Source organism: Chelmon rostratus, chromosome 5 (genome assembly GCF_017976325.1).
Source record: "Chelmon rostratus isolate fCheRos1 chromosome 5, fCheRos1.pri, whole genome shotgun sequence".
NCBI lineage: Eukaryota > Metazoa > Chordata > Actinopteri > Chaetodontiformes > Chaetodontidae > Chelmon > Chelmon rostratus.
Genome location: NC_055662.1, coordinates 12913606 through 13032329, shown reverse-complemented (window position 1 = coordinate 13032329; position 118724 = coordinate 12913606). Strand labels below are relative to the sequence as shown.

The following is a 118724-nucleotide window of genomic DNA, read 5'->3' as shown; positions in this document are numbered from 1 at the left end:
AAACTGCTCATGCTGACTTTGCTGCGCAGGAATCATGCAATGTGTTAGCATGCACAAAGGTTGGGGTTAAACCTGCAGCAGCTCAGGAAACTGTTATCCATGCAAAAACAACCCAGTCAAACTCTGAAAACACTGCAGCATCTATTGTGGGATATTACTGCTACCAGTCTATCATTGGTCTCATTTACTCTGTGAGCTAATGTCAGTGGCTAACACACACTTTAACACTACTCGTCAGTCTACAAAAACGGGGGCCAGTTCCTACCTTCTTCTGGCGGTTTCGGCAGAACAAGACGACGAGCACCAGCAGCAGGATGATCCCCATGCCCACGATGAGCAAGGGGAAGTTGGACACAAGGGTCACGATAAGGAGCAGCGTCCTCATCTGGGATGCTGAGTCATCGTCGATGGTCGCCGTCTGCGGTGGAGAGAGATGATTAATGATTTGCGTTTCACTCATGAGAACGGGCTCACCTCAAACAGCACTGAATGAAGGCCTCACCTCGTTGACAAACATGATGGGGAAAATGGTCTCGTTGATGAACTTGGTTTTGCTGCAGAGGAGAAACAGAAGGGGGAGGGGGTTTAGGAAGGACATCTGGCTCAACATGTGGCCGAAATGAGGACAGAGTGCGACAACGGCAAAGTGGGTCACAGCAAAGTTCAACTTACGGGAAGCCTTGGACTCTCTTCAGGATGACATTAAGCTGAGCTCTCTTGCAGGCACGAATGGGAACACCTGTGGTCTAAAAAAAAAAAAAAAAAAAGAAGAAGAAGAAGAAAGAAAAGGTTTCAGTGAATTCTATATTTTTAGTTAACTTTGCTTTTATTGTTCTGTACTTTGATACATATGAGTGTGTATGCATAATCACATACAGCTATATTTTCATATTTGTCATGCAGTTGTGCAAATTTTTAAATGAAATGATTGGTGGTCAGACCCCCCCCCTTTATATGCATCTCTATCTTTTGTTTTTGCTTGTTTCTGTTTTTTCTCCATTGGTTTTATGTGCGGTCAACTGAATTGTTGAGTCTTAATTTGTTGTGATTCTTGTTTTTTTCTATTCTTGTAACCTAGTTATGTTTTTATCAGTTGTTTTCCCTTTGTGCCAATTTGAATTTTGCTTCCGTTACGCAATTTTTTAGTACTACCTATGCTAAAATTAACATTTTGTCCAGCATCTTCTCTTTAATGATGCAAGCAGACCAAAGTAATGCAGAGGAGCTGCATTATACGCTAACAAAAACAAGAGAAGCCATTACTGGAAATCAAAACAACTAATTCTCATTAGATAAAGACCGTCATAAACCAACAGACCAAAGTTCAACACAGATTCCTGCACATGCTTTAAGATGCTGGGATAATAATTAGCAGCCATACTGGTTGCAGGTCCAGGTACGTCTCGTGCTCTTCCTTATTGGGGTTGAGTCCCTCAACGGCGTTGATGTACATCGGGTCCGCTTGGTAAAAGTGGGGGAAAGACACCACGATGGGAGCGCCTTGAAGGAAACAATGAGGCAAACATAGGAGTCAGTTATTGTTTATATCCGGAGATGACTCAGACTACGGACGCAGGAGGAAGATGAAAGAAGAAACGTGAGATAAGATAAAAGAGCTATATGGTATTTTGAAGAGAGTAGATGTACAGGTGTATCTGGAGCTGATAGTGTAGCAGATAGCACACAGAATGAGTGTTTCAGATTGCAATGATTAGCGGAAACAGTAAAGACAAGAGTGCTCCTGCAGCACTCAACACCCTGCCTTTACCTTTCTTTTGAATATCTCTTTGAAACCTAACATAAATCAACTTTTAGGTTTCGTTCAGACTGCAGGCAAACCAGATTTGTTTCTATAAAGATCTTTAAGACGGACTGTCCATACCGTTATTTACAAGTGATCAGATCTGCGTGTCCAGACATCATCAACCTATCTGCATGGGTTGCTGTGGTAATGACACAGGCGTCTACACATGCTGGTGACGTCGCTTACCAACACAGCAGCATGACAAATTCCAGCTTTGCCTGTGCAGAATCCTCCTCCCAAAGTTCTAGCAGACCATTTATTTCAGCGCCTGTCAGCGGATTCTGGATTCTGCTCAACCGCTCTGATGCACTCTCTGTCACTCTGGATTTGTTGTCGTTGAGTGTCATGTTGGGAGTGACTCAAACGACACTTTGAAATCGATTTTGAGTGCCTAGAGCATTCGGACATTTAAATATGATTGGCTTGAATTAGATTTGCAAAATTTACTGTTTCATGTGCTGCTTTTTTTTTTTTTTTGCTGTCCAGACTTACTAAAATCAACCTGAATACAATCTGGATATGCTCAGAAACTGACCTGGCAGTCTGAACAAGGCCTTCATGGAGTTAAGTTAAAAAGTAAAAGAGATTCAGACAATTGCACAGAAACACAGAAAAGCAGCAAATCCTCATTTAAGAGAATCTGCAGAAAGAAAATTGCAGGAGTTTCTGCTTAAAAATTACTTAAATGATTAAATAACTGTCAGAAGATTTGCAGATTAATTTTGTGATGCCTGATTTAATGTTAATATTCTTTTATGTGAAGCACTTGGACATTGTCTTCTTACATATTTTTGACAATCTCCTATGTAAAACTGACTTTGACTTGTGGAAATGCTGAAACCTTCATTCTGCACATACCGAATCTAAAAATACTGGAAGCAGCTGAGGGGAAACTGGGGTTTTAAGCACCATTAGGTTTTTTGTCTTTTGCTACAGCTACAGTAGCTGTTTTCAGGCAAAAAATCAATTAATCTTTTTCTTTAGCCACACAGGCAGTTTCAGAATGACACCACCTTGCACATGACAGCAGGGCTTGGCCTTGATTGGCTCTCCATTTAACATCACATAAATCTGTCCAATCGGGCGAGCTTGCCTCATATGAGCCTGTGTAGACAGCCAATCAGGTTTTAGCATAGTAAAGAGTTGTCTTCTGTTAGGCTGAACATGTTGAAAAAAATGCATTTTAAATAAATACATAAATGCAAGATTCAACTATACACTGTGTAAATTATACAAACGAGGTCCTGGGGTTACAGTAGCATATCTGTCAGTGATACATGTGTCAAACCCAGCGAAGATAGCCTTATCAGAGCAATCAACCTCCACTCAAAGACCTCCATAAAATACTTCAATAGCCTCCACACACAGTCAGCACAGTTAATCATTGAACCGTGCATTGAGTAAAATCTGGCATGCTCAAACAGAGGGAATGTCAGATACCAGTCAGGGGACGTGGTTGCTGACTGAAAGGACAGTATTGGGGGGTAGAGATGGGGGGGGACTGTGTCACAGGGCTCATTTGGAGTCATCAGAAAAGAAGTGGGTCAGGCTCTATGGCAACTGAGGGGGAAATGGGACTGTCCCTTACCTTCTCGACAAACGCTGACTTTAAGCACCCCGGTGCCGAGACAGTCTCCAGCTGGCACACAGAAGCCCTCGTTAGTGGGGTTGTCTTTGGGGCTCATGAGGACGTCACTGGGGGGTGCGAAGCGGTATGCCTGGATGCCTTTCACCTCCACATCTTCCACATAGGCGAGATGGATAGACCTAAGAAAAGTATACAAGCTCAGCGCCTACTTTGGGTAATCGTAAGGTAAGAACTATATACCAAGCATTGTCAAGACAGAGCTTAGGAGCCACCAAGAAGAACGACAGAGGAGGCGGAAGGCCATCACTTCCTGTGTAATCATTCCTCAAAGCCTCCCAAGTATGTCCATGTCACGCTCTTTGATTTTCCCACGTGTGTTTTGACTTTATCGCCAACCTTATCAGAAGTAATAATCACAAACTCGGGCACTTATCAGTGGATTTGTAAGCACATGTGTGTGACTCAGCCCAACTTAAACGTCACTGGAGGATCCCGTCCTCGCCCCTGCTGGGACGCTGTGACTGTAAACATATTTAAAGCTGTATGGGAAACATGTGCATACCTGCAGAGATCAGCAGCAAAGATGTAGAGCAACTCGTTCCTGTTTATCAGGGGGTGGAAGACTGCGCCGTCCGTACCGTTGATCATGTTGCTCTGATTGGAAGACCACCATGACATCTTCCTATTGATCAGGAAAAAAAGGGGTTTTAGACTTCTTCTAATATTGTACCTTTTACTCCACTATATTTCTTTTACATCTATAGTTACTAATACCTTGTCTATGTTAAAAGAAACACAGTCTGTTTATAAAATACACATTGTAATATTTTTTTTGCCATTGACTAATTAAGTAACCAATGAATCATTGCAGTTCCAGTTAGCAGTTCCAGTTTCACCGAAAAAATAAAACATTCGGACCAAAATCCAATACATGAGTACAATCTGTATTCAGACCTGTTTTCCTTCTTTTGTACCACATTAATCATCTCACGACCCCTCAGATTTGTTTGTTAACCCTTTGGAGGGGCCCTGAGCCCCTGGTTTCCTGATTGGGAACCACTAGACTACATTACCTGCTGTACCTGTATATGAAGTACTTAAAGTATCTCCACCTTGAACCAGCCACAACAGCAAAATCCACCCTCTGATGATTCTACTTGATTCATTTTACTGCTAGCGACACTGTATGTAAGACTTTTAAGTACTTGGGAGTATTTTTTACACTGCTGTATTGGTAAGTTTCATTAAAGTAGAGAGTAGAGAGTCCTTTCTCTGCTAGTGAAATCTACCTACACATATACTGATTACACTCAAGGTACAAAGTCACTTGAATATCCAAACATTCATTTTGCAATCAGGTTCTGCCCGAAACCAGGTAGCAACGGCTTTGCCCTCTGGACTTTCCAATACAGGTTGTGTAAGAAGGTAAATATAATAATATATAATATTCATCCCACGAATATCATGAGTGGGAGCAAGTGGAGGCCATGCTGAGGAAAGCAGGAGGAGGATCTGTTTTTTCTGAAGAGACACTGGACGCTATCTGATACGAGTCTTTACCTCAGGCCGTTCCACGTGTCGATCTTGCCATAATCCAAGTAGTTCTCCTCGCCGGTGTGGAACACAAACTCTCCTTCGTGGGTGCCATTTTTCTGTGGGGAACAAGACGAGATCCGAGGTTCAGGCAAAGCTGCTGTAAAGGACAGCTGTTCTCATGCCTTCAAACTGCAGTCCGCATACCACCGATTTTCAGTCTGTCACATTCGATAAAGAAAAGTATCTACTCTCACATTTGAGAGGTTGGAGGCAGTGCATTTTTCACACAAGTGCGTGAAATAGTTATCCCAGAGTTAATTTTCTATTCATCACCTGATCAATTAATTGATTTATAGCTCTACTTAAGGCACCCAAAATGCTGCACTCAGGATCACAAGGTTGGTGCCGTCACCGCCTGCTCCAAGCTGCAGACGTTGCTCTATAAACAGGAAGTACAAGCACCCTCCATCAGCATGTGGCCAATCTCACTTCTCTTACACGAAGCAGACGCTTCCACTCGGCTGTTGTTTTAGTAACCCCTAACAACCAACATGCAAGAGCTTCCTGAAGGTTTTCGCACTAAAATAATGTCAATCTTGCCTCTAAAAAGAGATTCAGGAATACCACCAAGCTTACCTTCCACATCAGCCCAAAATACTCGTCCACCTCAGGCTTCATGTTGTGGATCTTTGAGAGGAGAGGGTCTTTGAAGCCCCACAGAACCTCGTGGACGGTGCGGGTGAGGAACAGCTCGACACCCAGACTATTTATGAACATAGAAACAAAAGTTCGCAGGAAAAAGGAGTAGGAGTTCATCTCGTTCATCACCGCCTGAGGACGAAAGGCAATAAGAGTCAAACAATAAAAATGAAAAAAACAAAAACAAAAAACAGACAACGGAGAGACTGACTACCATCACACACAATTCAATTTCTACTTGCAATACATGATGTTTAAAGACTTGTTTGTCTTGGCCGCATATGGCTGAAGTTTGTATATTTAAGTTATCAAAATGTCACAACAAAACTAAGAGGACAATGGCCTGGAATCTGTTAGGGGAATAATAGCATCTGAGAAAAAAAGAACACACATGCCAATTGAATGACTTAAACTCCATAAACTGGCTGCTGCAGGTCATAATAACACACACTTATCCTGCACAGACACCACATCTTACCACAAATGGGATGTTGACTGTCCTGACAATGTCAACCTCGGGGTCACCGGCTGACTTCTCAGGCACAAACACAAAGGTTTTGGGGTTCAGGGCGTAAATCTTGGTGCCGTTCTCCAGGAATGTCACATTTTCCCGCGGCCTGTATTCCCTGGTGTGGAAAAGACATCGGCCTGTTAGTCCAGATGTCGTCTGTTTTCATTTCACACTACACGAACAAAATGAGCCCAGATGTAACAGATGCAAGATGGCCTTCCTTAAACAGGACTTTAAGGAAGGTGGCTAAAATGATAACCAGTTTCCTCTTACCATAAATCATTACACACGTTTACAGCCGCAGCTCTTCAGATCCGCATACCAAACCTACCTGTAAGTATAAGGTCCGATCTGTTTAACAGCTGCCTTCCCGCCTGCCAAGAACACCTCCGGATTGGTCACATTGAAGAAGTAATACTCCATATAAACAGGTGGAGGTGGATTCTTCCATGACTCAAACACTTGGCTCTTCTCCGTCAAAGTAATTTCCTATTGACATTAGAGGAAAATAGAAATTCAGATTGAAAAAGCACTTGGTTTGTCAAATTTCACACTTTGGAAGTGGCCAAATGTGAGTTGTTCTGAATGAGCGCCATCTGAGAGCACACATGGCACTTTTCTGCAAGGAGCTGGTGTCAGGCCAAGACCCCGAAACCCAGAGGGAAGCAGAGAAGAGTCTGTCAAAGCCGCAAAAAAACGTCAGGACGGGCAGAAAATATTCTGCACACAGTGTCTGACCTCAGCAAGCCTAGGCAAGCATCTGACTGGGGACGACTAGTCAGACCTCACAACCCTGCAATGTGTTGCAATAATAACACAATATAGCATCTGCAGCATTAGCGATCCAACTACATGCAGGGTGTGAGGTGAGTTTTTGTATCTGAACACTGCAGGCCAAAGCAAAAACAAAATGCAAAAACGGTTGTGGTTTGACAGATGTTTTGGCTGTGACCATGTGGTGAAAAAACAGACCAAAGTCAGTAGTTAATGTGTCACAAAAGCCTGGTCGCCACATGTCTGAACACGAGCGACAGTAACCATCTAACTAGATCATCAGCTGTAGAAGACAAACAGCCAGTAACGGACCCTTTCTTGGGGGTATTTTTAAAGTTAGGACCTGTTTCCTCTTGTGTCTTTTTCATGTTGAGTTCCTGAACCCCCCCGTCCCCTGAGCACAGTGAGGCACACTTGAGAGAGGCTTTACATTGTCTTTTGCAGTCGCAGGCACTTGCCGTTAAGGAAATATAGCTTAGGGTGTGGCTGGTACTTCCTGTTTGGGTTGCAACTTCCGTCCTGCAAACATGTTTTGCTCTATAGAATTGTTTTCCCAGGTTTTGTTGCATTATCTCCCCTTTGCTACTTCACAAAAACCCAGACTGTTAGATCCCAGAGGGGTCAACCACAATAACTACTTTGATAGCCCCCCTTGGAAAGCTCAGATGCTTCAGCTGCACAGCAAAAAACACACTGCAGCTGATGATAAAGGTTAATTTGACTGATTTGGGTACATGATTCTTTCTTCTCATACTATTCAGACATATTACAAAAACAATTTGAGTGGTTTAGTGTTTCAACTAATGATTATTATTCATTATCAGTTAGTCTAATTATTTTCTCAACTAGTCTTTTAATTGTTTAGTCTGTAAAATGTCCAACAATACTGAAAATGCTCATCACAATGTCCCAGAGCCCAAACTTTGGTCTTCAAATGACTTGTTTTGTCCAACTGACAGGCCAAAACCAAAAGGTATTCGGTTTACGATATAAAAACAGAAAATCAGCAAATCCTTACAGTGGAGAAGATTACCAGAATATTTTCTAATTCATTTCTCTTTGGTCATGCAATGAATTAACAAATTGTTGCAGCTCTTGGGGGGTTTGCGCTCGTGTTCAGCACCTTTATGAACATGTGGTGTCCTCTAGGTGTCTTTTTTTTTTTTTAACACTTCTAATAATCAAGAATTACTGACATGGCCCAATCTTAACCTTTAACCCAGTGAACACATCACGGTTGCTTTTAAGGAACGGATAGGCTGTTGACGTCACAGCTGTGCAACTACTCCCAAAAACTGTCCTCAGAACGAGAGAAGGCTCACTTTAAAGGAACTTGAGGTATTTAAGTACTGGAATTCTCCTGAGTCTTGATCATTCTGCCTCTTAATTAAGAGCTGAAGTGAAACCAGGTAATGCAATAGAAGCATATGACCATCACAAGCAGTCTGCACTGTATGTCAAACCGGCAAAAATTACCTAATTCGTTGCAAACTGTTACATTTGTCGACTGGCCTTTCCCCTGCAGCATTTGACAGATCAACGAGCGACTGTGACCTGAATCCTGTGTTTACCAACCTTGAACAAAGGCCTTACGAAAGTTATATGAACATCATTTATCTCCCAGAAAAACCTTGATCTATCACAAAAAAAAAAAGTGAGGGACAAAGTGGAGAGGCCTGTCGGTGTAATCAAAATACAGGGCGAATGACTTTGAGGGACTCAAACTAGATACTGACGGCAATATGAACCCAGCCTTAGCCAAACAACATCAGGCAGAGCTGAGGTGTGGCGTGACAAGATCCTGCTTTATACAGTATGTGGAACACAGCTAAAGGGAAAAATACATAATCAAAACCAGAAATTTTCTACCAGGTTTCTTCTGTGCTGAAGAATCTGCATCTGAGCTGTGCGTCAAAGGCACATTTTGAGCTCAAACATGCTGTGTTTTACCAGCATGACCTTGGTCTTCAATGCTATTAGCTCAATCAGTCATACTACCTTGAAAAGCCTGCTCTCCCATACAGGGCTGAGAGGAGTGGCACGAGTGGGTGTTTTTCTTTTTTGCTCCCTTGTCTGAGCGGAACGGCTCGGGATAGGCCGAGGCTGGAACGACAACAAGGCATTATGAGGTTGCTCCTAGGCAAAAATCGTGCCCTCGAGGCCAAGAAGTCTGTCGAATTCCTCGCATGGCTTCTATGCACGCCTCCCTCCACGCCCAGTTCACCAGACATACAGAGACTGTATCCTGGAGGTAGCTTTTCACTTGTCCCAAACAACTAGGCTACATCATTATTACAGAGAGCTGCATTTGAACATCAGATTAGGTAGATTTTTGGAGTCGGTTCAGCATGTCGGGGCCCGCCTAATTCAACGGGAAGACTGTGGCGAAAGAGGATTAGCTATGCTGTCATTTCATGTAATCGCCAGCCACATCAGAATTATGTCCCCCCGTCAATGAACTTTGACTAACTCTTTTAATTTGGGTCCCCTGGGATGCTGCCGTGATTCGGAATGAGAGACAAATGAGACCTCGACCTACATCTAGCTCCAGGAGGGGGAAACCGTGTCAGTGAGGAAGCTGTTTGCGAGCATGTTGAGCTTTTCTGCTGAGCTGTGCCCGGCTTTTTTTTCTTCTTAAGTAGGGGGGGAGGCGACTTTGTGAAGAAGCAGAGAGATTTTAAAGTGCAGATTCTGAGCCCTACAGAGCATCCAGCAAAGTGATTCATGTCAGTAAGAGGAATGTGAGGTATGTTAAAGGGGTCTGCAGGGTGGGATAGGGTGTCAGCTGCCAACACCCCCACCCCGTCGGGCTTCCACCCCATCCCTACTTGTCCTTAAATACAGTGACGTGCATAAATTTGGCATTTAAGCTTGAACCAACACTAATGATGCACCAGTCCAAAGAAATATAGACGCATCACTGCACAAAGAATGTGTTGAGACATAAATTACTGGTCAAACCACATTATAGAAGTCATTTCTGAAAAAAACTGAATCCAACTCAGGTCAGAAATGAATGTTTAGCCTGAATATTCTCCATAATGCCAGGTGATTGTTGAATCATTACAAAAAGTCAACTCGCACAATTAAGTAAAGCTTGTGCGTTTGTTCACCTGTTTGCGCAGAATCCATCTCAAGGGAAAGAGCTGATCAAGCCTCGATTGATGCAGACTGCACACCGATGCATTAGCAGGACCACCTTTTATTCTCACTCGTTTCAAATCACCATTTCTTTGCGTTTCGAGACACATCAGGATGTGTCAATCAAATGAGCTGCTTTACACAAGCTGGAGGCTTGAGCTCCATAAAGGTGGACGGCCGCCGCTCATCCTCCTCTTGCCACACCACGATAACTTTCTATGGCTCCACCACTGAAGTCAGGGGCTCCCTGACTCGCCTGTCCACTCACCCAGGCTCCCTTCCCCCATTCATCCAGACCTGACCACCTCCCCCCTACCCACCGCGTCCCTGCTGCCGGAGAATTTCCACGCTCACTACCGGCGACCCGCCTCAGAACAGACAACCACCAAGAAGTCTGCAGATCAAGGCAGCACCAGCAGAAATGTGTCAGCGGGTCATGCGCACAGTGCTGGTACAGATTAACAAAAAGCTACAGTATCAGCCGGGAGGAACAACATATCATGTCTTTACCCAATTTTCCCGGCATCCATGCCACTCAATAAAAAGATAACTGAATCATGTGGTGACTGGACGAATCGTATAAACGCTGCAAACCCGTAAAGGACTGCTTAAGGTCTGTCAAAGGAGATTTAAAAACGAAGCCATAAAATGGGGTAAGGTCATGATAAACTCACCTCTGACAGTCACACAGTCAGTATTCCCCTCGTGGGAGTTGCGGGGGATTTCTACCTACAGCGAAGCGTTCATTGGGACTGTGTTTCATTCTTAGATCCGCTCGCTGGTTAATCATCCGTCCTAATGCGAGCTTGTACCAAACCCCGGAGCCGCGTCACCATGTAATGGGACTTGCACGCTGCACAACCGCGGATTCATGACGGGGGGAGGCTCTGGGTTCGTCCCGCTGAGCCGGAGGCGCAGAATGTATCGAAACACGAATTGCGGATTGTATGTACTCGTAAAAAGGGAGATAATTCAGCCAAACGCGCTGGATGATCTTATGACCCCCCGCATGTACTGCCAGTGAGATGCTGAATGCGCACGATTGACCGCTGCAGATGAAACATTTAAAACCCTCAAGCGTGACAGATGAGAGGAGTGTGAGAGTGTGTGCACACCGCGTCTTTGAACGCTAAGATGGCAAAGCTCACCTTTTTTAGTCGGCTGTGTATCATTGTTTGGAAGACTTGAGCCACGACCAGGGCGATCCCCACTATCAGGAGGTGAGCGCACACGATCCCGGTGGCGTAAATGGCACAGGATCTCCGAGTCATGATGCCGGGCGGATGTGCTGTCCTCTCGGGGCCGATAAAACTTCACTGAAGTCGACGATAACTCCCCTCACACACACACAATTCACCAAATATAGCGAAGGTGACGTGCGGGATCGTGAAACCTCGGGTCCGCCGTCTCCTGTGCCGCAGCTGAGGTGTAAACTTCTCTCTTCGCCGCCCTGGAGTGGTCTCCCCTGCGAGGCTGGAGCAGGAGGGGGGGGGGGGGGGGGCACGATGAGTATCAAAAATGTTGGCACTTCTCATCAAAATCCGAGATCTCTGTTAAAGCTGGCACCCGAGGGGAGGGAAGGACTGCGCTACTCGGCGGCGGCGGCGAAGTGAAACAGCAGCTCTCAGCACATCGGGACGTAGAAGAAGAGCCGTGTCCACCTCCTCCCCTTCCTCTACGCATTAATGAACTCGCTCAGGCGAAAAGCGTCGTTTTGGGGCGGCTGCATGGGCGGTGGGTGTGTAAGAAAAAAAAAACAGTGATGGATCTCTGCTGGCATGGCTTATGTCACTGTTTCAAACAACAATATCACACATAGGAGAAAGAATAGTCTTTTACACGTACGTCCCTTTTTGTGCGAATTTACGCACAATTGTGTTTGTTTATTTTGTGGTTAAATAACTTAAAAGTGATTTATTTGGAGTTTTCACACATATGCTTTTCTGGGGTGATCATGTTTGAGTTTACTGGCATGTATGAGCTTGCCACTCAACATGCAATACTGCCGGGATTATGAATGAATTAGCCGGAGCGTGCTCGTGCACATGGACGCGCCGGTGGTAGTATTCCACCTGGAGACTTTTCTCCTGAGCTTAGCGGAAGTGTGTTGATGCTCACTGTCAAATATGTCAATAATATTCAGACTTTCACATCATGTGCTCCCTTCGCTGCGCACACAGAGACTGTGAAGGGTGGCGACATCCGTTACTTTTTATAAGAACTCCGCTCGCTCGCCCCATCGCGTCTCCTTAAATAAGCGCAGCGTGGACATGAATAATATGCCATTCAAGCGACCAACGATCGTTGACGCGAGCCCTTTGTCCGACCGACTCCGAACGCTCATTGGTTACTGCCCACCCGGACCACCGTCTCGAGACCACCCCCTCTGCGCGCTGATTGGTCAGACCCTGGTGAGTGCGATGTTGAATTTGATCGACTGATTTCGGGGCGGGGCTCCTATAAAGGAGGAACCGACGGCGTGATGCTTTCCACTGACAGAAAGTGGATGTCAAGCGGCGTCTGCGAAGCCCACTTGAACCACAGATGATGTTGCAGTGGAATAAGAGAGAAAAGGTGGATGATGCATGGCCTGTACTGTGGTCATCACTAGGAGATGAACACTGAATATTGACTAAAAAATAAATATGTCCAAACTACAGTCCTCCATAAAGGGAAAGGAAAAAATGTCACTGTAGAGCAGCAAGACAGTTTAACTGTCAGCAGTATTGTTGACAAAATTGAATTTAACCTTGAGACGATGATGGGCAAATAGATTTTACACTAAAATGCATGTTAGCAGCCATAAAACTACATTTCAGTGGACGCATGCTAAACTTATGCAATTCTATGAACAGGATGTTGCAGCAACACGGATGGATTGTATAAGGTGAATGTAAAAGAGTATTAAAACAGTATGAAAAGCCATTTTCTCAGCCAGATTCCTCTGAGCAGTAGCGCCCTAAGAACTGAACATTTAAGTTACGACAAATTTTGGTTCTTTTACAAGAGAGATTTTTTGCATTTTGTGTTTCGTCTGGGCTCTTCGTCTGAAGCAAGCAGGGCTCGGTTGGAAAAAAGTGACGTAATGTACATTTAAGCAACGTTTCAACAAGCGCTTTTACATGTCTGTGCCTGAAGGTCTTATGATCCGTCCATGTGCAGCATTATCAAATAAAAATGTAAATGCAGTCGATTTTGAACTGACAATGGAGATTAAACATACACTTTGACCATATGCATCATGCTGCTGTGGTGAAAGCAGTTACGTGCTGTAACTTATAATATTCCAATGGCAACAGCGATGGTGTAAATTTCCAATGCAGAGGGAAAAACAGCAATGACATTAACTTTGCAGCTACACTTGAGAAAATACTCTTGTTTCAGCACAGCATACATAGGTCTGTGCTATGCAGTATTTGGCTGCTGGTTGGACAGTTTTCTCAGAGCTTTGGTCCAGTGAACATTGATTTGTGATCGAAATGATCTGTGCTCATTTTTCACTATGATGAAGCCACTCTGAAAAAGCAGTGGGAAATTATTTGAGCATCAGCCGGTACAGCATAATGAAGTTGATGTTTCACACCTTTAATTGGCATCAGGTCTTCACAGCGTCAAGCTCATCAATGTCTTGCCAGACTTTGGCCGAGATAGGATCACATTTTAATGTCACAAAAGGTCAAAGGTGACATTTCTCTGGGATTCTTTGATACCTCTGTGGCATTTGAAGCATCTAACCGGTGTGAGGCTGACACAGGACACCAGGAATTATGAGCCACCACCGTCCTTATTTACAGACAATAGCAGCTGCTTATCTCAAGAGCATGCTTTTACCCAGAATTCTAGTGGACGAGATGCCAGTCCAGATACCAGGTGACCTAATGGGACGAGAAGGCTGAAGCTGCCTCCACTCCCCAGCTCGAAGAGTCATTCCCAGATTCACCCAACTCATTGACTGGGTTTTATTTGGCATTTGGTTGGTGGCCAACATTTTAGGATACATCCTGCTATAAAGATGCTTTATATGCAGTAATGGACGGACTGAAAGGTGAACAAGGTCATTCAGTTGCCTCTTTCATAATCCATTCATAAAAAAAGTGGGATAAAAGACTACAAATTTTCCTCAGGAAGTGATGTACATCATATTGTTCAATGTTGCTTACTGGAAGGAACTGGCTGGGCTGGACTCTTAACATTAATGTAATTGAGTGTTACCGCATTGTACTGAGCCTTATGGCAGTCCCAGAGGATGGGGACTGCAGGAGGGGGGCGGCATCTGTTCAAACAAGAGAAGTAAAAAATGCTAAAGAAAATCATCAGGGGGGAAGGATAACAGTCAAGTAATGCAGCAACATTGTTTCTGCCAAAAGAAAGGGTGGGAGGGTGAAGAGGGGTAAAACAGTTCAACCTTTGTAATGGTCTCTTTTTATGTTTGGTCAGCAGAGCGACACTGATTTTTTTTCTTTTTTTTTGTTGTTGGACTTGTTGGACGCTAAGACACCCGGCTTTGAAGGCCTGCACAAAGCTATTTGGTGGCTAAACATAATTTTTTTAACGTGAATATTTCTCTGTACAGCATGATTAAAGAGGTTCATGGTGAGAATAAGGCAAGCATTCATACATACCACAACAAGGAGACTTTCATCCAGAGGCTAAATAATTTTGGACAAGCTCTTCGAACTGATGTCTCTTGTCCACACAAATCATTCATTGTGTTCCGACGATTTTTGTCCCCCACCAAAAACTTTGAAGACACGGCTAAAGTGCTAACAGGGCTCAACAGCAAGCACATTTATTAGGACACAAATGTCCATTCATGAGTTTGGAAAAGAAAGTATTCTCTGAATGTTTCATACATTCTGCACAGTCAGCTTCTCCAAGTGGCCCGTGATAACCGTGCAAAATGGGTTATGTGCCAACTCGTGGGCTTTACTTCGCATTGTGTTAAGGAGCAATTAAGGTCACCATCTTCACACACCCAGTAATTACAATAAGGGTTCAGTTGAGAACATGTAGCTCGGTAGCTGTGCTTCAGTTTCACTTGGTGAACACAAAGTTGTTTGCCAGTTAACAGAGACATGGTCACATCTGAACAGTAAATCTTGCCTGAGGTTTGATGGGTGGATAGACTGTGTACTTTGAAGAGGCAACATGTGAATGCCTTTTACCTGTTAAGGAAGACATTAAATAACACACTCAGTGTGCAAGCAATGATTCATGTCTTTCAGACTCACATCTCCTTCAAATGACAATTTATTGTACTGTGCAAACAATGGTGCCAACGCCCTGGTTCACAAGGCTATCTGTGGTGTGTGTCAATGAGGCTACAAGGACAAACAGGTGTGTCTGAATTGAGTTAAATGTTAATAAGAAGACAAAGACGAGGATAAGAAGAGTCATAAGCCATGCTAGTGTCTCTATGAGGCTATACTTAGGCTTTGAGCGCTAACATTAGCATGCTAACATGCTGATATTCAGCAGGTATAGTGTTTACTATGTTCTTAGTAGCATTTGCTAGTTTGCTAAACACAAGTTCAGTCATTGGTTTTGGAGGACTTAGGTCAGAAACCTACATTTTGGAAAAATTGGAAATGAGACCTGATGATGGTGCTAGATGGAAAGTCAGAGGATCACTAAAGTTATTCCAATTCATCCTGAGGGTGACATGATTGTGTGTGCCAAAGTTCATGCCAATCCATTTAACAGTTGTCAAGATAGTTCACTCAAAACCTCATGGTCGGGCTAGAGGAAGAGTAAGGGGATCACCAGAGTCAACAGGATCATCCTCTGGGCACCATGGATGTCTGTACAAAATGTGTGGCAGTCTATCCCTTAGTTGAGATACTGCAGGCCAGACAAAACTGGTAGACTGACTAAGGGACCGACTTTGCCGTCCCTTCGGCTGCGCTGCCAGATCGGTGAAAAGGGCGAATTGTACAACAATAGTACGACAGGAAAACCTTCACTCCAGCGATTAGCTTATTGTGTGGTTTTACTGCACCTCAGAGTCTTCCTCAGCAAATGGAGTTTGGGAACCAGCAAGTAAGTGAACCTAGGATTGGATTTTTTTTTTGTTGTTGTTGTTGTTTTTGTAAAATCTATAATGATAATCTACTGCGTTTATCATCACTTCTGAAAGCACAGCTCTTGCTCCTAGCTCTTAAAATAAGACATTTTGAATAGAAAGTATTGCACAAAGAAAGTAATATGCGAATTGTTAAAATGCAGTTTGCACCTAGTGTCAGCTTTAGATGTTGCAGATGTAACTGTAGTTTTTTTATGGTTTGGAAAAATTGTACCAACTTTGTTATGGAAGAGCCTTCCAACCCTGTGTTTAAACCAAGCAATCTCAAAACAACATGGCAATCATGCACAAATCAAGGCAGCGTTTCTTAAACATCAAATTTTGAACATGTATTTTTGCTTGACAGCAACAATCTACTGTCTGTACCGTGTACAAAATGTGAAAACCAACCACATAGTCCACCAGTCACATTCCATCACTGTCCTCCCTATCTGCAGCTCTCTCCTTATATCAGCGTAACAGAAACAACATTAACTGTTTCTGTAAATACTGCGTGACATGGTAAGCGGTGTCCTCCACCCCACGGGGGCTGCACCACGGTGGAGCCTGGTACCAAACATTAAGTCACGATACTTTGGAGGCTGAGGCAGTCTTTGTGAGGCCAGAGACTGATATACAGACATAGTTGTGGGAGTGGAGACTTGTGAGGAGTGGCAGACCTTTTCACTGGAGGTGATTAATGCAAACCGAGCCATTAAGTGCTATGGGAAGAGTACACTACACTGAATTTATTTCTGGGTTAATCCATCCCTTGCTCTCCTTGGAGAAGATCACAGTGACCGAAAGAACTTGCTGTGTTGTGGCGGACAAAAGAAATGTTAGGTAATATGAGAAATCCGAAAGGTGCAGCCAGAAGAAAAGCTGGAGAGACTGGATCCAGTGTCCTATACTAACAGAATACAGTTACTCATGGACTGTACTTGGGTAGAATTTTGAGATACTATACTTATATTACCATTGTCTGCTACTTTATACTTGTACTCCACCAATTTCAGAGAGAAATATTAAACTTTCCACATCATTTATCTGGCAGTTACTAGTTACTTTTCAGTTCAAGATTTTAAATAAGAAAGCACATCATAATCTTATAAAATACAACATTTTGTTTCAGATTAAACCTTTTCTTATTGTGCCTCATTAATCACCTCAAAACGCCACAATTTTATCTTGTGACCCCAGTGAGGGGCCTGAGCATATATAGTTGCATAGTAGTGAAATCAGCTCCGCCTTTACCTGCTGCAACAGTAAAATCCCCCTTACAGTACGCATTAATGCATCTGTATTCACTAAAAATCTGATATACAGTATGATCATATAGATAGATATTGAATTGAGGACTTAGGGTTATGGAGTATTTTTACACCGTGGTATTGCTACTTTTACTTAAATACTCTACACTGGAGATCAGTCATTGTGTTTCATTGTCATTGTATGTGTTGTATATGCTTCCTCATGGTATGACTTTGTCGTTTATTTACTCAACAGCGGTTAAGTGATGGACTGACCATAGAATTCCTTTGTCCACCTAGGTGTGGTTCGTTTCCCACCATTCAGCTCATGTTTTTTGGAACAGGAGACAGCGACTCATTGTTCCCGCATGTAGCGTCAAGTCTTAATTTAAGAATTCAAGGAAGAACCGCTGTCACACCACATCACAAGGGCAGACAAAATAATATGGCCTATCTCCTTGAAAAAAATATATTTTGAGAACATGTCTAGTGTTCTGCATGATTTAAATTTCTCGCAGTGACCCTGCCTAGCCCTGCTGTCCCCAGGCTTGTGAGGAGAGGTATGCAACAATATATGCTTTGTGCATAGTCTGAAAGGCCAGCCCACAATTCAGCGACAGTCATTTAAATGTGATGTGAAAACTGAGGTTGCCAGATCACAGCTAACAATGACAGTAAGCACTTGAATAAAGGATAGTAAAAAGCTTTAAGCTGTATTATTTCTTAAATAAGAGATAGCAGCTGCTACAGGTGTCTTAAAATGAGTGATATTATCGGGCTGCAGTTTATTGATGTACAGTGCTGAAATGATTAGTCGATTGATCCATCATTTGATTGACAGAAAAAGTTGATGATAACAATTTTGATAATTGATTGTTTAAGTTATTTATCAAACAAAAATGCAGTTTTGCAGTTTGCATTTGCAGCGAAATATCTTTGGCTTTTAGATTGCATGTGGGACAAAATATGATTGTTAGTTGTGGCCCTATTTATATCTTTACTTGTTTTTTCGTGTTTACTTATATGTACTTATTTTACTTCCATTTTTGAGTCATATTAGAACACAGCCCTATCAAAAAGAAGGAGTCAACTAACATAGCCAGAGGTGAGAGGGACAAGAACAATGAACAAAATCACAAACATAACAAAATTAAACACATAAGCCATATATTATAAGCCTGGCAAAGTGGGGACCAAACCTTGACTGTTGATGCCCTGTACTGATAGCGTGTTAGGGAGTTTTGCACATCCTCTCCAGTGTTTTGTTTTCTACAGTTGCTCAACATCCTAAAAGATCCATTAAAAGTGACAGTAAACTCCTTTTCCCTGGAAAGCCAGCATGCTGCCAAACCCTCTGATTTGACCATGAACAAAAACATTTCCTATGTATCAAACCAGTTTCCCTCAATTGTACTTATTCTGTTGATGAGAAGTCGAGAGTCTCTGGAGGAAAATTAATGCTGTCCTGTTGCTTTGGTTTTTTTTTTTTTTTTTTTTTTTTTTTTTTTTTTATCTTATTGTGTTGTGCATGTGAAGAGTAAATAAATGAAAGAATGCATGTCATCAAACAAATAATCAAAAGTAGCTTCCGTTTTCTGTTAACCTTTCTGGATGAGGTAAATGCAAATGTAGTGCTGAATTAATCTAAATTATTACAGTAGGCATCATTTTGGATTTGTTTATCGATCAAAGTGGGATTCAAATTGTATCAGTTATCAGTATCAATGTATGCTGATCACATATCAGCAAACACAATGCCCTGAAGGTGTCTACATCTCAATATTTACTCTCAGATTTTTTTTTTTCTCTAAAGGGGCTGAGCTTTCCCAAGTCAGGCCATCTCATGCAACCATTTAGAGAGCGGTGTGTAGACAATGACCAATTACACAGGTGTCGTATTTCAGTCTCTGTAAATCAGGATGCATGAGGAGGAAATCCTTCTGAAGGGGAAAGAAGGCGCAGAGTACACACATAGGTTTCAGGCGTTTCCTTGCTCCAGCTAAATAGATGATGATGATAAGACCATGGCAAAAAATCAGACTGATTCAACTGATGTAGAGCTCTGTGCCCTGTAACTGCAAATGCATCTAAAAATGTTAACTTTTCAGGAGCTAAAAGGCAGTCACGTAGCTTGCCCACCGTGTGTTTGAGTTTATCCAGGCAAGAATAAATCATTTTTATTGGTCCAAGCATGGCAGAATTTTCCAATTCCACAGAAGGCCAGGTAGTGCTTTTAATGTGAGGTAAAAACATGGAAATGTATTAGAATTATATGTTAACACAGTTAGAGAAGTTTGCTGGTCTTCCCTTGTAAAAATCATATTTCAGGTACTTCAATGGCAACAGCAGGCCCAACCTCACAGTGAGGATACACACATACTGAAAGGTTTAAATGTCAACGAATAAAGTATATCTGGATAAGGGCGCTAGTTTTGATGCATGCTGAAGTTTTAAAACAGATATAGCTAATTCAGGTCATCAGCAGTCCAAGAAGGGGAAGGAAACCGCCTAACCTGACACTTGGCCTTTGCAGGTCACTAAATGTCACCCTGTCTGACTAAGGTATGTGGGAGAAAGCTGTTAAAGCACTTTGTTTGGGAGTGGTGGAGTGACATGAGGGAAGTTTCATCTTCCATCCAAAGTTGGAAATTGCTCAGAAAAATGTGCTATACTGAGGTAACACAGTCATGACTGCATTATTCAGTCATAGAGCCACGTTACTGCTGCTGCATCATGAGCCTCAGAGCGGTCCTGTGACAGCACGAGGAATCTATATTCAACTGGAAGGGGCTCAGGACAACTGGAGTGATCAACAAATCCATTCACAGTCTACGCAAGCTCCAACATACAGCAGCTCTTACTGAAGGCTGGCATCGAAACACAGCAAATTCTGCACATTTATTGGATTTTCATGGTTGCTTCGTGACCAACAACCACAGACAAGCAATGGAAGTCATATATATATATCTATATAAAATCATAAAAACATGGCTTTTATTAAAAGTTATTAGGAAATGTGCTTGTTTTCAACTGAATTTAATTTAGTAAAGGCTTAGTGTTTTATGGATGCATTAAGGCTGGTTGTGTCACTGGTGAACAAGCTGCAACAGCGCAGTTCACTGACTGCATTGAAACTGTTTTCTAAGTTAGTTTGTTGCTATAAATAGGGACCATCAGCGTTGAAAGAGGAGAAACAGTAGTCCCTCTGTCCCGGCAGTGTTTTCCCTAGTGCTTGAACAGCAGGGGAGTCCGGGGACCTGAACTCAGGCTAATTAGCTAATTCATCAGCCCCGAAGGGAATGACATGTGATTGAATCCAGTCAACAACAATCACTTTCTTCGCAAGAGGAGTTGTCATGAATTTCTCTAAAATCTTAGCGGTTTCACAAAATAACAGTGAGCATGACAGTTAGCTTGGGAAACTACAGGCAGGTAGCTCAGCCAAGGTAGTTAATAGTACATTTACATTACTGTACCTAAATGCAAATTTGAGGTATTTCTATTTTACTTGAGTATTTCCCTTTCATTGTTCTAGATGTATTGTCAGAAGTATTTCAACTTAAGTAAAATATGGTGGGCCTTTACCTGTGGAGTATATTACCATTATGGTATTGGTACTTTTATTTCGAGCAAAGGATTTAAATGCATCTTCCACCGCTAAAATTAAGCAGTATTCAAGTAGCCTCTCAACAATTTAAGATTGTTGTCATCAGTGATTATAGATGATGGATGCATGGGCTCTGGTTCAGAATGCCATAACCTGAACTGCACATTTTCTAATAAGGAGAGCCCCCTAGTGTTCAGATACTCACATAGGAGAGTCCACACAGAGGGATTTTGACTCATTTTTATGACTCTAAATTTTATAAATGTGCTCCTGGCTTGTGCAGCCACTCTGTATGTTTGTTTTTGTAAATACAATAGTAACTGTCGCTCAAACCACACCACAGCCGTAAGCACATAGTTAAACACTCTATAAATGCACTCAGAGGTAACCAGATATCACAAGTGGTGGAATGTAACCGAGTACATTTACTCAGCTACTGTACATAAGTGCAAACCTGAGATGCCTGTACTTTGCCTGAGTAGTTCCATGTTATATTCCACCACGTTTGAGAGGCAAATAATACACTTTTTAAATACATGGATGTGACAGCTTTAGTTAGTAGCTACCTTTCAGACTAATATGTAGGTATGAAACATGATAACAATGGATCATGTTCATCATATAAAAATATATTAAACTACCCAACAGTATATAAAATAGTTCAAATGCAGTAAAATATTAATTACACATGGATGCATTATAAAATCCAATAAGAGACTACTATGTACAATAGTAAACACTCGGGTAATTTTTCAGCATTATGAGTACTTCTACCTTTGATATTGTGAGTCCATTTTGCTAATACTTCTTGTATTTTAAGTAACGCTACCAATGCAGGGCTTCTACTTGTAGTGCCGTGCCTTGTAGTGCCGTATACTCTTATTCGGACCTGAATGTTTCCTCCAGCCCCGAATGAATATCACCGCTCGCATACTTCGTCGACTGTGCATCTTGGCTAACTATAGCTTTACTCCTTATAAAGTCCACACATACCTAGCATAGCGGAAGAATAACTGATTTAAATATAAACATCAATCTTAGGATAACGTACATTCCTCTAACAACTTGTGGTACTACCTAGCTAGCACTAGCTGTCTGAGCAGACGCTGTTTCCGCCTTTAATTTAACGTAAACGATTGTTTAGCGTCCTCTTGTTTCTTATGAGGGGCAACTGATTTCCCCCCGCCGCGAGCTCCTCCGTCGTTGCCGTGGTTACCAACTAACAAACTACTTGGGAAAGGTCACGAGCCAGATGAGACACGTGAGACGTTATAGAAGGAAAAGTTTGTTTCCTGAAGCGGATTAGCTAAATAAATAATGCCGATAAGGAGGGATGGAGACATCAAACACGCGGCCCGTTTTCCCTTGGTAAATAACCGTTAATGTCTTTTATTCGGGGGCTTGATGTAGCTACATAATATAACGTTAACAGTCTTCTGTGTATTGATCTTTGTTAAGGAAATTACTAGCAATCGTTTCTTTGATTTGTAGTGAATGTGGACCAGTAGTCGGGGAAATTGTCAGGCTATTTGGCTTCTTAAACAACTTACTAAAAGTAGAAATACTTAAACAAAAATGCTCAGTTTTATGCTACTTTATATTTCTACTCCACAACATTTCAGAGGGAAATACCCCCCACCACCACTGGTTATTATTAATTTAATTGTTTTAAAGTTAGCTAATTTCAACTACTTTGTGTACTTTTGCGTAGTTTCATCTATAAGGTTGCATCATATTGCATTAACTAGTTGTATAAGTTTTGATTAGTGTAGTGGAGTAAAACATGCACTACTTCCATCTGAATACATTGGAGAAGTATATAGCAACATAAACATAACATTTAACAAACATGAAACATTCAAAGAAACAAAAAGCTCCTGTTCTGGGTTATTATTTTCAGCCCTGTCTGTTTCCTCACCTGAGCTGAACCACTCTAAGCACAGACATATTGAAGGAAATCCGGGGAGGAGATAAATACTTAGAGTTTGGAGGAGAAGAAAAAGAGACAGAGGCAGGAATAGATAAGACGAACATGTTACAGGATATCACTGGCGGTATGCAGACAATGCTATTTGTAATGGTCACAGAGCGGCTTCATTTAAACCTACAGTATGTGATACAGCCTGATGCATCCCTCTGTTAAGAAGAGGGGACGTAACTGGAACCCCCCTGTTCGTTTAAGCTCTAAATACCTTTGAGATGAGCCCTGAATACTCTGATATAACCCTGTTTGTCAGCCTGCTGCTCAGCAGAGAGTCAGAGACCAGGATAACAAATACACAATGGTAAATAACAGCATCCCAGACATTCTATAAAATGTTTCTATTAATGATCAACAACAATAAAAAAATCTACTTTCTCCCCAACTTATTAAAACTTTGATATGATTTGTGGCCCATACAGCAGACCTGCATCTAATACTACCTTTGTGAAGCTTATGAAGTTCAACCACTCATTCATTGCAGATTGTAATTTAACTCGCAGAAGAGGTTCAAACTGCAAAATGCTGCAAAATAAGATGTCACCATAAACTACCGTACAAGTTTAGAAAGATGGATAAGAGTGTTCAAGTGGGAAAATGTTTTTTTATAGGATCATTAAGTTCAAACACAAAGGGAACATCATGTACAGTGCTATCCATGTGTCAGATCGCGACAGAGTAAACACAATTATGAAACAACGTGAAGAAACGACACATCAAAGTAGCCTGAATTATCATCAGGCCCTCGACAGAGAGTATAAATGGTCTAATCATCTCCTTTTCGTCAGAGATACGACACAGTGCCTGATCTTCCCTGAGTACAGGCTGAGTGTCCAACTGGCAAAACATAAAGGAGGATATAAAAAGACAACTCAGGGAGCAACGTGCATGTGGCTGAAACAGGCACGCTTCCTGCTCGAAAATGAAAAATGCTCAAGTGCAGAGAAAGTCTGCTTATGCTAAAATTCAAAGTGAAACAAAAACCAGTTGTCTTTACAGAAACATTTAAAAATGGTAGGTGTCTTTTGTTCTGTAATTAATGAATCTATGTTTGTCAGTTTACATACACACTATGAACACGCGCTGCTGAGATAAGAGTAGGAGTTCTTGTTGCTGCCAGTTTTACACTGCATTGTTATCTCATGTCAGATTGTAATAACTGTTGATGCAGCGTGTTGCTGATAGAAACACATTATTCCTACAGAGACTATAACTGTGGTGCTCAGTAGCAACAATGCACTGACCTTATTAAACTGTCTGCTATTCTGAGCTGGCATCCTTGAGGCGAGACTATGCACTGTATTTCTACTGGATGCATACTGTAGTTGATACTGCAGTTCACTTATAAAGCATCCTTATTTATCATTATCCTTAACTTGCATTTGTATCGTTTTTTTAATCCTCAGGTACAAAGACAGGTTGCAGACCAAGTATCTCAAAGCCTCGACAAACAAGGTTTCCTCAATTGGCAGTTGTTGGCATTCAGTAAACCTCGACGAATTCAGTGACTGCTCGTCAGTCTTATCCGGGGTCCAGACAGGTGTCTCACCGGTTATTTTCTATGGCACTCCAAACCACAACTCCTCTCAAAAGCCTAGAAAGTGCATCTCTAAAGAGCATGCTTGCTTCTCAAAGCAGATGATCCAAAAGCAGATTCGCAGAGAATATGTGGCTGCTGTGGAGGAAAAACTCAAACAGCATCCTCTAGCTATGTACCCGCACTATAAGGATCACATGACCCCAGAGGTAAGTGGAGATGACAGCAGTCTTGACTACCTAGCTGTTATGTGCCAGAACAACGTCAGTATTACTGCTAAAGAGAATGCAGGTAAATGAATATGGCCCGAATGATGCAGAAAATGTTTTAAATGTTCCTGTGTTACAACATATTTACACGGTGTCTTCATTTCACTCCAGTTATTTGATAAGGTGGTATCTGTTTTGGACCCAGAGATGTGCGTAAACAGCGCCTCTGCACTTCCTACGCCTACGGGAGACCATGCAGAAGAAAACACATGTACAGTGCCAAGTAAGGAAGACGTGGACAGAACAAAAGACAATAAAATGCAAGTATTTGGGCAATTTGATTGGTAGTATTAGTATTATCTACAATACTTTGATACGTTATTTAATTCGAAATGCTGATGGAAAATTACAATACAAGATTCTCTCTTTAATAAGGCTACACATTACTTTTCAATCATTTTACAGCAGCCCCAGTGCCCAAAGTCCAACTCCCAGAAACTCTTACATAAGAAAATGAATGAATACACATTTCTGCCTGTAATAAGGCTACACATTACTTTTCAGTCATTTTACAGCAGCCCCAGTGCCCAAAGTCCAAATCCCAGAAACCCTCACATGCTACAAATGAAGGGAAATTGTATCAAGAAAGATCGCATCCTCAAAGTTAGTCAACTTAGCACCCATAAGGACAGGAAAGCAGCCACCAAACTTTTCAGTTAAATGGTTTGTTTCACCGGTAAGAGCAAGTGAACAAGTGTGAGACATTTAAGAAACTAAAACGATAAAATAAATACATGAGATTCACGTTTGACTCTTACAGAATGAAGACACAAATGTCACTGAATCTGCAATATGAGGCGGTTTCGACGAAGGCCTTCAAGACTTTTCATTACCAGCTTTCTCGGATCAAGAATGAAACCCTGTCACGGCCACAAAAAGGCCGAGCAGAGTCGAAAAGAGTAAAGTTCACCAAATCAGAAGTTCACATATAATGGTAGAATGTCATTTTTGATGGCTGCTCATTAGAAAAATCAAAGAACAAGGAGATGTACTTGATATCCAAAACGTTCTAAGATCAGGACTACCATTTGCTACATAATCTCAAGACGATTCATGTCCCTTCCAAAACATTTGTCATTTGTCAACAGTTGACAGGATGAGGAGCTGAAACAGATGTATGTAACCTTAACTGTCTGGAGTTATGTAATCCACAATGGACTGAGACTGCCAGCAGGAGAAGGCAAGACTATACATTTAGAGGTGTTTCAAAAGACAAGTCATTGGGTTTGCCATTTGTTTACAGGAAAGGCTGTTCAAAACCACACTGCAAAAAGATGAGAAAAAGGAGAAGCGTGTCTAAAATATGTCTCCTTTTCTTACCGCAGTTTCTGACTAATCTAATTTCTGCAGAGGAAAAAGGAACTGAGGAGAAGGTTGGGTCTGTTTCAGCGTGCAGTACAAGGAAACATTGACAATTAAGCACCACGTCTAAGAAGAGGTTTTAAGTTTAATTGGTGCCTACAATTAACCTAAACAGCCAGTACAGACGCTCACTATCTCACTATTTGTACCATGCTTGTCATACTGTGTGTTCGGTGTCAAATGTGCAAATATGATACATCTTCAATATGCAAAACATAGATTCTTTTTTTTTAATATGCATGATTTCTGTTATTAAAAACAACAGTTCAAAAAAGATCCATTGAAAAAACTTTATTTAAAACATAAATTACAAAAATAAACTTGATTGGTGATTTTATAAAACCATCTTCATCTGGGGAGCCTTTTGACATAAAACAGGAGTTTTCTGAAAGACAAAATAATAATTAAATTAATTTTGAGTCATGGGATTACAGTTACTATAGTCAATCAGTGGCATTTATACTATTTTATTAAGAACTGTGAAGGGTGTGAGCTGCTGAAGGACAAGTATAACAGTGAACTTCTATTGCTGAAGTGGGTTTCAGTTGCCTCATTACGTCCTCCTGACGCCTCAGACTTGCATCCTACAGTTGATGAAATATTGTGTGAAAACGTCAGTCTGTCTTATCATTTGTTATTGATTAACTGTAGGTAGGTAATGTTTGTGTGAATGTTATTCGCTTTCCCTCTCATGTGATATACAGCTGATACAGTATCTTTCAGAAAAACGCACAAATACAGTAGCTCAGTCTGTGTACGCAGGTGGCTCTCGTTAACAAATTTAAATCTCTTGTCTTCACAGTACATTGAAAATGTTTTCTTGGATTGTTTTTCCTAACAAAAAAGTTGCAAACAAAAAACTGTGGAGCTTAATAAATCACAATCTGTTACACTGTGTGCACCAGATACATAAACTGTGTATTTATAATGTACAATATTAACAATTTACTGATAAGAGGAGCCAGCCTCAAGTCCTGGTGTTATGCTGGTCATTCTTGGCTTTTTGCGTCAGAGGTCAGGAGAGAATGGACGGGGGACCTGCGGCCCAGTGAGAGTAGCTGTAGGAGGGAAGTGTGCCTCGCTGCAGTTGCTGGACTTGTTATAACCGGGCCTAGAAAAGTCATAATGTATACAGTATGTTAGAACGAATAATCAATCATCAAAATGATTACAGATCATTTTTCTGCTGATTGGCTGATTGTTGGAGGTCTAATCTTAAGTTGTATGGCCGATGAACCCTGCATTTATGAAAGGAGTAACGACAAACAGAAATATATTTTGGGAACATTTTGTTTGACTGCGTGAAAACAACAACGTAGTTCTGAAAACTCACTCTTACTGGAACATTTGTTGTTGATTACTTTGCTGTCCAGCTCAGCTGTCTTCAGGAAATGGGCCTCACTGTACACGGTTTACGCACAAACAGATATACATTACATCACATTACACAGCCAGTAGCACTTTGCGGCGGCTTGCATGTTGCATGAGGGGTAATAGGTCACATGGGTGGATGATGTGAGGATCTTGTAGCCTCAAGATGAGTCATTCCCAAAGCATTCAAACAAAAACACTGGGTTGGTTAGGTCTGGGGTGTGGTCCCTACCTGCCGCAGGTTTTTCTTCTGAATCTGGAGCAAGACCTGACTTCTTCAAGCTTGTCAGTACTGCTGTAGGTTTCAGGGGAAGATTAAAATATACAGTGAGACATTAAACAAGAGCGTATCACATTCCACGAGTCCATAACAAAAAACTTAACACACTAAGATGTTTTGAAATTATACAAGGTCAACAGCTTGTCTACTTTTTAAGGTATATTACAGCACAAGCAGCAAAGCACAGTGCTGTTAATGAAACCACTCATATATGGCTCACCCCCTCCCCCTCCACTCCAGTGACTTCCTGCTCACTTAGCAGCATCACATGATTTTCAGATGTGACCTAAGCTAGCCTAAGAGCCAAGCTAATCCTTGCAGTGTGTGGGAACGGAGCCAGACGTACAATGTGGTTCTGTGCACTCTCTCCGGTGCGGACCTCCTCCTGTGGAAGCTGCCGCCAGTGGCGTTGTTATCTGTGTGTGGTCTTTGGTTCTCCGAAATCACCCCTCGCAGCTCCTTGACGAGAGACCTGAGCTCCCAGGCCGGGCTCTCCTGCTGCCTGTTTGGCTTCAGCAGCCAATGTCGGAGAGAGGAGAGAAAAACACTGTTAATGCACTGCTTAGGTGGTGTCAATATTATAAGTAGCTGGTTTGATTAGCTTGCATTTGAAACCAGGGAATGCAGGACAATCTCGTAAAAATCAATTTCTGTGAAAACATCTTTTATCATGCTTAAGTCAGTAAAACATGCAAAACTATAGTAGCACTATAGCACTGCGAGACAAAATGAATCAAACAGTATCTCACTGCTCTGTTGAAATGATTTACTGTCAGATTTCTCTCCTTACCACAGGAATGTAGTGACATGTATGTTTTTGATTGAAAAGCCTAGCAGGTGTGCTGAGCTTGTGTCTGTGCAGCCAAATAAACAATGATTCACATATGTACGTGATGGGCTGGAACTGTAGGAGATAGGAACTCCCTATATCTTGCCTAACTTTACCGTGATCTGGGTGTCGGAGGCGTGCTGGGAGGAGGGTGGAGCAGAGAGTGCAGATTGGTGCGGGGGCGCCTGGTCAGGTGGAAGTACATTCTGAGCTGTGTCCAAATTTTGACCTTGGAGCTCCTCCAGAGAAGATAAATTAGGTTATAATTCAAGATTTGTTGAAGGGTTAGTCTGGCTAGATTAAGACGTTGCTATCAAACATGCATGATGGAGAGAAAACAGGCGAAGGGGTTAGCGCAAAGCATCTAAACTAAACGTGGGCATATGTTCACGCACATATACAAACTGTGTATATGGTGGATCAGCCTTAATCCCTCTCTGTATTTAATCAGCTCTACCTTCAAGTCCAGGGCATGTTGGAGTTTTAGACGGAAAAACTCCTGCTCCTGCAGCTGGATGAAATCTTGACAGTCTGCAAAGCTGTCTGACATCTTTGGGAAGATACAGAGCATATGAAACAATAACACAGTGATGGAACCAGACCAATAAGATTTTTTTCTTTTTAACCCAAATAAAGAAACTCAAATTTTTGTGTGGTTCCAGAAGGCTTTTTTTGTCAAACCATTCCTCAATGGGCATTTTCTGCCTTCATTACACCGCAGACAGAGTAGAGATGACAGTAAATGAGGGCAAACAGTGATGGGGAATGAAATGCAGCAAAACGCACAGACTGGAGACAAACTGTGGACGTTGCAGTTTGTTGTCGCCATGTCAACCTCGATGCCACCAGGGCACAACGCCATCCTTGTTCTTCAACAAAAACTGGTGCACATGGCTAGAGTAAAGTGCAAATGAGCACTACCTTATGAAGGATTGCCTCCAGCTGGCTGATCCGGCCCCTCAACTGTTCATCTTTGGAACGAAGGGCCTCCAGCTCACTGCCAAGTTGTCTCTTCTCCTCTCTGACGAGGGTAAGTTCTTGGAGCTGACGCTGGTGCTCTAGGCTCTGGTAGTGCTTTTCCTGGATTTGATAGAGAGAGTCCACAGAAAAATGTAGAAAACGGTGTTGACGTGTGAATATGCAATAAATCTATTGATTTGTGGGGCTGCACAAAGTTGTCTCAGTAGACTAATTTGAAATATCATTAAAAAAAAACCTCTTAAAAACTTACTTAAAAGACTTGATTTATAAAAGCTAAAGTGAACAAACCTGAACTGGCTCAAATGAAGTCACTGCTGAGTGGTCACTGCTCACTGTCTCATTTTCACCTGAGTCAAAGCCAGATGTATATTTGGAAGATTTTCAAAACTCATTAAAGTCATAAATAAAAGTCTTACAAAGTAAGCAAGTTTTACTGAGTAGAGACATTAGGATCTCCATGAGGACAATTATCAACAGCTACTGTAAGGCTGCAGAAAAAACAACATAAGAAAATTTCTGGTCCAGAAAGTCCATTACGTCCACCTTCTTTTTTTTTTTTTTTCACTGACTGCAACCAGTGTTCCCCATTAAATTTTTTTTGGAATCGAGTTGCATTCCAAGAAGTTAGAAAAGATCTAAAAAAGTGAAAATGCTAGTGACTAGTTATAACTGTTCATGCCATCTATATCTGTATCTATATATCTATATCTAAATCTGAGTTGATCGATCTAGCCAAACTCTGGTGCACTCAGTTATTCACCTGGTGCAGCTTCTCCACGGTTTCCTCTAAATGTTGGATTTTGCTTTGCAGGGAGTCGATCTGCTCCCTCCTGGCAGTGATCTTCTCCTGCATGTCCATCGCCGCTCGGAGGCCTGAGGTAGAGACAAACCCACAAGGTGAAACAACATGGAGACAGAGAGACAAAAGGACGGCAGGGAGGTGATCAAGACTTTGCATACATCAAGGACATATGTTCATGGCTACACATGTCAGATCATAGCTCAGATTGGAGTGCATATGAGGAAGAAATACAAGATTTGCGATTTCATTGAACTCTACTAATTATCTTGTGGGAGAGTTGTCGGGATTCCTAGATTTCATTACAATCCAAGTAAATCACCTTTATCTTTCCACTTGATCACACACTGGATGTAAATCAGAAGATTTTTCCCAGATGTTTCTCTGAACATTAGGTCTTTTAATTAAGTCTCAGTTTAAATCATCTAACCGTGTCCTTCAGCTCCTTCCAGGGTCCTCAGGGTACTCCTGACCTGATCCAGCTCATCGTGGGCGTTCCTTAGCTGACTCTGAAGCCTCAGCACCACACCCTTGTGCTCCTCCTCCTTACAGCTGTGGAGCTGTTGCAGCTGCCTGCGCTCCGCTGAAACAATGCACAAACACATGGATTACATCTTCAGAGAGAAAGACACTTTAGCACATAAGCAAACACACGCAACAATAGAAGGGCTTGGCTAACAGTGAAAACATACCAAACATGGTTCTTTGTTTTTGTAACACAGCAGGACAAGAAGATCATTTGATTTGGCAAAGAAACCATGACAGCCGAACTCTTTCTAGAAACAGCACGGTGTAATTCCTGGTGAATGAATGTTTACACTAGTTGGCTGCTAGGAGATAACAAAAGCCCTAGAGGTCATAGCGGATACTTGACTTCATATAATATGGTAAAAAAGACACATGACATAGCGAATTATGTGGTCATTTTTTTAAACACAAGTATTACATCATCTAGTAGGTCAACCAAAGAACACCGTGATCTTAACAAGGTGGAAAACTTGTCAATTCTTGTTAAACCTCTGCTGTCCTTCATATCATTGTTTAAGTGACACAGTTTTTAAAAATTTCAAGCTCCAGATTCGGGATTGAATATAATTGATGACGGAACTTTAACTGAATACTTTTTGGAAAATGTTTTGTATTTTCTGAATATATTTCCAAAGCATGGGAGGAAAAAGGATTATGATAGACAGACCCCTCATACTTAATGTGGATTACAGACAATAAATTATTTATTCTTTAGTTGAATCAGACATACGGTGTTTTAATTGATATGACCAGTTGCGTAAATGTCTACTTAGGTTATATCTGTTTATATCTGTGTATTATGTATTATTTAGGCCTGTGCACATGCGTATATTTATTTAATTGCTGGATATCTCCTGGTACACTATAAGTAGACTTTTCATATTTGTATGAGGTTGTATTTGTTAGATGCTGGTTGGTTCACATATTGGTGTGTTGATTATTAATGTGCCTGAAAATCCCATGAGGTCCTTTAAACAACCAGACATGAAAATAAAACTATTCATTCATTCAGTCATTATTATAGTGAGAGAGGTAGTTTGTTTTCATAACTATTGTTTTGTTTATATGATGGATATTGGTCTACTGTGTGGTGATCCACATTTAGAGAAGCTCAGCTCACTTGTGAGGGTGAGTAACTGCACATGCTGGAGCTCCAGCTGGGTGGTGAGCTGCTGTTTCTCCAGACTTTGCTCCTGAACATGCTGACTTTGTTCAGTCACAGAGGCCTGCAGCCGCCGCCTCTCCTGCTTCGCAGCGGCCAGGTCCGACTCGCGCTGGTTTAACTCGGCCTAATCAGCATATGCCACAAGAGGAAGGGAGAGAGACAAAAAAGCAGGGGGTTAGTGATGATGCAGGTAGGGTCTGAAAGTTTACTCCTGTGATCTAGTCACATTTTAATATGAAGCTTCCTTCCTTCCTCCTGACCCTGAGCTGCTGAATCTCCAACTTGTGCTGGTTTAGCTGGTTGCTGAGGAGGTTGTTCTCCTGGTGAAGACTGTCAGCGGTGTGGCTGTGCTGCACCGTCATCTGGATGCTGTTCTCCATCTGCAACCTCAGAATATCTATCATCTTATCTCGGTCACCCAGCTTCAGCCTCAGTGTCTCTGTGTCTGCATGCAGGGTCTGGCACTGGTTTTGAGCCTCTTCCAACCTGGAAAGATGCTGGAAAAATCAGTTGAGCTTTATTTCAATGAGCCATAAAAATGGGTATAAAATGTTACAGAATCATGATTTGGAAATGCTCCAAATAATGTGTTTCAAAAACCTATGACTGTGTTGTATGATCTCTGCTAGAAGACTATCCCAACACACACTCTCTTTCACACACACATACATACACTCTACATGGTTTATTACCTGCTGGGCTTCATGCTGCCTGAGCTGAAGTTCCTTGTTTTTCTCCTCCAGGAGTTCCTGGGATTTCCTCCCCTCCTGGGCCCTCTGCTCCAGCAGGGCCTGCAGGCAGGTTTTCTCCTCCCCAGCTCTGCCAAGCTGCTCCCTGGCTGCCTCCAGCTGTCCTCTCAGGACCTTTACCTCCTCCTGGAGCTCACACTGCTGCTGCTTACCGCACCTCTAGAGGATAGAGCAGGAGGCACAGTAGGCTGAGGGTATTTAAAAGGACAAAATGATAGTGTGAAGAAATCTGATCTCAAATGCCTGAGGACCAAATGGACCAAATGTAATTTGTTAAGATACAGACAGTGTGTCCGTCACTCTTTAAAGTCACAAAATTGTTGCCCCATGCAGATGCTCCTATTGTGAATTAATGCATAGTGAACATTATTAAGACAGACAGTATAGCTTCAGTCAGTAAACCAGCCTAGCCCATGCCCTAACCAGAACCTCCTTCTGCGCCTGGCAATCCTCTTTGAGCCTTTCCACCAGTGTCTTAAGATGTTTCACCTGCAGATTAGACACCTCGAGTGCTTCAATGATCCACGTTCAAGTATTATTCAAATGACATCAAGTCAACCTGACACTTCAGTTTCTTCTTTAAACAGTGTTCTTTAATGTAAGCATGCACCTATGCGAGGACTTTGGGGATGATAAGAAGACAAAGAGACAAAATGCTGGTTTCACATCCATGGTGTGCTGCAGCACCTTGAGTTGGCTGAGCTGGGACTGAAGCTCCTCTGTTTGTTGTGAAGATCGCTCCTTCTGTCTCTGAGCATCCACCAGCTGGGACTGAGCCTGAATGAGCTGCTGATCCAGACAACAAACCTACAATGTCACAATACATGTTCAGTCTGACACAGAGAGTATCTGCATTTTTTTGACAAGACAGGAGTTCCATCAGTGTTGCCTCTCCACATACATTAAATTCATAACCATGGTTGAAATTTAAAACCAGCACAATCCTGGTAAATTAATGTGTTGGCTGTTTGTCTAACCTTTAAACCAGTTCTCAATCTGTCATTACTTACATTATTGTGGAAAACATTATCGTACATTCTTCTTTACCTTATCTTTATGGCTGGAGAGGGCAGATGCAAGTTCAGTGACCTGACACTGGTGCACTGATGTTTGTCTCTCTGCAAGTTTCCTGGACATAGAAATCATACAGATTTTCTGACACACATACATTAATTCAGAAATTCAATATTTCAGATCATTTTAATGCAAGCATTCTCGGACAAAACAGGCATGAGATGATCTGGGAAAAACACCTACTTGAGCAGCTCTAATTTGACACTTAAGCTGATGCTGTTGTTTGTCGATGAGCTCAGTTTGTCGGTCAACAGCCCCACCTCCTGGCCAAGACTTGCAATCAAGTCTTCCATGCTAGGACATAACATTTGTTCTGTTTTTATGAGGTACAATGGAGTGTGGTAGATTGCATGCAACAGTTGGATAATGTGAAGTAATACAGAAAAGACCACAATTGAACTACGTTGACTGACAAGAACTTAATTTGCCCATGAGTGCACTCGATGTTCTGATCTGTTGCCTGTAAGACTGAGCTGACTTACTGGGTACGAAACTCTCTGTGACTAATGGTTAACAAGTTAATCATCAGTCTGGTTATAACAGCCTATTTACACATTCACATCCTGTTTTGTAAGCAATGAACTTAATGACTGCTTGAGCCAAACATGACATTAAATGTGCTGAAACATCTTGCATAAAACTGTATAATAAGAATAGAAACAAAATGCAAATATACTGACAGTAATACCTTTTATGATTCTAATATGCAAACATTCAAATAAACAATTAAAAAACATTAAAATGTTAAAATGAAAAAGGACTACAGTCAACTACTATTTTCAGCAGTGATTAATCTGATGATAATTTTCTCAATTAACTGACTAATAGTTATGCTGAAAATGTCAAAAAACATTGAAAACTGCACTTTATCATTTACAAAGTGATGTCTTCAAATTCCTTGCTTTATCCGACCAACAGTCCAAAACCCCCAAATGTTTGAATTTCTACCATATGTGACAAAGAAAAGCAGCAAATCCTCATATTTAAGAAGCGAAAACCTAAGACTATTTTGTATTTTTGCTTGAAAAGTGACTGAAGCAATTAATCTATTATCAAAACAGTTGCTGACTAATTTTCTGCTGATTGACTAAATGATTAATAACTTAATAACTGCTTTACATTAAATTACCTTTCTTTATACTCATTGACTCCACTGTTTTCTTCACTGCCCCGGTGTTCCATTGACTGCCATAAAACAGACAAAAAAATTAGTCATAATAGGAGAAAATTTTCAAGTCAAATATATGCTTAACCATCACTGACTTCTCATACTTACCATATAAAGTCTCCCCTGTAGCTTGTCTGTCTCATTGTTAAATTCCTCAGTTAACTTGGCGATGTTAGGACTGGTGATGGTGTTGTCTCCACACTGTTTCTCTTGAGATAACAGTGAGGCGTACATCTCCTTTACATTTTGTTCCAACATCTCTACTCTCCTGTTAAGCGCCAGCGCCTCATCCTCCGTCTCCTGCAGTTTCTGGTCCCCGGCCCTTTTGATGTTTTGGAGCTCCTCCAACATGCACAGCATCTTTTCCATCTGACCAACATGTTCTGTCGAATCCTTCAATCTACAAATAAAAGATCTGTGGGTCAGAACTGATTCTCATTTGTAGAAGTAAAATTGTGCTCAAGTGTTCACCTGAGGTCGGACAGGACATCCTTCTCCATCTGGACATTATGCAACTTCATCTGCAGGTTCATGATGGTTTTGTCACAACTGAGTTTCTCTTGTACAGGTTGATCATGTGTCTGTGTTTGAGAGGGTAAAATAATATATTAGATAGAGAAAGCCTTACCAATTCAGTCACTCAGACATCATCAAAATGATGAAGACTAATGACTGAAATAAAAGTATGAACCTTGTTGAGCTGCAAGTCAGACAGATGTTGCAGACGGCCATCTTTTACATTTTCAAACACCTCCTCTCCAGGAGAGCAGATATCCCTTTGGGCCACAGCTTGGTTTAAACTATCAAGATCACAGACCAGGGGCTGATTCACTGCCTGCTGCTGGACTGAAGGAACAGTGGAATTCCCAGATGAGTAATCTGGCAATAGAGCAAAGGAAGTATTTTACTTTCAAAGTGTTTTTCCACACAGATCTTTATCTTTAGATTCAACGTTGACAGCTTGTCAAGAAAATAAGCCTTTACTAACAAACAAATTACTAAACTAAACACAGAATTTTTCATCTGTCTGGCCATTGCTCCGAAAACAAAATGTTGGGTGACGCTGTTTTTACTCACAGACATTGGACCTGTGGTTGTGACAGCTTTGTCCAGGTGAGCTGATGCGGCCAAACCTCTCCAAGGTTAGTTTGGTTGCATTTTCCACCTCATCCTGAAGCCTCTGGGTTTCTCTAGTGCGCCTATCAAGCTCCTCACTGTTAAAAACATAAAGATTAGGAAGGGTAGCGTGTGTAGTTCATGAAACAGCCTTCCTTGAAATATCAAGTAAACAAAAGAGATGTTTAGTGGTCAAGTCTGGGCTTACAATATAAACGGAGTGGGTTGACAGGTCAATAATGAGCTCTCAGTTAAGCGTGTTATAACTTGGATTGTCTGTTTTGTAGATTCATTGATAAATCAAGTCAAAATAAACTCTTAGCTGCTGAGCAATTGAGTTGGTTGTTACAAAACAAGTGGTATTTGGTATTGCCTAAAATGAGAAGGGAGAGGAAGGAATTTGAGCTAACGTTACCTTAATTCATCCAGTGTCAGGCTGTCAAATCTCAGCCGAGGAGACGCGTCATGAACCCCTGCAAAGAAAGTTAGACTTGAAGAACGGAACAAATCAATTACAGTAAGTTCACAAGTGCGCTAGGGGCTTTTTTTGTCCGCTTAGCAAGTTGGCTAACAAGAGATTTTCCCTACCTTTGCTAACCGTACGTTAACCTACCTGTTTCGCCTTGTGGTCGTTTTGTATTGATCGGTGGGGATTCAAACTGTAAAACGTGAGCGCCATTATTACTGGGAAGCCCAATACTCTGAGAATCGGAGGTCTGAAACCCCGATGACATCTCTGTTCACATTAGTAATCAGGCTGTGGGTGTAACAAACCATTAAACGGCTAGCATATAACTCCTAGTACATCCTCGAAGCTAACATCAGCAGCTAGCTAGTATGTTGTCATGGTAAAGTGTCGTTAAACGTAAAGTTTGATCACCATGGAAACATCCTCCGTGGCTAAAGTAGAGTTATGCTATCAATAATTTGGTGTATTTTGGCGCTAATAGCTTTCCTAGTTATCACTGTCTGACTGGCTGAGTTGTTCAATCAGATATTTGGTTATGTAAAGATCGGATTAAAATGGTAGCAAAAGTAGCGTTAGCGCCGACACTTCAAAATAATTCGTCAACATCCGCTTTTTTTCCACGGTTTAGAATGACGTAAAGGAGTTTCCAGCGGTGCATGATGGTTATTGTGGTTTACGAGCTGGTCAGCGGTTGCTTGTTTATTCAGGGCGGACCCTGACCCTCTGTTTTCAGCAGGGACCAAGGATCCTGTTTTTAACATTTGCCGCCCAGCATCAATAATCAGAATGGAAACATGAAGCAGTATTAAGTGTAATTAAGTAGCAGCGCTAGTATTATACTGCACGTCCGCGGCTTCTGTGCAAGGTAAGACGACCATTTGTTGAGTTACGCCAACAAGCTAGCTAAATTAGCTCTACATTGGCGTCATTTGTGTTTGTGACGCCTTCAGTTTTTGGCATTAATGGATGTTATTGTTCACACTTCGTATTTCAAGACCCGAGCTGTATACATTTTATGCAACAATAGTATGCATCTATTAATTCACCCTCTTCTGAAATGTGCAATAGCGTCCTTGCTATGATTATGTGACCTAGTTTCTGTTGTTCGGTAGGCGTTTAACCCCATGTTAGCAAACTGCATTAACGCTATCCCAAACTAATATCAACATTAACTTTGATTACTGGGCTTTAGCATATTTTTAACGCATTATCCTCATGAAAGACTTTATTCTATTGTACTATCAATGTTTTTATGAGATAAGAGTAGGAGTTTGCAGGGTTTGCTTGAGGGAGGGGGTCTTCCACTGATACCTGACACCCAGTAGGTGTGGTCTAGGAGACAACATTTATATGTCCTCTTCGCCTTTCTCTGTCTGTGGGACAATTTCTCCCGTTTCCCTACTTATACAGTTTTTGATATTCTCTTGGATTGCAATGCAAAACCATTGAAGGATGTTGTTTTCCAGGATGAGGGATCTTCAAGCCATGGACAGCTTGCTCTTGAAAGAGTTGAAGTCATGTTGTGCGAAGGAGTACAACTTTCTTCCCAGAGAGGCTGGCCTGAAGCTGATGGAGACGGCCTCCAAAGAGGTAGCCCACTGACCCGATTTTCCATTTCTGGCTGCTTGTGCAGACATATGGGTTTGCTGAAATGGATGCTATTTCCAGTGATGTCTATCTAATGTGTAGTTAATTGTGCATTTTCAGAATCACAGCGGTGTGTCTGCGAAATGCAGAGACACCAGAGTGGAAGAACTGTGGGGCCTGACCAGTTTCTTTGGCTACAGCACCCGAACATTTGTTCAAGCTGTCAATTTGCTTGACAGATTCCTCGCCATCATGAAGGTAGGAATTTAATAAAGCATTCAGGTGTAATATGCTGTTTCAAGTTTTTTGCAGTGATGTATGATCTATCATACACCTAGTACCTTGCAATACTGCTCTTTTCCACTCTCACTGAGTACTGTACATATCAATGCATAATAGTTTCTACTGTGACATATACATGTTTATTTCTGTGCAGTATCATTAATGCTGTAGTCACTTTATCCATTCCATGTGCAATCTGTGTATAGTCTGTGAAATTTAACAGAATTCTTGGCAGTATATTTTTATGGTTATTTTTCTTACAGTGCTTTGCAGCAATACATATTTTTTACATACTTTTTTCTGACATAAACCCTTTGTATAATTGTGCATATATATAGTCCGCTTTTATTTTGTATCCTGTATTTGTCTGTTTCTATTGCTATTTTTTTTTTTTTTAACTGCCATTACTTGCTGCTATAAAAACCGAATTTCCCCAGCTGGAGATTAATAAAGTGTATCTTGTTTTATCTTATCCTAAGTTACAATGTAAATCTGCAAATTGTTTGGATTTTTAACCCCAGTCTTTGCACATTTAATGTCACCAGTGAGAAGTAAGCTTGACCACAGTGACCTTGTTTCAGGTTGAATCACGGGATGTTGACTCACGGGATGTTGACTCACGCTTACAACTGCTGTGTTATTGTGATAGGTGCAGCCCAAACACTTGCCCTGTATTGGAGTCTGCTGTCTTCACATTGCAGCCAAAATCGTCGAGGAAGAGAGCAATGTCTCACCCACTCACGAACTCATTCGAATCAGCCAAAGCAAGTTCACTGTGTCAGACCTCTGTCGCATGGAGAAGATCATCTCAGAGAAGCTCAGTGTGGATCCTGAAGCAGTCACAGCCTTAACCTTTCTACACCTCTACTACTCAGCCTTCACATCCCTGTCTGCTGGAAGGTAAACATTTTATACTCTTTTGCTGACTTCTGTTGCTGATGCACTCTCCCCGTTTGTATGGAGTTGATCAAATAGATTCTGCTTTATGAGATTTGTACTGGCAGATCACATTAGGATTCCCTCTATATTTTAAGGGAGGAGATCCCAAGCATTGGGAGACTGGAAGCCCAGCTTAAAGCCTGCTTATGTCGGCTTGTTTTCTCTAAAGCAAAAGTAAGGATTGTTTTCAGGCGACAATTTCAGAGCATAGCAGCATTCACTTTGAGGTCGAGACTTACTAACCTGCTATTTTTCTCTTTCACAGCCATCAGTGCTGGCGCTGTCCCTCATTGCTCTGGAGTTCGAAGCCCTCCAGTCCATGACCTTGTTGAAGATTATCCAGCAATTCCAAAGACATCTAAAGGTATAAAAAGAGTAGGCAGTAGCCAAGGCTGCAACAACTAATTCATTTCTCAATTAATAAAAATTGTTTGCTCTATAAAATATCTGTTTGTAGTTTAAAAAAAAAAAAAAAAGACCATCACAAATTATGGGAAACCATGGTAATATCTTCAAATGTCTTATTTTGTCTGGACAGTAGTCCAAAACTGAAAAGTAGACAGTTTACTTTCATAGAAAAAAAATCACTTTTAAAAAAATTTTGCTTAACCATTACTGAAACAATTAATTGATTATCAAAATCATGACCAATACATTTTCAGTCTATTGATTTACCATCGAATCGTTGCAGCTCTAACATAATGCTTCTGTTACAGTCGTCATAGTGTCTGATGTCACATTTATTTTCTCAATAAATATCAAAGACTTTTATTTCTGGTTCTCTGGGCGTTTTCGTCCACTGCTGTCAGTCACTATTTTTGTAATTGTGTCACTACTTTAGCAGCACACTATGTTCTAAGATGAGAATGGCGTGAAATCTCCAATGTGGCTAATATGAAAAAGTTTTGTCTCCTCTTACATTTCTTGTTTTTTATTATAAATACTTGTTGATGACAGCATAGTAGAAGACTATTATGTGTGCAGCCACTCAGATGTTCGTCCTGTTTGTCTTCTTGGCAGATAAGCGAAAGTGAGCTTCTCCACTGGAAGGAACTCGTGGCCAAGTGCATGACTGAATATCGCTCAAGTGAATGTAGCAAACCAGACAACAAAAAGCTTGTTTGGATCGTGTCCAGGAGGACAGCACAGAATCTTCAGGCCAATCACTTCAGTGTACCTGGGCTGCCAACTATTCCTGAGGGGAGCTGGGACGAGAGTGAGAGGTTGATATGCCAGTTTTTTAAATATCCTTCATGCTGCCTTTTGTCTGAATGAATATAATTTGCTGTGATGGTGACATATTGACAAATTCATGAATTACCATTAGCTAAAAGAGATGCAAATCCTGTCATACTTTTTGCCTGGTGAATAAGATATATGTCTTGTGGAGCTACTCCAAACACTGCAGCACAAGGTCCTATGAAAAACGTCTGAAAAGGTTTTAAATATTGATTGCCTGAAACTATTTACTTCTGGACATTTTTTAGATATTTGATGCAGTGACAACACGTGCAGAAAAATTACTGAAAGCAGACTCTCTAATTATGAAATCAAATAATTAAAGAAAACATTTATACATCAAAACAACACACAATAAAGAAATCATCTGGAATGCATGCACTGCTGGACATAATTAAAAGGCAACATAGCCTTCAGGGACTGGTAAAAGTGCAGTGAAAGGTTTCATTTTATCCGACCAAGAGTCAAAACAACAAGATATTCAATTCTCACGTCTGAGAAGCTGGAACTAGTGAGTGTTTGATATTTCCTCTTGATATATGACTTGTACAATGAATCAGTTATCAAAATTGTGGCAGATTAAAGGGGCAATCGTGTAATTTTGCACTACACTTCTATGAAGTTGCGGGACACACAAGAGCTAGATTTTAAAAAATCTATGAAACTTCTGCTTGTAACACAGGCTTTCTGTTTTTTATAGATTTATCGTCTCTCAGCCAAAGCAGATACAACACTGATGAGTTTGAAAACTGATGTGCCATGCGGCGCGAAACATTTCTCCATGGCACTACTGATCAAAAACTCAATGCAATACAATGCAGCCACGATACATGAGTTTTACAAAACGTAACTGTCATTACTCCAGTTTGTTGGTGTTTGTTTCACCGGATTAACACAGTGAACATGTACGGATGGGTTGGTTCCATTCTAAATTTGATCAAACGGCTCATTTTTCCACACTTATTCACAGTTTATTGACCAAAAGTAACAGAAAACATAAGGTATCAGCTTCCTCTTTTAAGATGACTTGCTCTCACTGGTTAAAATGACAGATCACCAGTGGCAGATTAGATCAGTTAGTGATGTTAATTCAGCGACAGCTGGCTGTGCTCTGGTTAATGCAGAGTCTGAAGCTGGTGTTTATGTTCAGCCAGATCGTTTGTGATTGAAAAGCCACATCACACACCACAGTGCGACCGCCGGCCTTTTAATGCTTTAACAGAGACCAACAGTGTGGTTGCTCTTCTCCAGAGAAATGAGCCGCTGACCACTTCACGTCAATATAAACAGTCACCTCGTTCCACTTTCATTCGTACCCTATCAACTTTCCTCAATCAGATCAACTTCAAATCTTCAGTACTTGTAGAAAGTAGCTGGTTAAGTACAGGAAGCTACAGCTGTTAATTGAAAGTGTCAGACACCCTTAATTAATTTTCTTATATTACGCTGTGCAGGTCGCACCTACAGGTTGTGAACATTAATTAGGCTGCCTCTGTGGGTGTTTCTGCCTTTGCAGCCAACAAAAGGTGATGAGACATCTTAGTCGTTGTAAAATTAGCCTGCAGTTACTCACAGATGTTGAAAGGCAAACCTGATGAGATCCACTAAGGGATCCAGATTAGATTTGTGGATTCAGTACTGGACTTGAATTTGCTTTGAAAATGCTATTGAACTCCATCCCTCTGAGTAACACAGGTTGATCCTACAACAGCACAATAGTGTGTAATAATAGGACAACAGTTCATGATTATATGAGTGTGGATTTTGCATATAAGCATTGTACTAACGGCCTCCTCTTCCCTCCTAGCGAGGACTCCTGTGAGGACATGAGCTGTGGAGAGGACAGCCCGTGTGGCTCGCCAGGAAGTGATGGCGAAGGAGCCTTCTTCCCCGCCGCCTTTCTCAAGTGCAAAAAGTGATGAGTCGTCCTTGTGCAGTAGCGACAGATGTGTGTTTGTCCCCTGAATTGTAACTGATTTAAGGTGGTCACAATGTTTTAGATTAAACCTGTATTTCACTTGTCATACCGTGTGCACTGTAGGTGTGCCAAGTGACAGGTTTCCGTCATTAAGTGCCTGTGTTAATTCTGTTTACTGTCTGTTTCTTTAACAAAAAAAACATATCTTAATAATGCAAAATTGCAATATTTTGGCAGCTTAATGGTTATTCATCTGAATGTCTTTTTCCAAGATGTTCTCTTTGTGTTGTTTGTGTCCGAACTCGGCACATTCCAAGAAAACTAGCGAAGCACAAGGGAGAATTTACAGATGTCATGAGGTACACTCACTGTTGAATACCAGCGGTCATACTAGCACATCCTCAGTCTTTTTTTTAGGTTTTTATACTCTCTGCCATCAATATATACAGTATTCTGCAAATGTACGTTATACACAATTCTAATGTGACATATATGACATTGTAGTGTGAATATACCTGACTGTATACGCATGGATACATTGAAATATGTGATTATGAATGGACGTTGTTCATGTTGACCAAGATAAGCTTACTGTAAAAAAAAGTTTGAAAAAAATGTACATAAACTGTAAAAAAAGAAGAAAAAATCATATGTTTTGTGAATGCTATATAATGTGTGTTGTATATGGATATGATGTGAAATATGTTGGAAGGGCCACAAACAACCCTTCCAAATAAAAAAAGTGCTTTTTATCTGCGACTTGTTTTTGTCTATGTCCACTAGTGGTGAACTGGGGCATACAATGCCTATAGAAAACTCTTCACACTGTCAGACCAGAGATAAACCAGGTCAAGTAGAGCAGGAGCTGAGAGCACTCATCCTGAACAGCACGTGTGCTCATGGAGACCCACCTGAAAGAGCAAAAAGAACATTTCTCTCTGAAATATTGTGAATAAAGGAGCATCAACTCAGCATGAGTGCATCAAATTTACTTGAATAATGATCACATTAAAGATCAGGGGCCACATGTTAGGGGATTTGACTGCCTGCTCCTCTGATCTCTCTCTTTCTGTCTCATTCAATCTATTGTGGGACAAGCTTTCTTTTTATGCTGAGAGCTGCAGAGAAGCTGTGTGTATGTGTGTGTGAGTGTGGGAGGGGGTGGAGGTGGTGGTGATGCTGCTGGTGCTGGTGGACGGGGCTTGTCTTTTAGCTGGCTGGATGTGTTGACACGCATTTCTGCTCCATCTCCTTGATTAAGCCGGCAGCCTGGAGGAGAGTCGCAGCGGCAGCAGTCAGGGGGGCAGAGCAGGCAGAGGAATGAGAGCGGGCCGAGCCGCAGCGTCTTCACCATGCAGCCGACCACCACCAGCCGTCCATTTTATACGATTATATGAGCCGATGAGCGCCAGATTGTCTGTACCTTGCAGACGGGCAGCAGCAGTGTGCAGTCCCGGCGGTGACAACATAGGCCAACGCTTCGCTGCAGCTACATCCAGGGTATGAAAACGCTCCCAAGATGGTCCGCATCGCCAAGGCTCTGGGTTTGGTCATTCTGTGCGTCGCCGTGCTCATACTGTCGCTCATCAGCTATGTGTCCCTGAGAAAAGACAGCCTCTTCACCTCCTCAAAATATTACATGGGAGGCCCGAGAATTATGTTCCATGCAGGATTTCGGTGAGTATTAATTTTCTGCAGAGGTTGTAGGCAGTGGATGCGAGGCAGACCAGGGTCGATGTAAATATAAACAGAGGGGCCAGGCCCAGTGTGCACGGCTCAACCTGGATGTGATGCAGAAGCTTAACACATCACTTTGCCTTCAATTTGGGCCATATGCCTCCCGTCAATCAAACAGCGAGCTCTCCAAGGTGCTGATGTTGTTGCCATGGGCGATGCATGACGTGGCACACGGCACGGTGCAGCATCGATGCTGCAAACATTTGCATCAGAGTCAGAATCAGCTTCACTGGCCGAGTATTTGTACACATATCTGAGTCCCGTTGTCCGCTGCTCTCAGTGTCATACACAGCTTCACCAGAGATAGAGTTAGAAGCAGACAGACAGCTAAAAACAAGGACAACAGAGCTGAACAAAGAGCGGTAAACATAAAAATGCAACTAGAAATTACATACAAGTAGGTGAAAAAACACATTTATAGTTTATAGATATACATAAAGAGCAGCAGTGAACAACAACATACGATGTACAAGAGTGTCAGAGTGTTTCCGGAAATTGTAAGCAAGAATATAAATAGTGCAAAGAGTGCTGGGATAAATATTGAATGATTAATGTATCAAGTTACTTCATATACATGACACAAGTAGATATGTACATTATATGCACATATACATGTCTATATATACTGTACAGTGTGCTGGATTTTGATATATGATGATGATGATGAGTGTATTTGAACTATAATTTTAACTGTATAATGTACTGTAAATAATGCAGCTATAAGTGTTGGAAATTTATTGTCTATCTGTCATAATGAAAAGCTGTTTAATCCATCTAGTCTGCCGTTGTAAATGTCAGTAAATTGTCGATAAATAGATTTTGGTGCAGATCCAGTTCAGCCCTTTTCCAGAAGGTATAAGTGGACAAACCAGTCAAAGGACTTTGAATCCCAAAGGTTGTCGTTATTAATGGTCTACAAGTTGTTCTATGATGCATTAATAAATGATTTATTAGCCATTAATAAAGCCACTAGTTATTAGCCTATGAAACATTAATTGAGGGTTTCTTATTAGAAAGTGGTTCCACATGATGAATGCGGATATTTGTAAATGAGTTCAGGTTTCCACGAAACACTTTTCTGTGTTTGAGATTTAAATGGCTGTTACATTTCAAAGGTTAAAAAGCGTTTAATTTAACCATTTTTCTAAACATGTGTCTGATAGCTTCCAAAGAGTATTTTGGTTTGACCATCATTAATGCTTTTCAATAGCTATATGATAAAAGTCTTCGTCTTCTCAGGATACCCGGAACAGATCTGGATGGAGTTCTTGCTTGTCTGAATACCTCAGAAAACCATCTAAACACCTTCACCCAATAATTCCGTAGAGACAAGATCAAATAAATAAATAAATAAACAAACAAACGTGAGAGTGAGCCTTCAGCTTGTTTACACATGCTGAAGTGTTTTTTGTTTTTTTGTGATTGTTATTTACAGGTCTCAGTTTGCCATGAATTTCCTGGACCCCTCCTTTATCCCCTTAACTAATGCGCTGAATGAGGAGCTCCAAGGAAAACCGTCCAAATGGAAGTTCAACAAGACTGCTTTTTATCAGCAGAGGTAAGAGACTTAAATTCACAACTATTTCTCCTTTTTGTGAAGGTTTTGTTTCTGTGTTCTTGCAGGATAAACTGTGGGCAGGGTTTGCTCTCTCAGAGCTGGATTCTGGGGAACAAAGGAACCCACATGGTTCCCTTTTGGATACTGTGACACTGCTGCTGTCAGAAAGATTTCTAATGGCAATGGTAAAAAGTTTCAGCATCGTTGGGGGAAGTATTCAGATACTTTACTTAAGTAAAAGTACTAATACCACACTGTAAAAATACTGTGTTTCAAGTAAAAGTCCTGCATTGACAATGTATCTAAGTATAATCACAAAAATGTACTAAAAGTAAAAGTACTCAATGTGGAAAAATGTCCCCTGTGACTCTTACATCATTAGCAAAAGCAGGATTTTACTGCTGTACTAAAATTGGCTGTGGTGGAGATAATTTTCAGATATCCTCATTAATCTGCTGATTATTTTCTCTATTAATTGATTCATCTTGAGCTTTCAATGTTATGATGTCTCTGGAGGGCAACTGGTTTTACAGCAAGGCATAGTAGAATATGTGAAAGAGCATAGACATACAGTACAATAAGGAGGAGGGGAGGAGCCCTGAATACAGTGGGCTAGAGGTCTAACAACAGCAGTCACTGGTGTCCACCTAAGACACAGAAACACAGTGAGGTAAGAGTCGGTGCACGCCTCCCACTTTGTTGATTGCTCTAGATCCCTGTATTCACTTTGCAGATTGTGGAAAAACACCTATACACACTAACAAACAAATACAGACTCAGCTGTGACACTTTCTTGCACTGTGTGTCTTACTTTGGGAGTAAATACTTATTTCAACTTACTTTAGCAATGTCTCAAAATTCCCAGAATGCCTTTGAAATATCCAGAAAACAGGTATTAATCTGTTTCATTCAACTGTTGCTTGAATGTATAGTTGGACAGCTCAGTAATCAGGGCTGCAACTAACAAAAATTTTATAAATTTTTTTTTGTATCTATCAGTTATTTTAGCGATTAATGAACTAATCATTTGATCTATAAAACATCAGAAAATACTAAAAAAATGCACATCATAATTTCCCAGATCGTGAGCTGACATCTTAAAAGACATTGCTTGTTTTGTCCAATCAACAGTCGCAAACCCCAAAATATTTCATTTGCAATAATACAAAACAGAGGAAACAGGAGTTGCTGATTACATTTCTGTGGGTAACCTACTTATCCTTTCGACAGTAACAACTGCACAGAAAGTGATAGTTCTGCACTTATGCACCATGTCTTGTGGCTGCATCACAGCCTTATTTATTGAGGTTGTGGCCAGATATTAAATGGCTGCTTTGCATTTTGTTAGTGTGTGATGGTTGGATGTTGTTGCAAAGATATGATGTGTTAGATGGTTAATTATCTTCAGAAAAAAGACAACACACCACCAAACATAAAAATGGGCCCAAAAATATAAATGTGGCTGCCTGTAACAGAGCTAAAGCATTATTCTTTTTCCAGGAAAGACATCTTCAGCTTCATCGACATTCCCAACAACTTCTCCCTCACAAAGAACAGCGTGCGTGTCGGCCAGCTGATGCACTTTGACTACTCCAGCCACAAGTACGTCTTCTCCATCAGCAACAACTTCAAATCCCTGCTCCCAGACACTTCTCCAATCCACAACAAGCATTACAGCATATGCTCTGTGGTGGGCAACAGCGGCATCCTGACGGGCAGCCACTGCGGACCAGAGATCGACCAGGCCGACTTCGTCTTCCGCTGCAACTTCGCCCCCACAGAGGTCTACTCTAAGGACGTGGGCAGGAAGACCAACCTGACCACCTTTAACCCCAGCATCCTGGAGAGGTACTACAATAACCTGCTGACCATTCAAGACAGGAATAATTTCTTCCTCAACCTGAAGAAGTTGGAGGGAGCCATCCTGTGGATCCCCGCCTTCTTCCTTCATACGTCAGCCACAGTAACCAGGACCCTGGTGGACTTCTTTGTGGAGCACAAGGGCCAACTGAAGGTTGAGTTGGCCTGGCCAGGAAACATCATGCACGATGTCAACAAGTAAGAGTGTTGATCAGCTAATAAAAATAGCACTTAAAATTGGAAACAAGCTGTAAACACAACACTGACATATCCAATCTTCACCCTCCCTTTATCTCATTGTTTGGTCTCCACCAATTGTGGGCCAGAAAACTATATCGGGGTTTGTCACTACAATGGACCCCCTTCACAAACAGTCAATTGATCGGTTGTTAATATTACAGTATTTATTATCGCAGCTTTAAAGTCCCCCTCCACTCAGCAAGGCATTTTTTTTCTCATTCACGCAGTCGAATGTTTGAGCATCACTGTGCAGAATGATGTGTGTGCAGAATTTGACGCTAAAAGTCGGTTTTCACATTCATCTACTGGAAGTTTCTCTGTGCTCGCTGAAAATCCAATTTCATGGTGCGAGCCAACAAGCATGATTTGTGACAGAAGCTTAGAAGCCAATCCTGGTCCAACGTTCAGCTTACACGAGTGTGATGTGGAAACCTGAAGCCTCCAGTGTACCTACACTGAGAATGGAGACTTCATGCATCCAATTGTTCGGCTTTGGAAATGAAAAATAATTACATATTCATAGATTCTGGAATTTCAAATGAGGCAGAGGGAGTAGATGTCATTTTAAAGATTTTAACAAGATAATGTTTTGTGGAAAAACCACAACAGAGACAAATGATTATTCCAAGTAGAGTATTTTATATACATCTTAAAACCTGGCTGGGGGGATCTTTAGGTGAATACATAAAATATGAAAAATCCAAACAACTAAGCAGGGAGCCTCTGGGGGGACTCATGACCTCAGTATTTCTAAAATCCTGTCTATGAGTGACTCTAAGTGTAATGAAAATGAAAAAACATAATCACATACATTAACTGACAGGGAAAATTAAATAGACCGGATATAGAGGATACAATCATAAGATAAGAGGGATTATGGTGGGCTAGGGTGATGAAGGACTAATCATGGCATCTGCCCTCGGAAAAATCAGAGGTGTTTGGATTTATTTTTGGATGACTGATGTGTCTTTTCCCTGACAGATACTGGAAGACTAAAAATCTCTCCCCCAAACGCCTCAGCACTGGAATCCTCATGTACACGCTGGCCTCCGCCATGTGCGACGAGATCCACCTTTACGGCTTCTGGCCCTTTGGCTGGGACCCCAATACGGGCAAGGACCTGCCTTACCACTACTACGACAAGAAAGGGACCAAGTTCACCACCAAGTGGCAGGAGACCCACCAGCTACCCAGCGAGTTCAAGCTGCTCTATAAGCTGCACAGGGAAGGCGTGATTAAACTCAGCCTGACGCACTGCACTTAGACATGCAGTGAGCGTCGGTTGGTTTAAGAGGTGACTCCAGAGACCGTGACCCAGATACATCGGCTCAGCTCAAACTTCTGTTGTAACCCACAATGCATGATGAGTGTTCAGGCAATTTTTGACCCCCCCCCCCATTCTCCACACACACACACTCACATGATGCTGTAATTTCACATAAAGATGTCAGGCTCACTCGGGATGTAAATCACAGACTTAGCACAGCGCTGTTGCTCATTTGGTATATTGTTGTCTTTGGTAGTACAGTTAAGACTTTTCTGCTGCTCAGTTGCTCCCATTACTCTCCTTTGCATGGCTGCTGGCCGTGATTAGACAGCTCGAACGGAACAAACGTCTATTTTAACTGGAGTCCACAGGGGATTCAGCTGTGGAGACACAAACAGTTAAATCTTCCAGTTCTGTTTAACATAGTATTGATTGATTAATCGCCTTTTACAACAGTACACTGATTCTGTACACTGAAATCACTGCCTAATCTCAGGGAAGGAGTTAGATCAGTGTTTTTTTGTAATCAGATTCAATGCCTCAAGAGAGGTGCCGTTCCTGTTTTCAGGCCTTTTTTCCCCCACGAGGTGTCAGACAATCTGCACTGCTCTGGAAGATGGTATTTGTTTACAAGACTGTGCTTATTCTGTATATATATACATATATATACATACTTGTGTGTCTTTTATTCTCTGTAGACAGTGACTGTCCACTTCAAATTTTGTTGAGATTCTTCAGATTTTTTGGAATAATAATCAACATTCCAACAATAAGCCATAAATTCATGGACAGACGATAGAGTGTTGTCATTACAATACTGAATTTTAGAATGTGGTATCGGCCTATATTAGGTTCTGAGACTATAAGACGTTTAAAATATCTTCCAACAAGATGAAGTCTATAACCACGCTAGAGGCTGCATTTGAGTCACAGGGCTGCAATTTTCCAAAAAATGTAATACCCGGTGATCTTAAAAAACCCAAAATGACGTTTATCACAACTTACCGCTCTGAAGGTATTTCATATTTATTATTTCATCAGTTGCACAACTTGAAAAAGATTTTTATCTTGTTAGTTACAATTCTGTTTTCCCATCCTTGACGTATCTCCTTGCTCTTTTGCAACACAAGAGTTAAATGCTGTTTTTAATATGAAGTAAAAGACTAATGTAAGTGATAGTAAAATTCTTTAAGTTTGGCTTACGTTGTACAAATTCAGCAAAAACATTTCCTGGGAGTCCTTGAGGAAATGGGAAATACCTTCAGAACAGCAGAAAGTTATGTTAAACCACCTCCTGCTTTGGCAAAGATCGCAAAGTGCTTATTTTTCAGAAAATCCAATACTTAGATCTGTGACTCGAATATAATATTAATAGATGAGAGTCACAAACTGGGGCTAAGTTTTCACCGGCTATTCGTAAATCTATAACTAAGTTTGTGTGTAAGTTCGAATTAATCGCTAGCTAATTTCAAACTAGCAAGTTACAAAATCAGGTTGCAACCTCACGGTGACGACGTGACCTCAGGAAGTCACTGCTGGTCCTGGCCAAGACATAGTAGTCCCCCAAAAACCACAAATTGTCATTTTTACACACGGTTTTTGTACGTATGAAACAAACATAAGTGAGCTTTACAGGTTCTGGTTGCTGAATTTTGTTATCTTTGGACAGAGCCAGGCTAGCTGTTTCCTCAATTTCCAGTCTTTGTGCTAACCTAAGCTAGCTGGCTCCAGCTTCATACTGAACGTACAAACTTGAGAGTGGTAACGATCTTCTCAACTAACTCTCGCAAGAAAGCAAATAACCGTATTTCCCATACTGTCAAAGTATTCCTTTGAAATCTAATATCTTAGCTAAGATTTTATTAATGTAAGATGTTTTTTCAGGAGTGACTTTGTTATATATGCATAAATGTACAAATATGTATCTGAGTCAAGACAGTGTTCACACAGTTTAGCATGATTGACAATATCCGATAACCTAACTGTTATTCGGTCATTAAAAGCAAAACATTTTGTAATTTCAGGTGTATTGTATTATTTTTGACAAGTGCAATTTCTCCCAAGTTTACATTATGACACAGGTCAGATGTTGACTGGATTATCACTTGTACACGGAAATCTGAACAGGTCATAGATGAGGAAGCTAACATTAGCTTCATCAGTTGGTCCAGTTAGCTGCGCAACAGCTACACCTGAAAGTTTAGCAGGTGAAAATATTTAGCAACTAGCATGTATGAACTAGTTTGTGTGGTGAAACTTGTTCAATTAACCATGATGTGTAAATCTCCACTTAGCAAACTAAAGCTAAGTTTGAACTTACAAACAGCTGCAACTGGCTCCAGAAAACAAAAGGAGAGTGAAAAATGGATAAACAAAATGTAAGTTTGATCAGAGGGGATCTATGACCATCTTGTGACCTAAATCATGGCCATAGCGTGGCTAAAACATCAGGAAATACAATATTTTGGACACAGTTTCTTCACCTATTTAATATGTACCAACAACTGATCTTGAAGTTTACCACTATTTCAATTACAAAATACTCAAAAAGAGAAAACACTGTTTATTATAGAAATTTTGTTGACTGGGGGAAAGTTATTTAATCATCATGTACCTATATCAATATTTGTGACATAAAACAGAGAAATGAATGTTATATGGCTTACTGCATCTTGTATAAAGAGCATGATCCATTTATAAGTGGCATTGCATGTGAGGCACTAACAAATCTTTTAGCCTAGTTTTATACAACCTTTTTTGAAGATTGTTTTGAGGGTAAAATTTTGTTCTTTGCTATTGTTTGTATTACTGATGGTATATTCCTTAAGAATATCAGCAGTGTCTTTGTATGAGAGATGTTTGAAGGTTAAAAAAGAACCCTACTGCTATATTCCACATGGGACCAAACCTCTACAGATCAACTTAAAAATGAACAAGCTTTATTTTTTGTATATGTAGATAATCTTGGGTTCTCAGAAATTGTCCGCCCTATCATGCCAGACTGGAACAGACTGGTGGATATGGAGTTCAGGACAACTGGGCCCAAACAGTGAAAGCTGGCCACATGACCATCTCATGACTCTGCAACATGTGCTCCTTCTTGCAAATTCTGGTTTACGCTGAGGTCTAATACACAGAGCGAGGCAGTCATTCACACTCACCATTTGTCGTGTGTCCCGTTGTGCTAATTCAGATTTAGCATGGGAGGCATTTGCTTGCCATCTGTCCCACACAAAGCGCTTTTTTTTTTGTCTGTCTCCTTAGGCAAGATGAACATTTCAGATAGTAAACGTTTGTGTCTTGTCTCCAAAGTCACTGTGCATTCACCACAGCAACCATGAAAACATATCTGATGAAAAAGTTTGAATAGCTGAATTTTAGGTCCTTTAATTGATGTCATAGATGTGTACGTTTAAGAATAACTTCTGTAGTCCCCTCATTAGGAATGTGTTGTAGGTACACCAAAGACCATGTATTCAGAGGAGAAATTTTACTTTAGCTTGATACAGACTGATATGGGATTTTGGAAGCTGTATGACAACTAACAACAAGTATTATTGTAGTATTATTGAAGTGGAATAACCCTTTTTTGATGTTGAATTTGATGTTGAATATCACTTTTTGTGGCACAAAAGTTCTTTAAATTTTTTTGCTTTTATGGCTTCAGCCAAAGTAATGTGGTGGAATTTATTTGTGACTCCATGAATGTCCTCCTATAGACCGATTTGTTTGAAAAATCCACCGGTGTAACATGAATGCTGGACATTTTTCTCCTCCAAAAGGTTTCTCCTAGTCAATGTATAGAATGTGTGTAAATGATACTGATGCTAACAAAGTCTGTGAAGATTGTAATTCCAGTCAGAATAACAGTATAGCTTTTTGTGCATTACATTTAAATGACAAGACAGTGACATACATAACCTAAACATAAAATGTCTTTATTCGAAATGCAGCGCTATACAGGATTCCAACAACCCTTTAACATTCTTGTACTTGTGTTCGATCTGCATGGCAACTTTATTCCATAATGCATAAAAAAGCTTGGCTGCTTATGTACATGTCTTATAAAAGTCATAAATCATGTAAGGGACTTTGCTATCTTGGTTGTTCTAACAAATTGTAACCATGTCTTAAATGTTTTTTGATTTCCATGATAAATATACGTTATGTGCCTGCATATTCCTTCCATCAATGCCTAAATGTGTCAAATAAAACCAGTATTTTTCTCTGATATGACCCGTTTTGATTGACTTTTTTTTTTTTAATCACAACTTGGCGTCTGTTGTAATACATCCCAGTTTTTACGACAACGCCTATGTTCAGTTCCTATATACAAGTTTTGTACTCAGTTAACAGTGCACAGGTGAATAAATAACATTACAATCAGTATAATGTCTATAATCAGTATGATGTTATATTACTTTAGGTATACCGGGCCAGAAGTTTGGGCCAGAAGTTTCAGTCCTCTCAAGTTTGGATCATATTTTAGTTGATTTTACGATGTCGATATGATTGTCTGCCTCACCTAGCAGACACCCTCAGCTCCAGAAAACAGCAACATTTTAAAAATGCAGGGTTAACTGGGCTGAATGCGAAAAGAGTGGCTGCTGGAGGCAACATCAGCAGGCACACCTCCTCCTCACAGGGGCCTCCTCTACCTCATGGCTGGCGATGGGGCTGCCGTTGGGTTCAGAGCTGCGGCCCCCATTAGTGCTCTGCTCCATCCTCTTCATCACCAGTTCCAGCAGGGTGGTCACCGCCTTGTCCACGTCAACACCTGTCACTGCACTCGTCTCAAAGTAGGGGATGCTGATGAAAATGAAGAGGAGTTTTCTATGAAACAGTAAGGATCAAACATGTAGTGGCAATATTGTGTGCATGTGTTTGTGGTGAGTAACTGGTAAGACTAGAGTCTACTTGCAACCTTTGTCACAGTTTGCATATGTCTATCAGCCCAGAGTAGTTCAAACAAAAAGTGACTTTCTTCTGCCATATTATTTCTTTTTGTTTTATTTTGAAGGCCTGAAGGGGCACAACTAATCAGTATGGCCCCCTACCATTTATCTTGCGACCCCGCTGAGGGGCCCTGACCCAAAGAAACCTGTGCTAATCAAATCTGAAAGACTTAAAGGTTGAAAACAGCTCAGTTGCACCATCATGTGGTGTACTTGTGAAAAGTAGCATCTAAGAAAACTAACGATGTATGATGTACATAACAAACAATAGTATATATTTAATGTGTCACCCGTATCTGTCTGCCAGATCTCTGGCCTGTCTGGCATGAACATCCCTCAGATCTCGGAGGTCTGCCTTGGTGCCCACCAACACAATGTCTGGACTATCACAGTAAGCGTTGGCCTGTAGCTGACCTGAACCAACACAGAGGAAGTCATTTAAGCAACTTGATGCAGAGACATGCATGAGCACACTTGAAACAGCGTTCAGAAATTTCCTTTGCCAAGGTTCAGAAGGCAGCTTAGCATCTCCCTCGTAACGGCAACAAGAGAGAAATCATTGATCTCAGAGAGTATTGATTGCAGGCTGCTGACGTGACACATACTCATCCAATTCCTGACGTTGAGGAAACTTTGCTGATTGGTCAAGTCAAACATCAGCAGGAAGCCCATGGCGTCTCTGAAGAAAGCTGTAGTGAGGCTGCGGAACCTGAGAACAGATGAACAGCTTTTGCTGGACAGTATAAAGATGCCGTGTGTAGATTTTTAGCCATGCAAGCGGTTGGTCGGACCACCATTCAGTCTAGACTGAAGCATCTCAGCTATGGTGGGATGGATTGCCATGATACATGTACAGACCTTTACGACCCCCAGAGGGTAAATCTTTCTGTCTTCTCTCGCCCCACCAGCAGGTTGAAATTTGTGGTTTTGAGTGAAATGTCTCAACAACTGTTTGATGGATTGCTTTGAAATTTAGTACACACATTTGTGTTCACCTCGGAATAAACACTGCAAAAAATGAAATCTAAGTAAGATGAAAAATCTTGTCTGATGACAAGTCTTCTTACCCGGCAGTTTCTCCGTTTAAGCATTTTACTTGGGCTCAGGCTTCTTTTCTCCTTTATTATATTGATAAGGTAGTAAAACTTCTCACTGAGATTTAACTATTGGTCTTGACTAATTTACTGCTTGAAACTAGAATTCTCAGAATTACAAAGCTGCTTGATCAACACTGACAAGCACAAAACTGCTTTATCAAAGTCAGAATTCGTATCCAGACAAATGTATTTGTTTTTAGTCTGGCTACACTACTTTTAAGATTACTGTGGGTTCTTTGAGACTAGATATTATCACTGGTTATAGCATTTTTCAAATTATACTGATGGTAGTTTTTGTTTGTGGGATGCTCAGTAAATGAGCTTGTTTGTTGTGCATTGCCAGGCATCAGAGTACATCAGCGAACTCCTTATTGTCTGAAAAGGCCAAAGAGATGTGCTGGGTTTGGCCTGTTAGCTGTTCCAGAGTCCAGGTTCAAGCTTGTACTCAAACTGTTGACACTGTTTCTGCATTTAAGTCCTGTCTGAAGACACATTTTTACAGACTTTCCCTTTCACCTGACAGTCTTTTTGATTTACTTTATTTATTCTCTGTGTCCCAAAGTTTGATTTGTTACTGGTAAGGAGTAACAGCGTACACTTCTGTTAAGAGATTCAGAGTTTTTACAGTTTTAGTTTTAAAAGCCAAAAATGCTCAACTCTTCCGCTTTAAATGAATATGTCTGAGTGTAAAATTCATTGTGAACAAAAGGTCAGGTTTACCTCTCTTGTCCTGCTGTGTCCCAAAGCTGGAGATGGACTGTAAAGTTCTTCTCAGTCGTCCCATCAGCACCTCTCCCTGTGTATAACTAAACCAAACCACAAAATGTGATAATCCACCCAACCTCTAAACTGAGTTACACTTAATTGAAGTGAAGCATCACACAGCTGAGACATCACTCACCACTCTCTTTTCCCTGAAGTCAATCCCCACTGTGGTTGTGAACTTGCGGTTAAACTTGTTGTCGGTGTACCTGTGGAGGAAGGTGGTCTTTCCCACCCCCGAGTCCCCCAGGGCCAGCAGCTTGATCAAATAGTCATAGTCCCAGTCAGCCATTGTACAGCTAAGTGCTCCACCTGCCACAAAGTTGAACTCACAGTACAACTCTATGCTGGTTTGATATATCATGTACAAAACCGTAAGAATTTACAGAAAGTTTACAGGCGGGTTAGGCTAAGTGAATACTTATAAGGTGAGTAAACAAGGAAAGAAAAATGAAATAGCTCCACCTAAGCTGCAGTTTTCAGTGTGAGGGTGCAGGACCATCACACAGGCTTAGCGGGACGTCATAGCTCCCCGCTCATTAGGCGCTGATCAGAGAGGGACTAGCACATGACTGGAGCTGGCTTCCACATGAGCAGTCAAATGCCTCGCCAGAATTTTCTCAGATTTTGCTGAGCAAAAAAACCAGTCTGTTTGGCAGACAGAAGTCCTTTTATTGACTTGAAGGGCTGTAGGCAGACAGCTCAACACTGCATGACGCCGCTCTGGTCACTGTGATGCTTTGGCTGCAGCTGAGGCCGGGCAGGCCATCAAAGTCAGCATGGAAAATCAGATTTAGTTACGTAAGAGACGGCTGAGAGCCTCCAAGGGCACAAACAATCCTGTAGAATACGATTAATTGTCTTGAGTATATTCTAAAAATCCTACTTGCTGGCAAAGGTTTGGGGTGCGTGAGCGCATTCAGAATATATTAATGGTCATGCACCACAACAGTGATAGGACATGGGATGCTACCATGAAATCTGGAGTCATTTCCCATGTGCATGATTAATGGTATTGGATTCACAATCAGCAAAAAGAGGAGAGGTAATCAACCCCACAACCTACAGAAGTCTTATCTGACTTAACACATTTCCATGAGGAAAAAACCATCAAGCAGCACTTCGGTAATCTCCTAAAATACCCACCGACAGTTTCAGATCTCCCTTAAAACAATAACAACGTAAAGCACCTTACCAGTCTATCTGCAGGAAGTGCCAACGTCCATTCAGAGTTTGCTTAACTTGTCCTGATTGCAAAGAAGAATCACTATCATGATGCGATGGCACATCCTGAGCCTTTTCCCCTTCTTACATGTGATCCAGGGAGGAGTTTCATGCCAGTGAGAGCCAAGTGGGGTTGCACTTACAGACCTTGTGTTTTCTGGTATTTCTCATGAGGGGAAAAAAAGGCTCTTTGAAAACTGGACTGTGGCCCTTGTTGACGAATAATGTGAGCCTCTGTGGATTCCAGTGGAAATCGTCCAACCAAGGCACGGGCCCAACTTCCCAAGGCTCAGCCAAGTAATCCTGCTTCCCTAAACAATGTAAAAAAAAATACGAAAGCAAAGAAACTGAAGACTTAATTCAGGTTCCTCTTAATATTTTGTAATTTATTTGAACTTTTCTTTGATCCATGTTTACAAAGGTTCGCATAATGAGGTCCCAGAAAGGGAGATTTCACACATAATGATCAAAGCACAACAAAAGCAAACAGTCTGTAGATGTTTTGAAATCAATACCAACTTTTTATAAAAAAAATTTATATTCTTATTTCCTAAAAGGCAACTAATGTGCATAGCAATGCTGATATATAGGGGTGGACAAAAAAACAGAAACACCTCACCAAAAAAACCTAAGATGAATATGGACTTGGATCAAAATCAAAATCAAGGTCCTGATAGTATTCAACCACTGCTGAGAGGTGGGTGAAAGCTTGCAAGTTTTTCCACTCAAACCTAATTGTTTTGAACACTGTAGTTTATTCCATAAACTAACTCAGTCGTTGATGTCAGAATTAATTGTCAGTTAGTGCTAGTGTGGATCTAATTGTAACTACTTTTTCTCTTTTTCCAATGCAGTTTGTTGTTTGTTGTTGTTATTTTGGGCATTGTTTTTTGAGACTTATATTATTCTGCTGTTTATGAGTGATGCATCACATATCAATGACTATCTGGCCAATTTGTACATCTGTAAATAATGTTACTTTGCTTCTATTAAACTTCCGTTGAAGCTGACATATATTTTCAACTGCTATTCAACATAATATTAAACATTTGTGTATGGAGGTCCAAAGGTGTCATGAAAACAGTTCTAAAACATTCCATTAACTGACATCTAACTGGGCTATTGTAGAATACTGTTCAGTGTGTTATCTGTTTTGTTTGCTTCCTGTGTACATCACATCACAACAGTAAGAAAAAAAAGATCTTCTTTGAGAGAAATCACTTGTCCCTCTCTAACTGGGTTTGAAATACTTCAACAAATTGTTTGCCTGACTGCCTTTTCCTGCAGCTTTTCTGTCTTTGGTCATCAAGCTCCTCCCTGGTTTCCTGGACGAGGTGGTCTTCAGGACCGGCTTCTGTTGCTTCCATTCAGACATCAACTCTCTCTGAACATCCAGCGGAAGCTCAGAAAACACCTTTGGGTCAACGTTTCCTGGGAACTCACAGTCAGAAGACCAGGGGAATGACAGTCTCCCTTCTCCCATGACATTTTCTCCTGGAAACGCACTTGTGCCCTCAGGACTCTGGTGATTCACGGTGACCAGCCTGTCCAATGAATCCAATTTATTCGAAGCCTCTTTTATGGCTTTGATATTTTGAGAGTCTGTAAATGACTGTGGAGTCTTGTTTTTTGTTATGTGGGGGGCATCAGTGACTGTGACTGAGCTCGAAGTGCTGGGGACAGAGTTTGTGTACGCAGGAGATAACAGCTCCTTCTGGATTTCCTCAGGGAGAAGCCTGAACACTTCAGGGTCAACATTTGGGGGCAATCGATTTGTCATTGTGTCATCTTTTTCATCAAAGTCTGACCTCACTGTGTTGCATGATACTGTCTGAAGCGGAGGGTCTTCTACAGCAACAGCAAGGCTTTGTTCTCTTTTAAACCCATGTAATGCTGCCTCAGAGCAACATGGGCTTTTTGTGGTTACTGTCTTTTGTGAGGTACGTCGAGTAATCACGCTGTGTGGGCTGAACTGATGATCCATGCAGTGAATATCCCCTTTCTGAGAGGAATCATCCTATTGGAAAATTAAAGAGGAGGAGCACAAATTATTTCAGGAGTACTGACGCACCATTTCTGAGAAGGGAAAATTCTTCACAGATCACAGCGTCAATTAATAAAATAAGATCTCTTCAGCATAATAAGCATGGAGCAGTGTCTCTGCAGGGTTAACCAAGGTAAATTTAATACTCTTTGAGACTTTTTAACCATCTGAACCCCACAACCTGACAGCAGGTTTTCAAGGCACATTTTCTTAAAAAAAAGAAGGTAAAAAAGCCAAAATAACACTGTTTATCATAGCCAGACACTGTAAAAACAGAAATTATCTGCAGATTTTCAAAGGTCGGACATTTCTTGAACGGATCATGTGCTACGAATGCTTGCGTCAGAATAAAAAAACAAATATAACCATAAAACAGTACCATTTGATCAAGACCACTTTGGTCTACATGTCGCATTTAAAATTTTGCCAAAAATAGCGTGTTTGCACTGACCAGATCCTGCAAAAAACACAAGATTCTGCTCTCCTTGGTGCACGGAGATGCTGAGAAAAGTCAACTGAACTGAGCAGGAGACAGCAGACAGGAAAATATAAAAGTAAACTGAATACCTTTGGATTTTGGACTGTTTGGAAAAAAAAAAAAGTTATTTTCAGATGCCACCAAACAATTGTCTAATGGAAAAAACCTCAACAGATTAATCAGTTATGAAAATAGCTATTAGTTGCAGCCCAACAACAACCCCACGTTTAATTTATAGTTGTACAACATTTCCCAACAGTCCAAAATCAGAAACAAAAAACCTTTCATAACAAGCATTATGAGAAAATATTTAAGAAAATAATTAAGAATTTTTGAGAAAACTGAATTCAGTGCTTCTTAAAAACTTTTCAAGGATTGGAGATGATGTCCTGATGATGACACCACTCTCTGAACAGTAACTAGTTGGATCACACTGTGTTACTTTACTGTACTACCTGGCTCTGTGTTGGGCAGATCTGTGTTTTTCTGGGAGACGTTCTTTGCTGTGTGAAGAAAGATGTTATGGAGCCCTTTCCGCTGGTGGCAGCTGCTCCCCTGGTCTGCAGGTTACTGAAGCAAACGTTAATGAGGGTGAGGTGAAAGGCGGCGCTGCTGTCTACCATCTTGTGGAAGAGCTTCATGGCCAACGGGACCAGCTGGGCCACAGCTTCATCACTGCTGCCTATAGAGACAATACAGAAAATAATGCTTTCATGGCAGTTTTGGACACCAGGATATGGAGATGATGAGAATGATCTCAATTGTTTAAGGAGAATTGGCACAGTTTAAGATGTAAAGGCAAACAATACTAGTCATTATAGAGGCTAAAGGCTTCACTTTATTTCTCACATATAAACACAATTTCAAGTATTTTAACGGTGAGTGGAAACCCTGATAAAGTGTCTACATACGCCATCCTGAGCTCACACAGCTGGGATATTACAGTACTCGTGAGCTCACCGGAGGTGATCTTCTGTCCTGTGTGGTTGGGGATCGGGGACTGCCGGCTCTCCCGACTGAACCACTTGTTGGTCGCTGAGCATCTGCGGATGGTAAGCCGGAAGGTGTGTGGCTGCCTGCCGTCTTTGTGCATCCTGATTTTCAAACAGATGCCAAGAATTAGATTGAGTGGAATCAATTACTTTAGTGATTTTAAACAGCTGACAAAGTACCTCTCCACCAGACTGCTCAGGAGCTCTTGGATCTTTTCCAAAACGTCTTTAGTTGATGATATTTTCTTGAAGGAGTCTTCATCACTCAGAGACTGAAACATGAAGAGGATGATAATTAAGGAAAATATATGGTAATGTATCAAATTCTTACGTCAAATATCAGCCATGTTCATGTTGTGTTGTGTTCTGTGGATTGAGTAACAATCACTGTTTCTGGAGAGAGATGTTGAATTTTCTGCATGTAATTTATTTTAATGCTTCACCACAAAATAACAGTCTGACAGTGTCTGAAAGTGGATGTCTCGGGCCAAGGAGAAGGTAATGTAGCAGTTTGGATGTCAGGTGGTCAAGCTGAGCTCCAGTGGGCTGCAGCCCAATTCAACCCCTGCTTACACCGATTCTCAACATACTTCTATATGTATACATGTAAAACACTTTACAAAGACACTGGTAATTTCCTAGCCTACCTGAGGTGCCCCAGTAGGGGTGACAGGTGAGTCATCAACACCAAGGGCCAGATTCTTGAAGCGCTGAGCACTAGGTCCTCCAAACTCTCTCACCAAGTCAGTCAGTGGGAAGAGCTGTAAGTCTTTCACACTGACCAATCCCAGGGCTTGAAGTCTCTTAGCAGTTTGATGACCGACCCCTAAAAATACATGACAGGACCACAAGTTTACCGTTGGGGATACCCGATAGAAGCCGAAGACACACGAAAGAGCTAGGGATTAGAAAAATAGTTGTACATAAGCTGAGCATCTATACCAGGCACTTGGCGGAGACAGTTCAGGGAGTCCATGATGTCAGCGATGTTCTCTGGCAGCAGGGAGGTTTGCTGATTGGGTTTGAAGGTGCCTGACACCAGTTTGGCCAGTAGCTTGTTCGTGGCAATGCCAGCACAGCCAGTCAGACCCAGTTTGCTGTGGATGGCTTCTCTCAGCTCTGCTGCAATATGTGAACCTAAAGCCAACCTTGGATGATCACTAGCTCCAACAACTGCACCTTAGCAGGAAAGGAAAAACAGAAATTCATGTTATGTGTGGGTGTGAAAACTGAGGGGTGGTGAGAAACTGAGAGTGCCATGCAAATATTTCACAAGGTTTAACATCTTGGCTTGTTTCACAACTCATTTCCTGGTTTCCATGAGCCAGATGTACAGAGGATGTACAGAGGCACCAAGTTCACACCAGAGGCACCAAGGTGACTTACTGAGATGGTTGTAGACATGTCCTTTAAATGAAAAGCTGTTAGATTCTGGTGTCTCTGCCAGTCTTGTTTCTACCATCTTTGTGATGTCCATGAAGTTTTCATCAAATCCAAGCCTCTCTACCAGCGGACTGTAGGACATCAGCAGCTCTAGATGGTGGCCAAGAAAAGGTAAAGAAAGATGAACACACAGAACAACAGAAATATACATGATGTTGGCGCAAACTTGTTGCATTAACCTGTAGTTATGATGTATATGTAAACGAGGGAAAGCAGAGGTAATAATAATAGTGGTAGCATGGCAACAGATGTCGAGAAAAGAATGACACTTGTACTCCTTACTCAAATGCAATATGTCTTCTTTTTGGACCCACAAATAAGAGATGAGATGCAATGCAACATTTGTCTTTTGAGTGTTTTATTTCCCTCTATAAATACTAAACGTTCAATTTTGTGTGAAGAATCCGGCATTATTTGTGGAGCATCCCTGTGTGATGTGCTGCTCCTGCCTACCTGTCACTTTATAGGACATTTCTCTGTAGTGTGTCAGGTCTTCTCCATTCACCAGCACCAGCTGAGGACATTTCTCCTTAGCATGAGTAAGAGACATCAGCTTGGTGACACCCAGCTCCCTTGCCACATAATTACAGGTGACAATGATGTTTTTCTGCTGAATACCTGATGATAGGAGAAGTATGTCCACAAAAAATATTCAGGAAACACATCTGAGTCAACTTTTTTTAATCCGCCATAGAGGAACTATTACAGTGAATCATTTACCTAAAGGGACTTCTCTCAGCGCCGGATTTCTGATCATTTCCACCTGAGCATAGAAGCAGTCCAGGTCAAAGTGCAGGATCACTCTGTGTGCAGGTTTTGGTCCTGACACTTTCTTCAGACTTGAACCTGAAACTACACGTACAATTATTACCATCTGACGCATACAGATAGCTGATAGTTAGAGTCGGGTATCTTACGTCAAAAGCAACTGAAATCCAAAAGAAACTGTATAGTTTCAGGCAGTTTCACAGATTCAAGCTTCCCTGTTTTCGTACTTTACCAGAAGCAGTAGCGGTGCAGAGAGGGACTGAATCCACGAAACTGTTCTTCCATTCGGTTTCATCCTCTTCCATCTCATCCTCGCTCCTATCCATTTCAATGTGAATCTTATGTGCTTTGTGTATGTTAATATGCCAGATTAGACAGCTGTCGTTGCGTTTCCTGTGTGGAAAGTGTACCAGGTAGTGAGAAAACACTCTGCCGCTGTAGGTCCCAGTTCAGGTTTGTGCAGCAACGCCATCTGCCGGCGAGGAGGGATTACTGCGACACAATCAACCACAGCCAACTGATTAAACTCTCGTTGCTCGAAATATTTTAGATTTTTGCGCAAATTAAATTAGTTTTATCTCCCCAAAATTATACATATTTAGGGAAACGTACGAACGAACGAACATAATTTTAACGATTTTAACGGTCGTCTCGCGACCTGAGCAGAGCCTATAAATTTGAGGCTGGCGTTACTTGAAGTTCAGTTGGACGCTCCACCTGCGGGACCGCAGACCGAAAATTCGGTAGCTAACAGCTAATTCAGACGGTTTGGCGCATCGAGAGAAGTGGCGTTTTTACCCATGTTTCCCTCGTCTGGTCTTTTTGCTGATATAAATTGTCCTTTCTCAGAACACTGTGAGAGGCCACACTGTTTGTACAAACATGTCACGGACTTGCGGGATATGTTTGATGCCTCCTACAACTCACGGATAGTAGGTTGTACAGGTCAGTGTTTCGAGGTAATTTAGCGTTATGCTAGCCAGCTGCAGTTATGTTAGCTTGTATTGTTAATGTGGCCTGTTGACTTTTAAATTGCATACACACTTTTAAGAAACAAAGTATGGCTTAAAAGTAAATTGGATTAGACGTGGGTTAAATAATTTGTCTGAAGATGAAGCAACTCACTTTTCAACACTTGACTTGCACGTCTTTTGCCTTCAAGTAAGGGTTAATCTACCTAAAGTTGAATGGTACCATATTTTCTCCTAAGGTAATTCGGCCATCCTGTTTCCTGATCTGTGATTATATAATAATTTATGCAGTATTACAATTAAGCACATTTGTAGGTCAATAATTCTCAAGGCAGGTAAGGAAAATGAATTTCTTTTTTAATTATTTCATTATTGGTTGTTGCCGTGCAACCAGTTCGATTCAAAATACTTAATTCATATCTTAAGGAGCAATTTGTGCCAAGTTAAGCTAGTTTTTAAACCTAAAAGCAGACTAAAACAATTCGATGATGGAAATGTAACATTAAAGATGTTTGCTCTTGCACGCAGCTGCAGGTCACCACACCAGCACTCCCCACTGCTTCTATATATTTAACCCAGTCTCGCCCTGTATTATTGACCATATCACTAATGCTAGTAAGTTCTATTTTATATTCCTTTGGAACAGGAGTTCAGAATGATTATCCGCATGCTGGCTGTGGAGCACCTGTGAATGATGAGGCTAATGAAGACTGCCTTCAGGAGCTGGAGCGTATCAACAAAGAGATTGAAACTGTAAGACACGAGGTGGAGCAGGAGCAAAGGCGATTGTCACGCTACCAGACTGTACAGGCAGACAGCAGAAATACTGTGCCTGATTTACCTGTTTCCAAATCTGAGGCTGCAGGTAAAAACGTAGACACAGGTTTGTGTGGACTGTCATCATACACAGACTTTACTAAAACATACTCCCGACCAAGGAAGTACGTAGTTGACAACTCAAAACCAAGGACTGATTTGGAATATGACCCTCTGTCCAACTTTTCTGCTGACTTGCGGTCTTACAACTCATCGGGTAAAGAGCAAAAAGTAAAAAATGGACAGTGTTTGAAAAGATCAAAAAACGCTGTACCTTGTGACCAAAAGAAGCCAGTCACATATCAGGCTCAGCTTTCCAGATTGCCATCCCCAGAGCCACTTGATGACCTGAATGAAGATGATGTCTTGATTATAGACATTCCTTCCTCGCCTGACAAAAAGAGAAGGCGAGTTCACAAACCTGATGATTCTGTTGTTGGCAGATCCCTCCAGGATAAAGTAGTTGAATTGAAGGAGGTGAAAACAGCAGCTGTTTTACTTAATTCTCCACCACTGCGCCGCGCAAATGTTAAGGTGTGCAAGGTTACATCAACGGTAGAAGAAAATAGAGTTTATAGTAATTGCTGTGCTGAAAACAATCAAGGTCTGTTTAATCTTGAGAACGAAGGATGTGAAAATATACCAGTTAATAGGAGTGTAGTTGACTTAACTGGATGTTTAGAAGACCTGGGAAGAAAAAGCCAGAAAATTACTGAATTTGCTGAAACCGTAACGGAGAAAAGTCCTGAACCTGTTAGTCTGTCTGCCACCAAAGACCAGCAAGATCAAAACTGGAACAACCTGGTGGTTGAAAAGGAAGAAGACACATTTCAGGTTCAATTGCCTAAGTGTCACCTGCCCCATAGTGTTGAGAAAATGAATCCACTGCAGCCATATAATTTTCCACCAAACAGTTCACTTTTTTATGAAGATCCAGCTGCTGACTCCGTCTCACCATGCAGGCAACACACCAAACAAGCCCAGACAACAGAGCTACCAGCTCAGAACAGAGTTGGTAATCAATGGTCTTATGCAACATGTGCACCATCAGTGCTGCCGCACAGCCAGAAAACATCAAGCAAAATTTCAATAGAGATGCAGGGAAAAGCTGCTGTTAACCACGTTTCACATGAGAGCTACCTGGAGCCGGCAGAACCCATCTCAGGCAGGAGCCAAAGTTGGGCTCCGCATAGTTCATCAGTACCAAGTTTGACAGACAAAACTGAATCATCATCCACTTCAACTGAGCAACCTTTGGAGAAGGTGGATAACACGGTTATAATCACTGATTCCAGCTCTGATGACGATCAGCTCAACTATTCAGAAATTGAGCTGTCTGACAGTGACCCCATGGAGGAATGCTACAGGATCTTTATGAAGGCAAATGAGGATAAGGGAAGTGATGAGCAGCCAGATGTGTCTGTAAGTATGCTGTTGACAGTCCAGAGCCAAGACAAAATTTCTTCCACATTCTGGAAGTGTCCTAGTTCTTTGTCCTTACCTTGTCATGTTTAGGTTGGAGCTGTGAATGTGGAGAAACCGGAGCTTAACGTCCAACCCCAAACACTGCCAGGAAAGAAGAGGGTAGCTCATGAAGCCAAACTTACAGAGGTACATGCAACATACACATATCCTGGCTAATCTTAAGTCTTCATATATGGAGGTGGCACTCCTATCTTTTCTCACACTGTGAAATTCTGTAAAAATCCTATAAAATTGCTTTAAGAACACTTTTTTCATTTTAAATTAAGAATTTATGAAAACATGATGTACCTGTTACTGTTTCAATGTAAAACAGACATTTTGTTTTCAAATTGATCAAAGAAGCCATCTTTATGCAATCATGTTGAAATATATGGCACAATATACTTAACCATAGATTGAAATATAAGATGAATATTTCACAATTGCCTCTTTTCTCTGGGCCTAAATTATAATTAAGCATGTTTTTGATTTGTCTGCACTGTTCAGCAGCCAGTGGCTAAGAGCAGACCTCAGCCACAAGTGTTGGTTCCCCTAGAGAGGCCTGTAGTGTCAGGATTTGCCTCCCACCCCTCCATCTCCAATATCCAGCAGGTACAGCAGAGAGCCTCCATGCTGGCTGCTTCAGGTAAAGGTGGACAGGCTTTTATTTCCTCAAGCTGTCAGAGGAGGCCAGAGACACAGGGTGCATCTTCTCCTGTAGCTCAAACCCCTGACAACCTGCAGCCTGCTCCTGTGCAAAATGGTAAGCAGGTTTACTATTTATTATACTTAGAAAACATCAAATAGTGTCCAAATACAAAAGTAAAATAAATTGTGGAAAAAACAATGCATGTCATTGTCTAATACAAAAGTTTAAGTCTTTTTGAAATTTAAGTTATAACTTTTATGCTGTCTGTTGTCTTTACATTTGACACTGACATTTTACCAGTAAAGCATCTTGAGACCAGCCTTGTCTTATAATATATGTAGATCAAGTAGCATTTCTGTCAAAACTTCTTCTTGTGGTGTCTTTTAGTAGCTTTGACTGAATGCATCACATCTGCATGTGTGTTTTTGTCTTATTCCACAGCTTACATTAACTGCATACCTTTGGGAAATGCTGTGATCAAAGTGGGCAACAACTTGCACTTGATTGTCCCAGAAGGCACCTTCTCTCTGCCTGTTACTTGCAGTTCCAGTTCAGTTACCTCAGTGCTAACCCCAATCAGTCAAGTGCAGATGAGGACTGTTGCTGTGAAACAAACATACCATTCAGCTACAGGTGCCCCTTTGCAAAGGTGCCGCACAGCAGCTCCTGTGCTCATTCCCGCGCTGGCACGTAAACCTTCGCTGACCTCTGCCTTTGCGTTGGCACATTCAAGTTCTGCGGCTTCCACGACTCCTCAGGCTGCTGTTCATGCAGCTGTTAAGGTGAGAAGTGAATTGCAGCCTTTGTTGGGGCCGTTTTCAAAGGCTTGAGCTAGATGTGCGCCTGGTGTGAGTTAGACATGTTTCATCAGTTGAATATTAATAATGAATTTCTTTTTAGCCAGTGCCTACTAAACGTAAGTTGAAGCAGCAGTGTGAGGCCGCCAAAGACAAAGTGCCGCATGACATCCGGCAGCGTTATGTCAACATGTTCACGGAGGAGTTCCTAAAAACAGCAGCCAGTGCCAATGATGCCTTTGATAAGGTTAGCTTGTGCCACTTAGTATCATCCTCACTGACAAACTACAGTCCAAGATAAGAATTTAATTCAAGCCCCTGTTATTGTTGATAGGCACTTGCTGAAGAGAGGGCTGTGTATAATCGCAGTGTGAACAAACTCAGATATCAGAGCGTTGCAGTGAATGCACTGAAGAGGCTGAAGAACCAAAGTGCTGTTGCTGCTAAAGGTCTAATCTCAGGAAATCTCAAACTTGATGAAATGTGTAAATTATGTGATACAAGATATTATTTAGTTATATGTAATCATCTATATTTTTCTGGTCCAGGTAGAAGTGAAGTCAGCAGCCAAAGATTCAAAGGCAACATTCCACTTAACCAGAAGAATTTTAAAGGAAATGGTGAGGTGAATTGGTTTCCTTTGAATGCATTTGTCATTTCATTCAAATATATTGACAGCTTCTGAGTAAATTTGTATTTCCAGCAGATGATATGGCATTTTATGAGAGTTTGAAGGACTATATTTTGACTGAGGAAAAGCTGATTGAGAGCAACTATCCTGTCCAGCACCCAGAGAAACCTGGTTGTGCTGTTCTTTTTGCTGACAATAAGAAAGGCAACCCAGAGGGTAAGTGAAATTGTCACATGCCCACTGTAAGACCACTTTATGCTATTCTCATATTGTATCACTAGAGGGCACACTTGACTTGTGCTTCAATGAGGGTTTCTTATCTCAGCGCATTTCAGTCTGGTGTTGTACTATTCCTGTTTTGTTGGTTAAAGCCTTGAAGAGGATCTGCTGTCGATGTGGGGCTACATACTTTGTGAGCCAAACAGGCAAACACATCCGTCAGGAGGAGTGTAATTACCACTATGGGAAAGGTGTTAAGAGTAAAGGTGAGTGTACTTTAGTTAAGCTTTAAAAACATCCTGTATGCTTCAAAATATTTACTGTACACCTTACTCAGTGCCAGGTGGAGTTGAGACCCGCTACAGCTGCTGTGAGGGAGTCATGGGAGCACCTGGATGTCAGGTGTTCAAGGTAGGAAAAGATGGATTTGGATTATTCCATGTTTTAATTATTTCCCAAGACCTCCTCAAATGTGCCAGCGGGTAAATTCACAATTTTCTTTTCTACAAAAGTTGCATGTCCATGACTCCCTCAGCCTGGATGGATTTGTCTCAACTGTCCCAAGATCAGTCTCCGATACCAGCTGTCCTGGGGTCTACTCTTTGGATTGTGAAATGGTGAACAGATCATGACTAAAACTGGTGATACACGAGTGCAAACGTATGATTTTTAAAGTGGGCAGTGAAGGTTGGATGATTGACAGATCAAATGAAAAATTCTTTAACACCAGATCCTTTAATTTTATTTATTCTGGAAGGACTGCTTTTAAAGCGATATAGATTTATATAATATAGCACAATATATATGTTTGATACTGAGCTCATATGCACTGAAAACACGTGTTAATTTGTGTCTTCATAGTGTTATACCATTCATGGTCTGGAGCTGTCCAGAGTGACGCTGGTCAACTCTAGTCTGCAAGTCATTTATGACACCTTCGTTAGACCTGATAATGAGGTCATCGACTATAACACCAGGTAATGCAATTAGATACTGTACTCTGTCTTCACCCTCTGGCAAAAACCCAAACCTCATATGAAAACTGGCAAGCACCTAAAAATGAAAGCCCTTGCACTGTGTCTTGAATGAGAATTTAAAGAGGAAATATAGAAATACACAGTTGAAGCAAATGGTCTTGCCACTAGCTGAAAGGCACTGGAGTCTTGCATGACAATGTAACTAGTATAATGTTTGCTGATCATTACATACAGGGTGATAAAATGAAGTGAAAATACTGTTTCTATCAGTGTATTTTTAATCCACCAACTGTTCTATTGATAGCCTGCAACACTTGTTAAGGTTTTCAGGCATCAGTGAGGAAGACGTGAAGGGTAACCACACCACGCTCAGAGAGGTTCAGGAGACCTTACTGAGCTTCATTAGTGCCGACACCATTGTGATTGGACACGGCCTGGAAACGGACCTCTGTGCCCTGAAGGTGACTAAGCTTTTTCCAACATTGTTCTTTCACAGCAACATCATGTCTGCTGCAATCCTGACTAACCTGTGAGTTTAAACAAGGCTAAGATTTTCAAAACCAAGTTGTTTGCATAAAAGAACAGGTTTGTAACAGAAAGCCAGTCACATTCAGGGTGGCCACCACAATTTCCCTGCAAAAAAACTTTCCAGGATTGTCCTTGTGCTTAGTTCATGTTCTAACCTACTGTTCGTTTGGATGCCATGTTTTCTATTTGTTTTTAGGGAATTTTTTAAACCCTTTTTGTGTTGGGATCATCCAGCAACAGTTACATGCAGCACACACATGACTGCTTTATGAGGAAGTGAGCTTTTTATTATATTTTTATTAACTTGATTGGAACAAGTATTAACATAGATCTAAATTCCTCATGGGAAAGAACAAACTTTGGGGTCATGGAGGGTTGAACACAAGCTTTACTCAGCTATTATAGAGATTTGAAAGTTGTTGAAAGTCAATACTTTGATCTGTCAAGGGAAGCAGTCTCGTAAATGAGGAAATGTCAGACACGTAACCGCACTGACCAAGAGGAAGTGTGGTCCCATGTTTTCTATAATGGACATAATGGGTTAACAATTGCGAGCTGGCATTAAGTGACCCACTTTTGTAGCAGTGTTTGCAATGGATTGGGATTCTTCCAGTTCTTGTAAGTCTAAGGTACCCTGGCATTGATATGATGTCTTAACCATTAGTTGCCATCCTAAAAGTGAATAAAAAGTTGTGCTTCACATAAGGTGAGGGAAGTCATTTTGGGCCCCATGCTTGCTGGAGTGCCACACCCAGAGATGGATGAACTTTTTTTTTGGCTTGTACATCTTCTATATGATTGCTGACTAAGTTTCATGTCAAAGACGCTAGCCCCAGTAGTAAGAGCTTCAGATATCTTCCTACTCACTGCAGTTGCTTCATGGGATGGTGGTGGACACATCAGTGGTTTTCCCTCACCGTCTTGGAGCTCCTCACAAGCTGACCCTCAATAGCCTCACTGCTGAGTACCTCAGGAGGATCATTCAAGAGAGTGGTGGGTCATTATGGATAACCACAGCCACCATACAAGTGTTTGTTTTATTTGATTTTGCATTCATTTTAAAGTTCACCACAAATCTGAAACAAAATTGAAATAAAGAAATGGATCATAAAATAGCTACAAATTTGAGTGTAAAAACCAATAAATGCATTTGCAACAGTGTAACTGATTCATAGCTAATGTTTTTTGTTTTTTAAATTGTATACACTTTAAAATATACTATATCAATGTTTTTCCTAGTTTGTGGCCATGACACTGCAGAAGATGCTGCCGCCTGCATGGAGCTTATGTTATGGAAGGTCAAAGAAGATGGAAAACTGAAAAAATGATGGAAATAAAATAAAAAGCAGTTATGGAATTGACTGTCACATCTTTTTGTGTGTAGCTATTTGGCTTTGTTCTGATTACATGGGTGGGCTGTATATATATTTTTTTTTAATTACGTCACTTCTGGATTTGTGTTAATGTAGTTTTTTTTTCTGTATATTCAATTTTAATTTGCAGCCCATGTGTCTGTATGAATATTGGTGTTTGTGCTGTTGTGTGCTAAAAAACCTGAAGGGGAGAGGTGTCATAAGTATTAAGTAAAAGCGCAGAATGAAATCCCTTTGTGTGTGTTCTTTGTTTCAGCCCACAAATTTAAACTGGCCAATAAACATTCAGCTTTTAATGTCAGATTGGCTTCAGGTGCATTTATGCAAATTAGCACACCTGTCAGCAATTAAAGTCACTACAGGTGATACATAAAGCAAGTAAGGAGTAAGAATGTCCTTATGTATTGGAGTGCAAGTTTATGGGGACAAAACAAGTGAAACACCTTGTCGTGTAGATGACAAGGAGTTTAGCTTGGCTCCTTTGTTTCTCATGGTGTACTCGATCCAGAACACGGCCTCATCCAGAGGGCTGACTGGTCTGTCATGGTGGATACTGGACAGCCACATGGCATTCTCCTTGTACCTGAGAATGTGGATATGCAGGGGTGAAACTGTGAGTTGCATTTTATATATTTTCAGTTTTTGTGCATTTTTTTCTTTGCTGTGGCTATGAAGGGGGAGATGGGTAGAATGTTTTAGTCAAGCCAATATATTAGGGGAAGTCCAGCCAGTTGTGTAATCTCATTGTGACCTTCATTGTGACTCTGTGGTGGTAATGGAACTCTGTCATACTGCATTAGACCATGGCTCCCTAATGGCATGTCGTCAGTCTGTATTATTATCAACTTTGAACTCTTCCAAAAGGCAGAAAAAGCAAAGGAAAATAGCTTTTAATACTCCAAAACAAACCAAGTGCAGGTTAGTGAGCTTACGATTTGTCATTGATGACAGCATTGATTGCATCTCTAAGGTCCTCAGTCTTCATGAAGTTAAAGTCCACAATAGTCGCAGCTCCCTTAGCCTTCATATGAATCATGTTTTCTGGCTGGTCAGCAAATATGGGGATTCCCACCATGGGAACGCCGTGGTAGATGGCCTCATAAATCCCATTGGTGCCACCATGGGTGATGAAAGCTCTGGTCTTGGGGTGACCTGATAGGGCACCAAAAAATTCATGAAACATACATTACTTTTTCCAATCAAGGCAGGCTGTTTTAGCACATGTGTTGACTTCTGTGTGACGTGACTACAACAATCATAGTGACCGACAGTTATACACACAAGCCCCCATGGTGGGGGTCCTCATCTGTATTTGTCCAAGGACCAGATTTTTTCTGAGCAGACACTGTTGCAGCCCGGACTTTCAAATAACATTAAAAAAAAAAAAAAAAAAAAAATTAAGGCCTAATTAGCATATTGTTGTTTAATATTTTGACTTAATGTTAGTTTTATGAACCTACACTGCCAGTCAAAAGTTTGGACAGACCTTCTCACTCAATGGTTTTTCTTTATTTTTATTACTTTCTACATTGTAGATTCATACTGGAATTATGTAGGAAACAAAAAAGGGTTAAACAAACCAGAATATGTTTTATATTTTAGATTCTTTAAAGTAGCCAACTTTTGATTTGATGACAGCTTTGCACACTCCTGATATTCTCTCAATCAGCTTCATGAGGCAGTTCCCTAAAATGGTTTACAATTAACAGGTGTGCCTTAGCAAGAGTTAATTTGTGGAATTTCTTGCCTTTTTAATGTTTGAGACCATCAGTTGTGTTGTGCAGAAGTATGGCTGGTACACAGTTAAGAGCCTTTGATTACTGTGATACTTTATATTATGGTAGAAGTAGAGAGTAAGTAGAAAAGGTGAGCAGATTGTATCAACATGTCTGGTTCCCACAGTGAAGCATGGAGGAGGAGGTGTTATGTTGTGGGTGGACTTAGCTGGTGACATTCTTGGTGATTCATTCAAAATTCAAAGCGCAGTTAACCAGCATGGCTATCACAGCATCCTGCAGCGACATGCCATCCCATCTGGTTTCATCTTAGTTGGACCATTCTTTTTGTTTTTAACAGGACAATGCCCCTATACACACCTCTGGGCTATGTAAGGGCTATTTGACCAAGAAGTAGAGTGATGGAGTGCTGCGTCAGATGACCTGGCCTCCACAATCACCTGACTTGCTTTCACAAATGGAAGTGTTAGTAGTTTATTTTTATCAATTAACAAAATCCAGTGAACAAACGAAAGAGAAATCTAAATCAAATCAATATTTGGTGTGACCACCCTTTGCCTTCAAAACAGCATCAGTTCTTCTAGGCATACTTGCTCACAGTTTTTGAGGGAACTCTGCTGGTAGGTTGTTCCAAACATCTTGGAGAACTAACCACAGATCTTCTGTGGATGTGGGCTTCCTCAAACCCTTCTGCCTCTTCATGTAATCCCAAACAGACTTGATGGTGTTGAGATCAGGGCTCTGTGGGGCCCACACAATAAATTCCAGGACTTTTTGTACTTCTTTACACTGAAGATAGTTCTTAATGACATTGGCTGTATGTTTGGGGTTGTTATCCCGCTGCATAATGTATTTGGGGCCAATCATATGCCTCCTTGATGGTATTACATGATCAATAAGTATCTGCCTGTATTTCTCACCAGTGAGGACACCATTAATCCTGGCCAAATTTCCAACTCCATTTGCAGAGATGCAGCCCCAAGCTTGCTAAGAACCTCCACCATGCTTCACTGTTGCCTGCAGACACTCATTATTGTACCGCTCTCCAGCCCTTCGGTGAACAACTGCCTTCTGCTACAGTCAAATATTTAAAGTTTTTACTCATCAGTCCAGAGCACCTGCCACCATTTTTCTGCACCCCAGTTGATGTGTTTTTGTGCATATGTTGAGTCGCTTGGCCTCGTTTCCATGTCAGAGGTATGGCTTTTTGGCTGCAACTCTTCCATGAAGACCACTTCTGGCCAGGCTTCTCTGGACAGTAGATGGATGTAACTTGGTCCCACTGGTTTCTGCCAGTTCTGAGCTGATGGCACTGCCAAACATCTTCTGATTTCAAAAGGAAATAAGCTTGATGTGCTTTTCATCTGCTGCACTAAGTTTCCTTGTTGCCTGTTTCTTTGTACTTCTTCAAAAGAGCTTGAACAGCACATCTTCAACCCCAGTCTGCTTTGAGATCTTTGTCTGGGAGAGACCTTGCTGAGGCAGTGTAACCACCTTGTATCTTGTTGCTGTGCTCAGTCTTACCCTGGTGTATGACCTGTGACATGAAACTGTCTTCCACAACCCACCTTGGTAGCAGAGTTTGGCTGTTCCTCACCCAGTTCTAAGCCTCCTAAACATCTGTTTCTGTTTCAGCTAATGACTGTGTTTCAACCTACATTTGAAATTGACGATCATTAGCACATGTTTGGTATAATTGGTTGACCATACACCTGACTATAATCCTACAACATCCCTGACTGTGTGCAAGTATACCTATAAGAATTGATACTGGTTTGAAGGCAAAGGGTAGTAACACCACATATTGACTTGATTTAGATTTTTCTTTTGTCCACTCACTATGCATTTTGTAAATTGAGCTTAAAAATAAGCTATTATTGCTATTTTTAAAAGCATTGTTAGTTTACAGCATTTTTTCCACACCTGCCTAAAACATTTGCACAGTACTGTATACTGTATGTTTTTAATGTTATTTCAGGAGTATCCCTGTGCATCGTTCATGTTTTAACTCATTAATTTGGATGCCATCTAGCAACTGTGCCATGTTCCAGATGGCAGAGTAGTGAAAAGGAAGGCTTTCAATAATATGCATTCTTACTGACTAACCAGAATGTGGAGGTCATAGTTGGCATACAAAATTTGAATGTGTAGTAATCAAACATATGTATCTGCAGCCATGTGACTGATTTCCTGATGTGAACTGATTTCCTCATGAGGTGGACTACCAGCACACCGAAAGATCCATTTATGGTGAAACAGTTCGAAAACCCTGGTGAAGATTAAAATTGCTTTATTATATGCAGCCTGTATGGTACTGCATTGCTTTTTTCCACTGGAAGGGCACACAAGAGAGCATTGCATAGCATTTTCTCCACTTCAAGGCAAGTGTTGACTGGAAGGGCACCCTTGATGTCACTTTCTCACATTTTCTCCACTGGAACCCTAGAGGGCAGTGCAATGTGTTTTCCCCTTTTTAAGCCCATTCCTTCGTGCACTGCATTACATTTTCTCCACTGGAGGGGCACCCTAAAGGGCATTTTATCATGTTTTATTTACCATAGTGGCACCCCTGAGTCCAGCAGTGTGAAGGAGCAAACAAGAAGAATGTCCACATATATATTGGGAAGCAAGCTGTTTGTCTATGCTGAAGTTAATGCCTCTTTATCATGCAGATGACTGCTCCAAGGAAGCATTTCACAATAGCACTAACACTGTGAACAGATTTTTTAAAAATTGGTTATTTCTTTAAGTTGTTTTAAAGTAGTGACAATAACTCATCCCAATCCACACATTCCAATGCAGAGCATTGTGGGTACATTACAAGCTTCAGAGCAACAGAACTGTTTTTTTCTTTGCCCATCAACTTCACCAACTACATTACAATTCAGTTACTCAGCCTTTGTCTTTGTTTTTCCCTTTTGGCCACAGCACCTGCGGAAGCAGAATTTGCAGGTCTTGATGAAGAGGAGTATGAGGAAGAGAACGATGGCGAGGAGAAGGCCTAGGACATCTAGGCTGTGATACTGGTACCAGGTGAGCTCATGGGCCTGGACCCTCAGGTGCTTGGCTCCTTTGTTTCTCATGGTGTACTCGATCCAGAACACGGCCTCATCCAGAGGGCTGACTGGTCTGTCATGGTGGATACTGGACAGCCACATGGCATTCTCCTTGTACCTGAGAGTGTGGATATGCAGGGGTGAAACTGTGAGTTAATGCATTTATATATTTTCAATTTTTAGGCATTTTTTCTTTGCTGTGGCTATGAAGGGGGAGATGGGTAGAATGTTTTAGTCAAGCCAATACATTAGGGGAAGTCCAGCCAGTTGTGTTATCTCATTGTGACCTTGAAACTCTGTGGTGGTAATGGAACTCGGTCATACTGCATTAGACCATGGCTCCCTAATGGCATGTCGTCAGTCTGTATCATTATCAACTTTGAACTCTCCCAAAAGGCAGAAAAAGGAAAGGAAAATAGCTTTTAATACTCCAAAACAAACCAAGTGCAGGTTAGTGAGCTTACGATTTGTCATTGATGACAGCATTGATTGCATCTCTAAGGTCCTCAGTCTTCATGAAGTTAAAGTCCACAATAGTCGCAGCTCCCTTAGCCTTCATGTGGATCATGTTTTCTGGCTGGTCAGCAAATATGGGGATTCCCACCATGGGAACGCCGTGGTAGATGGCCTCGTAAATCCCATTGGTGCCACCATGGGTGATGAAAGCTCTGGTCTTGGGGTGACCTGAAAAAATTCATGAAACATACATTGCTTTTTCCAATCAAGGCAGGTCTGACAAGTCAAGACTTCTGTGTGACGTGACTACAACAATCATAGTGACCGACAGTTATACACACAAGCCCCCATGGCGGGGGTCCTCAACTGTATTTGTCCAAGGACCAGATTTTTTCTGAGCAGAAACTGTTGCAGCCCAGACTTTTAAATTACATAAAAAAAATGTTTAGGCCTAATTATCGTGATGTTGTTTAATATTTTTACTTAAACTAATGTTATTTTTATGAACCTTTGTCAGTGAAAATCCATAATGATAACTAGATACTGAACTCCAAAGTTCCCTTCACTGGCCAGACTTCCTTCCAGTCGTCTGGCCAGTGTGCTACTGTCTGCTCCAGGGAATAGCCAATCTGTGAGGCGAGCGGTTTGATGGTGCATCCACAGAGCAGAGAGGATGGAGTTGGAGAATAATGTGATTACTTGATCCATCACTGCTTGTGTTTTCCTTTTGCATTTACAAATTAAATCATAAACTGCTTAGGGTTTTGCACTGACAAAATGATAATAAAAAAACAATGTGGTGGATACCCCGAGAAGTCCTGAGAATTACAGTCTTGAAAGGCTGTTCATGAGGCTTTATAAAGGTTTTACTTACCCAGTAGGTCATTCTGAGGGATCCAGTTGTATATTCTGGTGTTGGCACCCAGAGTCTGTGGTTTTTCTCCACTGTATCTCCACAGCACCTATAAGCAATCATAAAAACACTTTTCTACTGAAAGAGTGCTTATTTTATGCAATTATATACTGCTCAATAGTACATTTAAAAATAAATGCTTAATGATGAACTTAGTAGTTGCGTTTTGCAAAAATTGTGTATTGAGTATTGTTTTTTGGAAAATAGTCGATCTCTGCCTACCTTGTGGTTTTATGTAAACATACAGCACCTAGCCAGGGTGATTTGTTAGCTGCACAAATTTCTTTAAAATTTTCCCATCAAATGTTTTGAAATGGTGTATATATTTTATGCTTTTGATGGTTTCTTCTTGCCTAATTTCCTGTGCCAATATCCAAAAAAAATGCCATATCATTATAACATCATTATATGAACTGCAAAACTGTTGACCTCCTACCTTATCATCATCTAATTAATATCTAACCCTCCAGAGAGGTGTTGGTTTCATTGAATGCCAGCGTGGTATGGAAATCAGTTTGAGGCTTGAACCTTGCTTCTAATGGGAATCCATCCCAACTGGGATCTTTATTGTCTTTGTTCTTGTCAGTTAAATAACATCACCTGATACTGCAGTTTCAAGGAGTGACTTTTTTTTTTTTTTTTCATTTGTGGCATGTGAACAAGTTGACAGTCAGCAATAACATTGCATTCACAAACTATAATACTGGAACATACAACCTAAAAAGCCTCCTTGAATTTATTTACAATAAGATTTTTTAAAATAGTCCTCACAGCAGGTCCTTCCTGCCTGAGGCTTTCAGACTATAGTGGCGCCAGCAGTTGTATCAGGTGGCCACAGGTGCTGTAACACCACAGATTTCCCCACTGTGGGATTAATAAAGGATCATCTTACCTTGCAACTGTTTTACAATGTGACAAGAGTGTACCACTGTGCCATTAAAAATGTGATTCGGGGTCATTCAGGTACTTCTAAGTTGGCACATAGAGGTCCTCTGACCTTCTGCGGGATCTGAGCGAGGGCAGAGGCTATCATGTTTCCTTTCTCTGTGGTGATGTTCTTGATCATTGATCCCAGAGTGAAGACCACGATGCCTGCATCTCCAGAACTCTGCACAAACTCTTCCATGTCCTGCAAGAAGAGTAACTATGTCAATACAAACCAACCAGCAATTCATTTAGTTTAGCATGCATGCGACAGCGCGGACAGCCCTACCTTTGGTAAAGGTTTAGCAGGTCTGCAGTGGATCCCACCAACAAATTTGAAGTTCGGGAGGAAAGGACGAGGGAATTCAAAATCCCAGTAGGTACGAATCAACCAGATGTCTGCTTTACCCATCATCTCACAGGCACTGGTGGGTGTTCCTGTCACAAGTAGTGGTAGTGGATGACAGCTGCCCATTTCACAGTATCCCCAGTATTTCAGATGAGATAGCTCATTTTCAAAATTACGTAAAATATGAAATTGTTGTCAAAAGTGATTGGATATAAAATCAATGTAATGAATCCAAAGAAATTAAATTATCTGACTTTTTGTCATCAGTAAGAAAAGTTTTGTTGCACATGGTGCTTCTTGTTACTCACCTTTGACTTTGGAGTAATAGCCATCTACTTCTTTCCACAAAGTGTTGCTCACCACAATATCTTGTAGTGCGTAGAAGAGGAAGTTCCACACTCTTTCTGTGAAGTCCATCTTATCAGTGAGTTTGCTCATAGCGCCTGGGACAAAGGATGGTGGAGCAGGTAGCTTACCACAGTGTCTCTCCCAGTTATTTGCGAGGGAAAAGCGCAGGGTGAGGACCAGGGGGATGCCCAAAATATCTGCTGTTAAGTCACTGCCAGGGTAGATGGGGTCAGCCAAGAGAAGGTCATATTTTCCATCCTTGAGCCTCTTCATGATTTTTTCCGATTTCAGCACGCCGTCCAAATATTTCAACATAAACTGCACGTTGTCCATCACCAGATTGATGAATTTGATGAAAAACTGCAAGTAGCTCATATGATCCATCTCGTACATGGTGAACTGAAGGAAGTTTTCCATGAGCTCATTTATATTCTCCACTGAGACAGAGACATTGAAGGGTTCATAGTGAAAGCTGGAAGGCTCACTGGTGTTCATGAACAGTGTTGCGCTTGGGACCAGAACCGTCACCTGGTGCCCCCTGTCGATCAGCGTCTCCAGCACAGGTTTCAGGTTAATCCAGTGGCTGCCATCAGTGTACCACACCAAAATGTTGCCTCCATTTGCGCTCCATGTCAGAGAAAGTACCAGCAGGATGCAAGCAGAGAGACGCTCTCCAAGCTTCATGGTGTCTCTGTGTGAGGTGGAAAGCCTGCTGTGGCCTGATCCCTTTTTAATGTCACTCCTTGAAAAACATTAACTACACAAAGCTGACCTCTGACTTGTAACTCCTCTTTGTACAGCATAGCAGATAAGATAACACACCCGGCTAAAGCAAGTGGTAAGAGGTAAAAGGTAGTAGCTGTAAAGTTAACAGTCAGTATTACTTTAAATACTAAGAGGGATCTCTAACCTGTCTTAGAAATCCACAAAGTGAAAACAGACTTCAGATCTCTAGATGCTGCTTGTTAGCTGTAGCGAGATGGAGTAAAATGATCCAACAACATAATGATTTCAGCTGAATGGGCTTGTCACACTTGTTATCTGAGGTAGTTGTGTGTTCGTGTGGATGTAACCTAAGACCACCTCACATTTACTAGAGTGTAAATGTGTCATTGATTAATGTTTTTATATGTTTTTGTCTTTTCTTGACCAGTTTCCTGTTCATGATTCCCTCCTGAGCCTGAATTTGTTTGTGTCGATTGTCTCAGACATCCCTCAGATCTACGTGCTGTCCTGTTGCAAGTCCTTGGATTGTGAAAGTCTGCTTTGTTGAGGGGCTCTTTTTGTAAGATCTTAGTGTTGGGCTTAAAACCTCAGCTCATTTTGTGGCAGTTTCGTTAGAGTCCATAATTGATATCCACAGAAATTATGAGTAAGCATGGTCAATCAGCAGAATGAAAAATATGCATCCATTTTCTACCACTTGTCCAGATCTGTGTTGCGATGGCAGCAGGCCCAGCAAGGTAGACTGTACATCCTTTTCACCAGCAAAGCCGGATGAGATAAGGTAAGGTAAAACTTTATTTATCCCCAGCTGGAGAAATTCGGGTGTTACAGGCAGCAGGCAATAGCATTAGGAAAAATATAGAGAAATGCAAAATAAAAGCTGACTATATATATGTAAATTTTATACAAAGGATAAATAAACAATATGTACAAATATATTTATTGCCACAAAGAACTATCAGAGATATTGCTATAAAAATAGGCTGCTTAAAATTTGCAGATGCAGCAGTCTGTTATTGACGGAGGGCCCCCACTGTGTCATGCAGGAGGTGGGAGGGGTTGTCAGTGCTTTGCTAACATCCTCCTCTCACCTACATACATCCTCGGTGGTGTCCAGAGGGCAGTCCAGGACAGAACCAGCTCTCCTGACCAGTATGAGTCTCTTTCTGACCCTCTCAGAGCTTCAACAGCCCCAGCAGACCACTGTGTAAAAGACTGCAGATGCAACCACAGAGTCATACAAGGTTTTCAGCAGTGTCCTACATACGCCACAGGGCCACTGTCTTCTCAGCAGATGGAGACGACTTTGACCCTTCCTGTACAGGGCATCAGTGTTTGTGGACCAGTCCAGTTTATTGTTGAGTTGGAGACCCAAGTATTTGTGCTCCTCCACACTCTTAATGTCCAAACCCTGGATGCACACCGCTGTAGTCTGTGGTGCTTTCCTGCGGAAGTCTATCACCATCTCCTTGGTCTTGCTGGCATTTATGTGCAGGTGGTTTAGTCCACACCAGTTGACAAAGTTAGCGATAACTTCCCTGCATTCCAAATTGTTCCCCTGTGATACACATCCAATGATGGCTGTATTGTCAGAGAACTTCTGTAGGTGGCAGCTGGTTGTGTTGTGTCCGAAATCAGATATGTACAGTGTGAAGAGAAAAGGAGAGAGCACAGTACCCAAACTACCACATCCGACACACAGTCGTGAAGCCTTCATTCTTTTGTTCTCTGCCCAAAACTCATGAACACGATTAAGGTTTGGAAGGTATAGACTGATTGGTAAATCGTAAGCTTTGCCTTCGGGCTGCCCTCCCTCCTCACCACAATGGTCCAGTACAGCGGCCACATACCTGCTGACGCCACATGACATGCCTTTTGATCTCATACTCCATTTTACCTTCACCTGTGAACATGACCCTGCAAGGCTTGAACTCTTGGGCACCAAGTCACTGCCAACACGAAAGCGACAATCCACCGTTTTCCAGCAGAGAATCATAGCATGTGCCTGGGAAGTGTTGAATCTCATCCCAACTTTTTTTTTCCAGATGGCAGAGTAGAGAAAAGTAGGGCTTTTAATAATGTGGACTAATATGGAGCACCAGCACACAGAAAGATCCATTTATGTTGAAACAATTCCACAACCCTGGTGAACATTAAAATTGCTTTATTATGTGACTCAGACTTAAAGCATACCTACATTTTTTACACTATAAACTATGAAGGCATGTGAAGGCAAACTAAGCCTGTATGGTACTGCATTGCTTTTTTCCACTGGAATGGCACACAAGAGAGCATTGCATAGCATTTTCTCCACTTCAAGGCAAGTGTTGACTGGAAGGGCACCCTTGATGCCACTTTCTCACATATTCTCCACTGGAACCTTAGAGGGCAGTGCAATGTGTTTTCTCCCTTTTAAGGGCATTCCTTCGTGCACTGCATTACATTTTCTCCACTGGAGGGGCACCCTAGAGGGCATTTTATCATGTTTTATTTACCATAGTGGCATCCCTGAGTCCAGCAGTGTGAAGGAGCAAACAAGAAGAATGTCCACATATATTGGGAAGCAAATACAAGCTGTTTGTCTATGTAGAAGTTAACAATGTTACTTCTCCTTTTCAATCTAAGCTGACTGAACCTGAGTTTACAGTGACAAAACAAGTGAAACAAAGAGTACATCAAAATTGTTGCTCCTCTTTATCATGCAGATGACTGCTCCAAGGAAACATTTCACAATAGCACTGACCACTGAACATATTTGTTTTTTAATTGGTTATTTCTTTAAGTTGTTTCAAAGTAGCGACAATAACTCATCCCAATCCACACATTTCATTCCATTACATGTTTCAGAACTGTTTTTTTCTTGCCCATCAACTTCACCAACTACATTACAATTCAGTTACTCAGCCTTTGTCTTTGTTTTTCCCTTTTGGCCACAGCACCTCCGGAAGCAGAATTTGCAGGTCTTGATGAAGAGGAGTATGAGGAAGAGAACGATGGCGAGGAGAAGGCCCAGGACATCTAGGCTGTGATACTGGTACCAGGTGAGCTCATGGGCCTGGACCCTCAGGTGCTTGGCTCCTTTGTTTCTCATGGTGTACTCGATCCAGAACACGGCCTCATCCAGAGGGCTGACTGGTCTGTCATGGTGGATACTGGACAGCCACATGGCATTCTCCTTGTACCTGAGAGTGTGGATATGCAGGGGTGAAACTGTGAGTTAATGCATTTATATATTTTCAATTTGTATGCATTTTTCTTTGCTGTGGCTATGAAGGGGGAGATGGGTAGAATGTTTTAGTCAAGCCAATATATTAGGGGAAGTCCAGCCAGTTTTGTAATCTCATTGTGACCTTGAAACTCTGTGGTGGTAATGGAACTCGGTCATACTGCATTAGACCATGGCTCCCTAATGGCATGTCGTCAGTCTGTATCATTATCAACTTTGAACTCTCCCAAAGGGCAAAAAAAGCAAAGGAAAATAGCTTATAATACTCCAAAACAAACCAAGTGCAGGTTAGTGAGCTTACGATTTGTCATTGATGACAGCATTGATTGCATCTCTAAGGTCCTCAGTCTTCATGAAGTTAAAGTCCACAATAGTCGCAGCTCCCTTAGCCTTCATGTGGATCATGTTTTCTGGCTGGTCAGCAAACATGGGGATTCCCACCATGGGAACGCCGTGGTAGATGGCCTCGTAAATCCCATTGGTGCCACCATGGGTGATGAAAGCTCTGGTCTTGGGGTGACCTGATAGGGCATCAAAAAAAAAAAAAAATCTTAAAAATATGGTGCATTCAGTTGTCTTCTTGCAGCCTCATGCTAAAATTGTTTTAATTCATTTTTCCCCTGATCTGTGTATACCCAATAAACCATAATGATAAAGTGTTAACAGAATTTTAGAAATCTGGGCAAATTTAAGAAAAATAAAATCTGAAATATATTGAGATAAGTATTCAGACCCTTACCTCAATATGTAGTTAAAGTACCTTCAGCAGTGATTACAAGTGCTTTGTACTGCTGGATTTGAGAATTCTCTACCATTTTTCTTCGCTGATCCTTTAAAATTCTGTCTGTTTGGATGGGAACTGTCTGTAGACTGCCATTTTTTCATTTCAGAGATGTTTGATTGGGTTCTTGACCGGGCTCTGGCTGTCCTACTCGCGGTCATTCACAGAGTTGTCCCTAATACCTGTGTCAGACTACATGATTCTAGCCCGATTTTGAAACGATTCAGTCATGGTCAACCAATTAACAACACCCCAATGAAAAGTCTAGCATGTCAGATTAGACAGACTTGGCACGTCTAGTGTGACATCTCCCACAACATGAGAGGAAGAGTGCTGGCTGTTCCAGACTTCTTCCATTTAAGAAATATGGAGGCCACTGTGCTCATGGGAACCTCTGCAGGGCTCTGCAGGCAGTTGGCTTGAATTGAATCGCTTTGTTTTTGTTCTGATATGCACTGTCAGCTGTGACACCTTATATAGCCAGGTATGTGCCTTTCCAAATCATGTTCAACCATGTCCAGTCAATTCAATTTACCACAGGTGTACTCCAGTCAAGAGAAATGGGCTGCACCTGAGCTAAATGTAAAGTGTCATTGCAAAGGGTCTGAATACTTACATCAATATTTACATTAAAAAAATCTGTTAAACAGTGTAGAATATTGTTTAGGATTTTGTTCTGTCTAAACTAAAAGATTATCAGGATACCTTGAGAAGTCCTGAGAATTACAGTCTTGAGTGGCTGTTCGGTAGGCTTGATAAAAGTTTTACTTACCCAGTAGGTCATTCTGAGGGATCCAGTTGTATATTCTGGTGTTGGCACCCAGAGTCTGTGGTTTTTCTCCACTGTATCTCCACAGCACCTATAAGCAATCGTAATAACACTGTTCTACCGAAAGATTGCTAATTCTATGTCTTAATATACTGCTAAATAGTACATTTAAAAATAAATGCTAAGGTGATTAAGAAACATATTTGTATTTTGTAACAAAATTTCAGTACTTTTAGTAAAATGGTTGATCTTCAGTGTGGTTTGAGGTGAACGTACAAAATCTATCTGATGTGATTTGTTAGTGTCACTCATTTTTTAAAATCCCATCTCCACCTTTCCCATCAAATGTTCTTAAATTGTTCTTAAATTGCAATGTTTTTGCCTTACATCCTGTGCTAATATCCCTTTTCATTCAGAAAGAAACACCATATCATTAGAACTTTATTATAAGATATACTGCAAATCATGTGTCTGTTGACCTCCTACCTTATCATCATTTGATTAATATCTAACCCTGCAGAGAGGTGTTGGTTTTATTGATTGCGAGCGCGGTATGAATATCAGTTTGAGGTTTAAACCTTGCTTCCGATGGGAAACCATCCCAGTTAACTTTTAGCTTCCTTTGTTTTTGTTAGTTACATAACATCAGTGTTAGAAGTAAAATTGAAGGTTTACCTATTTTGAGCCATTTCAGGTCTCTACAAGTTGGTTTTCTTATGAAATAAATGGTTGCCTCATATGCTGGACTTGACTAAAACATGCTTTAACTTTAAAACTTTAACAGAGTATAACTGCATTTAGAGGTCAGTCGGGTTAATTCCAGTAGGCCTCCAACCTTGTCTTTTTTTCCTTTCAAGATTTTAGCTTTTTTTTTTAATGGATAGTGAGAGTGAAGAGGTAGACAGGAAATGGGGGGAAAACAGGGGCATGACATGCAATAAAGGTCGCCAGCTGGCATTGAATTGGCAACTCCAGCTGGACTTGGACTGGCAACGGTCACAACAATGCCGCCATTGGCATGTAAAAATTCATCCTCTGACCTTTTGCGGGATCTGAGCGAGGGCAGAGGCTATCATGTTTCCTTTCTCTGTGGTGATGTTCTTGATCATTGATCCCAGAGTGAAGACCACAATGCCTGCATCTCCAGAACTCTGCACAAACTCTTCCATGTCCTGCAAGAAGAGTAACTATGTCAATACAAAACAACCAGCAATTTATTTAGTTTAGCATGCATGTGATAGCACGGACAGCCCTACCTCTGGTAAAGGTTTAGCAGGTCTGCAGTGGATCCCACCAACAAATTTGAAGTTCGGGAGGAAAGGACGAGGGAATTCAAAATCCCAGTAGGTACGAATCAACCAGATGTCTGCTTTACCCATCATCTCACAGGCACTGGTGGGTGTTCCTGTCACAAGTAATGGATGACAGCTGCCCATTTCACAGTATCCCCAATACTTCAGATGTGAATGCTAAGCTTTTACTTGGATTTATATTTTGATTTTATTTAGAATATCAAATTGTTAACAAAAGTAATTTGACTTAAAACATTGTAATTAATCCAAAGCAGTTCAAACATTATTGGACTTTATGTGGTCCATGAAAAGTGTTTTGGTACACACACAGTGCTTCTTGTAGCTGAGTTACTCACCTTTGATTTCCGAGTAATATTCATCGACGGCTTTCCAATAAATGCCACTCATCACAATATCTTGTAGTGCGTAGAAGAGGAAGTTCCACACTCTTTCTGTGAAGTCCATCTTATCAGTGAGTTTGCTCATAGCGCCTGGGACAAAGGATGGTGGAGCAGGTAGCTTACCACAGTGTCTCTCCCAGTTATTTGCGAGGGAAAAGCGCAGGGTGAGGACCAGGGGGATGCCCAAAATATCTGCTGTTAAGTCACTGCCGGCGTAGATGGGGTCAGCCAAGAGAAGGTCATATTTTCCATCCTTGAGCCTCTTCATGATGGCGTCTGATTTCAGCACGCCGTCCAAATATTTCAAAGTATGCTGCAGGTCGAGCTTCATCAAATCTATGAATTTGATGTAAATCTGCAAGTAGCTCATATGATCCATCTCGTACATGGAGAAGTGAAGGAACTTTTCCATGAACTCCTTCAAAGCCTCCACTGAGAAAGAGACATTGAAGGGTTCATAGCGAATGCTGGAAGGCTCACTGGTGTTCATGAACAGTGTTGCGCTCGGGACCAGAACCGTCACCTGGTGCCCCCTGTCGATCAGCGTCTCCAGCACAGGTTTCAGGTTAATCCAGTGGCTGCCATCAGTGTACCACACCAAAATGTTGCCTCCATTTACGCTCCATGTCAGAGAAAGTACCAGCAGGATGCAAGCAGAGAGTCGCTCTCCAAGCTTCATGGTGTCTCTGTGTGAGGTGGAAAGCCTGCTGTGGCCTGATCCTTTTTAAAAGACACTAGAAAAATAATTATTAACTAAAAAAAAGCTCTGAACTCTGGCTTGTAACTCCTCTTTGCACTGTATGACTGATTAGATAACATCCCCATAAGCAAGTGGTTAGAGGTAAAGGGTAGTGGCTGCAAAGTTAACAGTCAGTATTACTTTAAATACTAAGAGGGATCTCTAACCTGTCTTGGAAATCCATTGTCAGAAAGCAAAACCAGACTTCAGATCCCCAGATTCTAGTTGTTAGCCGTGGAGAGATGGAATAAAGTAACAGAAGAGGACAATGATTTCATCTAAATGGGCTTGGACACACTCACATAATATGAGGAAGTTGTGTGTGCATGTGGCTGCCTGTTCACAAATCCCCCTGCATACCACTGAAGTGTCGTGACGCCTTGGCTTCATTGAGAGGACGATTATTGTTGATTTAGGATTTCAAGGTGAGTTAAAATTCAAAGTGCAACCAGATTTTGTTTGAAAATCACATTTCAAAAGTAGTTGTATTGTAACCATTTTATTCTCACTTGTGATAATTTTAACCACCACTTTGGTCCAGACTAAACTGGACAACTACTGGATGGATTGCTCTGAAATTTTGCCTCAACATACATGGTGCCAAGAGAATGTTGTCAGTATACATTAGCTGTCCTCTATCTTTTGCCACCGTGAGGTTGACATTTTTAGTTTTTACTATTTAATGAGTTTACATTAATGTTTGGTGAGATGTCCGTGGGGAACGGAGTTATTCCTAAAAGGTGGAGTGAACCATTCTGGCTGTCAGTTCAGTTTGTGCACTGAAAAATAGTAGCCCTGTCTCTGTTAATGTCAAACAAAGTGACCAAACCTCACAACGCTATTCCAGCCAATCAGCAACAGTTGGTGTTTGTGCTCGTGCAGAGAGAAAGTGGAAGGGGAGGGGAGATGGGGGACCACAGGGATGGTAAATCTGGCAGGGTAATGCTATAACGCTTCTCTAGTTTTTTTTTTTTTTTTCCCCATTTTTAAAATTCAAAATAAAGGAACCAGAATGTATTTACAGACACTTAAAATCCAATATCCCCCTTTAGGTTTTCCTTTTCTCAAAGATTATTTCCATTCAGTATGGATGAGAGCAGAAATAACGGGAGCAATATTACAGTTTTATTCCGGGTGACACAACACAGCAACTGGTATTCCCAGTTTGCATTGTGAAGATGGAAAGATGGCAATATCAACAACCTTTCTCCAGACTGACCCACCCCACCTTTAACTGTTCATGTGGTGCCACCAGCAGGTCATATTTTGTGAGTTTGTCTTCCGATTGGGTTGGCATGCTCAAAAATCCCATGTACAGAATTCCATGCTTCCCAAACAACGTATCCGAATGACTTCTCCTCTGGTACCACCGTGAGTTTGACCTCTGTGGTCTTGATCGAAATGTCTCGACAACTGTTGGATGGATCACTGTGAATTTTGGTGCACACATTCGCGTCCTTGTCAGGAACGAATTGTAATTTTACGACAAAATACCTGCGAACATAAACGCATTCCCGTCACCATCGGTTTTACTTTGTGTTTAGTGCTAGTTAGCAAACGTTAGCATGCTAACATGCTTAACCGAGATGATGAACATAAACACTGTATCCGCTCAACATCAGAATGTTAACATTGTGAGCATGTTAGCGTGCTGACATTAGCATTTAGCTCAGGTATCACTGGGCCTGAAGCAAAGCCTCACGGAGCTGCTGCGTGGCTGTTGACTCTCTTGTTTTATCCACCACTAGAATGAGGCAGCTGATTTCAGAAAACGTCTGGGGTCAGTTAGGTCAGCTCGGTGTGAATATTGGGGAGGCGGGGGTTGTCGACCATGCCTTTAGGAACCAGTGGCGTCAAGGCTGTGTTGCTCTTGGGAAATGTCACCTCCAACTGTTTGGGTGTCTAAATCTTAACTCTGGGTGCTTTGGCCCCCTCATTAACATTGTAGATTCCTTTTGACGATGGATTCAGGAGCGTCTGGAAAAACAATAAGCATTTGAATGTTGAATTCAATGCCCTGTTGAGGGAGTCAGTGGCCATTCAGGGTGTGTAAGTGTATAATGTGTTGTTCTCAGACCTCCCCTGGTGGTGCAGAGAGTGCGTGAGTGAAACTAATGATTGGTATATTCCGGTGTTGCATGCAAAAAAAGAGTCATTTAGTTGAATGTGCAGTTTGCCCTCATCTTTAGTTTTATTGGGAATTCAGGAATCCAACCTCGTCTCTCTACATTCCTGCTGTTTCCTGTCCTTCCGTCCGTCTTCCTCGCTCTGTCTTTCCACCACAGGGTAAGGGTTACAGCGTATTGCTTTTTGAAGTAGACATTTGCATAATCAGATTAGGATGTGTGATTGTCAGTGGGCTCCCCCATCAGAGGGTGCTCCAGAAGAGAGAGGGTGCTGTCCAGCTCAACAATGGATGACTCCCCTCCTCTTTCACCCTCCAATCAGCCTGCACCTGCATCCCACCCACCCATCCAGGCTGCAGGTCAGCCGCAACGGCGGTCCACGCTCGGACTTTCAGCCGTGGAGGGGTGAGAGAGAGCCAGAGGAAATGCGAAGAAGGAGGGGGGGGGGGCTCGAGTGCATGACGGGAGTGGGAGGGCAGGGGTTGAAGCTGAGATATTTAAACATGCAGAGTGTGAATTGGCTTTAAGGGGATAAAGAGCTCAGGGCCTATCGGTTGGCACCCAACTCCAGAAATTCTTTTTCATGGGCGCCTCAGCCGGGAGAGCGAGGGGCTGCCTGCACTGATCTGGCCCATTGTGATAACAGATTCAGACAGTGTGCTAGACGCTGATAAGGAAATGTGCTCTCAATAGACGATTACCCACATACTTGGGAGAGAATAGTCAATCAGGAAAATATACTTGGTGGAGGGAATGAGAAGCATACAGATTTGTTATTATTTTCAATGCAGGGTTTCATAATCCTGCTAGAAAGTTGAGGTCAGAGTGATGATCATGCTGTGATTGGGCGATTTCTGTAAATAAGGTGTATCAGCAAAATGCATTTTGCAGCCTGATAGCATGTGTGCACGAGCTGTCATATGCCTTCCTATTTAGTTTCAAATGGTGAATAATAATTGAATAAGTAAACATTAGGGACTCTGAATTACACCAAAACATTCAACATACAAAGAACTATTTTTAATATGCATCCTATATTACCAGGAGGTCCAGCTATTAATAAATAGTAGGTGGGTTTATTTGGTATTATTTCAGTTTACCATGAAATTGCTCAATTCACCGTAAAATTGCACATGAGGTAAGAACTACCCAAATGCATGCTGCGGAAGAGCCACCTCACTGCTGCTGTGCAGTTGTCACTCTCTCAGCGCAATATGATTTATTTAGGTTTTTTTTTTGCAGGATTACAAAGGGTCACCTGTCAGTTCCCACAGGCCTCCAGTCAGTGTGTCCAGCTGCCCTCTGTTCCGTTTACACACCATTAGCCGGAGTTTAACAGCCAGAGTGAAAGCGCCCAAAACCAACTCAGTGTTTACTCTTCAGCTTATTTAGTTGCAGCCTTTTCCCGGAAAACGAGGCACATTTTCTACAGCCACAATAGACGATTAGGCATGTAAATGTCTGACCTCGGTTTAAATGGAGCCGGGTGCCAATGAAACCGCTGATATTAGAGCTGGAGCTGAAACAAATAGGCCATTGATCAGTTATTTTGTTAATAGATTAAGTCATTTCTTATGCAAAAATAGCAAATATGTGCTTGTAGCAGCATCTTCATATTATTGTAAACAGTTTTGTGTTTTGGACTGTTGGTGTAAAAGTTGAAGACATTGCTTTGGACTCTGGAAGATTAAAATGTGCATTTCTCACTATTTACTATTTCCTGACATGTAAAAAAAAGTCTAAGCAATTAATCAATTAATGGATTCATTGAGAAAAAGATAATTACTTAATAATGAGTTGTGTCATTTTGGTTATTTTTCAAGTAATTCCTGCCTTTATATTGACTAGTTATGACTTCAGTGCTATTAAATACTGTGTGCAGCGGCAAAGTGGTGTTTTCCTTCGAGATACTCCACCTGCGCATTGGTCAACTGGACAGCGTTTGACTCCAGAATGAACTCTGACCCTGGGGTTACAAGTTAAGCTGTCACTTTCAGTGCTGCTTTCTCATGCTGCTGGTCAGTAGACAGAGAGCAGAGGTCAGCTTTGTGTCCACACGGGCATCACAGAGCTTGTGGACAAATGTTTCTGGCCTTATTGAGCCCGAACAAAGAGGCAGAAGCTCTGCTCTTAACTCAGTTTTGTCTTACACTGTGTGAACAGTGTGGCCCAATTCCACGCTACATACAAATAGTCTTAGTATACTGTTTTAGTAGTTAGTATGCAAAAAATCAACACGCCAAACAGTTTCATACTAACAGGAAAGATGCAGTATGTGTGCCGATGCATGCCACTCAAACTGAGAAATTTGCAAATGTTTGTCCAAGGATTTAATCATTCATTTTTGTTTGTTCCTGTTTTACCACAGTTTGTTTACATTTTTCCAACTGTGAGCAGTTCCTCCGTTTCCTTCGTGCATTGCATTGTGGGTGATCTGAGTATATTTACTTTTGTCATTTTTATCAGTGTGAACATACACTCAAGCCATGTGGTAAACAGAGATATTTCCTGCTATAAAAAGTACTTATGTGTGTGTGAAGTAATTTGAGCAAAAAGCTGCAGAAAGTGTTTTTATTAACAAATCATTTATTAAATAAATAGTTCAAATAAATAACATACTGTATATTCACAAGCAAACCAAAATAACTTACAAAAGAGGTATCAGCAGATAATTAGCACACTCTTCACAGGAGACAATCAATTCATAATCTTTGGCTATATGACATGCATATTTTACAAAAATGGAAAGACTTTGAAATAAAAATTTCAAATCGAAAGACTTTGAAATAAGAAGATATTTGCGTGGTGAAGCAGGGAATTACTGAAAGAGGATTGTCAGTTTTGCTGAAATTCCTCAGCCCCATCCATAGTACCACAAGTCTGTAAGGAACAAATACTGAACAACGTCGTGTAAAGGGGAAACCGGGAAAAATCTTTCTCACAACTGATTCTTCTGAAGTCACATAACCTTGAGAGATAAGAGAAAAGGTCAGATTTTGCCTTCTCAAGAATAAAACAGCATGTCGATGGAAAAAAAAAAGTGCCCTTGGCTATTTTGAGGCGACTGCAGTCTGCAGAATTGGCTGAGCCATTATCTATTCAAATGCGTTGCTGAATCTATCGCTTGAAATGAGAAATTCCTTAATCCCCTCCATTTTCCTCACCGGCAAAAACACCCTCTCATTGCAAAACCAAATTAGTTCCAGGCGGCCGGCAACAAGGAATATTAACATGAAGACATGAAGGGAATAATGTACATCCAGGTTTACATCCATGCAAAATACAAATTAATTTTCACCCGCAAATCATATTTCAACAGTGATCAGCGTGGAGGCTGCACCCACATGTTCAGCCACGTCCACAAATATCACACAATATTGCAGCTTCTGCAGTGAAACACAAGTCACACACAGGGTGGCAAATGCTGAGACAAATTGAGTCTGGAGGAAGGACAAGATCAGTTTTTAAACCCAGGGAAAGGGTCAAAAAGTCCACTCAAGAGTTTCTTTCTTCTTTCTTCTATTGTGTGGCTGTAGTTCTACCAGGCCTCAGAGCTGTCACAGCTGGATCCAGGTGAGGGGACTTCTGTGTCGCTGGTCATGGCCCAGGGGTGTGGAGGGGAGTGCAGCTGTTCCATGTTTCCTCTGAGAAAGGTGAGCAGAGCGGTGGGGGAGTGGCTGGCCGGCTGACCGTTTTGGCTCTCCAGCAGCTGCACCAGGAAGTTGATGTAGCGCATGGCCAGGCGCAGGATCTCGTTCTTGCTCAGCTTCTTCTCCGGAGGGTGGGTGGGGATGAGCTTGCGAAGCTCGGCGAAGGCGGTGTTGACGTTGTGCTGGCGCCAGCGCTCCCTCGTGTTGGTGAACACCTTCCTGGTCATGGTGGTGAGTAGAGCTGCAACGATCAGTTGACACAAAATTAATAATCCTGGTGCTGAAGTGAGTGACTGGAAGGGGAAATGTCAGCAGAAAAAACTGGAGATACAGATATTGATTGAAATCACTTGTAAAATCCCAAGAACATCTACCTGAATTTGCTGCTTTCTGCAAAATGCAACCCTGATATTTTTCCTGTCTGTTTTGAAGTAATATTCCTTAATATTCAAGAGGTTTTTGGCTCTGAGCCTTTCACTTTATCTATACATTTTGACAAGTAAATGATAATATCATGTTTTCATATGAGAGGTCTTAACATTTAAAAATGTGTTGCAACTACATTATAAGGCATCAAAAGCCATTTATTCAATTGTAATAAAGTGCTATTAAATGATCAATAGGGCAGTTAAAGTAAAGTGTTATCAAGTTTGTTTTAAAGACTTTCTGGTGAATTTAAAGGCCGTTCTACAACAATAACATTATTATCTTCTATTTGATTCAAAGTCTTGTATACATGCATGTAATTCATGTACCAGTACACTATAGCTGTGAGCAAACAGCACACAGTGTCCCCTTGCGATACACATTCTGGTTGATTAATTATTTACTTGACCAAAGTGGAAACACGTGGCCTCAAGGGAAGAAAAAAAGAAATCCTTCCATATGCGGCAAATTTCTCACCTGTATGCGTGCAGAAATGTGCAGGAAATCTCAGTTGCAGAGTTGTCCTCCGCGGGTCACCAGTGGTCCAGGAGTCCGGTGTGAATGTCCACTCAGTTCCGTCCTCTCATGCTTGCTGAGAGAGATCCGTATGAGCGAGAGGGAGGGAGAGAGTGAAAGAGAGAGATAGTAGGAGGGAGGGAGGGATGGGGAGCAGATAGAGAGAGAGAGAAGGGGTAAGACTGCTGCATGCTCGCATCCCACATTTTATAGCAGGGTGAACCCTATTGTGTGACGTGTGCTGCCGTGGAGCCTCTGTGGCATTGTGTGAGGTTGGTGTTAAAACACCACCCCCTCCCTCCTATCATTTAGAACCAATGCAGGTGGCTTTATGATTGTACTGTCCATAAATCATCACGTAAAATGATCTCCATCTGTGTTTCTGTGCAACATTTGAAGGGATTCGGGGTCTTTTTTCCCCACAGCTTTCAACAGCCTTTTAAGTGACTATTTGTGCTGCTTTTATGATTCATTGCTCATTTAATCCTTGAAGGTTCGCACTAAAGGTGACAAATAAATTCCCATTGAAGTGAAACTGAGACGTTCGTCTCTCTGATCCTTCTCTTACTGCTGTGGACACTTGTTCTTTTCTGTTTCTCAGACATTAGGCATGGACAACCCACCTTCCCCTCCACCGTGGAAAAGACCTTGATATCACCGGCCGCTCTGCTATTGAATTCAGCCTGATTGGGCCACAAAAGGTAAAAATACCATATCCAGATTGACAGTTGAACAATATGGGTTTTGTTATGACTATGGTAATCTTGTTGAGCCATTCCAAGGGGCCACACATAAATTATAGAGGAAACAGGGAGAGCACAGCGTCCTGACTCACCTCTCTCCAACCACTCCTCACTCCTCCTCTCTCCCCCATCTCTGCCTCCTACTTTCAACCTCCGTTCAGATAGAAAAAAAAAACAAGTCTAGTTTAACCAATTGTCACTGTTCTTTTTACACCCTTCAAGTGTTGTTTCAAAGACGCAGCCTTCCATAAAAGTCTCTGTGTGGAGTAGGAATTTACATAATCCGATTAGGGGCTGGGATTAGCCCCGGGCCTGGAGAACAGGCCCGATGGGGGCCGTCTTCTGAATCGGCCATTCATAGGCCCTGCTGCACGTCCAAGAGGCTGCACCTGCAGGCCAGGCGCCGCCGCTCTCTGGCTCCATCCAGCCTCCACTGCAGGCTGACGGTCTGCAGACACGCTCACTGTAGGACATTTTGGCCAGTTCGTCACACCGACATGGCCAGGTGAAGATTACACCTGATCTGTTGTAATTTATCTGTCATGCAGTTTGGAGCTGAAGGCAGATTCAGCATGACAAGCAATGGAGCCACTTGTGGAATGAATTACGTTGAATTGAATATAGTTTGATATGTCAGCACACTGTGAGAGTCTGTATGACAAAGCTGAGATGACTCAGTCTGACTAATATGCAGACAGTTCCTGGACAGAGAATTGGTGCTGCACTTTTAGATTAGAGCTATAACAATTAGGCCAATAATGAATTAGCCAATCAAAATAAAAAGGAATTGCCAATCGTTTTAGTCATTTTTCAAGGAAAAATGCCAGATATTCACTACATGTTATTTTTGATTATTTGATTGCATTTCCCATTAAAAGCATTGATCAAATTTTGGGTTTTGGAGTGCTAGTCAACTAGAACAAACCATCGGAATAAATATCAAGCTGTGGGAAATCAAAGATGATTGGCAGATTAATCGATATTCGAAATAATCATTAGTTGCAGCTTTGCCTTATAGATTTAGATTTCATGGTTGCAGATTTACACTGCTGTATATACGGGCATATCCAGCAGTTCATTAAAACATTCCAACACACCACATACCAACAACACTGACAGTATGAATACTCCAAGTAATAACATGCAATAGGAAACATTTGAAGTAAACCAGGGTCATTAGGCAGTAAACTTCCGATTCGTTGACTGAGCTCACCAGCTTACTCCTGTATTTACTGCTCAGGTTACCTTGTGTGAGATGTTATTAGGTCAAATAATTATCAACTGCCATGGTACATTCTGGATGACAAACAATGAAATGAGCTCTGACTGTTTGGTTTCTTCCCCACTTTGATACAGATCATCCCAATCAATGCACTGATGGCCAGCTGTACTGTCGTCACTGCTGGTTGTTGTGAAGCTCGTTTGCTTCCAAGTTGATACAGTGGATCAAAAGAGTGAAAACATGTCCGCATTTCACTTCACCAATCAGTGTTTTAAAAAACAGTTTTAACATCACATCAACTGTCACTCCAGAGTTATTCTCTCACCTGCTTGCAAATGAATTTACATCGATTTCATTAAATGGTAGACATACAGTTAGTGAACAAACCCTGACTTGATATTGTAATAAAGAAAATAGAAGAAATGAATATTTATATAAATCCAGTTTATCCATCACAGATAAAAATATTGGGAGGATAAATTTATTACGACTCGTTGGGCCATTTTGCCTTGCCGTGTTTGTAGGATTTGGTGGAGGGACTCAACGTGACTTGAATACTGTCTCAGATGACTGTGCATGGCGCCTTACCCTCCATCACCTTGTCTTATTAACACATTGCAATGTCGATTATTGTGATTTCCCTCAGGAGTGCATCATTTCTTAAATCAGTGCAGGTTTAAGCAAACAAAATGCACATCTCAGTCACAAGCCCCCCTCGCTGGGGCCCTGGGTTTTATTGACAGAGGAAACACACAGGTGACACAGTTAACTGCTGCCTGTGATTAAAGATAACAGCTGTGTGACCTTTCAAGCTGCAGCCAGAGCAGATTCATCTAAAGGATGGCTTCGGTTTAAACAGCCTGTTAATTCCCACAGTATATCTCCTGTCCCAGTCAGTCCAGGGCTAAAGTATAGTCAGGGGTAATTAGTGCACCATTACACTGCTATTTACCTAGCCTTCATATGGGGGACTGGGGGACTCCTTTGACCATGCTGCCACCACAGCTTTTGTCCCCGTGCCATTAAAAACAAACCATTAAGTCTGTCTCTTTGTTTGTCCACTGCTTGTTAGAAGGCAGAGGCCAGAGAGACAGACAGAGAAAGAGCGAGGTGTTTCAAAAAAAAGAAGAAAAATCTGGCGGGTTATTGATGGTGGCTAGCCAGTGCTGGATATGGCTGTCCAGAGGCAGGGAGGCTTGGAGTTGATGTCCCCGGGGGTCGTCTTTGTCTGGGGATCATTCCTGAGGGAGCTGGCTTCACTCTGCTGGCTCGTGAAGATAAGCACTCTCTCCACATGCTGAGAGACGATGATAAGGGGATTGCTCCACTAAATGAAAAAGAAAAAAAAATAGCCCCACCATTGGAGCTGCTAAAATGAGAAGCTTTATCAGTTTAGCTGGGAAAGACCCCCGATCCCACTCCTCCAACCATAAATCACAATTTGTTTTTCTCTGCTGAGCATGCTCAGTATGTAACAAAGCAAAATGTGCAAACAGTTGTAATCGTAATGTTTAATCTTATTCTGTAACAAGAAATTTGTAACAACCCCTCACTTATTACTGAGAAGCAGTATATAAACATATCATTACAATTATAATGTAACTGTAAGGCTTATCTACGTGTGTATATATATATATCTCTATATATGTTTTTTTTGGTGTTTATTAATGTGCAGTATTTGAAACAGTTACGTCTGTGTTAAATTGGTATTCATTATCTCTTTATACACCAGCATCCAGTTTCAACAGAATAACAAGTTTTAAAACAAGTAATAATAAACACTATCATAGTAACACACACAAACTATTTTCAAATACTAGTAATATGAATAAATATCAGTATTTCATATAAGAATATCTGACTGAATTCATTCAAATTATTTTGTCAGCAACAACTGGTTTATTTTGTTTATGTTCCTGCTTTTTTTCTCACCACCTTGCAGCTGTTTGAAAAGACAAATGGACAAAGGCTGTTGTTAAATATAGAATAAACATCTAAAATGTAGAATTAAAAACAACCAAAAAAAGTCAAACCAGACAAACTTAAACCTATTACATTATTTCATCTGAATAAAAACTGCGAAGCTAAACTTGAATTACGAAACTGATAAGATGAACGTCACAAAACCTTAAATATATATTTTTCTGTATTGCTTCCAAACAGGCCGCAGGAACAAAGCAAGTTTAAAATAATTTAAGCCTCGTCTGTCCGTCACTTCTGCCGGGCACCCTCTCATAGCTCAACCTGCCCTTCTTCAGTGGAGTCAACACTGCAGGACAAACACAAGGAAACATCTCAGTCTGCCACATGAAGCTTTAAAAAGAGTCAAAAACAGACATTGGCCAGGTTTCCATCCAAATGTACTGTAAATTTGATTTTCTAGAAAATTGGCAAATGAGTGCACTTTTCCACCCACTACTGTTATTTAAATATTAGGAGTTGGGTCAATGACACAAATTCTCCAGTCAGGTGGCAGAAACCCATTGCAAAAAAAAAAAAAAAAAAGCCAGTGGTAGAAAGCAATGTAGGAAACATGATGTAAATATGTTGTTTATTTCATGTATCACAGAACAGGTGGATGGAAACACACCTGCAGCCACTATTGTTCACCTGCTCCAATCAAGCCTGCAGCCTCGCAGCTCCTCTTCCTCTCTTGTCCCATCCAGAATTTGGAGCCATATTTAGCTGAAAGTGCTGTTGTCTCTCCGGTGCTGGTGAGGCAGTGGTTGCTGCTTTGCCCTCGACCCCACAGCATGACCTCTGTAGGAGGGCTCGGGCTGTAGGAGATGCAGTGGAGGTCACTGTGGACTGCAGGGGACATGTGACCGTTGGCCTGCTGCTGCAGGATGGGGCTGTAACTGAACGTGGGGTCCAGCTTGAAGAGACTGTCAAGCTTTGCTGGAGCTCTCTGTGTCCACTCGTTGTTTACTCTTTCAACAACTTCCCCCACTGCTCCAGCTCTGCCTATCCAGCCAGATAACTTCACCCGCTCTCTGCATCTGTCCTCCTCTTTCAGTGGATCAGTGTGGGTCCAGCTCCTCTGGAGGGGAACATCTGGGCCACCAAAGGAAGAACTCAGGTCGAGTCTGAAATCTATGTTGCCATCCTGCACCATAAGGTCTGGATCACAGAAGCTACGATCAGCTCTTAACAGGAGGCTGGTGTTGTGGTCACTACAGAACAGTTCTGGATTGGGGCCGATGTTGGATTCTGGTTGTGGATCAGAGTTAATGTGCTTGGGGTCAGCAGCGGTGGCCCAGGGACTGTCTGGTGGGCTGGTTTGTTGGTTTGCCTCAGTGATGGCTGTCTGAGACTCTGGCTGGTTTGGGTCTGTGGTCTGAGTGTACAGGGAGGTGGTATCACTGAACAGCTAAAACCAGGCAGAGAAGAGGGGCAATTAAGTGCAGAAAAGACTATATTTTCTTCAGCTCATGTATTTTGGTTTTGTTTTTATGTGAAGTGCTTTGAATTACATTTAATGTATGAGCTGTCGGATAGAAATACGCTTATCATCAAGCATAACGACTTTGACATGCTAATAATGCGTTCTTATTCTTTGTAGAGCTGCAACGATCGATTAATTGTTTGGTTTGTTTGGTTCCAACTTTCCAAATGTGATGGTTTGCTGCTTTTCTTTGCCACATATGATAGTAACTGAGATATCTTTGAGTTTTCCATTGCTGGTCTGACAAATCATGCAATCTGAAGACGTTACTCTGGGCTCTGGGAGGTTGGTTTGGGTGGTTTTCACTACTTGTGGAAACTTAACAGATTAAACCATTCATTGAGAAAATAATCAGAAGCTTAATTAACAAAATATTGCTAATTCTTAGTAAAGTCACCGTCATCGTGTTGAATAATTTAGCCATAACTCGTACAATACTACGGCTGCCATGCCTTTCATTGAACTGGACTGGATGTGTTTTGTGACTTTTTGCAACCAAACAACACACTGTGGGTAAATGTGGTTCTTAGAGTACTCTGAGGCCAACGACAAGTTTGAATTTCACAGCAGAAGTAACAGGAATGTGGACTGAACTGCCTTTATGTTTCACTTCATTCAGCCTGATGTTGTGTTTGTGTTTATAGATGGGAGGAAACAATCGTGAACAAATGACATACAGTAACACTGCTGCCGGCGTCATCGTCAGTTAGCGTGGTAGTGGTTGTTACAGTAGGGGTAGTTAAAGCAAACAATCAAGGAAATATGTAAAATAAGAGGTGTTGTATCTAAGTTGACTTGCAACAACCTGTGCAGCAGTGTTGATCTCATCCACACTTTGTCTTTGTGGTGCTGGTTTTTATAAACGCAGCTACAGTACCGAGTAGGAAGATGACCTCCACATTCTTTTCTCATTCTTTCTACCTGTGACAGACGTGTAACCCACAGTTGCACTTTTTTGTTTTAACCGTATTAATGTTTTGGATGAAGATTAGTGGCCATAAAAAATAATCTCATAATGAGACCATAACCTGGAGTTTCTGGAGTAAGATCCACTGACATGCAATGTATTACATTACAGAGCCACATGTGGTATATTTAAGCTGAGTGATATATCTCGGATCACCTTGAGGACTTTATGTGGCACCTCAGGGAGCAGCTCCTTCAGCTGAGACAGAGAGGCCCCCAGCAGCCACTGGAAGGACGGCGCTCTCCTCAGCATTAGCTGACTAACCAGAGGGTTAATACATGGGAACTGCAACAGACAGTTTTCCTCCTGGAGCGAAAGTAAACACAGACTCAACATATACAGCAAAACCATATTTTGATAAGTTGGAGGCATATTTGTCATGATATGAATAAAAAAAAATGCATGAGATGTTCTAAAGTAGTTAATGATATGAAATAGATAAATCACCTCTGACGGAATCAGGGTCAACCAGTCTCTGTCCAGGTAGTCCAGAGGGTCCCTGTCACTGGCCATCAGGCTGTGGAAGCAGATCTGACTGATCCATCTGGCTAGTTCCACCAGGTCAGACACAATCAGCACCTGAGAAACACAGCAGAAGTGGTATTTAGCCCACCATCAAAATGTACAATTACCTCTTTTGAGAGATGTAGTGGTTAGAGAGTCAATTAATGTACTAATACCACAATGTTACAATACTCCATTACATAAGAAAAGTAAAAGTCCTGCATTCAAAACCTTAAATAAAAGTATGATGGTATTATCAGTGAAGTCTCAAAAGTACTCATTGTGTAGTAAAATGCTCCCTGTCAGTGTTTTACTATTATATAATATTCATATCACTGCATTAATGTGTTCGTTACATTTTACTGCTGTAGATGTTGAAGGTAGAGCTAACTTAAACTACTCTATATATTGTTGGCTATTTTAATCTACAGCAATGCTTCATGTTCTGTCAGATCACTGTATGTTTGTAGCTTCGCTGTCCTGTGAGAACCAAGTATCTCTAAAAAGTCAACTTTTCATGAGCCCAGAAGAAGAGCTCTGTTCTTAGCTTTGTGACGATGCATTTTCCAGCTAATCCAACAGGGTTTTTAAATAGTTTATTAGCGTAATAAATAGGAGAATTTTCTCAATCCACAAAGGAACCCTTAATCCTTCAATTTATCAAAATTATTCAAAATTAAAATCACCAAATTTGGAGATACATGGTTTTTACTGGATAGGAAGGGTGTAAAAAACTGGAATCTGCAAAGTAACTAGTAACTAAAACTGTCACACAAATGTAGTGGAGTAAAAAGTACAACACTGACCTCTGAGATGTAGTGAAGTTCCATAAAATGAAAAACACTCAAGTACAAATACCTCAAATCTGTACTTAAGTACAGTAATGAGTAAATTTAGTTATTTCAGTCCATCACTGAAGCAAGGACATCTTGAAGGTTGTCTCAAAGTTTGTATTTCTGCTCTGATGAGAGCAGCCTTCATGGAAGTCTTTTACTGGCCGACACGCCCCCTTATTAGATATCAGTTATTGATTGGATGATGCAGCTGATCGGAATGATCCGATACGTTAGAAACTCACTAGAGTCTCATTCCAGACTGAAGATTAAAATTAAGTTCATCACTCAAATGTTTTTTTTTCCAATTCACCATCTTGTGACAAAATCTGTGTTAAATGTAGGTCTGAATAACAAAAGAACCACAAAACTTTCTTTCATTTATGAGAAAGGTTGTTCTTTTCATGATCTGTTATTCCCCCCATTAACTTCCTCTATGGATACAATTAAAGTCAGAAAGAGTAGGAGAGTGTGTCAGTCATCAAGAAACACTATCCCCTCCCCCCTCCATTAGCCAGCTGATGTGCCCTTGAGCAAGGCAGTTAACCCCCCTATATGCTCCCTGGGCGCCTGATGCGGCAGCCCACTGCTCCTGTGTGTTTCACTGCATCTTGCATGTGCATGTGTGTGTTTCAAAAACAGTGATAGGTGAAATGCAGAGAAGAATTTCCCAGTTTGGGATCAATAAAGTGAATAAAATTCAAATTAAAATTAAAAAATAATTTGCATAATTTATCGTCATTTGCATTCAGTCACATGTGAGGCTGATAATCCTTGAGTGTCGGGTTTGATATGGTGACATAATTTCAATTTTCTGTGACATATTAAGCCTAATGCCAGGGTTATTAACACAGTCAGAATACCATTGAATACAGATGCAGCTAATGAGTACATAATATGAATGTCTGTCAGTAGAAGCGGTTTCTGTGCCTCTGAGCAGGACACACAATCAGGAATGCAGGTTGTTATTTCGATGCAGGTGTTTGTTAAACAGCTAACAGGCTACAGAGAGAAAACATGCTACTCTGGCACTGATAACTGTGTGCTTTTACTATTATTAGCACAGTACACATGTTTGCAGACACAAATTCATCAAAAGTCTCTACAGCTGTTGAAGCCCACTGACAGCTGATCCAGCTGTGATCAGCTGCCACCGTCATCAGAAACAGACACGGCTTCATGAGAGGCTTCGGAGGAACGTCTCATTGCTCTAAAAACATATTTCCTCCTTTCCTATCCTGCATGGTTTCCTTGCATGCATCCTTGGTCAGAGGGACTAAGATGCAAGTGAGGGAAACATGGATGCAAAGCGAAAGACTGGAAACCATTACCAGTAGAAAGCTGAAAAACAGATGTTTCTGTTCTACCTTCATGTCTAGATCCTCGGACTTCATGCTGAACAGCACCAGAGACGAGTAAACCAGCACCAAGTTGCTGAAGGCTTCGCTGGAAAATCTGCCAACACACAGGAGCAGCGATGGTGAGCCTTTGTGCACGAGGTGTTTGTGTATGTGTTTGTACTGTTTTTATGTATGTGTGTGTGTTTGGACACCGACCCTCCTCCCTGGCTGTTTGGGCAGTGCAGGATGAGCCAACAACAGCTGTATTGCAGAGAGAGAGCGGTCAGCCTCATCACCACTGCTTCACTGGCTCTCCCCTGACACAGCTCGTCCTGCTCCTGTGCCGCACACACACACATACACACATGTGCAGAAATTGAAATGGTTTTCAGCATTTTCATGCAATACCAAAGAAGCTCAGTAGAGGGAGATAAAAACTTGGAAGACATTCAGCATCAAAGTGGATTTTTGTGAATCTGTCTTTGCAACAGGTATCTCTGTCTCTGGTACCTGAATGATGACGGCAGTGCTTTCATCCACTGTGATCACAGCGTAGTGATGGGTCCCTCCGAGCATCTGCAAGGACGGACAGTGGCTCCTCTCCAGCACAGTCATGTTAAACCTGTAACATATACAACAAACATACAGGCACCTTTCATTACATGGCATTTAAATGGCAGCTCATCACTGGCAAGTATGGTAAAAACACATTTTTGAGAAGCCTGACTGCAAAAACTGTAGTAATGAGGATTACTCTCCAGTTTTTAGACCAGTACAGTAACCCAATATTTCCATGTCAGTATATTTGGTAAACTGATTACTCCCAAAAAGGTTCTAATGGCACCTCATCTTGCCTCCATCCGCACTGTTATTTAATGGGTTGTTGTCTAGAGCATGACATTCCAATAGATTCTATAAAATGCAGATTGCTGTGAAGTCTTGATGTTAGTAAAACTGTTATAGGACCATTTTATTAACTGTAAAATGATCATAATATTGATTTTTTTTTTGTAATATCACCCAGAGTGGGTTTGTCTAAACATGGAAATACAATTCAATTGTAGGTATTTGTCCTTCTTACTGGCTGCATATGATTTAATTGGACTGAATGGATGAGAGACTGTACCCTGACTCAAGGGTCTGTAGCAGCAGTTGACAGTTGAGAAGCCCCTCTGTCACAAACAACACATATGGCACATTGTCCTCCAGGCACCATGAGGCCTTGTCCTTCTTGTCTGAGAAATAACACAAAGTCAGGGAAAATCAAATGACATCAATCATCACTATACAATAACGTGAATAATACTGTATGTATTTGGTGGCAGCTGACCAGTGTCAGAGATGACTGTGTTAAAGGTGAGGTGACTGATGCTCCTCTCCCTGCAGACCGTGGTCCATGCTGATTGGCCTGGATGGTCGTACTCCACAGCCAGAGAGAAACAGTTCCATGGGAAGTCGGGGCCGACATGCTGCTCACACACCAACACACACACGCTGTCGCGGATGCTGGTGGAACAGGATGGGAGTGTGAAAACAACACTTTGTTCAACTTAGCACATAGCAGCTTGAGATATTTCCTTTAGCACAGCAAAACAATTACCGTTTACTCCAGTATGCCAAAGCGCTCTTGTTCTTTACTCACCCAGTGTGCAGTGATACTTTGACCCAATGAAAGCCCAGGGGTAAAACCTCACACTAACAATTATTTGCTGTATATATTTTACTTGTGTCAAGATATGAAATAACCACCACAAAATCTGGATGTGTCTCATGAGGAATATGCTGAAACATGTTTGTAAATGATGCAATGAACCCAAAAACACTGACAAACAACTATGATTTCACCTGCTGACCACACTGGCACCGTTTAGCTTTTTCTTGTCCTTCTCGGGATAAACTGCAGTTACAGCAGCCCCTGAGAAAACAAAAACATATTCGTGATCACATGTTACCACAAGGAATCTTTTTTAACTTTGTGCCATTGATGAGTTGATTAGTGAAATGGCATGAAGAGATCTCGGGTTGCTCACCAGTCACTTGTCTCAAGCTGTTGATGATTATAGATCTGCTGTCGTCACAGTCAACTGATAATAGGACGAGAACCTACAGATGACACATCAACCAGGACAATAACAAATGAAGATTGAGGCATTAGATAATGTGATTGTGATTAGTATTAATGTGAATTTGTGGAACATTATAGTTGCATTTTAATTAATCTTACTCTATATTATTGACTAATTGCAGCTATAGCAGGTGTTAAACAATAGTTCAGTATTTCCAAATTTCAGTAACCAAAATGTAACATGTGACACAGTTTGTACACAATTCATTGTGCAAACCAAAAAACTTAAGTTTTCATCTCCCTGTGAACACTGACTTTCTCTGTGGTGTCCTGTCCTTTCCTGCTGTGCAGCCATGCTGCCAGCACTTGCTGCAGCTGCAGCACTTTGAGGTTGGACTCCCGGTTCTTGTGACTGAGGTAGAGGATGATCGTCAGCCTCTTCACCAGCTTCTCCAGACTCTCAGGCTCTGCACAGGCCTCAGCTGCCTGGGTCAGGTACTCTTCAGTGTGTAAGGAGAAGGATGTAAATCTTACAGTATGGTATATACTATGGCACAGTCAGGGGTTGGGAGATTATTTAAACGCACAGTGGATGGATCACAAACATACAAATTGTCGAAGCTAAAGATTAAAAAGCCCTAAACATTCAGCTCATCAGTTTCTTATTATAAGTGATGGGGTCTTACATGATCACAGCATTTTCTGCCAAAGTTAAAACATTTTCATTTATTTACAGGAGGTATTTTTTTGTTTTTATCCTGGATTTTCGAGTTTTAAGTGTTAACCTCTAAATTATAACTAATGATGTTTTTTCTGCATTTAGTAGTGAATATTCAGATCTCAACTATAGAAATGGTTAAGTTTGTTAAGATTTATAACCAGGGTTTAAGAGGCTTTACTGACCCAGTGCAGTACTGAGGTGGCAATTCAGCAGCAGCTCCTTGAACGTCACCAGCACATGAATCAGAGCTGCCTGGTTGAACAGCAGTTCCTGATCTGCATGCAACACAAGACCAGCAGTGGCATTTGACACCTTTCCTAACATATTTAATATTTCAGGACTACAATATACAGAAGTCACAAATAACATGGTACAAATGTGTTTCTGCATTATGAAATGACATTTTGTACCTCTGACTGACTCTGCGCTCTGTGCAAGTGTCCTGCAGAGAGCCTTCTGCTGCTTGAGGAGGAAGTGTGTTTGGTCTGGGGCCAGGCAGCTGAAGTCTCCCCACACCGGGAGGCTGAGCCCCAGCTGTCTGGCAGAGCTCAAGCAAGGCTGAGCGAAGGCCAGCAGCTCACAGTAGGCACGCTGCTGGCTGTCTGTAAGGCAGCACACAGGGGGTTAAAAAGCAAACTTCAAACACTGTCTGAACCATCTTATCCATGTTTGTCTCCAACTACAACACACATTTTGGTATATTTGAACTGAAGGTGATGTGAAAGTTTCATACCGGTAGCTTTGACTTGTACCACTCTGCCGTTCTGTCCGTCCTGAGAGCCGGACTGACTCAAAGGATGACTGATGTGTTGACCCGTCGACTTTAAAGCTCTGGTAACATTTCCTGACACAGCACCACTCATATTCGCTGGCCTCCTGTCTGATCTTTGCATCAGCTCTGGAGACGGCTGCAGCACAGGTGTCGGTTGGTTCACCTGTGGTGCTGATAAAAACAGGATGAGATTACAGTGTGTGACATGAACAAGTCATTAGAGTGTGGTAAGTATCAAAGTATCCTGAACTTCAACCCCAAAATTGTTTAAATAAGTAAACTAGTGATTATTTACATTATCAGTTAATCCACTAATTAATTCCTTGATTTATTGCTTTATCAGTTGGTCTATAAAATGTCAGCAAATTGTAATTTCCCAGAGCCCATTCTGAAGTCTTAAAAAAAAGTCTCGTTTGGTCTGACTATCAGTCCAAAAGTCAAACATATTCAGTTTTACTACTGACTAATAGGGCCCCAGAAAATATCAACATTTCAAATGAAAGAACTAGAGGGGTTCTTTTTGCCATTTTTGCTTAAAAAAATGACTAAAATTATAAATTGAATGCCAAAACAGCTGCCAATTAATTTTAACTTAATCGAGTAATTAATTAATTGTTGAAGCTATGTCTTATTAATCATTTTCATAAGATCATGCACAGTATTAAAAATGTAACACAAATATACATGGTTAATAAATGAAAGCTACTATGTTGAGAGTTACATTTGATTGACTTATAACTTGATCTGGTGGCCACATTTTCGATGTGACCACCAGATGGCACAACACCTTTAAAACCAAAAACAAATCCTACAAACAATAACATTTACCTTAAAAAAATAAACCATAACTGCTTACCAAAAAAAAAAAAAAAACCACATATTGATTGACTGAGGTCTCCCAAAAAAAAAACATTGAACAAAAAAGTTCTGTCATACTTCTTAGTATTATATATCCTCAAGCTGAATAACATCAATTTGACTAATATGTGATTTTAAGATTTGTTTTAACAAACTGTTGTTTAATAAGGTGATGGTATCTCAATGCAATATATTAAACCAAGGGTACCTACCTACCATTGGGCTATAATTTATTGTGGCATACATGCATACAAAGAAACATCAAAGTCATCAGTAGAAAAATGTATAAAAGTAACACTGAAAGAACGTAAAGGAGCGGATGAGACTCATCAGAGGAACAGCTAATTTCAACCAGATTGGCCTACCTGGCTGAGTGCTGGCTAAACTCTGAGGTGTTGCGGAAACTGCAGCCCTCTGCTGAGATCTCAGTATCATGAAGATGGACAGAGGGTCCAGGTCCTTCTCTGGTGGACGTCTCGTAACCAGCAGACTTCTGTGATTGCCAGCGCTCTGCTCTGTCTTACAGTCGTCTCCACCTGTGTTGATCTTACGAGCAAAAAACAAAGCTGCAACTTCTGAAAACCTCTTGTCTGAAACTTCATCTTTGGTGGTGGCAGAGGGTTTTGAAAATATTAAGGCTGCAGATTTTACTTTATTGTTTGTGTTGACAGTGTGCATCACTGCACACGTATCAGCAACTGTTTGTCTCTGAAGAAGGCCGTCATCTGCAGTAGTTTCAGCATGAAGAGCTGCCGCATCAGATTTCTTCAGGTGAGGCGACTGAGTTTTGCATGAGGGGTTCCTCAGGATGGATCCAACTGTGACTGAGACCAAATATGTCAGAAAACTGCTGCTACAATCTCTAAATCTCTACAACTTTAATGCACTAAAACACACATTATTTGGACTGCAAGTCTTGATTAATCAACTAATTGTTAAGTCTATAAAATGTGATGAAATAGAGCAAAATGGCCATTAAAATTAAATTTATTGTTTACATATTAAAGTTTGGTTTGTCTGACCATTAGTCCAAAATACACTGTTTACTATCCTATATCACTAAAAATATGGCAACTATTCACATTAGTGAGAATGTAACCGGTTTATTTTTCTCTTCTTTGCTGAAAAAATACCTGACAATTAATTATCAGACTTGTTTGTTTGCACACAGGTTTTTTTTTTTTCCTGAAACTGCTGCCAATTCACCCTCTAATAAACTACACACATTTAATGTAACTACCACATTCACTTCTGTCCTCTGATGAAACTGATTCAGTGAAAAAGGAACAGACTGCTCACACTCCACACGTCCAGGTGACAGTTTTTTGAAGTCTTCCATCTCTTCCTGCTTAGTGGAGGAAAACTCACACCTCATGTTCTCTGTGAACACCTGTGGGGCTCCCGTCCCCACCTGATACTGCGGTTTCTCACCAACGCACTCAAAGCTTTGTTTCTCACACTTTATGACTTTCAAGGCTTCAGAAAGAGGCTGGAAGGCAACAGCTGGTTCACATATTTGAGGCTCTGAAAGAAAATAAAGCAGATTAGATGTGACTTTTAGTCCTGCCAACATCCTATCCTATCCTATAATTCCCGTTCGAACACTTTGCTATAGGCCATGCAGATAGCCTCATTTGTTAGAGCATCCCTGCCTGGTAAATGCCTATGTCTAACTCCTGCTGCTAGTTTGTAAAGCAAGATCTCTGGTAATTATGTGAACTCTCTAAATCCAATCTGAGACCTTGGAAGAGTCACAGAAGACACTGTTCAATGGTGAGTAGTGGTTGGCAGGTGAAGCTTTTGGGGCTTTAAATACAGAACAGCGACATCTGGTGGTTTCCAAAACTTACAGCAGCCCTTCAAGACTGAGGCCAAATCACGACAACTCCTCTCTGACTAGAGTTTATCTTATGTGTGTAAGAAAAGTCCAGGAAGCCTGTGTGTTGTTTATTAAATCTACAATACTCTTTTTCAGAAGTGCTGCTTGTGCAGTAAATGCACACAGAAAGCCTCCATATAAAATATTTTTGTTGACATGAAATATCCATGTACTTTATTGGTGTAGTTTGTGGTCTCATGTGTTTTAACTTCATGGTTGATATGTATGTGACCTTACATATGAGTTGTAATGTAGTCATCTGATATTGATGTTCTTAAAATATTACATTTACAACCTTAACAACTTAGTATAAGGTGGAAATATTCCCTAGACTCTCTCTGTCTAGTCTACTGTATTAGCAGTGTGCTTTCATTGTCTATGGGACTGCCCAATTGTCCAATCTGTCCAATAGAGGCTTTGGATATTCTTTCTTATCTTACAACTATGCTACAGTAAGCACCACGGATAAGAAAATGATAAACATGACATACCACAGCCAAGTTTTCGAAATCAGTTAACAGACTGATTCGGTATGAGGGTGTTTTACAGTCTCTTGAAAAAGGTTTTATGAAGTTTGGCTGTGGCAGGGAGAAATCTGCAGAAGCCTTTTTGCCTTGTGTGTATGCTGATTCCTTAATTAATGTAGATTTTTTGTAGAGATTTGCTTATACTTTATAAGTTGTACCTTGTACCTTCTGCACAGAGTATAATTAGACGGAACGTTGATGTGACTGTTCTTAAATGCACCTCATTTGTTTGAATGCTTGTTAATTCAAGTATTTGTGGAGGAGAGCTTTGGTATCCTACAGCCATCACTGAAGGTGAATTGGTGGAGTATCTAATTACAAAACTGTAAAACTAAGACTTGCAATTACCTGCCAACAAAAAGCCAACCACAAAGGTTGGATGCTTCTCTGCCTTCCAGAGTGCTGCCTCCATCTCTGTCTGAGCTCCCACTGACACCAATGATCTACATGAGAATCATTAATGTTACAAGAGCTTGTCTACAGGGTAGAACAAATTGAAAAGGCAGAATGACCGACAGTGACTGTCTGAACACTACAAGGATCATGTGCATTTATGCAGCGAAACAAATAATAAAAATGTCTTTCAATTCCAGAGCAGATCTAATTTAAAGCTTTCTTGATTAACTTAATGTTTGTCCCTTCATTTCTATGTGTATTATTTGTGAAATTTGTCAAAATACACTAAGCCTAATCAGGATAACTGCTGTATGGGCAGTTTGGACACATGGTCCCCTGGTGTCATCACTCACCGTCTGTGGAGCGGTGACAGTTCTTCCTCCTGGAGTTGACATGTGGACGGACAGATTTGGGCTTGACTGGTGTCGGGAGTCGACGTCAAAGGCACGTCCAGCTCCATTTCAGTTGGAAGCATCACACATCCTTCGAGGAAGATTAAGTTTAAGCAAAGAGCAGCTACTAGCCAAAGAGCACAGTCACACGTTATATTAACACTGGCGGATATTCCCCTCCCACTCACTTCCATTCTATGTGAGTGAAGGGGCGAACAAAACATTTTGCTTCAGTTGGCCTCAGCAGGTGACGGTCACATTGTTGTTGATAGTTTGAACTCAGGACTTCTACTTGTAATGGAGTATATATATATATATATACCAGAATACATCAGAGAAATACCTACACTCTCTTGATGTTGCATTCAACAGTATTTGTAGATTCGTGTTAAGATGTCCCAACAGAACCCATCACTGTATCATGTATCAAACTCTTGATTGGCATCCACTTAACAGTAGGCGGCGATTTCAATGGTTACAGTTTATTTATAAATGTGTCCACTTTAATTATTAGTGTTGTGACGTTCACGAACGAACTGGTTCTTTTGAACGGCTCGTTAACATGAACGATGGGAACCGAGTCGCAGCTGGGAACCGTTCTTTTTTTTTTACGAGTTACATGGGGAGGAGCGCTGCCCAGCTGCTCGGTGCTTATTAGATATGCAAATAGCATCACGCCACCTTGTGCACGCTGCCTTCACGTGAGTGCGCCAGTTACAAAAAAAAAAAAAAAAAAGCAAAGCACGGTCAAAGCAGAGTGATGTGGCGCCACCCTGTGGAATATTTACAATGAATCCAGATCAGAAAATCTAATCCACACATGTCAAATAACGTTATAATCAATGTTTCAGAATAATTTAAACTCATATTGGTGGGATATCTAAATTCATTCCTCCCAAGTGGTTATTTCCAAGATAAAACGAGTTAAGGCCAGACCGCCTTCTTAAAACTTAATAAATATAAAAATGAGCCAAATGAGCCAGTTTTTTGAACGGCTCTTTGAAAGGAACGGCTCACCAAGATCCGGCTCCCCTCAAAGAGCCATAAATCCCATCTCTATTAATCATCCTCTGTACCTAAAACAATATTTAGTCCCCTATCAACCATCATACTCTGTCAGACATTCACATCAGCTGTTTTTTTCTGTCCCAAGAACCTCAAAAGAAATTGGTAGACGTGCTTTCATATATAAAGCCCCCTCTGACTGGAATAATTTACCGCCATCTATTAGATCTGTCACTTCCCTCCATCTGTTTAAGACTTCACTATTATCTTTGTTTCAGACCCCCTGCTGTTGCTACTAGTTTTTTTTTGTTTTGTTTTGGCTAATTAATTATTATTATTATTATTATTTCTTTTTATTTTATTTTATTTTTTTTTTAGCTTTTCCTTTTGCCCTTGTGATCGGATTAGGGGCTGATGGGGTAAGGTGGGGCGGGCGGAAGGGATTCGGGACCAGCTGTGCACACTGTAAGTGTATGTTCTGTGTTGAGTGTAAGTGATTGTATTGTATTGTCTGATTGTTTTCATGTATAGGACCCCCTGGAAGACGAGATGATGCATCTCAAGGGGTTATCCCTAAATAAATTTGTTGAAATTTGTTGGAGTATTAATAGAGTGGTATTTTTAGTATGACTTCAGTAAATTATTTAAATACTGGGTATTAAATGGAATATTTTGGTAAATCAGCCAGTGCAGAAACCGTTTTTGTCAAAACATGATCAGGTTATTCTTGGTGTTTGTCCTCTTTACATTTTACCTGCCCACTCTGACTCTATCAGGCCTCCATTCGCCTTGCTGGGCTCTTCGGGTATTTCATACTGGAAAATGTCCACCAACACTGGTACATCTGATAGGGAAGCTGAAAGGAAAGGGGCTACAGTTTACTTTTCTGTACTACTGCACATCTTTATTTGACCCACAAACATTCTCATCTTGTTTTCACCTTTATGAAGCACATCTAGGACCGGAGGCTGCTCATCCAGCTGTTCAGGAGCAACACTCATACAACCATAAATGCTTGAAAAAGTGGTGCAATTTTCTCGGCTCTGATTCATTGTGTCCACTACATCCGGCAAGAGCAGAGACTACAGAGAAAAAAATTCCAAAGTTAATGCAATTTCATACATCAGCAAATCATTTGGTATTTATCATTTTTAGTTACCTCCTCCTTCATCAGTGGCTCTTTCCCAAACTCCTCATTGATGTTTGCACGCGTCTGAATGTCACTGCCGTTCACATCAGGTTTTTCATAAGACGCACAGTGTCTGAAAGATCTGTAAACCAAAAGGTTTTAACACTGACAGACAGCAAAGTAACTTTCTTGTCTGTTAATAAGCAGATTTTAGGATGCAACAACCGCTGAGCATACACACCTGAATACAGTGTCCTCAGAGATGGTATCTCCTGTTGAGCTCAGCAGAGGGTCGGCCACAGGAAAGGTCCTCAGCCTGGAAAGTTTGGCTTTCAGTGTGGGCAAATGTCTCTTAAACTGTGGCATGTAATCAACAAGCATGAGCTCTTCTAGCAGGAGATCTTCAACAGAGGGAACCATTTTTTTAGTTAGACGAAACTCACTCACTCAAGTGTCACGGTCAAAAGAGGAAATGCTGAAATGAAATAACTGACACAGACAGTCGTAAAGGCAGGAATGTTGAGTTACCTCTGTTCTTGTTTCCAGGGTTCATCTCGTCAGTTGTCCACGTGAAAAATGATTCCTGACATGGATCATTGATCTGTGACTTGTTTAAAAGGCAAACCTTCTCATCCTGGTCTACATCCTTCAATGAGTCAGGATTAGAGCTGGGTATCACCTCCACATCCCCTTTCATCGCACTCAGTGTCACATTAAATCTTGGGCATAACAAAACATTTCGTCAAACTTTGAGCAACTTGAAATAATATTGATATTATGACTCAAATAAGAAAACATAATGAGAGTAAAATGATACACAGTGCGGCAGATTTTAAGTCTCATTGAAAAAGCCAGAACCTTTCTGGTAAATCAACCAGTTGCTTTTTTTCTCCAAGGTCATCAAGCACAGACCCACTGACAAAGAGTTTGCAGGTGGACATCACCTTTCCTATAACAAGCACAAAAAAAGTAAATACAGAAACATTTCATTTTGGGTACTGTGACACCCTCTTTTGTGGCCTCTATTTAAAAAAAGCCTCTATACACTCAAACAGTTACGTCCCACTCTGGGTTTTCTGCTCAATTAAACATGTTTAGGTGAAACTGGTGTTGCCAGGAGCAACAAGGAAATAGAGGAGTAGTCAAAGAATATTGCATGAAACCTTAATATAGACTATAAACATTAATATACATTACCTTGCAGAGCCATATGAGTCTAAGGGTGGTGGCTAATGTGAACTCTGAAAAAAAATCTTTAGCCAGGCTTCAGAGTAACTAAAACCTGATAGAAAGATATAAGAAAGTTTGGGACATTTTTATGGAGGCAGTGTTTCCTTGAACGTTATGCACTAAACTAAAGAAGTCCTATTAATCAAACACTGTATGTTATTGGTGATACATGTCACAATTAGGGCCATGGGTGTGACAGTATTAGAGATTACTTTGATGATTGATGTAAAAATCTGAGCAGGATTAATCATTAGTAGCATAGGACCTAATGATTTTTTTTACTCAGCTAGAGCAGTACAAAAAGATGAGGGATTCGTCTCCCCTAACTGCACTATTTACTTAAACATTCAGACAACACAAACATAAGGAAGAATTATGGTTTTAAAACCAAAATCCCATTCTGTATGTGTCTAAAAAAGGAATTCAAAGTTAATTTTTTTTTCTTGCAAATTATGTAGTTCGTACTGGACTGAGCTACAGTATCTTGGGCTATACAGTATATTGTGTTGCTGTCACAACACATAAAACATGTCAAACAAGGGCCCATGTCACTCAACACAGTGGTTATGTGACATTAGTTAGGCTACTTGTGCACCTCTGATCCACGGTGTCCTGTAGGTGACTTCAGGCAGCCTCCCACTGTCGGGGTACAGGTCACTGGCACCAGTGAAGAAAGGTGCTGGCAGTGCCAGCAAGTTCATCCTTACTTTCAGACTGGTGGTGGTCTGAAATACAGACAGACGGGGAAAGGGAAGAGGGAGGCAGGACAACATAGCATTTGATGAAAACATTCTGAGGTAAAATTAACAAGCCACAAACTCACCTCAAAAACATAGTCGAGAGCTTTGTATCTGTTAGCGGAGAAAATCTGAGCAGGAAAACGGCTGTCATTTTCACACCTGCGAAGAGCAACACGAACATAAATAAGCATATTTTCTGGAAAAACTAATTTGATTTGTTTTCTTGTTCTTATCCTAAAAACAAACTAAAACAGATTAATTTAATCTCTAATGTCACCCTAAACAGGAAACTTCGACTAAATTCCTAGAAGAAGTGTGTCTATCACCAGTGGAAGAAGTATTTAGCTCTTTCACTGAAGTAAAAGTAGGAATACCACAGTGTGTGCAAGCATTAGCACCAAAATACAACTCATCAGACAGAATGATCCATTTCAGATTTGTATACATTACTTTAGATTATAATTGTTGATGCATTCAGGTGTAAATCACTTTAATGCTGCAGCTGGTAAAGGTGGTGCTAATTTGAATTACGTTATGAACTGCTGCATAGCCTGTGAATTTCCCCCCAGGATCAATAAAGTCTTATCTTAACTGATGACAGCACGTTATTAACTAACGTAACGTAACGTAGTCAATGTAACTGTTGACTATATTTTGTATTATTAACCTAAACCTGCAAAGTGAAAACTATAAGTATTGAATTGATATAGTGGTAGAAAATACAAGGTTTCCCTAAGAGTTGTAAGTTAGGGGAGTAAAAGTGTAAAGTAACGTTAGCAGAAAATAGAAATATTCACATAAGGTACAAGTATCTAAAAAAAGTGCTTGAACCAGTACCTGAGTAAATGTAACGTTACTGACTAACTTGCCACCACTGCGTATCGTAAATAAATCTTACATGGCTATTTAACAGCTATGTTAGCTCGGTTAGCTAGCTTAGTTAGCTAGCTACTGCTTTCCAGTAAGCTAGCAAAGGTAAAACGTTATTTAGCTTTAACTTATTTACTTAAAATATTGTGCTGAAAGTGAAGCTCAACACCACAAATTGAAAGTGTCACACTTGAAAAATCAGACGTTGTTTGTTATTATCAAACTTACATGATGACTACGTTTTATTTCGGTGTTTTTGGAGGTGAGGTGTCCATCAGGAGCTGATCTGTTCATTAGCAGAATGAAGCCAAAGATCGTTTATTAGAGATGAATCAGTTCATCGTGCTCCGCACTGCAAAACTCTTTAACACTCACGCATGCGCTTTGGGATGTTTAACAAAGTATCTCTGCTTGTGTTGGGCTTAAAAACACTAAAAACACAATATCTGAATGTTAAACTATAACTTTAAAGTCATAATAAATTTAAAGTTCAGGACAAAAAAGTTGGGACACGTTTATTTTTGCTGGCAGCAAATAAACCGTGCAATGATTATGTTGTATTGATAAAAACGAGGCAGTTAAGAAAATCTCCTATTTTAAAATTACAAATAAAATAAAATTGACTGATGCATTGACTTGTTCATTTGTAAAATCTTCCATTAATTGTGTTTTACTGACTGAGATAAAGCCAAGACCTTCATGCAGGAGTTGCACTGTGGGAAAGCCTTTGAGCAGATGACATGGAGGCTCAGATCACCCAAAAATATATTTTCTCACAAACATCATTTGACATAGTCATGCAGATAGTTTGGATTTAAAAAACAGAACTACATCTACTTTGCAGATTCAGATTATTAATGCAAAATATAAATCAAGTTATATATTATGATGTGTCATTGTGGATGAAGCACCCACCAGTACATAAAGTAATTCAAATTAGCTCCACCCACCAGCTGCAACTTTTAAAGTGAAGTGCAAATTAAAACATAAATAATTATAACACAGTGATATCACATTCATTATTCTAAAACGTACCACTTTTAGGAAAACCCATTTTCTGCTCTACAGTGTTTTTTATCTGCAGGGGCACTTTATGCTTTTCACCACAGGGAGGCGCTATGCACTACACTATCAAAATACATTAGAGCGCTGATAAAGGTGATGACACCATATCCAGGTCGATCTGTGTCTGTCCAGGTTTCCAAATCCTAAATATGGGACAATATGATGAACTCAGACAGTAACACAAACCCTGCGTCACTTAATCGCTTCATGAGAAGTAAAACTACATCAGATTTGACTGAAAATGTCGTTATATTGCAGTTCAACGACGATCTTTAATAAGAGAAAGATGTCTCACTGTCCTATTTTTTAAAAAACGTGTGGGACTTTAGCAGTGTGTCACAGTTCTTCTTTTTTGTTTCACAAAACAGCCGTTGTCTACTGTGTGTGCTTGTAAATCTTTTGTATGACCTCACCGGACACTCTTAAGTTTATAGACTCTTAAAGGTGAGTGAGAAACATCTATATTTGGATTTTACAAGTTTCTCATCACAGTGACAAAAAGAACATCATTTACTACTGATGGTGGTGTGTTGCTGAGGCTCAGACATCATCAGTGACGTCTCACTCTGGGAATGTGTGGGTTTTTTTTACTTTTCACACAGGAGTGACAAGCTATATTGTATTTACACTGACATGAAAGTGCTAATGTAAGATGAGTTTTCTCTCGTTTTCCATGTAAGCAAGTCAACTGTGGGGTCTTGAGGAGTTAAATGATCATAAATACAGACCAGAGCCAAACCAAGTCACTTCAAGGCACAATATTTGTTCATAAAAACCTGAAAATAATACAATAAATAAACAACAACATGAAACTACAATCCATTATAAAACTAGCATTCAAACAACTGTATTAAAACAGCTGGGATCACAATTAGATTAAAATGACGTTCTCCTTACAACGTGCTTTCAAAGAAATCAGCGAAATGTGAAACTTAACTGTATAAACATTAGAGAAGCAAAGTGGACTGGAGAGATATATTCTCTGATTCTAGCGTTTGTCAGAAGCTTTGAAGTGTAGACAGACACTGAGGCAAGTAAATGACTGCAGTGAGACCTGCTCAGCTGTTTTTTGGAAGCACTGGTTTGACTTTGGCCACATTTCTGCCAGACTGAACGAGAGTCTTAACGCACTGTTTGAAGCTGAGATACGGATCAAGAGCAACTCCTCTTAATTTCTGGCTGAATGTTTTAAAGGACAGGTTTGCAAGTTTGTCTTAAAACAACAGTGAAGTGAACAATGAAACAGGTTTTTCTGGCTATAATCATCTCTCTTGTCCATACAGTCCATCCCTTCTTTCTGTGCAGAATAAATCTACAGTCCTCACGCTGTGTGTATTCTGCAGTTCATCTGAAGCTAATTTGAGATGTCAGCAGGCTGAGTCAGTCAAATCAAATGAATATCTTTCAAAGTGTGAATCTTAGATTAACTTCTCGCACAGAGCAAGAGATGTAGCTTTTGTCCTCCATCACTTCCACTGAAACAATGTTTTATGTCCAGTATGAACAGGAGGAACGATTGCAGCAAACAAAACCTGCTTTGATATTCATATTGGAATCTAACTATTGTTTGTAGACAAACCTGAAACTTTGGGAACTGATCCTTTAATATTTGCTACAACTGGCAGAAATCTGCAACAGCTGTGATTTTATTGAACAGAATCAGTTGTCGCCAGTTGAAAATAAGAAGCATGCTTTTACCTCTGTCAGAAATCAGGGACCCATTGTTTAAAAAATTACCACACTCGACTGGTGAATTTGCCACATAGCAACAGTTACTAAGGGTGCGTGGCTTAGTGAAGGGTCAATTTAACAAAATCATCTTGTCTTTTAGCCCAGGCTAAAGTAAACACAGGAAGTATCAGTGAACTGGAACTGAACTGGTGGATAGTATATTACTCAAGCACTGTACTTAAATACAACAATGAGGTAGGCTTACATGTTCTTTACTTGAGTATTCAGAGGGAAATATTCTGCCTCTTACTTGACTGTTTTGGAGTGGAGGTATTTTGCATGCTAAAATTGTACTTTGCAAAATATGATGCATTTTTAAATCCACAAAATCTACATATTGAATCACTTCAATCCTTTATGCATTATTTTGTTTTTATATAATAATATAATCC

The 118724-nt window shown here is 41.0% G+C and overlaps 12 protein-coding genes across 22 annotated transcripts in view; 4 read left to right on the top strand and 8 right to left on the bottom strand.

Moving 5' to 3' along the window:
- scarb2a (scavenger receptor class B, member 2a) overlaps nucleotides 1-11720 on the bottom strand; it is a 13205-nt gene extending 1485 nt beyond the window's left edge. For both annotated transcript variants that reach the window (XM_041937629.1, XM_041937630.1), the window contains exons 1-11: nucleotides 11202-11720; nucleotides 6470-6627; nucleotides 6106-6253; nucleotides 5565-5759; nucleotides 4953-5044; nucleotides 3955-4074; nucleotides 3393-3571; nucleotides 1382-1500; nucleotides 673-746; nucleotides 503-554; nucleotides 266-418 (exon numbers count right to left, since the gene is read on the bottom strand). In XM_041937629.1, coding sequence (XP_041793563.1) covers nucleotides 266-418; nucleotides 503-554; nucleotides 673-746; nucleotides 1382-1500; nucleotides 3393-3571; nucleotides 3955-4074; nucleotides 4953-5044; nucleotides 5565-5759; nucleotides 6106-6253; nucleotides 6470-6627; nucleotides 11202-11324 — 1413 coding nt within the window. In that variant the 5' untranslated portion in view covers nucleotides 11325-11720. The remainder of the gene's footprint in view (nucleotides 1-265; nucleotides 419-502; nucleotides 555-672; nucleotides 747-1381; nucleotides 1501-3392; nucleotides 3572-3954; nucleotides 4075-4952; nucleotides 5045-5564; nucleotides 5760-6105; nucleotides 6254-6469; nucleotides 6628-11201) is intronic.
- A 10519-nt stretch (nucleotides 11721-22239) lies between these two features.
- On the top strand, nucleotides 22240-27377 carry zgc:158260 (uncharacterized protein LOC571389 homolog). 2 transcript variants are annotated; one of them, XM_041937875.1, is made up of 4 exons: nucleotides 22240-22339; nucleotides 24359-24698; nucleotides 24870-24981; nucleotides 25519-27377. In XM_041937875.1, exons 1-4 carry the CDS (start codon nucleotides 22305-22307, stop codon nucleotides 25521-25523), a joined length of 492 nt encoding a protein of 163 aa, XP_041793809.1. In that variant the 5' UTR covers nucleotides 22240-22304; the 3' UTR covers nucleotides 25524-27377. The 2 variants fall into 2 exon arrangements, with proteins under 2 accessions (XP_041793809.1, XP_041793808.1); XM_041937874.1 differs by having other exon boundaries at nucleotides 24870-25018.
- Nucleotides 26397-37175, bottom strand: LOC121607173 (coiled-coil domain-containing protein 158-like). 6 transcript variants are annotated; one of them, XM_041937869.1, is made up of 23 exons: nucleotides 36794-37175; nucleotides 36596-36653; nucleotides 36142-36278; nucleotides 35756-35943; nucleotides 35536-35645; nucleotides 35173-35464; nucleotides 35026-35081; nucleotides 34080-34190; nucleotides 33870-33951; nucleotides 33510-33629; nucleotides 32766-32981; nucleotides 32334-32570; nucleotides 32029-32197; nucleotides 30811-30963; nucleotides 30342-30454; nucleotides 29522-29680; nucleotides 29058-29150; nucleotides 28717-28839; nucleotides 28118-28281; nucleotides 27724-27786; nucleotides 27454-27521; nucleotides 27070-27231; nucleotides 26397-26505 (listed from the first exon to the last, which is right to left on the bottom strand). In XM_041937869.1, the coding sequence occupies exons 1-22, from the start codon at nucleotides 36912-36914 to the stop codon at nucleotides 27110-27112; spliced, it is 2955 nt and encodes a 984-aa protein (XP_041793803.1). In that variant the 5' UTR covers nucleotides 36915-37175; the 3' UTR covers nucleotides 26397-26505; nucleotides 27070-27109. The 6 variants fall into 6 exon arrangements, 4 of the variants coding, with proteins under 4 accessions (XP_041793803.1, XP_041793805.1, XP_041793804.1 ...); XM_041937871.1 differs by having other exon boundaries at nucleotides 27460-27521; XM_041937870.1 differs by having other exon boundaries at nucleotides 27724-27783.
- A 159-nt stretch (nucleotides 37176-37334) lies between these two features.
- Nucleotides 37335-43358, top strand: LOC121606697 (cyclin-G2-like). The gene is made up of 8 exons (XM_041937197.1): nucleotides 37335-37514; nucleotides 38116-38239; nucleotides 38357-38494; nucleotides 39168-39418; nucleotides 39553-39631; nucleotides 39723-39821; nucleotides 40478-40680; nucleotides 42504-43358. The coding sequence occupies exons 2-8, from the start codon at nucleotides 38117-38119 to the stop codon at nucleotides 42613-42615; spliced, it is 1005 nt and encodes a 334-aa protein (XP_041793131.1). The 5' UTR covers nucleotides 37335-37514; nucleotide 38116; the 3' UTR covers nucleotides 42616-43358.
- Nucleotides 43359-44133: 775 nt separating this feature from the next.
- Nucleotides 44134-49273, top strand: LOC121607082 (sia-alpha-2,3-Gal-beta-1,4-GlcNAc-R:alpha 2,8-sialyltransferase-like). The gene is made up of 4 exons (XM_041937756.1): nucleotides 44134-44291; nucleotides 45787-45909; nucleotides 47410-47967; nucleotides 48991-49273. The coding sequence occupies exons 1-4, from the start codon at nucleotides 44134-44136 to the stop codon at nucleotides 49271-49273; spliced, it is 1122 nt and encodes a 373-aa protein (XP_041793690.1).
- Nucleotides 49274-53358: 4085 nt separating this feature from the next.
- On the bottom strand, nucleotides 53359-57393 carry LOC121607091 (ras-related protein Rab-27B-like). Its single transcript, XM_041937766.1, has 6 exons — nucleotides 57286-57393; nucleotides 56230-56402; nucleotides 56049-56134; nucleotides 54837-54940; nucleotides 54522-54645; nucleotides 53359-54085 (listed from the first exon to the last, which is right to left on the bottom strand). The coding sequence occupies exons 2-6, from the start codon at nucleotides 56380-56382 to the stop codon at nucleotides 53896-53898; spliced, it is 657 nt and encodes a 218-aa protein (XP_041793700.1). The 5' UTR covers nucleotides 56383-56402; nucleotides 57286-57393; the 3' UTR covers nucleotides 53359-53895.
- Nucleotides 57394-57683: 290 nt separating this feature from the next.
- poli (polymerase (DNA directed) iota) lies at nucleotides 57684-63444 on the bottom strand. Of its 2 annotated transcripts, none has more exons than XM_041937269.1 (10): nucleotides 63272-63444; nucleotides 62992-63123; nucleotides 62725-62889; nucleotides 62215-62361; nucleotides 61771-62007; nucleotides 61476-61654; nucleotides 61009-61100; nucleotides 60797-60930; nucleotides 60292-60518; nucleotides 57684-59331 (listed from the first exon to the last, which is right to left on the bottom strand). In XM_041937269.1, the coding sequence occupies exons 1-10, from the start codon at nucleotides 63363-63365 to the stop codon at nucleotides 58546-58548; spliced, it is 2193 nt and encodes a 730-aa protein (XP_041793203.1). In that variant the 5' UTR covers nucleotides 63366-63444; the 3' UTR covers nucleotides 57684-58545. The 2 variants fall into 2 exon arrangements, with proteins under 2 accessions (XP_041793203.1, XP_041793204.1); XM_041937270.1 differs by having other exon boundaries at nucleotides 63267-63406.
- A 497-nt stretch (nucleotides 63445-63941) lies between these two features.
- Nucleotides 63942-71678, top strand: LOC121606209. The gene is made up of 16 exons (XM_041936404.1): nucleotides 63942-63984; nucleotides 64657-66248; nucleotides 66342-66437; nucleotides 66798-67053; nucleotides 67381-67721; nucleotides 67840-67983; nucleotides 68071-68185; nucleotides 68285-68356; nucleotides 68443-68583; nucleotides 68739-68852; nucleotides 68924-68997; nucleotides 69099-69203; nucleotides 69448-69563; nucleotides 69886-70024; nucleotides 70964-71084; nucleotides 71331-71678. Exons 1-16 carry the CDS (start codon nucleotides 63942-63944, stop codon nucleotides 71417-71419), a joined length of 3558 nt encoding a protein of 1185 aa, XP_041792338.1. The 3' UTR covers nucleotides 71420-71678.
- Nucleotides 71679-76088: 4410 nt separating this feature from the next.
- Nucleotides 76089-79930, bottom strand: LOC121606878 (UDP-glucuronosyltransferase 2A1-like). 3 transcript variants are annotated; one of them, XM_041937472.1, is made up of 6 exons: nucleotides 79207-79930; nucleotides 78839-78987; nucleotides 78623-78754; nucleotides 77587-77674; nucleotides 76721-76940; nucleotides 76089-76374 (listed from the first exon to the last, which is right to left on the bottom strand). In XM_041937472.1, exons 1-6 carry the CDS (start codon nucleotides 79928-79930, stop codon nucleotides 76089-76091), a joined length of 1599 nt encoding a protein of 532 aa, XP_041793406.1. The 3 variants fall into 3 exon arrangements, with proteins under 3 accessions (XP_041793406.1, XP_041793407.1, XP_041793408.1); XM_041937473.1 differs by having other exon boundaries at nucleotides 79291-79930; XM_041937474.1 differs by lacking the exon at nucleotides 78623-78754.
- Nucleotides 79931-82775: 2845 nt separating this feature from the next.
- LOC121606208 (UDP-glucuronosyltransferase 2A2-like) lies at nucleotides 82776-87120 on the bottom strand. The gene is made up of 6 exons (XM_041936403.1): nucleotides 86397-87120; nucleotides 86005-86153; nucleotides 85789-85920; nucleotides 84752-84839; nucleotides 83500-83719; nucleotides 82776-83154 (listed from the first exon to the last, which is right to left on the bottom strand). The coding sequence occupies exons 1-6, from the start codon at nucleotides 87118-87120 to the stop codon at nucleotides 82869-82871; spliced, it is 1599 nt and encodes a 532-aa protein (XP_041792337.1). The 3' UTR covers nucleotides 82776-82868.
- A 5724-nt stretch (nucleotides 87121-92844) lies between these two features.
- On the bottom strand, nucleotides 92845-93183 carry tal2 (T-cell acute lymphocytic leukemia 2). The gene has a single exon (XM_041937475.1). The coding sequence runs from the start codon at nucleotides 93181-93183 to the stop codon at nucleotides 92845-92847; it is 339 nt and encodes a 112-aa protein (XP_041793409.1).
- Nucleotides 93184-98046: 4863 nt separating this feature from the next.
- On the bottom strand, nucleotides 98047-114642 carry LOC121607249 (protein shortage in chiasmata 1 ortholog). Its single transcript, XM_041937969.1, has 26 exons — nucleotides 114522-114642; nucleotides 113555-113645; nucleotides 113225-113415; nucleotides 112938-113097; nucleotides 112727-112829; nucleotides 112508-112649; nucleotides 112322-112423; nucleotides 110524-110653; nucleotides 110123-110217; nucleotides 108668-108892; nucleotides 107734-108192; nucleotides 106472-106681; nucleotides 106149-106340; nucleotides 105921-106013; nucleotides 105333-105517; nucleotides 104983-105055; nucleotides 104798-104867; nucleotides 104283-104458; nucleotides 104079-104187; nucleotides 103463-103574; nucleotides 103169-103290; nucleotides 102980-103067; nucleotides 100723-100854; nucleotides 100432-100581; nucleotides 98474-99233; nucleotides 98047-98132 (listed from the first exon to the last, which is right to left on the bottom strand). The coding sequence occupies exons 1-26, from the start codon at nucleotides 114625-114627 to the stop codon at nucleotides 98047-98049; spliced, it is 4362 nt and encodes a 1453-aa protein (XP_041793903.1). The 5' UTR covers nucleotides 114628-114642.
- Between the last annotated feature and the right edge of the window lie 4082 nt (nucleotides 114643-118724).

Excerpts from the sequence above, each read along its gene's own strand:
- zgc:158260 (XM_041937874.1), top strand. The coding sequence starts at position 22,305 with ATGGAGACATCAAACACGCGGCCCGTTTTCCCTTG. Across the intron at positions 22,340-24,358 it reads ACGCGGCCCGTTTTCCCTTG|GTACAAAGACAGGTTGCAGA; the intron begins GTAAATAACCGT and ends TTTAATCCTCAG. Across the intron at positions 25,019-25,518 it reads AGAACAAAAGACAATAAAAT|AATGAAGACACAAATGTCAC; the intron begins GCAAGTATTTGG and ends TGACTCTTACAG.
- LOC121607173 (XM_041937869.1), bottom strand. The coding sequence starts at position 36,914 with ATGTCATCGGGGTTTCAGACCTCCGATTCTCAGAGTATTGGGCTTCCC. Across the intron at positions 34,191-35,025 it reads GTCAATGAGTATAAAGAAAG|CATGGAAGACTTGATTGCAA; the intron begins GTAATTTAATGT and ends GTTATGTCCTAG. Across the intron at positions 29,681-30,341 it reads CCGTGGAGAAGCTGCACCAG|GAAAAGCACTACCAGAGCCT; the intron begins GTGAATAACTGA and ends TATCAAATCCAG.
- LOC121606697 (XM_041937197.1), top strand. The coding sequence starts at position 38,117 with ATGAGGGATCTTCAAGCCATGGACAGCTTGCTCTTGAAAGAGTTGAAG. Across the intron at positions 38,495-39,167 it reads GATTCCTCGCCATCATGAAG|GTGCAGCCCAAACACTTGCC; the intron begins GTAGGAATTTAA and ends TTATTGTGATAG. Across the intron at positions 40,681-42,503 it reads AGCTGGGACGAGAGTGAGAG|CGAGGACTCCTGTGAGGACA; the intron begins GTTGATATGCCA and ends CTTCCCTCCTAG.
- LOC121607082 (XM_041937756.1), top strand. The coding sequence starts at position 44,134 with ATGGTCCGCATCGCCAAGGCTCTGGGTTTGGTCATTCTGTGCGTCGCC. Across the intron at positions 45,910-47,409 it reads ACTGCTTTTTATCAGCAGAG|GAAAGACATCTTCAGCTTCA; the intron begins GTAAGAGACTTA and ends TTCTTTTTCCAG. Across the intron at positions 47,968-48,990 it reads ATCATGCACGATGTCAACAA|ATACTGGAAGACTAAAAATC; the intron begins GTAAGAGTGTTG and ends TTTCCCTGACAG.
- LOC121607091 (XM_041937766.1), bottom strand. The coding sequence starts at position 56,382 with ATGGCTGACTGGGACTATGACTATTTGATCAAGCTGCTGGCCCTGGGG. Across the intron at positions 56,135-56,229 it reads ACTTCAGGGAAAAGAGAGTG|TTATACACAGGGAGAGGTGC; the intron begins GTGAGTGATGTC and ends GGTTTGGTTTAG. Across the intron at positions 54,941-56,048 it reads GACACAGCAGGACAAGAGAG|GTTCCGCAGCCTCACTACAG; the intron begins GTAAACCTGACC and ends ATCTGTTCTCAG.
- poli (XM_041937269.1), bottom strand. The coding sequence starts at position 63,365 with ATGGATAGGAGCGAGGATGAGATGGAAGAGGATGAAACCGAATGGAAG. Across the intron at positions 62,362-62,724 it reads AATGTCCTATAAAGTGACAG|AGCTGCTGATGTCCTACAGT; the intron begins GTAGGCAGGAGC and ends GCCACCATCTAG. Across the intron at positions 61,655-61,770 it reads CTGTCTCCGCCAAGTGCCTG|GGGTCGGTCATCAAACTGCT; the intron begins GTATAGATGCTC and ends ATGTATTTTTAG.
- LOC121606209 (XM_041936404.1), top strand. The coding sequence starts at position 63,942 with ATGTTTGATGCCTCCTACAACTCACGGATAGTAGGTTGTACAG. Across the intron at positions 63,985-64,656 it reads ACGGATAGTAGGTTGTACAG|GAGTTCAGAATGATTATCCG; the intron begins GTCAGTGTTTCG and ends CCTTTGGAACAG. Across the intron at positions 68,186-68,284 it reads AAGTGCTGTTGCTGCTAAAG|GTAGAAGTGAAGTCAGCAGC; the intron begins GTCTAATCTCAG and ends TTTCTGGTCCAG.
- LOC121606878 (XM_041937472.1), bottom strand. The coding sequence starts at position 79,930 with ATGAAGCTTGGAGAGCGTCTCTCTGCTTGCATCCTGCTGGTACTTTCT. Across the intron at positions 78,755-78,838 it reads CTGCTAAACCTTTACCAAAG|GACATGGAAGAGTTTGTGCA; the intron begins GTAGGGCTGTCC and ends CTCTTCTTGCAG. Across the intron at positions 76,375-76,720 it reads GCTGTCATCAATGACAAATC|GTACAAGGAGAATGCCATGT; the intron begins GTAAGCTCACTA and ends CCACACTCTCAG.
- LOC121606208 (XM_041936403.1), bottom strand. The coding sequence starts at position 87,120 with ATGAAGCTTGGAGAGCGACTCTCTGCTTGCATCCTGCTGGTACTTTCT. Across the intron at positions 85,921-86,004 it reads CTGCTAAACCTTTACCAGAG|GACATGGAAGAGTTTGTGCA; the intron begins GTAGGGCTGTCC and ends CTCTTCTTGCAG. Across the intron at positions 83,720-84,751 it reads CCCTCAGAATGACCTACTGG|GTCACCCCAAGACCAGAGCT; the intron begins GTAAGTAAAACT and ends ATGCCCTATCAG.
- tal2 (XM_041937475.1), bottom strand. The coding sequence starts at position 93,183 with ATGACCAGGAAGGTGTTCACCAACACGAGGGAGCGCTGGCGCCAGCAC.
- LOC121607249 (XM_041937969.1), bottom strand. The coding sequence starts at position 114,627 with ATGAACTTGCTGGCACTGCCAGCACCTTTCTTCACTGGTGCCAGTGAC. Across the intron at positions 105,518-105,920 it reads CCACCTCAGTACTGCACTGG|AGTACCTGACCCAGGCAGCT; the intron begins GTCAGTAAAGCC and ends TACACACTGAAG. Across the intron at positions 104,188-104,282 it reads CACAGTCATCTCTGACACTG|ACAAGAAGGACAAGGCCTCA; the intron begins GTCAGCTGCCAC and ends GTTATTTCTCAG.